Below are 144179 nucleotides of genomic sequence, written 5' to 3' on the forward strand. Positions count from 1 at the left end.
GCTGACGGCTGGGGGAGGTAGCTGTTGGTTCGTGAATGAATTCTGCGTCGCCTCTTGCCTGATGGCAGTGGGACAAACAGTCGATGAGCAGGAAATCCAAGTTCCTCCCAACCAGCCCTTTGATGCAGACCAGGAAAATTAAGACATTTGCACAGCTAAATAATGCAGTGACATGCTTGAAAATCATGAACTTAAGTCCGCCTTGTGCCTGTGCTTTTTATTTACATTAGAGATTATTCGGAGACTACAGAGGTGCTTAAAATCCATTGAAGACAGGAAGCCAGGGAAAGGCATTCGAGGTGACTACACCTACTTTTTTCTGAAAAGGAATATTCCATCAAATCACTCTTTCCACATTTATTAAAATTGTCATGCATTTTATCACCTACGGTGGTTACCTTGTTACTTACTATTGATTCTGTGCAATCGAGTTATCACTCAGTGCCTTGTTTACCGTGCTCTGGGCAAAGCGATACCTTATCCAGTACTTGCCCTCTTATCTGATTATCGCTTAAGGACCAAGACTTCCTAATAAAACGTAATTAAAGGACATTTACAGAGGAGGGCAGAATGAGCTGTGGCAGTGTGCAACACAAGCTGGGTGACACGCACACCTTAGTAACGCAGCAGTTCACCGAACGCCGTTACAGCTCGGGGCGTTCTGGAGGTCAGAGTTCAAATCCGATGCTGTTCTGTAAAGAGACTCTGTACCCCCTCCCCATGGAATGCGAGGGTTTTCCCCGGGTCCTCTGGTTTCCTTCCACAGTCCAAAGATGTACCGGGTAGGGTAATTGGCCATTGTGAATTGTCCTGTGATTAGGTTTGGGTTCGTCAGGTTTGTTGGGGATTGTTGGGGTGGTGTAGCCCAAAGTGCCAGAAGGGCTGACTCCTGTTGGATCACTAAATTAAATAAATAAATGCCAGAAATTTTATAAGCAAGCTTGAAAAATATTAAGTGAGTTAAATGATTTATTTACACACGTAGGGATTTGGGAAATTATCAGGAAGAAAACTGCAATCCTCTGGAGAAAGTGAAATAATATACTTTGTCTGGCTTGTTACATGCAACCACAACGACATACCCATCTGCTGCGACATTACGATATGCTGGAAATTGAAATCTACTCACAATTATGTAACTCATTATAAAAAGAACCTGCAGTTCTGAAGTTCACCAAGAGGTTAGAAGTTATTGAATTGTGGATAACTGGGTGAAATAGGACTTTATTCTCTGGAGCAGAGGAGATTGAGAGGAGATTTGATAGAGATATACAAAATTATCAGGGGTGTGGATAGGATAAATGCAAGCAGGCTTTTTCCACTGAGGTTAGTGGAACCACAACTAGAGGTCATGGGTTAAGGGTGAAAGGTGAAATGTTTAAAGGGAATATGAGGATGAACGTCACTCAGAGGGTGGTAAGTGTGGAATGAAATGCCAGTAGAAGTGCTAGATGCAGGTTTGATTTCAACATTTAGATCATAAGACTGTAAGGCATATGAGCAGAATTATGCTAAATTAAGAGAATTTTGAATATGTAAATAGATGGGTGGGATATGGAGAGTTATGGACCAGGTGCAGGTCGATGGGACTATGCAGAATAATAGTCTAGCATGGACTAGATGGACTGAAGGGCTTGTCTCTGTGCATAGTGTTCTGTGTCTCTATGAGAAAGACATGGGCATACTGAGAGGGAGAAACCAGGATTTAGACAAGAAGGTTGGCTGTGGAGTGGGAGAAAACATGGAGAAGGAATATTGGTCCCAGTGCTATAGGGACTGCGACCACTCATTTGATCTCTGTCAGCCACCTACTCCAAAATCAAGGTGTTAGATTTTCAGGGGAGGAGCCCAGTGTAGATCATCTCTGAAGAGTACTGCAGGCTTGAGGAGCAGTGAGGTCTCACACTTATTTTCATCTGTTCTTGAGAATGGCTTGGTCCCCAGTTCTGGACTGGTTTGCATAGTAAACTGTTGTCCATGTTGTGTATTCAGCCCTCCATGGGACTAAGCCCACAATGCATCATCTAACCCTTGAAAAATACTTTGGAAAAAGGGATGGCTGGAAGGTCAAGTCTTGTCATCTCATTCCATTGATAGACAGTAAATCTTTTTCCAGTCTGTGGTTGTATAGTTGACATACAATGAATAAGGCAAGTCCTTAAGGTTAAGTGACAATGTCTAAAACACACTTTAATTTCCATCGCCTTCCCTCATTCCCCCCTCCCACACAATGTTGGAAGGGGCATTAGCGACTGCCACCTGTACTGGAAATAAGGTCATTATAATTAACCGTTGGTCAGCAAATCCATTATTCTTGGGCATTATGATTATCAGGAAGGTGAACAGAGAGACCTCAGGCTCCTCTGGGTTAGCAGTTCCAACGTTAGCTCTCCATGGAGCAATAAAGTGAAGTTTCTCTGACAGATTAAATGCATCGCCTATCTAACTATGATGTGTGTATTGGCAATGTCACAAAACTGCATGGTATCATGTTTAACTGGGCATGTCAATGGCCAGACACTTATGAATACTCATCTTCAAGACTTACCATATCACAATGCAGGTGGTGACACAGCCCACTGGAAATATTTGCTCAGCTGAATGTTTCAAGTGAAAGGAAGATTTTTAAAAGCTATTTCATCTTTAAGATGTTACCCTGTCATTGCCATGTTATACTTGTAAGAAAAGTAGCCCACACTTTTCTCTGGTATCTTGGTGGAATAGGCAAAGTTGAAGAGAGGCCCATGTGGAAGGTTGACATGATCATAATCGATCTGCACTTTATGTGGGTCATGTTGAATTATCCATCGAGGATGAGAAAGGGGCAGACGGTTCTTCCACTCTCACCTGTCAACATGGCTGTTCAGAAAGCAAACGAGGATTGTTTGCATTGAATTCCACAGAATAGACGATCTCACTTTCTCGATCTCTCGCTCTCCATCTCTGAAGATGGACTGTCCACTGACATCTTCTATAAACCTACTGACTCTGATAACTACCTCGACTATACCTCTTCCCACCCTGCCACATGCAAAGATGCTATTCCCTATTCCCAGTTCCTCCGTCTCCCAGGATGAGGCTTTCCGTTCCAGGACTTCTCTTTCTTTAAGGATCATAGTTTCCCTTCTGTCATCATCAATGATGCCCTCACCCGCATCTCCTCCATTTCCCGCACTTCAGTCCTCACCCCATCCTCCTGTCACCACAACAGGGACCGTGTTCCCCTTGTCCTCACCTATCCCCCCACCAGCCTCCGGATCCAGCATGTTATCCTCCACAACTTCCACTACCTTCAACAGGACCCCACCACTAAGGACATCTTTTCCTCTCTATCCCTCTCCGCTTTCTGCAGGGATCATTCCCTCCATGACTCCCTGGTCCACACGTCCCTTCCCACGGATCTCCCACCTGGCACTTATCCCTGAAAGCGTAAGTGCTACAACTGTCCCTACACCTCCTCTCTTACCACCATTCAGGGCCCCAAACAGTCCTTCCAGGTGAGGCAACACTTCATTTGTGAGTCTGTTGGGGTCATCTATTGCATCCGGTGCTCCCGCTGCAGCCTCCTCTACATCGGTGAGACCCGATGCAGATTGGGGGACCACTTCGTCGAGCACCTCCGCTCCATCCGCCACAACAGACAGGATCTCCCGGTTGCCACCCACTTCAACTCTGCTTCACATTCCCATTCGGATATGTCCATACATGGCCTCCTCTACTGCCATGATGAGGCCAAACTCAGGTTGGAGGAGCAGCACCTCATATACCGTTAGGGTAGTCTCCAGTCCCTTGGCATGAACATCGAATTTTCCAACTTCCGGTAATTCCCTCCCCCTCCCTTCCATCCCAGTTTCACTCTGCCTCCTCCTCCAGCTGCCTATCACCTCCCTCCTGGTCCCGCCTCCTTCTACTACCCATAGTGCTTTCCTCTTACATTCCTTCTTCGCCTTTCCTGCCTATCCCCTCTCTGCTTCCCCCCTCCCACCCCTTGATCTTTCCTCTGATGGGTTTTTCACCTGGCACCTACCGGCCTTCCCCCATCCCCCCATCTTCTTTATAGGGTCCCTGCCCCCTCCCTCTTCAGTCCTGACGAAGGGTCTCTGCCTGAAATGTTGACTGTTCATTTCCATGGATGCAGCCCGATGTGCTGAGTTCCTCCAGCATGTTGTGAGTGTTACAGGAAGAGACAGTTCGGACACAGAACATAGAACACAGGAATAATCCCTTTGTCCCACCATGTTGTGACTTTCTAATTAATTCAATGATACTTCATCTCCTCTACCGGCACATGGTCCATATTGTTCCATTTTCTGCATATTCATGTTTGAATCTCAGAGCTTTTAAAATGTTTCTGTTGTATCTCCTCCACCTCCACCTCGGTAGCATGTTCCAGATATCCACCACTCTCTGTGTATAAAAAAAGCCCCACACATGTCCTTTAAACATGCCCGCTCTCACCATAAATCCACGCCCTTGGGTATAACCCTGGAGAAATATACCAGCAGCTTTCTCCCTCTGTGCCTCTCAGAATGTTAAAAACCCACATCGGGTCCCCCCTCAGCCTTCATCACTCCAAAGGAAACAACAGCATCGTTGTTCCATCCTCTTGCTCTCTGATCCAGACAGCATCCTGGTAAACCTGTACTGCACCCTTCCATTGTTTCCACATCCCTCCTGTAATGGGTTGACCAGATTGAATGCAATTGAATGCAGTGGAGGCCTAACCAGAGTTTTATAACCTTTCAGCTCTATATAAATGAACACCTGGTGCTTGATTTGCATTGGTTCTGACCTTGCAAAACTTTAGCAAAACTGAAAAATTATCTCGTGCTTTCCCAGCGTATATGATGAATAAACTGTTCTCATGCTTTCAGCTGAATATAGGTATCAATTTTATTCAACATTTCAATGACAAACTCTCCCGGCTTCATCGAGAAAACTTTCAGTGGCTAGGGTATTTTATTCTGAAATCCCTTTGTTCCTCTAATACATTTACACTCAGATTTTGCCACAATCTTTTTCTTCTTCCTATTGAAAAGTACTTCTGGGAAGATGGTATCATCATCAGATAGTCTTGCCCCAGCAGGCCCCGAATTGCTGTGCGACCTTGGAAAGGCTGCAGAAAAAAAGCTATCCATAAGTCATGCCTGTAATAATTACAGCCACACAGTCCCATTGACCTAGACTCGATTCCGATCCCTGCAACTGGCTGTGTGTAGTTTGCATATTCTCACGACTTACCAATCTGTGTGAGTCAAAGTTTAAAGTAAGTTTATGGTCAAAGTGTGTTTCTGTCACCATTTACAACCCTGAAGTTCATTTTCTTGCAATGCAACACAGTGAAATCAATGAGAAGCTGCACGCAAGCGAAGATGGACAAAGCTGGTAGATTAACTGGCCCTGTAATTTGCCCCAATGTGTAGACGAGTAGACGAGAATGAAACAAAGCATTGGGATTAGTCAGAGTGGGTGCCTGACTTGGCAGCCTCCATAGATGCTGAGTTTCACTCCTGTTTTGTGAATGTTGGAGGCCTGTGTCTGTGCAGTAAAACTCTACGTCAATGAGTGCTAAGTATAAGTGACCTGCATCTCCAGGAAAGCTGGAAGAAGATGTTATTATTCTCCCTGAGGCAAAAAAATAAGATGATTGGGAGGAATTTTGAGAGAAGTATTCAAAATAATGCAGTTTTAACCAAAATCTGTTATCTTGCTTGAATGTGTCAAGAAAAAAAAATGAAGATTGGTCCTGATGAAGGGTCTCAGCTTGAAACGTCAGCTCTTTATTCCTCTTCATAGACATTGCCTGACCTGCCGAGTTCCTCCAGCATTTTGTGTGTGTTATTTGAAGATTTAAAGTGGCCAGAGGAAGAACCAAAATGACATGAAGAGAAACTTCTTCAGCATCTAGAATGCATGCCCTCAAGAGATGGTGAGGCAGAGTCTATTAGGCTTTCAAAAAGGATTTCAAGTGAAAAGGAGCAGTAGTACAAAGGATAAAGCTACATTACACTTGCTGAGATGCAGCACGGATTCTAAGCTGAAAATGGTGTACTTCTGAGCCATCATCAGTGCTTCGTGCTCAGAGAATAAAGAGTTGAGTAGTGTTAAGAGCTTTCTTATAAACAGGAGTCTTATGTTATTCTTTTATCTTCGGCCTTCATCTGGTGACCAATCATGTCAAAGTCATTACATATGACATGGGTTGCCATGGCAGCATAGTGGTAGGGCAACATTATTGCAGCTTGGGGCACTGGAGTGCAGAGTACAGTTCTGGTGTCCCCTGTAAGGAGTATGTTTGTCCTCCCTGTAGAAAGCATGAGTTTTCCCCGGGTCCTCCGGTTTGCTCCAAAGAAGTAGAGGGTTGGTCAATTAGTCGCTCTAAATTGTCCTGTGATTAGATTAGTGTTAAATCGGGGTTGTAGGGGGTTGCTGGGTGGTGAAGATCAAAGGGCAGGAAATACTTATTCTGCGCTGTCTCACTCAATAAATAAACGCATGCCAGCAGCCAAGCCTCCAATCCCGCTGCCTTTCTCTGCTTCGTTTCACGTTAACACTGGCACCTGGAAACCTATAGTAATCACCAGACCCTGGGCATTCAAACAAGTCCGGACTCAAAACTGTTGCTCCCCAACTTCAGTATTGCATGTATGTGTGTGCTGTGGATAACTAATTTCCTGATTTTTAACACAAATGACCAAGCCAGTTGAGGAGATCCTAGCTCCATGATTCTGCAGCTGTAACATTACAATTCTGGTCCCCCGAACACTAAAGCAAACTTTATGACCCATTCTCTTCACATAAACCTTCTGACATGTCAAAGATTTCCATCAGGCAGTCCTATGATGGAGCTAAAAAAAGTATTCACCTGACAGATACGTTCTAGAAAACCGAACAAATATCAAGGTGACGATCACCAGATAAATTTTCATAACATTTTATATTTTGTAGTTACTGCTTTTGGTTTATTATTGTCATGACAACTAAGATACAGTGAAAAAATTTGTTTGCCTAGCATCTGAACAGATTATGCCACACTGAGGGAACACAATGCAGTCTGCAGTGTCACTTATACAAACTACAGTGCAGGTAAACAACTAAGGCACAAAGTCTACAATGAGGTAGAATCAAGACTGAGAATTCAACCTTGTGTAACATCCTGGTTAAGAGTTTTTCTGCTATGCAGTTAATTTTAGCAGTTCTTTACGAGCAGTCTGTTCTGCTTTTAGCATGCTTGGGTTTCATCTAAAGATACAGGGCTATGTTGTTCAGCTTAGGAATATTGTGTCAGCCAATCAGGGTGGTGGAATTGGGAGAAGGTTCTAGAGAACACTGGGCTGAGAAGCTTTTGAGATGGACACTGATGTGGGTCGAGGTCTTTTTGGAGGAACTGGGAGACAACAGGAGGAAAGGTGGCTGAGGGCACTGTCCCTGTTGCACGAGATGCTTTGTGCAGATGAACGGCTTCAAGGAGGAAGGGTCAATACTCCTGTGGGATATCTTGTTTCTTCGAGATAGATTTCAAGTGACATTCAGAAGGTGGTGTGTGCTTTCATGGAGACTGGGGGTCCAGTGTGGGAGTTAAAGGCAACTTCAAGATAAGCTCCAACTTGTGTGCACATTTCCATTGGGTTCACTGTAATGGGCCCTGTTTATTTTTTTTCTTTTCTTCTTCCTACTAACTATTTGATAAAGCTGAAATTTGTAAATATACTTTTTTATAACTGTATGCAGTGTGCAATCCGTTATTTCTTACCAACTGGTAATTGCAAGTGGGCAGCATTTAACAGTTTTCCTCAGGTTGAGATGTGGGTGGTCAAAACATTCCGACTCTCCCAGTCTGGTGGGACCCAAGTAAAGTTGACCCTAGACGTACAGAGTTCGAGAAAGGTGGTTTTCTCACCTCTGAGTCCATTGGTTTGTTAGCAAGAGGCAAACCGGCTGTATTTTTAGAGATGCCTGGTAAAAAGGGGTTTCACTTAGATATGAGAAATCCTTTAAAGGGTCTGATAACAGCAGGGTATAAGCTGTCTCTGAGTCTGGTGGTACATTTTTCAAAACGTTCTCTATCTCCTGCCTGGCCAGAGAGGGGAGGGGAGAAGAGAGAATGATGGCAGGGGAAGGGATCACAGGACTGAAAACCCGCAGAGAATTGTAGACTCTGCCAGCTGTATCATGGGCACCAGCCTCCTCACCATTCAATACACTTTCAAAAGGTGATACCTCAAGAAGGCAGTATCCCTCATTTAAGACACTCGCCATCCAGGACGTGCCCTCTTCTCATTACTACTATTAAGGGGGAGGTTCAGGAACCTGAAGGTGCACACTTGATGATTTAGGAACAGCTTGTTCCCCTCCACTATCAGAAATCTGAATGGACAATGGAGCCATGAACTATATCTGTCACGCACCCAACAGCCCCAGCTCCCGGGGTTTAGACGCTCAAACTCTCTGGAGTATGGTTGGCTGGCACAGCCCCTTTAAAGTTTCAGGACTGTCCTGCTCATTGACAATCATGTTTTGGGCATCAAGAAAGGAGTCTCATTGCTCAATAGGAAGCCCGACCAAAGATATTGTCTAGTGTTTGTTGTGCTCAGTTGTCGATCTAGTTTGGTGACAAATCTCGATCCTTGCTTTGATAGTCCAGCATTTGGGTCCAAAACCATCCACATCGGACTCTCATCACTATACCCTCATTGTCCTGCTCTCTTTTTGCACAGTTTATTTATTTCATGTTTCTCAGTGTAACCTTTAGTATTTTATTTTTAATGCACTGTACTGCTGCTGTAAAACAACAAGTTTCATGTCTTATGTCAGAGACAATAAACAGAACTCTGACTCTGCTTGATTAAGTTGGCTGTTCTCCAGAGGCACGAGGAAGCGTAGATGGAGTTAGTGGAGGGAGGATTGTCGGTTTGCTTGATGCACTGGGCTGTGTTCACAGGTCTTTGCAATTTCTCGTGGTCTTGGGCAGAACAGTTGCCGTACCAAGTTGTGATGCATCCGGATAGGATGCTTTCCAGGCTGTGTCTGTAAAAACTGGGAAGAGTTATTGGGGACAAAAAACATTTCTTTATCCTTCTGAAGAAGCATAGGCTTCGCAGTGTTTTCTTGTCACTGTCAGGACTGGCGTTCATTGCGCATCCCTACTTGCCCTTGAGGAGGTGGGAGAGGAAACATCTGTGTGAGCCATTACTGTAATTGTGTTGAAGATGCTCCTGCTGCTCTATTGGATAGAGAGCTCCCAGACTTAGACACAGCAGCAGCGAAGGTGGAATTTTCAATCAGAGAGACTCTGAACGTTAGGTTTCAGAACAGTCACTGACTCACTATTTCTGCTGTCTTTAGGCCTTATTTATCTCCTTTACCTTAAGCTTCTTCATCAAATCTGGGTCATTACATAACATCCAATCCAAAACTGCTGTTCCCCTAGTGGGCTCAGCCACAGGCTGCTCTAGAAAGCCATGTCGTAGGCATTCCTTCTCTTGGAATCCAACACCAGCCGCTTTTCCCAACATACTTGCAGATTGAAATCCCCCATGACTATTGTAACATTGCCCTTTTTACATACCTTTTCTGCCTCCCATTGTAATTTTAGCCCACATCCTGGTCTCTATATAACTCCCATCAGGGTCTTTTTATCCTTGCACTTTCTTAGCTCTATCCACTGTTGGAAAAAGGAGAGAGAGAGAGATACCGCTTCTACCTCTTCCAATGATTCTGAGTGAGGCACAGAGAGATCTGTATTTACTGACAATTACCTTTTGTGGTGAACTAGATATACCTGTCTGACTGCTCCTGTGGCTCCTCCCAAGACCCTGCTGACTACCCCTGTGGCTCCTCCCACAGACCCCTGTATAAAGGCGACTGTGGCCTGCTGCTCTCCCTCATTTTCCCCAGGATGTAGTGTTGTTCTTCAGTCAATAAAAGCCAATATCTCACTTCCTAAGTCTCGGCGTGAGTTATTGATGGTGCATCAATTTTATTGACTGAAAGTTACAACATGGAAACCGCTTTACGCCCAGAACGCCTAGACTTGGACCCCCGAGACCCTGGAGCAGCTCTTGCCTTTGACCACTGGCTGGTGTGCTTCCAATCGTACTTAGAGGAGGTTCGTGCCACCGACTCGGCTGTTCGGCTCAAACTTCTCTTCTCGAGGGTCGCCCCAAAAGTTTATTCGTTCATCAGGGACATATCCACCTACGAGGAGGCGCTTGCCGCCCTCCGAAGACAGTACCTGCGGCCAGTAAATCCAGTTTATGCACGGCACCGCTTGGCCATGCGAAAACAGCGGCCTACGGAGTCGACTGCTGAATTTCTTCGCGAGTTACTGATACTCGCGCGGGACTGTGACTGCAAAGCGCTCACAGCGGAACAGCATAAGGAACTCTTGGTCCGAGACGCTTTTGTGACTGGGGTTCGGTCAGTGTGTATCCGCCAGCGGCTGCTGGAAAAAGCTGATCTTACCTTACGCTCCGCGATAGAGTCGGCCGATTCGATAGAGGCTGCGCAACTGTACGCCGAAGAGGTCCAGCCGCGCGATTCCCCGGTTCCGAGCGAATTCGCCAATGCCGCAGCCAGTCGCGGTATCTCAAACCCCACGAATTCGCCAGGTATGAAACTCTGTTACTTTTGTGGGCTTCGGAAACATGCCCGGGAAAGCTGTCCGGCGCGCGAAGCGACTTGTTCCAGCTGTGGGAAGAAGGGCCATTTCGCCAAGGTCTGTAAATCTAAACCGCGCCCGGGGTCGAGCAGCGCCGCGTCTGAGACCTGGGGGCCGCCATTTTGCATGACCGGATGTGGACAACCATCTTTGCCGGCGTCACCTGGCCCCGCCCCTACCTACCCGTGTGCGACCTGGGAGCCGCCATCTTGCATGCCCGGATGTGAGCGGCCAGCTTTGCCGGCGTCACCAGGCCCCGCCCCCGCCTCGCCATCTTGCATGCCCGGATGTGAGCGGCCATCTTTGCCGGCGTCACCAGGCCCCGCCCCCGACTCGCCCCGTTCAACGCTGGCTTCCGTGACCCTCGATCAAAGCGCTCCGCACCAGCTCGCAAGGTCGATGATGGACATCCTGGTGGAGGGGCACAGGACTAGCTGCCTGTTTGACACGGGCAGCACTGAGAGTTTTATTGACCCGGCCACAGTGAAACGCTGCGGACTCGTTACACGGCCGGTCCGTCAGAAGATCACCTTGGCTTCAGGGTCGCATTCCACAGACATCCGGGTGGGTTGTGTAGCGACATTGGTGGTGCAGGGCACAGAGTATCGGAACTTTGCGTTCCTGGTCATGCCTCGGCTGTGCGCACCTGTGCTATTGGGGCTGGACTTCCAGAGCCATCTCGAAAGTGTGACTATGGCATATGACGGGCCCCACCCACCACTCACTGTCAGGAATCCTCAGTTTGGTGGGACTTCGCCATATACTCCGTTACCACACGCACATACACCCCGAACCCCACATCCCGCCCAGCACCATGCCGATAGCTGTGCTGCTGACACTATTTGCAACCTCTCCACCCTCAAGATCCCTCCCCCATCGCTGTTCACCAACCTGACCCCCGACTGTAAACCTGTGGCAACTAAAAGTAGGAGGTACAGTGCGGGGGACAGGGCCTTTATTCATTCAGAGGTGCAGCGGCTGCTCAGGGAGGGGATCATTGAGCCAAGCACAAGCCCATGGCGGTCCCAGGTGGTCGTTGTTCGGACTGGGCAGAAAAATAGGATGGTTGTGGACTACAGCCAGACCATCAATAGATTCACGCAGCTTGACGTCTCGGCGTGAGTTATTGATGGTGCATCACCTTTATTGTTCAAACTAACAAATACGTGAATTCATACACTAAATACCTTGTGCACACACCTGCTGTATCCCTGAATCTCTTGGATAGTCAAAGAATAGCAAAGGTATTACCCGGGTGGAGGAATTTACGCTGGCCGGGTGCTCCTTGTTCCTCGTGGTCCCGATTCACTCTCCACGTGCTTCACGCAGGGTTCTTCTCGCTTGTATCTGCGATGGTTATTCTTCAAAGTTACCGCCACCGGCACACACAAAGCATCCACTTTTATATCCATTGCTTATCAATTCAAATGTCGCATTCCTGTGTCATTGGCCGCAGGTCATGTGTCTGGCCTTTAACACCTGGTCATTGGCTCTGGTCCAAGCCAGCATCCATCTATTATCCTCTTCCCATCAAGGGACAGTTGCTGACTCATGGCTCTTTGTTCTCAGTCAGCAATGAGCTCGAATTGCCTCAGGCATTCACAATCCTGCATGTTAAAGCCAACCAAAGAACACCTCACAAATAACTCCTTATTTGGAAATGACCTCCAGTCCAGCAGATTACCTGAAGAGTCTTTGTGCCTTCTTTAAAACACTAATCAAGTCCAGCATGTCAAGCTCACAAAATGGAGAATAGAGTGTCTTCACAAAATGGCAGCCTCCATTCCCCCAAGCACACGGCAAGAACAAAGACTGCTTCCACTGTCCTTGATTCATTTGAATTCACTGATTTGAAGATTGTCATTCTTTCTGGTCAACACCAAAATGATTCTACATCTTCCAATCCAATGTCTCGTCTTTCTAAGGAATTAGTTTCATTTTTTACCAACACAACCATGCCACTCCCTCTGCCTACCAGCCTGTCCTTTTGGTTCAAAGTGTATCCTTGGTTGTTAAGCTCTCAGCTATTGTTACGTACCCCGTAACTGGGTGTCTGACCAGCAGAGAAAGAAAAATCTGTTGGAGTCTGGTGGTACCAAACTAAAGGTGTTTATTAGTAAACTACACAATACAATATCAAAAATGCAAATGTACACATAAAACAAGTTATCAGTAATAAACCTAAAAGTGTAGGAATAATAATAATCAATAATAAACAAGCTCTATCGATGTCTAGGGGTAAATGAATTGTCATAGGAAAGTATAGAGTTCAGTTCAGAAATACTGAGGTGGTTACTGTTGTTGTGTTGAAATCGTTGGAGAGAGAGACAGAGCGAGTGAGAGGTAACAGCTACAGTTGCGGCAGGCAAATGTTTTTGTGGCTTTCTTAATCCGTCATATCGTTGTGGCCATTCAGTTATGACACCTCTGGTCTTCAGCTAGACCGTTCTTCTGTGGTGGACTCGTCACTCTGGCATGAGTGGACACACACACACAAGTCCCCACCGGCCCTGCTGTAACACTGTGAGTTTTACTGACCGATCTCCTGGTTCGGTCTCCGAAGCCCGCACCTTTCTGTGAGTTCCCAATACTCAGTCAGTGTCCACTGGTGTGTCTGAAGGGTGTCTCTCCAGACCTGCCTTTTATCCCCACTCACTGGGTCTCAGCTATCCATCAACTCTGAATGACTGTGTCTATCAAATCAGGCCACTCCTGCTATCTCCTGAGGAATGTTAACAAGCAAAGTAAAGTCCTTGTAGTGGAAGGTAAATAATCCAGGAAGAGTCTTAATACAGTAGCTCAACAGTCTCTCTCCCCCTCTTATCTGTAGCAAATGTTCTTGCCTGGGCTTTATCTCTCTCTCTCAATAGCAGCACAGCAACAGCAATAGTTTGTAGTTCTCAGGAGTTGGGGGGGGGGGGGTTGGGAATAGTTAACTCTGCATCCCATTGACCATCAGGTCTGTTCATCACTCATAACACTATGATCTTCTTGCAATCATGACTCAGTGATGTCCACAACATCATACCTGTATACCTCTGTGCTGCAAGATCATCTACCGTATTCCATATACTGTGTGCATTCAAATATAACACCTTTAACCCTGATTTCATCACCCTTTTTGATCTTCGCCCCTGTTACACTTTAACTCATTCCACTGACTCCAATTTTGCCCTATCATTTGCTTGTGCCTCCTCACAGTCTCACGACACTTTGTATTTCCTTGAATACCAACTTCAGCCCTGTCATTCCAGTTCCCATCCCCCTGCTAAATCAATGTAAACTCTCCACAAATACTCTAGCAAACCTAGAGCAAGGGTATTGGTCCCCCTTGGGTTTAGGTGTAACCCGTCCTTTTTGCACAAGTCATACCTTCCCCAGAAGAGATCCTAATGACCCAGACCTCTGAAACCCTGCCCTTTGCACCAGTTCCTCAGCCTGCATTCATCTGCCAAATCATCCTATCCTTACCCTCACTGGCACATGGCACAGGCAGCAATCCAGAGATTACTATCCCGGAGGCCCTGTTTTTCAGCTTTCTGCCTAACTCCCTATATTTTCTCTTTAGGACCTCTTCCCTTTACCTGCCCAATGTTATTTGTACAAATATATACCACAATTTCCAGCTGTTCACACTCCCCCTTTAGAATGCCAGAGACCCGATCCTGGACATCCCTGACCCTGGCACCAAGGAAGCAACATTCCATCCGGGTGTTTCTTTCACATCTTCTTCCTCTAATTATGGAATCCCAACCACTACTGCACTCCTCCTCTCCTCCTTTCCTTGTGAGCCACACAGCCAGACTCACTCAGGAGAGCTCATTGCTGCAGCTTCTCCTGCCCAACAGTATCCAAAGCAGTATTGAGCAGTGTGCTTATTATTACAGGGATACTCTGCACTGGTCCTTTCCCTCCCCTCTCCTGACAGTCACCCAGGGACCCTTCTGCTGCAACTTTGATTCTCAATCCATCTTGCAAGTACAGCGTGGTACAACAGGAGTGGCTCGTCATTGCAACAGTTAGTACTGGGACCTGGGTTTGATTGCATTCTTGGGAGATTTCTGTGACCAAATGGATTTCCAAGGAGTGCTCTTTCTATGGAATCTCAAATTCCAAAGATGTGCCAATAGGTCAATAACATACTATCCCATTCAACACACACAAAATGCCGGAGGGACTTTGCAGGTCAAGCAACATCTATGTAAATGAATAACTAGTTCTTCATGACATAAAAGGAAGGAGGAAGACACCATCATTAGAAGGTACTATCCAATTTTCTTTAATAAAAGTATGTTGAAGGTTTGCACAGGTAGTAAGATATGCTCAGTAGCCTCTTTATTGGTACACCTGAATACCTGCATGTGGCAGCAACTCAATGCATAAAAGCATGCAGACATGGTCAAGAGTTTCAGAGGTCAAACCAAACATGAGAATGGGAAAGAAATGTGATCTAAGTGGATTTGACCATGTAATGATTGTTGGTGCCAAACGGGGTGTTTTGAGCATTTCAGAAGCTGTTGATTTCCTGGGATTTTCACAGAGAATGATCTGTAGAGTTTAGAGAGAATGGTGCAAAAACAAGAATATCAAGTGAGCAGCAGTTCTGTTCTCTGGGTGAAAATGCCTTGTTTCTGGTAGCGGTTAGAGGAGAATAGACAGACTGCTTAAAGCTGACAGGAAAATGATAGTAACTCAAATAACCACACATTAGAACAGGCATTACAGAAGCTACCTAACATAGTGGCCATCAGAGTATAAAACCCATTACTTCTATTTTTTTTTAAAGTGGGTGAATCCAGGAGATTAACGCAAAGGAAATTAGAGTATTAATTAGGGGAATAGGTGTGTTAACTAGGAAATCTCTTTGGGAATCACTCACCCCCATGAATTGTGAATGAACCTTAGAACATTTATATGAAGCATATTACGCTTCTTTAGTTGGCCTGATGAGAAAATAATAGCCTCCAATGTGGCTAAAGGCAGGTATTGGAAAACTTACCCATGTTCATCTCTCTCCTTAACAATCTATTGGAGATCTCTTTTTCAAGAAGTGACTGAATAAATCCTGTTTCCAGTTGGTTGCTCTAAGCCTTTCCACTGACTTGTATGTTAAGCAGGTAGGAATCAGGACTTTTCATAGATCGTTGTACACAATGGGCCTTTTAAGTAGCAATTATGTTAATTCCCAGAGCAGCGCTTATAGGAAATCTGGACTGGGAAAGAACAGGCTAACTGTTCTAACTGACGTGGAAACTGTGTCACAATGGGAAGCTTTGAATGAGAAGGTAAATCTGTTTATTTATTGAGATACAGTTTGGAACAGGACCTTCTGAGCCTTCAAGCCTCAGCATCCAGAAATCCCCCGAATTAACCTTAGCCTAATCACGGGACAATTCACAATGACCAAATAAAAATAAAGTAAACTTATTATCAAAGTACCTATGTGACATAATTAAATTACCAATTGGTAATTCTTTGGACTATGGGAGGAAACCAGAATACCTGGAGGAAACCCACAGAGTCATGAGGAGAACGTACAAACTCCTGTCAGACAGCAGTGGGAATTGAACCATGGATCGCTGGCACTGTAAAGCGTTGTGCTAACCCTTATGCTATGGTGCCACATTCCCTTTCATAATACTCTCATATTTTTCATAACACACATATCGGAGGACAGCACAGAAAATAAAAGAAGGTGGAATAAGTAGGCTAGGCCATTCAGCCCCTCAAATCTGATCTGATATTCAATTTGAGATCCAAACACTGACTTGTTTCAGAATATGAATCAGGTTTATTATTACCTTAATTATTGTGAAATTGGTTGTTTTGTGGCAGCAGTACTGTACAATACATAAAATAATTATAATTTACAATAAGAAATACATAAAAATAAACAAATAATGCAAAAGGAGCAGAACTGAGATGTAGAGTTCATGAATTCTATATCTGTATTTTGCATGTGTGGGCTGAACGGTCGCCTTCACTGTCAGAAGGAAATAGGAAATAAAAACACATTGGTTCTTCAACCCAGTTTTAATTATCATCTGACTAGTTGTAGAAACCTTTGGGATGAGGTTGCCATTTTATATTGCCCACAGCAACAGCAGATCCCTCCCTCAGTATGACTCTGACATTACACTCCAGCGCAAGGGGGCCACAGAAGGTTGAGGGGTGCTGTCAAAGAAGAGTCAGAAGATACAAATTTTGTGCAAAACTATTTCAGTCAAGCATAAAAAAGGCAGCTCTCAGCAAAGCTCCTCGATGCACAAACAATATTTCAAGTTGTGTGTCCTAGTTATGAAATTTAATATAGCAGGCAAAATAGAAAGTCAAAAGTATGTTTTTTAGAAATGGCTTTATAAATTTCCTTTAGAAAATTACCATCAATCAGAACAGTTATTAAAAACATTCACAATTAAAACAGCCCAGTGTTTGTTTTGGATCATTACATTTAATGTACATAGTGTTGAGTTTTACAATTGGAAACTGATTTTATTGAGCTGATGAACTGAGCAGTAAGACTGTTATCTGCTCTGATTCTTCCCTGACGTCATGGAACAAAGGAATATTGGAATGCACTATACTAATTACCTCCTCAAACTTGTTACATAATTCAATGAGATTGTGGCTGATTTGCGGCCTACCTTTATACCCTTGCAACAGATCTCTAGATATCTGTAATTAACAAAATAAATCTTGGGCTTAAAATAAAAAATTGACTTGGCATCAACTGGATTTTGAATTCCAATTTCCACTACCCTTGAATGAGAGGTGTGTTCTAATTTTGTCCGGAAAAGATCTGGTACTGATTTTTGGATTGTGCTCCCAGTTGTAAAGTAGCAAGACCAGTTCATCTGCTGCTGCTTTATCAGTTAATCCTGTTATGCTCAAAACTTCAATCAAATCTCCCATTAACTTTCTACATTGCAGGGAGTACAATGCTAGCTTGTATCATTTATCTTCATAAGTACTTTTGGAGTCTATTCTGGTAAATCTATACTGTATTCCATCCAAGATCAATATTGTCCTTCTGAGATGTGGTGCCAAATGGGCTCACAGTAATCTAGGTGTGGCATTCCCAAAGCTTTGTTTAAATGTAGAATGTAGCATAACTCCTCTTGAACGCTAGCTGTCTGAAAAACCCGAAACCCTGTTTGTTCTATTGATTATTTTCTGTTAATATCCATGTTCTTCTTTAATCTTTGTCTATTGATCACCATTTTCTACTGGGCCTCAACACTAGCTTTTCATCATTTCAAGGATCTGATGCTGAGGCTTGATAAGCCATTGGCCAGACCATACTTGGAGTTTTGAGAGCAGTTTTGGACCTCTTATTAAGAAAAGATATGTTGGCCTTGGAGATGATCCAGGGGAGGTTCACGAGAATTATCCTGGGAATGAAAAGGTTAATATATAAGGAGTGTTTGATAGCTCCAGGCCTGTTGTTGCTGGAGTTTAGAAGGGTGAGGGTGAGCTGATTGAAACCTACTGGATATTAAAAAACAATGAAAAATGGATTGGAGAGGATGCTTCCTATAATAGGGAAGTCTAGGACCTGAGGGCACAGCCTCAGAATAGAACAATGCCACTTCAGAATAGAAATGAGGAGGAATTTCTTTAGCCAGAGGGAAGTGAATCTGTGGAGGTCAAGTCATTGGGTATATTTAAAATAGAGGTTGATGGGTTCTTGATTAGTAAGATCAACAAAGGATATGAGGAGGAGACAGGAAAGGGATAATAAATCAGCCATGATAGAATGCCAACGAAATCTTGATGGGCTGAATGGCCCAATTCTGCTCCTACGTCTTCTAGTTTAGTTTGAACAGCTCTGTCCCTTTTCATTGTAAAATGAATCACCTCTCACTCACCTACATTCTGTTCCCTTGTTGCAGCTTACTCTATTAATATCTTTTATGTAACTTGATGCCACCTATCTTCCTATTGATGACAAGGTTGGACCCTCAGTTTTCCAGCCAAATACAACTTTATTAAGACTTTCTTTTTCAAAATTACATTTCTATTCATTCATTTCTCCATCACACGATGCTGCCAAATGTTCCTGCAAAGTGCATAGGTCATCTTACTCTATTTAATGTAGAAAATGAATGTCTTATGATTGTTATATTTTAAGCCTCTTTTTAAAGACAGACTTATTTTTCAGTGACAGATAGCAGAGTATCGGGTCACCAGTTTACCTATTGGACATGGAGTTAAGACGCAAGTTTTACGCAGAAGAGTCCTTTCAGTCTAACGTCTGCATTGAACACAACAAAATCAGAATCATTTTATTGCCAGTACGTGAACCATCCTAGAACTGATTGTCGTTCGGTGCCAAGCATAAAACTCAGGACAATACTATAACAGACAACATCATAGCAAGCAACAGTTTACAAGACAATAGTGCAAACAGCCTTGAGCAATCAACAATTAGCGGAACTGTCACATGTGCAAATGTGGATCCAGAACTGGCTTGCCCACAGAAGGCAAAGAGTGGTTGTAGATGGGTCATATTCTGCATGGAGGTCGGTCACCAGTGGAGTGCCTCAGGGATCTGTTCTGGGACCCTTACTCTACGTGATTTTTATAAATGACCTAGATGAGGAAGTGGAGGGATGTGTTAGTAAGTTTGCTGATGACACAAAGGTTGGAGGTGTTGTGCATAGTGTGGAGGGCTGTCAGAGGTTACAGCGGGACATTGATAGGATGCAAAACTGGGCTGAGAAGTGGCAGATGGAGTTCAACCCAGGTAAGTGTGAGATGGTTCATTTTGTAGTGGCAGATGGCAGAATATAATATTAATGGTAAGACTCTTGGCAATGTGGAGTATCAGAGGGATCCTAGGATCCGAGTCCATAGGACGCTCAAAGCAGCTGCGCAGGTTGACTCTGTGGTTAAGAAGGCGTATGGTGTATTGGCCTTCATCAACCGTGGAATTGAATTTAGGAGCCTAGAGATAAAGTTGCAGTTATATGGGACCCTGCTCAGACCCCACTTGGAGTACTGTGCTCAGTTCTGATCACCTCATTACGGAAAGGATGTGGAAGCCATAGAAAGGGTGCAGAGGAGGTTTACAAGGATGTTGCCTGGATTGGGGAGCATGCCTTATGAGCATAGGTTGAGTGAACTCAGCCTTTTCTCTTTGGAGCGAAGGAGGATGAGAGGTGACCTGATAGATGTGTACAAGATGATGAGAGGCATTGATTGTGTGGATAGTCAGAGGCTTTTTCCCAAGGCTGAAATGGTTGCCTCAAGAGGACACAGGTTTAAGGTACTGAGGAGTATGTACAGAGGAGATGTCAGGGGTTAAGTTATTTACTCAGAGAGTGGTGAGTGCGTGGAATGGGCTGCTGGCAACGGTGGTGGAGACGGATACAATAGGGTCTTTTAAGAGGCTTTTAAATAGGTACGTGGAGCTTAGTAAAATAGAGGGCTATACGTAAGTCTAGTAATTTCTAAGGGAGGGACATGTTCGGCACAGCTTTGTGGGCCGAAGGGCCTGTATTGTGCTGTAGGTTTTCTATGTTCTATGTTCTATATCTGCTTCCATCATTCCCCGCAGCAGCTCACTCCAAGCATCCACCATTCTCTGGGTAAAATAAATACCCTGCACATCCCCTTTAAACTTACCCCTTCTCTCCTTAAATGCATCGCCTCCAGTACTTGACACTTCTACCTTGGAGAAAGCATTCTGAATACCTTCCCTGAGCATGCCTCTCATAATTTTATAAGTTTTATTTTAGTGGGCAACAGCTTGCTCTCCACATGGTACTGCCCGGGCTTGCGCATCTTGTAGACAGCTGGGACATAACATCAATGGTTGGCCCTGACCAGCAGAGGGCCTCAACTTTTAGTGGGAAGATCGGTAAGGATTTTCATCAAGGGACTGTTGAGAATCTGGAATTTTCTACACAAAAGATGGATTGGAGACATAAACCTTCATCACAGACCAAGGAAGTGTGATTCACTTCAATGGAGTTTGGACCATTTCTGGTCTCTGTACATCCACTTCTGCCAAGATAATGTAGCAGTTAGCAGGACACTATTACAGCTCCGGGCATCTGGAGTTCAGAGTTCAATTTCAGCACTATCTGTAAGGAGTCTCTGTACGTTTTCCCATGAAATGTTTCAGTTTTTTTCCAGTTCTCCGGTTTTCTCCCACACTCCAAAGATGTACCGGGTAGGTTAATTGGTCATTGTATATTGTGCCATGGTCCGGATCGGTTCCCCATTAAATTTAGTTAGGTTGCGTTACGATCCAGACCATTGACTCGTTGTTCCCTTCTAATTCCGTTTCACGTGTCCCTTGATCTTGGCCATTAAGTAATCTACTCTCGACCCGAACCGGCAGCTTATAAACCCCTGGCTTTAGCCATTCAGGCCGAGAGTGTTAGGAAGCATTAGCAAGCCGCCATCGCCACCACAAGCCAGAGTTATCTAGCCCGCATCAGAGTGCCGGAAATTCACCTTCCTTCACCAGAGTGGGTCCAGGCAAGGTCAAACTGCCAGGGGTGAGTTGAAGGTGGAGTCCTGACTCGACGTTCATGCCCAGTGTCCGTGTCTGCCCCTCGAAGAAGAGTCCTGGCTCGGTGCCTGAGTTGAAGGCGGAGTCCTGGCTTGACGTTTCTGTCCTGTGTTTGAGTGTCCACGTTCTGGCTGTGGCGATCCAAGTTCCTAGTCTCCAAGTCCAAGGTCCGCAGCGGTCCGAGTTCCCAGTTTCCAGATCCAAGGTCCGCGGCGGTCCCAGTCATGGCCGAGGCGATCCAAGTTCCCAGGATCCAAGTCCAAGGTCTGTGGCGGTTCAAGTCCCTAGTCCCCTAGTCCAAGGTTCATGTTCCTCTTTGTCCTCCTTGATCTCCCAGTTCTCTGTGTAGCGAGTAATAAACGCTATTTTATTGAACCTAAGAAAGACGTGTTTGTGTCCTGCTTGTGGGTCCTCTCCCAGCACCCTTGCTCCCACCATTTAACACATTGTCCTGTGATTAGGTTAGGGTTAATTGGGGTTGTGCAGATGCTGGGGTAGCACAGCTCGAAGGGCCAGAAGGGCTTACTCTGTGCTGTGTTGCTAAAATAAATAAAATGCAGAATTGCTTGTATACTGTAAGCAAAGTGCAGGATCTCAGATAGGCTTTTTATTGCTTGTGGCCAGGTGAGAGCTGTTGAACAATTGCTTATCTGACACTAGTTTGACAACAAAGATCTGGTTACCATAACCATGACAATATTCTCTGTGTAATGTCATGGGACAGACCCCTAGGAAGGGTAAGCTGTGTGCATCAGCTCCTAGCAGGCTGAGCAGGAGGACAACAAATTAAAGTATATCGAAGTCTAGGTCAGGCCTGAATGCCAAAACCATATGAAAGGCATGCAGCAGATACTCCACCAAAGAAGTGATGAGGAGTTGATCAAATTTGTGCAGAGTTGGCAGACACCTAAAACTTTGACAAACATGTATAGATGTGTGATGGAGAGTATCCTGACTGGCTGCATCACAGCCTGGTGTGGAAACAGCAAGGCCCAACAACAGAAAAGCCTACAGAAAGTGGTGGACACAGCCTGATCCCTCAGAGGAGAAGCCTTCCCCACCTCTGAGCATATCCAGAAAAACAGCATCTATCGTCCAGGCCGCCCACCATCCATGCCATGCTCCCTAAGACATAGCAGCAAAATTAGGACATTCAGTCCACCACTATTGCATCATGGCTGATTTGTTTTCCCTCTCAATCTCATCCTCCTGCCTTCTCTTTGTAACATTTGACACTTTGGCTAACCGAGAACTTATCAATGTTTGTTTCAAATATACCCATTGATTTGGCCTCCATAGCCATCTGTGGCAACGAATTCCACAGACTCACCACTCCGGCTGAAGAAATTTCTCCTCATCTTTGCTCTAAATGGAGGTCCTTCTATTCTGAGGCTGTTCCCGCTGGTTTTAGACTCTCCCACTATTGGAAGTGTCCTCTCTGCATCCACTCCAACAAGGCTTTTCAATATTGAACAGTGTTCAAGCTCTCCTCTCTGCTGCCACCAGGAAGGAGGTTCAGGAGCCTCACACCACCCAGACAGTTATTACCCTTCAACCATCAGGCTCCTGAATAATCTCAACGCTAAACAGATTCCACAACCTATGGACTCATTTGAAAACACTTTACAACTCAGTTTTTCCATTATTTATTTATTTGCTTTTTTTTTTACTTGTTTACGTCTGCAGTTTGTCTTCCTTTGGACTTTGGTTGTTGTCAGTCTTTGTGCAGTTTTCCTCTGGTTATATAGTATCTCTTTGTTCTACTGTGAAAGCCCACAAGTAAACGGATCTCAGCGTTGTATATGGTGACGTATTCGTACTCTGATAATAAATTTACATTGAACTTTGAATATTGAAATTGGTTTTGGTTTCAGTTTATTAGTGTCACGTGTACTGAGATACATTGAAAAGGAATCTGATAGGACAAGACATTTCTCCAAGGATGAAAAGGAAGGAAGAGGGGAACCAAAGGGAGGTGATGGGCAGGTGAAGAGAGGAGAAAGGGTAAGACAGGAGCCAAAATGAGAATGGAAAGTGAGAAAATCCCAGAAAGAGATATCAATGTTCATACCATCAGGTTGGAGGCTACCCAATGGAATGTGAGGTGTTGCTCCTCCGACAAGTAAGGGTTCACCAAAGCAGACTGTCATAAGGGGACAGGAGGCTGGACCCAAGCACAGGACACAGGCACTGAGTACTAAGGACAGGACAGGAACAACCAAACAAGAGACAAGACATGGAGACAATGGTGTGCGTGAGGGACGTGACATTCAAGGTGATGCTGGGGTTCCGAGAGAGTCTTAGAGTTCAGGTAGGTAGGATCTTGGAATTCAGGCAGGGTCTAGGAGTTCACTGGGCGGGCTGCATAACTCCTGGGCAGGGCCAGACCTCCCAGGCAGGAACACGGGGGCCTGGACAGGTCACAGGGCACCTGGGTAGGTTGCAGGGCACAACCCATTGGCAGCAAGGGATGGAAAGGGGCAGAGTCCCCCACCAGGCAACAGTAGTCTGGCCAGGCTTGCCCAACAGAGGCAAGGGATAGGAAGGGAACTAGGTCCAGGGTGACTGCCGGACTTGCTCAAAGAACTCATCTTTAATGAGGTGAACTCCAAGCCAGGGCAACCAGAAAAACAGGACAGGCAAAACAACCCCCCAACTCTACTCAGTCCCAGAGCCCCCTATATACACCGCCAGCCGATGGGCATCAGGTGCGCCTCCTTGAGCCCTAACAAGCCACGATGATCCACAGGTGTGACTAATTGGGCTCAAGGGCAAAAGGAGGAATGGCTACAAGACCCGGAGTCCGGAGTCCACGGACCGGATCAAGACCTGGAATGCTCGCTCCGGGCCGGACCATAACACAGACATGTTAGAATGGGAGTGGGAAGTCAAATTGAAATGGGTAGCCACTGGAGATCCTGCCTCTTGTAGTGAAGGGGTAAGATCATAACAAGGTAAGTTGAGAAGTCAAGTGTCCAAAAGTTAATGATAACAGCAGACAAGAGAATCATATCTTTATAAATGATTAAAAAGATATGGCAAAAGTTCATTATTGTAATGAGAGTTTACTAGAAACACAGGAATGAGGAGCAAGAATAGGTTATTGGACCTTTTAAGCCTACTCTGCTATACAATATTATTACAACTGATCATACAATTTCAGGGCCTGTGTTTCAGCTTTCTCCCACATTCCTTGATTTTCTGCACCCTTTGAAGGGTATCCAAATCCTTCTTAAATATAGTTAAGATTCAAGATTCAATATTCAAGCTTATTTACCACATCAAATGTTGATGTATTTAGAACCATTCAGATATATCTATTTTTTGTTGAACAGAAATCCCCACTCTCTGAGAGAAGAAGTTTCATCTCACCTCAGTCTTAAGCCTAGAAAGCAACATTGGTCTTGGATTATCTAGCCAATAAGAATATAGAATATTTCCAGTTCTGTTAGAGTTACTAGTTTTCTGAGATCCCCCTTCATCTTCTAAACTCTAGTGAATATAAGCCTTAAGCCACGAGTCCTGCCATTCCCAGGAATCAGTCAAGTGAATCTTTGCTGAACTCCCTCCATAGGGTAGACATTTGTCCTCTGCACAAAATACTCAAGGTGTGGTCCCACCAAGACTCCATACAAATGCAACAAGACACACCTGCTCCAATCAATGTTCCTTCTAAGGTGTGTGTATGTGGCATGCACACATCTTTTGCTACCAGTGCACAGGGGAATTTAAACTGCGCACAAAAGGTTGTCACCCTCTACCTTGTTGGTATGTTAAGTATATTTCACGATCATACACTATCACATTTCCTTTTCCGGTTTCTGATGCAGACGGTGTTGGCAACATGAAGTTTACAATGGTTTGCAGATTTTAGAACTGGCTTATTGCACTATTTTATTAAAGAAATGATTGATTCACTATGTCATATTCCAAAGAAAAAAAAAGATGTGAAGCACAAAAGGACTGCTAGTTCACTGAAAGCAGAAAAGCTTAATGAAATAGTAGGAACTGCTACACCAAAAGCTCATGAGGTCAGGAACGGGCAGCTACAAGAAATATTTATGCACAATATAGAATCTGGTTTTACCTACATGTATTGTCGCAATGCAAAAGTTATTGGAGAATTTGCAAGTGGGAAGAAGTGGAGTGATATCTGGAAACTTGACTTTTTAAAACATCTTTTAACAAACAACTCACAGTGTGCAGAAGTCCCGGCAAGAAAATCCTTCATAACCTGATACAGGCCTGTTGTGTAAGTTTTGTGAGAGTGCAATGAACAAAAGTGAAAATAATCAAATCCAGAGGAGATCAAAGTTCTTATTGACAGTGTTTTGCTAGTTGTTAAAATTAAAATCTCTCTATATAAAACTCAGTGAGCACATGTTGTTGTCACCAGGCAAAAAATTGCACAGCACAAGATATTTGCGCATACTGGTCATTACAAGTTAGAGGGAACCTTGGCTTCAATACTTGAATTATTTTATCATGAAGGCAAGCAATTAGCTTGACTTGTTAATCCCATGCTGAAATTTATATTATACCATTTATGAATGCAAGAAGTAAAGTTGCAGTAACTGCATGATTTTAATTATTAGTGGTGTAAACTTAGCAAGAACAAAGGGGAAGCATGAGATGAGGATGGTGCAGTCTTATTGCTGTAAAGTCAGTAATCCATTTGTTCGTTATGTGCCATGTAGGCAATGTGATGTATGTGACATAAGTGATCATGCTCTTTTCATCACCATCGTTGTTTTTGGCAAAATTTTCTACAGAAGTGGTTTACCATTGCTTTCTTCTGGGCAGTGTCTCTACAAGATGGGTGACACCAGTCATTATCAATACTCTTCAGAGACTGTCTACCTGGTGTCAATGGTCGCATAACCAGGACTAGTGATATGTACCAGCTGCTCATACGACCATCCACCACCTGCTCCCTGATCATGTGACCCTGATCGGGGCTAAGCAGGTACTACATCTTGCCCAAGGGTGACCTGTAGGCTAGCAAAGGGAAGGAGTGCCTTACACCTCCTTTGGAATCTCCACCCTGTCACCCAAAGGTCGATAACCATGTGATCTATGGACTATACCACAATTGTTGTTGACAGAAACTCCCATGGGACAAAGCTGGATGGATTCTGTACCTCAAGCTACCCACACCCCTCCCCCACAAGATCTTCTAAATCTTCTCAACTTGATCAGGTGAAACTGATGATTCATTGGACTATCCGTCATGGATGAACTTAGAAATTACACACTACAGTGGAAAACTCTGTTCCACAAGTGCTATTTAAATGCACACTAATAAATCCAATAGGGAATTCAGGAAAAATTCCCTTCCCTGGAGAGTGGAGCCTACTACCACATGGTGTATTTGAGACTCACAACACAGATACATTCATTAGAAGCTGCATAAATACCTGAGGGAGGCAGGAATGGGATTAGAAGGGGCAGGGGCAGGGGCAGGGGCAGGGGCAGGGGCAGGGCGTGAGAGGAGATAAACTCTGTCATGAGCTTGTGGAAATGAATGGCCTATTATTTTGCTGTAATTATTCAATAGTACTTCTTCATTCTCTACACCACTTGATCTCAATTCCCAGTTATTTGGATATTTACAAATGAAAGATTATAATTACTTCACTGGCAGCTTTCTCGTGGCTCCCCTTGCGTACAAGCTGAAATGATGAGATAAACAGGATATAATGGGCCAGTTACTAGGCACTCTGTTTTTTTCTGTGGTATATTCTCTTGGTTGAAACTAATATGTACCAATAGGTCAGGCTAGAGTCAGATTCCCAAGTGCCTGTTAATGATACCTATAGTAATGGAGAGATTGACATGGCTTAACTGATTTTCCATTGCATTGAATTCAGGAGCAGGGTTTCTTTCCACTACTTTAACTCTGTCACAACATTTGACTTTACCTCAGCTCATTGGCTGCTCATCCATATCTTCATTTCTTATCTATTGCAAAGACTCTTGACTCCTTGTCCCTATTCCCTGTAAATATGAGGTCACCCAAAACCCTATTGCCAACGTCTCTTTTTGCAACACCCTATTCACTCATCACCTCCGTGCTTCAAAAGCCTCTATAGGTCCTGGTTAAACCATGCCTCATTTCTGAAGTTTGCTGTTTTCAAATCCCTGTGACTTCTGTCTCTGGTCTTCCTTGGAGATATCTGCACTACCCCATTTGCACCCTCAATTTTAATGACTCCATGACAAGCAACTATACCTTTAGCAACCTAGTCTTTCCAGATCTGGTATCCTCCCACAAGTCTCTCTTTCCTCCAGTAAGATGTTTCTTATACTGGTACCTTGCTCCAGCTTCTACTTTTTGCATTGTCTTCAATCTATTTAAGTTTTTGTGAAGCACGTACATTATGTTTACTGTGTTAAAGATGCTACATAAATGGTCTTTGTTACTTCTGTTGAACAGTTGGGTAAATCTCTAATACCCTGCAGTCTTACATGAATTCCAAGAATTAAGACTAAACAAGGATCTGAGGCAATTATCCAAAGGATGGGTAGGATGATATATTGAGTCTTTTGGCTGGCTGGCACACCGTTAAAGAAGGGGAAACATTGGGACTAGGAGCTTCAAAATGTAATGAATTCCTTGCTTTATCTGATAAGTGATCATATACTGGCTGCACAATTTGAAGAGTAATTTATGAATTCTAAAGACCTTTCTATCATTCAGTGGTTTAATTAATATATATTTTATAGCTGCCAAACTTGCTTTTTCAATTAAATATAATTTACCTAAAATACAATGGAACAATCTTGACCATGTGTAGTTTCTGTAAAGCAATTTCATATTTCACTTCACTGATGATGAAGAAGTCTTATATTAAATCTTATAATGCAGATGCATTTAATTAATTCAACTTTAAAACAGTTCTCTTTCTAATCTCTCGAATATGTCATACTTAAAATTAGCCACATAAGGGCCAAGTCCTTTTGCTAATTAATATGTTATGGAATTATATGAATTGCTGCCAGAGTTCAATGCAATTATAATTCCCGTTCTTTGGCATGTAATAGTAATATGGAAATTTTGAGTAGACTGTTCAAACCTTTCCTTGTATCTGAACTATAGGACATTACGTGACCAAATGAACTTAGGGTCAACATTCTTAACTAGCAGATGACAGCTCCACTGATATTTATCTACATAATTTAAATCAATTTTAGACCAAATCATTTAATAACGAGTTCAAAATTAGTAATTAGCTTTCAAGCGAATTGATTACATTTTCCTTGAGAGAGCATGTAAGGTTAATGCAATTTAAGTCTGTTGGCTACGGTAACTTTGACACTAATTGGTGATTGTGTTACATGTTAACTTAAAGAGTCAGCAGGAGAGACTCTCTGGAGAATGGGAAGGCAAAGAGTGTGAATGTTTGCAAACGTAGCATTCAGTTCGAACACTCAGCAAAAAATACAAAAACTGATTAGATGACCTTGTAATCGGCTTCATAATGGCTTGAATGCAGTGAGATGTCTTCCAAATTCAAACATATAACTCAGTCCAAAATTTACCTTGTGCTGATGTTCCAATGCTTAATGGTCTTTGGGCTAAGATACCAGATGAAAACTCAGGATTATGCTCTCTTAACAGTTAAATATTAATTTGGAACTTTTCCATGTAGATTGATTGTATGGTTGAGTTACCTAGCTCTTGTCTGACGTGTTCAGATGAAGTAGCTTGTTTCTTCATTAGTAGAAGCATTACATTTGAGGCATTCTGAATGGATAACCCAGTCTTCCCCTACCACAGATATTCTATTTTTCCTTTATATTCCTCCATCACCCTCAATGCAGCTTGAAACTAACATACACTCAGTGGCCTCTTCATTAGGTACCTGCTCGTTCATGCTAATCTCCAATCAGCCAATTTCCAATGCATAAAAGCATACAGACATGGTCACGAGGTTCAGTTGTTGCCCCATCAGAATGGGGAAGAAATGTGATCTAAGTGACTTTGACTGTGGAATGATTGTTGGTACCAGGCGGGGTGGTTTGAGTATCTCAGAAACTGCTGATCTCCTGGGATTTTCACACACAACAGTCTCTAGAGTTTACAGAGAATAGTGGGAAAAATGAAAACATCCCATGAGTAGCTGTTATGTGGGCAAAAACCTTGTTAATAAGAGAGGTCAGAGGAGAATGGCCAGACTAATTCAAGCTGATAGGAGAGTGACAGTGGTGTACAGAAGAGCATCTCAAAACATAGAACACATTGAACCTTGAAATGGATGGGTTACAGCAGCAGAAGACATCAAACATACACTTAGTGGCCACTTCATTCGGTACAAGAGGTAACAAATAAAATAGCCATTGAATATATTTATATGCTTACCCAATTCTGATCTCAGGTATGCAATGTGAAGCATGAACCATTTCTCTTTCCACAAATGCTGCCTACTCTGTTGTGTTTTCCAGTTCTGATTTCCAGCACCTGCAGTTTCTTTTAAATTTTCAACCATTTTATCTCCTCGCTGGTAGGAAAGCAATGTCAAAACTATTAATAACACCATGCAGCGTAATTACAGGCTGTTATAATGCAGAGACCAGATTGCATTGCCAGCAATTACTTAAGACATAATGGCCTTGAAATTATCCTGTATGAAGATTGACATACAGATACTTAGCATGTTTGCATGAAAATCCATGGTTTTTAATTGGACAGAGACATTGACCAAGTGGAAAAACCGGCCAAGTGACTGAGCACTTTCATCTCGACATATTGACTGGTCCCTTGTTGAAATTCTTGGGCAGAATGGCTCTCAAAGTCATCTGAGGATGCTTGACACTTCAAATAAAACACGAAATCTTGGAAATACTGAGCCTCTCAAGCAAAATCTGTAGAGGATTTGCAACAAGTATCCTTTCCAAAAACATTTAAGTAGGAATTCAAAGAAGGATGAAGAAAAGTGTATGTTTATTTGTCCTATTTCTACCTTCTAAACTGAGCTCTACAAAGGTCAAAGACAAAGTCTTGTGTCCAGTCATGAGAACAGAATCTGGCTGGACATCTCCTTGGCCACTCATCTACCAATAGCAGCATTGATTAAGTCCTTGAAGCTCAGTGCTTCTCCAGCTGTATGCCCTGACAGACCTCCTTGCAATTTTGTATGTCACAAGGTGGTATCCATCATTAAGGACCCCATCGCCCTTTGTTCATTGCTGCCATCAGGGAGGAGGTACAGGAGCCTGAAGAGACACACTCAGTAACAGCTAGTTTCCCCTCTGCCATCAGATTTCTGAATGGGCAATGAACCCATGAACACCACCACACTATTTATCTCATCCCTTTTTGCACTACTTATTTAATTTATTTGTTAAATATGCCTTCGTATTGTAATTTATAGTTTTATTGCTATGTAGTGTATTATAATACTGGCACATAACAACAAATTTCACGACATATGCCCGTGATATTAAACCTGACTCTGATTCTGAGATCACCTCTCTTTCTCAGCTCCAGGCAAATCATATTCATTTTCTCCTCATTAGTCAAACTCATCATCTCAGAAATCCATCAAATTAACCTGCAGTTGACTGATTCATTATGGGCATTGAGGAATTTCTGGTGCGGGGTGCCAATAAATGGCAGATTTTTGCATTCAACTCTGATGGGAATCAGCAATATTCCCGTTTATGATTACTACAGCTGAAATTCACAGTCACAGCCATAGGTACCTGTATTTCTGTAAGCAACATCATTTAAAGATGTTTAAACAATCTATTGATATGCAAAATCGGCAGATCTCAGACTGCAGACTAGGGTCATGAGTGCAGTTCATCTTTACAATAAAAGAAACATAGGAAGTGAGCCAATCTACAGGTACAATTGAAATAGAGACCTTAGACCACCTCCTCCCACTCCTGACTACCCTGCTGGCAAATATACAGTCTCTGGAAATAAAAACTGAAAACCTCAGAGCAGGATTGAAGTACCAGAGGGACATCAGAGACTGCTGTGTACTTTGCTTCACAGAAACATAGCTCACTGTTACCATTTTGGGTGCCGCACTGTGGACCAGTGGCTTCATGGTTCTCCGTACGGATAGGTCAGCTGAATCTTTTAGTAGTAGAGAAGGGGAACTATGCTTTGTAATGAAATCATTGTGATGCACAGACACAGTGGTTCTGTCACATTCCTCTTCATCTCACTTGAGACTCCTAATGGATAAATGTCCTACTTTTTATCTGCCAAGAGAGCTTTCTGCCATCATCCTGGTAGCAGTGTACATTCCACCTCAGGCCAACGTCAGGAAGGCATTGGGGGAGCTGAGCACTGTGATCAGCAGTCACAAAACAAAGCACTCTGATGGCTTTCCGAACACTGTGGGGGATTTCAACCAGGCCAACTTGAAGAAGTCTCTGGAACAACTACCACCAACATATCAGATATGGAACCAGAGGAGCCAATAGACTTGACCACTGTTGTACTGCCATCAAGAGTGCCAACTGTGCCAGCCCACACCCACACTTTGGAGAATCTAAGCACCTGGCTGTGCCACTCCTGACGGACAGGCAGAGACTAAAGACCACAGTATCAGTGGTGAGGTCCAAAAAGCGGGTCAAGAGAGGTGGGAGAGTGCTGACAGGACTGCTCTGAGTCAGTGGACTGGATGACATTCAGGGATTCAGCTTTGAATCTGAATGAATATGTTATAGTTCTCATCAAGACTTCTGCGCATGAATGTGTGCTGTTGAGAACATACCAGAGGTACCCAAACCAAAAGCCATGGATGAATCAGGAGATTTGTGATCTTTAGCATTAAACCTCACTGATGCAGAACTTTACAAGAAGTCCAGGTATGACCTAAAGAAGGCTGTTTTAAGAGTGAAGAAACAATTCTGATTGAAGTTAGAGATGGAATCAGAAGCATATCAGCTCTGGCAGAGTCTGCAGGCCATTACTTCCTACAAAGCAAAAGTTAACATCAAGAGTAGCTCTGATTCTTCACTCCCTGAACGCTTTGAAAGTGAGAATATAACTGCTGTACACCTGTGTGAATCCCTGCAGATCCCTGTGATCTCTGTCTTGGAGGTAATTTTTCACGAGGGTGAGATCTCACAAGGCATCAGGCCATGATGGTGTCCCTGGTAGAAGTTACTCCAACTGGCTGGAGTGTTGAAATACATCTTCAATGTCTCACTGCTGCAATCAAAGGTTTTCATCCCCTTCAAAAGGACAACATTCATACCAGTAACCAAGAAGAGCAGGGTGAGCTGCCTCAACAACTATCGTTCACTTGCATTCACATCTACTGTCATGAAATGTTTTGTGAAGTTAGTCATGGCTAGACTCAACTCCTTCCTAAGGAACAAGCTGGACCTTCAGCAATTTGTCTGTAGCCACAATGGATCTACAGTGGATGCAATCTCACTTGCTCTCCACTCAGCCTTGGATCACCTGGATAATAGCAATACCTACATCAGCCTACTGATTATTGATTACAGCTCAACTTTCAACACAATCATATCCCCAGTACTATGAATAAGCTCCAACACACACACAACACACACAACACACACACAACACACACAACACACACACAATGCACACACAACACATATCCACACACAATACATACACACAACAAACACACACACAACGCAGACAATACACACATGTGCATGCAAACCTGGGCATCTGTACTGCAACTGGACTTCCTCACTGCAAGACCACAGTCTGTGCAGATCAGAAATAACCTCACCTCCTTGCTGACAATCAACACTGGAGCACCTCAAGAATGTGTGCTTAGTCCACTGCTCTACTCTCTCTACACCCATGATTGTGGGGCTCTGTACAGCTCAAACACCATCTATAAATTGGACAATGACACAATTTTTCCAGGGCTGAAATGGCTAGCATGAAAGGGTACAGTTTTAAGGTGCTTGGAAGCAGGTACGGAGGAGATATCAAGGATAAGTTGTTTACATTGAGACTGGTGAGTAGGTGGAATGGGTTGCTGGTGATGGTGGTGGAGGCGGATACGATAGGGACTTTTAAGAGACTCCTGGACAGGCATATGGAGCTCAGAAAAAAATAGAGGGCTATGAGTAACCCTAGGTAATTTCTTAAGCTAGGACGAGTTCAGCACAGCATTGTGGGCTGAAGGGCCTGTTTTGTGCTGTAGGTTTTCTATGTTTCTAATGTTGGCAGAATTTCAGATGGTGTACAGGAGTGAGATAGATCAGCTGGTTGAGTAGTGTTGGAACAACAACCTTACACTCTATGTCAGTAAGAGCTGATTGTGGACTTCAGAAAGGGGAAATCGAGGGAACACACACCACTCCTTATCGAGGGATCAGCAGTGGAGATAGTGAGCAATTTCAAGTTCCTGCATATCAACATCTCTGAAGATCTATCCTGAGCCTAACATATAGATACAGTTACAAAGAAGGCATGACAACAACTATATTTCATTAGGACTTTGAGGAGACTTGGTATAAGAATATAAGTCACTGGAACAGAATTAGGCCATTCAGCCCATTGACTCTGCTCTGCCACTTGATCATGGCTGAACCATTTCCCTCTCAACCCCATTCATCAAATGTCACCAAGGAATCACAGATTTCGACAGATGCACCTTGGAGAGCATTCTAACTGGTTGCTTCATCGTCTGGTAGGTGGTGGGGTGGGAGGTTGGGGTGAGTGCACTGTCATTTCCAAATGCCATTTGAAAATCCAAATCTACTATGTTTACAACTGAACCCTTATTTGACCCTTTCCTACTTCCGAAACATTTCAGTCGTGTGAATAGATTAGAAATCTAAAGCTTTGTGAGATGATTTTTCAGGAGGGAACTATATTCATTTACAATGAACAAATATTGCCTATTTATTATAAAAAAGAGAAAAGAAATACCAATGTTAATTAGAGCACTTTGAGTATATTTTATCCCTTTAGTTTAATCGTTTTAATCACTTATTAACATCATTTTTTAATTAAAAGTTTAATTTTTAACCAGGGCCTTGGTTGCTTCAGACCAATAGGACTAGCTGCGTGTGTCCAGACCAGTTAAATATGAGTGCGTCAAGGTGAAAGGCAGTCATTTCAGATGAGAACAGGGCAGCGAAGTAGCTTCATTATTATGCAGTGCTTTCTGTTCATTTCTGCTGTAGAAGTGGGGCAGGATAAGTAAAGTGGGAGAATTAGTAGGGACAGTGTGAGAATGGGCAAGTATAGTGGGAGAATCAGTGGGGACAGTGTGTGAATCAGTAGGGACAGTGGGTGAATCAGCAGAGACAGGGGGTGAATCAGTAGGGACAGTGGGAAAAATCAGTAGGGACAGTGGGTGAATCAGTGGGAACAGTGGAAGATTGGGGGGGACAGAAGGAGAATCAGTAGTGACAGTGGGAGAATCAGTGGGGACAGTGGGTGAATCAGTGCGGACAGTGGGAGAATCAGTATGGAGAGTGGAAAAAATCAGTAGGGGCAGTGGGTGAATCAGTGGGGACAGTGGGTGAACCAGCAGGGACAGTGGGAGAATCAGTGGGGACAGTGGGTGAATCAGTGGGGACAGTGGGTGAACCAGTAGGGACAGTGGGAGAATCAGTAGAGACAGTGGGTGAATCAGTAGAGAAAGTGGGAGAATCAGTGGGGACAGTGGGTGAATCAGTTGGGACAGTGGGAGAATCAGTGGGGACAGTGGGTGAACCAGCAGGGACAGTGGGAGAATCAGTAGGGACAGTGGGTGAATCAGTAGGGACAGTGGGAGAATCAGTGGGGACAGTGGGTGAATCAGTAGGGACAGTGGGAGAATCAGTGTGGACAGTGGGATAATCTGCAGGGACAGTGGGAGAATCAGTATGGACAGTGGGAAAAATCAGTAGGGACAGTGGGTGAATCAGTAGAGACAGTCGGTGAATCAGTAGAGACAGTGGGAAAAATCAGTAGGGACAGTGGGTGAATCAGTAGAGACAGTCTGTGAATCAGTAGGGACAGTAGGAGAATCAGTAGAGACAGTCGGTGAATCAGTAGGGACAGTGGGAAAAATCAGTAGGGACAGTGGGAGAATCAGTGGGGATAGTGGGTGAATCAGTAGGGATAGTGGGAGAATCAGTAGGGACAGTGGGATAATCAGTAGGGACAGTGGGAGAATCAGTAGGGACAGTGGGAGAATCAGTGGGGACAGTGGGAGAATCAGTGGTGACCGGAAGAATCAGTGGGGACAGTGGGAGAATCAGTAGGGACAGTGGGTGAATCAGTGGGGACAGTGGCAGAATCAGTAGGGACAGTAGGTGAATTGGTGGGGACAGTGGGATAATCTGTGGAGACTGGGAGAATCAGTGGGGACAGTGGGAGAATCAGTGGGGACTGGGAGAATCAGTATGGACAGTGGGTGAATCAGTGGAGACTGGGAGAATCAGTGGGGACAGTGGGAGAATCAGTGGGGACTGGGAGAATCAGTGGGGACAGTGGGAGAATCAGTAGGGACAGTGGGAGAATCAGTGGGGACAGTGGGAGAATCAGTAGGGACGGTGGGAGAATCAGTGGGGACAGTGGAAGAATCATTAGGGACAGTGGGAGAATCATTCGGGACAGTGGGTGAATCAGTGGGGACACTGGGAGAATCAGTGGGGACAGTGGGAGAATCGGTGGGGACTGGGAGAATCAGTGGGAACAGGTGGTGAATCAGTGGGGACAGTGGGAGAATCAGTAGGGTTAGTGGGTGAATCAGTGTGGACACTGGGAGAATCAGTGAGGACTGGGAGAATCATTAGGGACAATGGGTGAATCAGTGGGGACAGTGGGAGAATCAGTGAGGACTGGGAGAATCATTAGGGACAGTGGGAGAATCATTGGGGACAATGTGTGAATCAGTGGGGACAGTGGGAGAATCAGTGAGGACTGGGAGAATCATTAGGGACAGTGGGAGAATCATTGGGGACAATGGGTGAATCAGTGGGGACAGTGGGAGAATCAGTGAGGACTGGGAGAATCATTAGGGACAGTGGGTGTATCAGTGGGGACAGTGGGAGAATCATTAGGGACAGTGGAAGAATCATTAGGGACAGTGGGAGAATCATTGGGGACAGTGGGTGAATTGGTGGGGACTGGGCGAATCAGTAGGGCCAGTGGGAGAATCAGTGGGGACAGTGGGAGAATCAGTAGGGACAGTGGGTGAATCAGTGGGGACAGTGGGAGAATCAGTAGGGACAGTGGGAGAATCAGTGGGGACAGTGGGTGAATCAGTAGGGCCAGTGGGAGAATCAGTGGGGACAGTGGGAGAATCAGTGGGGACAGTGGGAGAATCAGTAGGGACAGTGGGTGAATCAGTGGGGACAGTGGGAGAATCAGTAGGGACAGTGGGTGAATCAGTGGGGACAGTGGGAGAATCGGTTGGGACTGGGAGAATCAGTGGGGACAGTGGGAGAATCAGTAGGGACAGTGGGTGAATCAGTGGGGACAGTGGGAGAATCGGTTGGGACTGGGAGAATCAGTGGGGACAGTGGGAGAATCAGTAGGGACAGTGGGTGAATCAGTGGGGACAGTGGGAGAATCAGTAGGGACAGTAGGTGAATTGGTGGGGACAGTGGGATAATCAGTGGAGACTGGGAGAATCAGTGGGGACTGGGAGAATCAGTGGGGACAGTGGGAGGATCAGTAGGGACAGTGGGAGAATCATTGGGGACAATGGGTGAATCAGTGGGGACAGTGGGAGAATCAGTGAGGACTGGGAGAATCATTAGGGACAGTGGGTGTATCAGTGGGGACAGTGGGAGAATCATTAGGGACAGTGGAAGAATCATTAGGGACAGTGGGAGAATCATTGGGGACAGTGGGTGAATTGGTGGGGACTGGGCGAATCAGTAGGGCCAGTGGGAGAATCAGTGGGGACAGTGGGAGAATCAGTAGGGACAGTGGGTGAATCAGTGGGGACAGTGGGAGAATCAGTAGGGACAGTGGGAGAATCAGTGGGGACAGTGGGAGAATCAGTAGGGACAGTAGGTGAATTGGTGGGGACAGTGGGATAATCAGTGGAGACTGGGAGAATCAGTGGGGACTGGGAGAATCAGTGGGGACAGTGGGAGGATCAGTAGGGACAGTGGGAGAATCAGTAGGGACAGTGGGAGAATCAGTAGGGACGGTGGGAGAATCAGTGGGGACAGTGGTTGAATCATTAGGGACAGTGGGAGAATCGGTGGGGACTGGGAGAATTAGTGGGGACAGTGGGAGAATCAATGGGAACAGGTGGTGAATCAGTGGGGACAGTGGGAGATTCAGTAGGGGTAGTGGGTGAATCAGTGGGGACACTGGGAGAATCAGTGGGGACAGTGGGAGAATTGGTGGGGACTGGGAGAATCAGTGGGAACAGTTGGTGAATCAGTGGGGACAGTGGGAGAATCATTGGGGACAGTGGGAGATTCATCAGGGACAGTGGGTGAATCAGTGGGGACAGTGGGTGAATTGGTGGGGACAGTGGATGAATCGCTGGGGGCTGGGAGAATCATTGGGGACAGTGGGAGAATCAGTAGGGACAGTGGGTGAATCAGTAGGAACAGTGGGAGAATCAGTTGGGACAATGGGATAATCAGTAGGGACTGGGTGAATCAGTAGGGACAGTGGGTGAATCGGTCCGGACAGTGGGAGAATCAGTAGGGACAGTGGGTGAATCAGTAGGGACTGTGGGGGAATCGGTGGGGACAGTGGGAGAATCAGTAGGGACAGTAGGTGAATTGGTGGGGACAGTGGGATAATCAGTGGAGACTGGGAGAATCAGTGGGGACAGTGGGAGAATCAGTGGGAACAGTGGGAGAATCAGTGGGGACAGTGGGTGAGTCAGTGGAGACTGGGAGAATCAGTGGGGACTGGGAGAATCAGTGGGGACAGTGGGAGAATCAGTAGGAACAGTGGGAGAATCAGTTGGGACAGTGGGATAATCAGTAGGGACTGGGTGAATCAGTAGGGACTGGGTGAATCAGTAGGGACAGTGGGAGAATTAGTGGGGACAGGTGGTGAATCAGTGGGGACAGTGGGAGAATCAGTAGGGTCAGTGGGTGAATCGGTCCGGACTGTGGGAGAATCAGTAGGGACAGTGGGTGAATCAGTAGGGACTGTGGGGGAATCGGTGGGGACAGTGGGAGAATCAGTAGGGACAGTAGGTGAATTGGTGGGGACAGTGGGATAATCAGTGGAGACTGGGAGAATCAGTGGGGACAGTGGGAGAATCAGTGGGGACAGTGGGTGAGTCAGTGGAGACTGGGAGAATCAGTGGGGACAGTGGGAGAATCAGTGGGGACAGTGGGAGAATCAGTGGGGACAGTGGGTGAGTCAGTGGAGACTGGGAGAATCAGTGGGGACTGGGAGAATCAGTGGGGACAGTGGGAGAATCAGTAGGGACAGTGGGAGAATCAGTGGGGACAGTGGGAGAATCAGTAGGGACGGTGGGAGAATCAGTGGGGGCAGTGTGTGAATCAGTAGGGACAGTGGGAGAATCGGTGGGGAGGGAGAATTAGTGGGGACAGTGGGAGAATCAGTGGGAACAGGTGGTGAATCAGTGGGGACAGTGGGAGAATCAGTAGGGGTAGTGGGTGAATCAGTGGGGACACTGGGAGAATCAGTGGGGACAGTGGGAGAATCGGTTGGGACTGGGAGAATCAGTGGGGACAGTGGGGGAATCAGTGGGAACAGGTGGTGAATCAGTGGGGACAGTGGGAGAATCAGTAGTGGTAGTGGGTGAATCAGTGTGGACACTGGGAGAATCAGTGGGGACAGTGGGAGAATCATTAGGGACAGTGGGAGAATCATTGGGGACAGTGGGAGAATCATCAGGGACAGTGGGTGAATCAGTGGGGACAGTGGGTGAATTGGTGGGGACAGTGGGTGAATCGGTGGGGACTGGGAGAATCATTGGGGACAGTGGAAGAATCATTGGGGACAGTGGGAGAATCGGTGGGGACTGGGTGAATCATTAAGGACAGTGGGAGAATCATTGGGGACAGTGGGAGAATCGGTGGGGACTGGGTGAATCAGTGGGGACAGTGGGTGAATCAGTGGGGACTGGGTGAATCTGTGGGGACTGGGAGAATCAGTGGGGACACTGGGAGAATCAGTGGGGACTGGGTGAATCTGTGGGGACTGGGAGAATCAGTGGGGACACTGGGAGAATCAGTGGGGACTGGGTGAATCAGTGGGGACTGGTAGAATCGATAGGGACAGTGGGAGAATCGGTAGGTGTGGTGTGCTGGAGCTTCTATGGGTTGAATCTTGACCTTCCAGTGCTGTCTGTGTGGAGTTCACATGCTCTCTCTGTGTCTGTATGTGCTTCCTCTTGGTTGACTCATTTCCTCTGGGTGCCTGAAGTATATGCTGTTTGATCAGTTAATTGACTAGAAATTAACCCTGAAGTGGATAGGGCAAAATGGTGGAGTTGAGGCAGGAAAAGGTTATATTAATAAATAATCTTATTTATTTGCTCTTTGGAGATACAGTGCTGACTCGGTCTTTGCAGATCTTCGAGCCTTGCCATCCGCCAACCCCCAGCAACCCCAATTTAAACTTCACCTATTCACAAGACAATTTACAATGACTGATTAACCTTCAGGGTACATGTTTGTACTGTGGGAGGAAACCAGAGCACCCAGGGAAAGCCCTGGCATTCCACGGGGAGGATGTACTGAGATTCCTCACTGAGGATTCCAGGTTTGAACTCCAAATTCCAATGACCCGGGCTATAATAGTGTCATGATAACTGCTATGCTCCAGTGATGCAGTGAGCAGAATTAGGCCATTTGGGCCATCGAGACTGCTCCACCATTCCATCATGGCTGATTTATTATCCCTCAACCCAAAATCCTGCTTTCTTCTTGTAAGCTCTGATCCCCTTACTAATCAAGAACTTATCACCCACCACTTAAAGTACCCTCAAAGACTTGTCTTCCACAGCCAAATGTGACAATGAATTCCACAGATTCACTACCTTTTGGCTAAAATATATTTCTCCTCATCTCTGTTCTAAAGGGAGATCTTTCCATTGTGAGGTTCTGTCCTCTGGTCTTGGACTCTCCCACTATAAGAAACATCCTCTCCATATCCATTCTATCTCGGCCTTTTTATGGAAATTATTGGAAATTCTCTGAGCGATTTAGGATGAAGAAATAGCTTTATACACCTTGGATTCAGAGTTTACTGTGGTGTGTTGGTGGACATGTAACAAAACAGCATTTAACAGTAATAACGAATAAAGAACTGTAGAACAATATGAAGTACAGATCTGGGATGAAATATGCAGAAATACAGCACATAAATGCCAACATATATTTACAACGTAACCAGCATCGAAAAAGGGAGTGGGAGTCTAGCTGGAATGTTTGATCAAACTGTTGGTAAAAGTTTTTAATATGGCAGGAAGTTTTATTAGCCCTATCGAGCTTTACACAAGGGAGTTTTTGGGAAAGGTCATTGGAGCGTGGCTAGTGTGCTCAAAGAGTTTTTCTCTCTGTCCACATTTTTCCAGGACACATACAAGTCCAGGATCCTTTCTGCTGACCTAACAGTGTGTTCTCGTTTTTGTATCTTGTGAGTGGATGCTGTCTCAAACCAGACAATGATGGCTGATGTGAGGATGCTCTCTGCAATGGCAGTGTGGACCGGTCCACTTCCTTTGTAGTAAAAAAATCAGAGATAAATAAAAGAAAATAAGGTCAGTGCTGTCTCAGGAGAAGTTCTTACAAGTGCGTGTGAAGTTTAGGTTATTTCAGAAAGGACTAGCAGGGAAAATTCTGCAACTTCAAACTATAATTCATCAGGACAGGCTGACAGATTTTTACATGTTCTCAGTTAAAGAAGGATTGAAAGGAGACACGATCAGGATCATTCAGTTGCTGAAAGGCAAGGATAAGGTGGATATAAGCAGGTTATTTGACTTGAACTGCTATGCAGGATTAGAGGACATGAATACAAAATTGCCTAGCCTCAAGGAAGATGAGAAATTACCGGATCCTTTCCCCATGGAGTAGAAGATAAATGGAACAGGTTTCCATCAAAGCATTGAATGCTGTGTTGATTACCCATTTAAAAGGGGGTTGGGTGAATATCTGGTTGTGAATGCGATTGAAGGTTGTAAGCATAAGTTATGCTTGAATGATCAAATACTTCATGGAATACTTTGCCTCTGCTTCAGTCTGGTCTATACCCGTGCATATCTCTGGAATGGAGGCATAACATAAATTATGATATTAACTTGATACAGTGGAGTTAGACTGAAGTGCTTTCAAAGGCTAGGGAGACTTTTCATGCTAGAATGTTGTACGTAATGGAATGTTCAGCCTGTGAAAATTCACCCTGCTGTCTGCCCTCCACCACCTCGGGTAAAATGGGCTTGTGGAGAAGCCACAGAAGTATAAATTGTTAAGATTTATCATAACTGTCGGTTTCTTCGCAATTCTTTAAAATAAGGTTCTAGTGTAAACTCTTTTAGTCACTGTCAATTGTCAAGATTGGAATTCTCCATTCACAGATATGATATTGAGCAAGGTCAATTAGTTCCAGAGCCATTATCTCTGAGGTATGAGGGTATATTTTGTATAGGTCCACAATCTCTGCGGTAAGAGTCTATATCTTGTACCGGTTCACACTCTCTCTCTGTAGTATGAGTGTATATTTTGTATGGATTCACAATCTCTGCGGTATGAGTTTATATCTTGTACCGGTTCACACTCTCTCTCTGTAGTATGAGTGTATATTTTGTATGGGTTCACACTCTCTCTGTAGTATGAGTGTATATTTTCTACAGGTTCACACTCTCTCTCTGCAGTATGACTGTATATTTTGTACAGTTACACTCTCTGCAATATGAGTGTATATTTTGTATGTGTTCACAAACTCTCTGTAGTATGATGGTATATTTTGTACAGGTACACTCTCTCTCTCAACAGTATGAGTGTATATTCTGTACGGGTACACTCTCTCTCTACAGTATGAGTGTATATTCTGTATGGGTACACTCTCTCTCTGCAGTATGTCTGTATATTTTGTACAGGTACACTCTCTCTCTACAGTATGAGTGTATATTTTGTACAGGTAAACTCACTCTCTGCAGAATGAGTGTATATTCTGTATGGGAACACTCTCTCTCTGCAGTATGACTGTATATTCTGTATGGGTACACTCTCTCTCTGCAGTATGACTGTATATTTTGTACAGGAACACTATCTCTCTACAGTATGAGTGTATATTCTGTATGGGTACACTCCCTCTCTGCAGTATGAGTGTATATTCTGCATGGGTACACTCTCTCTCTGCAGTATGACTGTATATTTTGTACAGGTACACTCTCTCTCTACAGTATGAGTGTATATTTTGTACAGGTACACTCTCTCTCTACAGTATGAGTGTATATTCTGTATGGGTACACTCTGTCTCTGCAGTATGAGTGTATATTCTGTATGGGTACACTCTCTCTCGGTAGTATGACTGTATATTTTGTGTGGGTACACACACTCTCTCCAGTATGACTGTATATTTTGTACAGGTACACTCTCTCTCTGCAGTATGAGTGTATATTTTGTACGGGTACATTCTCTCTCTGCAGTATGAGTGTATATTTTGTACAGGTTCACGCTCTCTCTGCAATATGACTGTATATTTTGTACAGGTACACTCTCTCTGCAGTATGAGTGTATATTCTGTATGGGGACGTTCTCTAGGTAGTATGACTGTATATTTTGTATGGGTACACTCGCTGTCTGCAGTATGAGATTATATTTTGTACAGGTACACTCTCTGTCCATAGTATGAATGTATATTTTGTAGGGGTACACGCTCTCTCTGCAGTCTGAGTGTATATTTTGTACAGGTACACTCACTCTCAACATTATGCCTGTATATTTTGTACAGGTACACTCTCTCTCTGCAGTATGACTGTATATTTTGTACAGGTACACTCTCTGCAGTATGAGTGTATATTCTGTACAGGTACACTCTCTGCAGTATGAGTGTATATTTTGCATGGGTACACTCTCTCTCTGTAGTATGAGTGTATATTTTGTACCGGTTCACGCTCTCTCTGCTGTATGACTGTATATTTTGTACAGGTACACTCTGTCTGTGCAGTATGACTGTATATTCCTTATGGGTACACTCTCGCTACATAGTATGAGTGTATATTCTGTAAGGGTACAGTCTCTCTCTGTAGTATGACTGTACATTTTGTACAGGTACACTCAATGTCTATAGTATGAGTGTATATTCTGTATGGGTACACTCTCTCTTGGTAGTATGACTGTATATTTTGTGTGGGTACACACACTCTCTCCAGTATGACTGTATATTTTGTACAGGTACACTCTCTGCAGTATGAGTGTATATTCTGTATGGGTACACACTCTGTCTGCAGTATGAGTGTATATTTTGTACAGGTTCATGCTCTCTCTGCAATACGGCTGTATATTTTGTACAGGTACACTCTCTCTGCAGTATGAGTGTATATTCTGTATGGGTACTCTTTCTCTTGGTAGTATGACTGTATATTTTGTATGGGTACACTCGCTCTCTGCAGTCTGAGTGTATATTTTGTACAGGTACACTCTCAGCATTATGACTGTATACTTTGTACAGGTACACTCTCTCTATGCCGTATGACTGTATATTTTGTACAGGTACACTCTCTGCAGTATGAGTGTATATTCTGTATGGGTACACTCTCTCTCGGTAGTATGACTGTATATTTTGTACAGGTACACTCTCTCTCTGCAGTATGACTGTATATACTGAATTGGTAAACTCTCTCTCTGTAGTATGAGTGTATATTTTGTATAGACTCACACTCACTCTCTGAAGTATGAGTGTATATTTTGTACATGTACACTCTGTCTGTGCAGTATGACTGTATATTCCTTATGGGTACACTCTCGCTCCATAGTATGACTGTATGTTATGTATGGGTACACACACTCTCTGCAGTATGAGTGTATATTTTGTACAGGTACACTCATTCTCTGCAGAATGAGTGTATATTTTTTACAGGTTCACACTCTCTTTGTAGTATGAGTGTATATTTTGTATGGGTTGACACATGCTCTGTAGTATGTCAGTATATTTTGCACAGGTACACTCTCTCACCATAGTATGACTGTATAATTTGTATGGCTACAATCTCTCTCTGCAGTATGAGTGTATATTTTGTACAGGTACACTCACCCTCTCCAGTATGAGTGTATATTTTGTATGGCTACAATCTCTCTCTGCAGTATGAGTGTATATTTTGTACAGGTACACTCACTCTCTCCAGTATGAGTGTATATTTTGTATGGCTACAATCTCTCTCTGCAGTATGAGTGTATATTTTGTACAGGTACACACTCTCTCTCTCTGAAGTATAAGTGTACACTCTCTCTGTAGTATGAGTGTATATATTGTACAGATTCACACTCATTCTCTGCAGCATGAGTGTGTATTTTGTACAGGTACAATCTCTCTCTGCAGTATGACTGTACATTCTGTACAAATACAACCTCTCTCCATAGTATGATTGTATATTCTGCATGGGTACACTCTCTCTCTGCAGTATGAGTGTATATTTTGTAAAGGTACACTCTCTCTCTGCAGCATGAGTGTATACTTTGTACAGGTTCACTCTCTCTCCGTATTATGACTGTATACTTTGTACAGGTTCACTCTCTCTCCGTATTATGACTGTATACTTTGTACAGGTTCACTCTCTCTCTGCAGTATGAGTGTATATTCTGTATGGGTACTCTCTCTTTCCATAGTATGAGTGCATACTTTGTATGGGTAGACTCCCTCTCTGTAGTATGTGTGTATATTCTGTATGGGTACACTCTCTCTCTGCAGTATGAGTGTATATTTTGTACAGGTACACAATTTCTCTGCAGAATGAGTGTATATTCTGTATGGGTACACAATCTCTCAGTAGTATGACTGTATATTCTGTATGGGTACACTCTCTCTAGGTAGTATGACTGTAAATTTTATGTGGGTACACACACTCTCTCCAGTATGACTGTATATTTTGTACAGGTACACTCTTTCTCTGCAGTATCAGTGTATATTCTGTATGGGTACTCTCTCTCTTGGTAGTATGACTGTATATTTTGTATGGGTACACTTGCTTTCTGCAGTATGAGATTATATTTTGCCCAGGTACACACTCTCTCTCTCTGCAGTATGAGTGCACACTCTCTCTGCAGCATGAATGTATATTTTGTACAGCTACACTGTCTCTGCAGTATGACTGTATATTCTGTATGGGTACACTCTCTCTCTGCAGTATGAGTGTATATTTTGCCCAGGTACACACTCTATCCCTCTGCAGTATGAGTGCACACTCTCTCTGCAGTATGAGTGTATATTTTGTACAGCTACACTGTCTCTCTGCAGTATGAGTGTATATTCTGTATGGGTACACTCTCTCTCCATAGTATGACTGTATATTTTGTATGGATACACTCTCTCTCCATAGTATGACTGTATATTTTGTATGGATACACTCTCTCTCTGCAGTATGAGTGTATATTTTGCCCAGGTACACACTCTATCCCTCTGCAGTATGAGTGTACACTCTCTCTGTAGTATGAGTGAATATATTGTACAGATTCACACTCATTCTCTGCAGTATGAGTGTATATTTTGTACAGCTACACTGTCTCTCTGTAGTATGAGTGTATATTCTGTATGGGTACACTCTCTCTCCATAGTATGACTGTATATTTTGTATGGATACACTCTCTCTCTGCAGTATGAGTGTATATTTTGCCCAGGTACACACTCTATCCCTCTGCAGTATGAGTGTACACTCGCTCTGTAGTATGAGTGTATATATTGTACAGATTCACAATCATTCTCTGCAGCATGAGTGTATATTTTGTACAGGTACAATCTCTCTCTGCAGTATGACTGTACATTCTGTATGGGTATCATCTCTCTCTGTACTATGATTGTATATTTTGTACAGGTATATTCTCTCTCCACAGTATGATTATATATTTTGCATGGGTACACTCTCTCTCTGCAGCATGAGTGTATACTTTGCACAGGTTCAGTCTCTCTCCGTATTATGACTGTATACTTTGTACAGATTCACTCTCTCTCTCTGCAGTATGAGTGTATATTTGGTACAGGTAAACTCACTCTCTGCAGTATGAGTGTATATGTTGTACAGGTTCACACTCTCTCTCTCTGCAATATGAGTGTATATTCTGTACAGATACACTCTCTCTCTCAGCAGTATGGGTGTATATTTTGTACAGATACACTCTCTCTCTGCAGTATGGCAGTATATTGTGAACAGGTACACTCTCTCTCTGCAGAATGATTGTATATTCTGTATACTCTCTCTCGGTAGTATGACTGTATATTTTATGTGGGTACACACTCTCTCTCCAGTATGAGTGTATATTCTATATGGGTACACTGTCTCTCTGCAGTATGAGTGTATATTCTGTATGGGTACACTCTCTCTCCATAGCATGACTGTGTATTTTGTATGGGTACACTCTCTATCCATAGTATGATTGTATATTTTGTATGGAGACGCTCTCTCTCTGCAGTATGAGTGTATATTTTGTACAGGTACACTCACTCTCCGTATTAAGACTGTATATTTTGTAGGGGTACTATCTCTCTCTGCAGTATGTGTGTATATTTTGTACAGGTACACGCTCTCACTCTCTGCAGTATGAGAGTGTATTTTATACAGGTACACTCACTCTCTCCAGTATGAGTGTATATTTTGTATGGCTACACTCTCTCTGCAGTATGAGTGTATATTTTGCCCAGGTACACACTCTCTCTGTAGTATGAGTGTATATATTGTACAGATTCACACTCATTCTCTGCAGCATGAGTGTATATTTTGTACAGGTACAATCTCTCTCTGCAGTATGACTGTACATTCTGTATGGGTATCATCTCTCTCTGTAGTATGATTGTATATTTTGTACAGGTATATTCTCTCTCCACAATATGATTGTATATTTTGCATGGGTACACTCTCTCTCTGCAGCATGAGTGAATAATTTGTACAGGTTCTGTCTCTCTCCGTATTATGACTGTATACTTCGTACAGATTCACTCTCTCTCTGTAGTATGAGTGTATATTTTGTACAGGTACATTCTCTCTCCACAGTATGATTGTATATTTTGCATGGGTACACTCTCTCTCTGCAGTATGAGTGTATATTTTGTACAGGTACACTCACTCTCCGTATTAAGACTGTATATTTTGTAGGGGTACTATCTCTCTCTGCAGTATGTGTGTATATTTTGTACAGGTACACGCTCTCACTCTCTGCAGTATGAGAGTGTATTTTATACAGGTACACTCACTCTCTCCAGTATGAGTGTATATTTTGTATGGCTACACTCTCTCTGCAGTATGAGTGTATATTTTGCCCAGGTACACACTCTCTCTGTAGTATGAGTGTATATATTGTACAGATTCACACTCATTCTCTGCAGCATGAGTGTATATTTTGTACAGGTACAATCTCTCTCTGCAGTATGACTGTACATTCTGTATGGGTATCATCTCTCTCTGTAGTATGATTGTATATTTTGTACAGGTATATTCTCTCTCCACAATATGATTGTATATTTTGCATGGGTACACTCTCTCTCTGCAGCATGAGTGAATAATTTGTACAGGTTCTGTCTCTCTCCGTATTATGACTGTATACTTCGTACAGATTCACTCTCTCTCTGTAGTATGAGTGTATATTTTGTACAGGTATATTCTCTCTCCACAGTATGATTGTATATTTTGCATGGGTACACTCTCTCTCTGCAGTATGAGTGTATATTTTGTACAGGTACACAATCTCTCTGCAGTATGACTGCATATTTTGTACAGGTTCACTCTCTCTCTGCAGTATGAGGGCATATTTCAAACAAGTACACTCTCTGCAGTATGAGTGTATATTCTGTATGGGTACACTCTCTCTCCGTACCATGACTGTGTATTTTGTACAGGCACACTCTCTCTGCAGCATGAGTGTATACTTTGTACAGGTACACTCTCTCTCTAGTATGAGTGTATATTCTGTATGGGTAAACTCTCTCCCTGCAGTATGAGTGTATATTTTGTACAGGTACACAATCTCTCTGCAGTATGAGGGCATATTTTGTACAAGTACACTCTCTCTCTGCAGTATGAGTGTATATTCTGTATGGGTAAACTCTTTTGTACAGGCACACACTCTCTCTGCAGTATGAGTGTATATGTTGTACAGGTACACTCTTTCTCTGCAGTATGAGTGTACACTCTCTCTGTAGTATGAGTATATATATTGTACAGATTCACACTCATGCTCTGCAGCATGAGTGTATATTTTGTACAGGTACAATCTCTCTCTGCAGTATGACTGTACATTCTGTATGGGTATCATCTCTCTCTGTAGTATGATTGTATATTTTGTACAGGTACATTCTCTCTCCACAGTATGATTGTATATTTTGCATGGGTACACACTCTCTCTGCAGCATGAGTGTATACTTTGTACAGGTTCACTCTCTCTCCGTATTATGACTGTATACTTTGTACAGATTCACTCTCTCTCTGCAGTATGAGGGTGTATTTTGTACAGGTACACTCTCTCTCTAGTATGAGTGTATATTCTGTATGGGTAAACTCTCTCCCTGCAGTATGAGTGTATATTTTGTACAGGTACACTCACTCTCTGCAGTATGAGTGTTTATTTTGTACAGGTACACTCTCTCTCCATATTAAGACTGTATATTTTGTAGGGGTACTATCTCTCTCTGCAGTCTGAGGGTATATTTTGTACAGGTTCACTCTCTCTCTGCAGTATGAGGGCATATTTTGTACAAGTACACTCTCTGCAGTATGAGTGTATATTCTGCATGGGTACACTCTCTCTCTGCAGTATGAGTGTATATGTTATACAGGTATGCTCTTTCTCTGCAGTATGAGTGTATATTCTGTATGGGTACACTCTCTCTCTGCAGTATGAGTGTATATGTTATACAGGTATGCTCTCTCTCTGCAGTATGAGTGTATATTCTGTATGGGTACACTCTCTCTCTGCAGTTTGAGTATATATTCTGTATGGGTAAACTCTTTTGTACAGGCACACTCTCTGCAGCATGAGTGTATACTTTGTACAGGTTCACTCTCTCTCTGCAGTATGAGGGTGTATTTTGTACAGGTACACAATCTCTCTGCAGTATGAAGGCATATTTTGTACAAGTACACTCTCTCTCTGCAGTATGAGTGTATATTCTGTATGGGTAAACTCTCTCCCTGCAGTATGAGTGTATATTTTGTACAGGTACACAATTTCTCTGCAGTATGAAGGCATATTTTGTACAAGTACACTCTCTCTCTGCAGTATGAGTGTATATTCTGTATGGGTAAACTCTTTTGTACAGGCACACACTCTCTCTGCAGTATGAGTGTATATTCTGCATGGGTACACTCTCTGTCCGTAGTATGAATGTATATTTTGTAGGGGTACACTCTCTCTCTGCAGTCTGAGTGTATATTTTGTACAGGTATGCTCTTTCTCTGCAGTATGAGTGTATATTCTGTATGGGTACACTCTCTCTCTGCAGTATGAGTGTATATGTTATACAGGTATGCTCTCTCTCTGCAGTATGAGTGTATATTCTGTATGGGTACACTCTCTCTCTGCAGTTTGAGTATATATTCTGTATGGGTAAACTCTTTTGTACAGGCACACTCTCTGCAGCATGAGTGTATACTTTGTACAGGTTCACTCTCTCTCTGCAGTATGAGGGTGTATTTTGTACAGGTACACAATCTCTCTGCAGTATGAAGGCATATTTTGTACAAGTACACTCTCTCTCTGCAGTATGAGTGTATATTCTGTATGGGTAAACTCTCTCCCTGCAGTATGAGTGTATATTTTGTACAGGTACACAATTTCTCTGCAGTATGAAGGCATATTTTGTACAAGTACACTCTCTCTCTGCAGTATGAGTGTATATTCTGTATGGGTAAACTCTTTTGTACAGGCACACACTCTCTCTGCAGTATGAGTGTATATTCTGCATGGGTACACTCTCTGTCCGTAGTATGAATGTATATTTTGTAGGGGTACACTCTCTCTCTGCAGTCTGAGTGTATATTTTGTACAGGTACACGCTCTCTCAGCATTATGACTGTATATTTTGTACCGGTACACTCTCTGCAGTATGAGTGTATATTCTGTATGGGTACACTCTCTCTCCGTAGCATGACTGTGTATTTTGTATGGGTACACTCTCTATCCGTAGTATGATTGTATATTTTGTATGGAGACGCTCTCTCTCTGCAGTATGAGTGTATATTTTGTACAGGTACACTCATTCTCTGCAGTATGAGTGTATATTCTGTATGGGTAAACTCTTTTGTACAGGCACACGCTCACTCTGCAGCATGACAGTATATTTTGTACAGGATCACACTCTCTCTATAGTATGAGTGTATATTCTGTATGGGTAAACTCTCTCCCTGCAGTATGCGTGTATATTTTGTACAGGTACACCTTCTCTCCGTATTAAGACTGTATATTTTGTAGGGGTACTATCTCTCTCTGCAGTATGAGTGTATATGTTATACAGGTACGCTCTCTCTCTGCAGTATGAGTGTATATTCTGTATGGGTACACACTCTCTCTGCAGTATGAGTGTATATTCTGTAAGGGTAAACTCTTTTGTACAGGCACACTCTCTGCAGCATGAGTGTATACTTTGTACAGGTTCACTCTCTCTCTGCAGTATGAGGGTGTATTTTGTACAGGTACACTCTCTCTCTAGTATGAGTGTATATTCTGTATGGGTAAACTCTCTCCCTGCAGTATGAGTGTATATTTTGTACAGGTACACAATCTCTCTGCAGTATGAGTGTATATTCTGTATGGGTAAACTCTTTTGTACAGGCACACACTCTCTCTGCAGTATGAGTGTATATTTTGTACAGGTACACTGTCTCTCTGCAGTATGAGTGTATATTTTGCATGGGTACACTCTCTGTCCGTAGTATGAATGTATATTTTGTAGGGGTACACTCTCTCTCTGCAGTCTGAGTGTATATTTTGTACAGGTACACTCTCTCTCAGCATTATGACTGTACATTTTGTACCGGTACACTCTCTGCAGTTTGAGTGTATATTCTGTATGGGTACACTCTCTCTCCGTAGCATGACTGTGTATTTTGTATGGGTACACTCTCTATCCATAGTATGATTGTATATTTTGTATGGAGACGCTCTCTCTCTGCAGTATGAGTGTATATTTTGTACAGGTACACTCATTCTCTGCAGTATGACTGTATATTCTGTATGGGTAAACTCTTTTGTACAGGCACACGCTCACTCTGCAGTATGACAGTATATTTTGTACAGGTTCACACTCTCTCTATAGTATGAGTGTATATTCTGTCTGGGTAAACTCTCTCCCTGCAGTATGCGTGTATATTTTGTACAGGTACACTTTCTCTCCGTATTAAGACTGTATATTTTGTAGGGGTACTATCTCTCTCTGCAGTATGTGTGTATATTTTGTACAGGTACACGCTCTCACTCTCTGCAGTATGACTGTATATTCTGTATGGGTAAAATCTTTTGTACAGGCACACACTCTCTCTGCAGTATGAGTGTATATTTTGTACAGGTAAACTCACTCTCTGCAGTATGAGTGTATATGTTGTACAGGTTCACACTCTCTCTCTGTGCAGTATGAGTGTATATTCTGTACAGGTACACTCTCTCTCAGCAGTATGAGTGTATATTTTGTACAGGTACACTCTCTCTCTGCAGTATGGCAGTATATTGTGAACAGGTACTCTCGCTCTCTGCAGAATGAGTGTATATTCTGTATGGGTACACTCTCTCTCCGTAGCATGACTGTGTATTTTGTATGAGTACACTCTCTATCCATAGTATGATTGTATATTTTGTATGGAGACGCTCTCTCTCTCTGCAGTATGAGTGTATATTTTGTACAGGTACACTCTCTCTCCGTATTAAGACTGTATATTTTGTAGGGGTACTATCTCTCTCTGCAGTATGTGTGTATATTTTGTACAGGTACACTCTCTCTCTAGTATGAGTGTATATTCTGTATGGGTAAACTCTCTCCCTGCAGTATGAGTGTATATTTTGTACTGGTACACAATCTCTCTGCAGTATGAGGGCATATTTTGTACAAATACACTCTCTCTCTGCAGTATGAGTGTATATTCTGTATGGGTAAACTCTTTTGTACAGGCACACTCTCTCTCTGCAGCATGAGTGTATACTTTGTACAGGTTCACTCTCTCTCTACAGTATGAGGGTGTATTTTGTACAGGTACACTCTCTCTCTAGTATGAGTGTATATTCTGTATGGGTAAACTCTCTCCCTGCAGTATGAGTGTATATTTTGTACAGGTACACTCATTCTCTGCAGTATGACTGTATATTCTGTATGGGTAAACTCTTTTGTACAGGTACACTCATTCTCTGCAGTATGACTGTATATTCTGTATGAGTAAACTCTTTTGTACAGGTACACGCTCACTCTGCAGTATGGCAGTATATTGTGAACAGGTACACTCTCTCTCTGCAGAATGAGTGTATATTCTGTATGGGTACACTCTCTCTCGGTAGTATGACTGTATATTTTGTGTGGGTACACTCACTCTCTCCAGTATGAGTGCATATTTTGTACAGGTACACTGTCTCTCTGCAGTATGAGTGTATATTCTGTATGGGTACACTCCCTCTCCATAGCATGTCTGTGTATTTTGTATGGGTACACTCTCTAACCATAGTATGATTGTATATTTTGTATGGAGACACTCTCTGTCTGCAGTATGAGTGTATATTTTGTACAGGTACACTCTCTCTCTGTATTAAGACTGTATATTTTGTAGGGGTACTATCTCTCTCTGCAGTATGTGTGTATATTTTGTACAGGTACATGCTCTCAATCTCTGCAGTATGACTGTATATTCTGTATGGGTAAACTCTTTTGTACAGGCACAGTCTCTCTCTGCAGTATGAGTGTATATTTTGCCCACGTACACACTCTCTCCCTCTGCAGTATGAGTGTACACTCTCTCTGTAGTATGAGTGTATATATGGTACAGATTCACACTCATTCTCTGCAGCATGAGTGTATATTTTGTACAGGTACAATCTCTCTCTGCAGTAAGTCTGTACATTCTGTATGGATACCATCTCTCTCTGTAGTATGAGTATATATTTTGTACAGGTACATTCTCTCTCCACAGTATTATTGTATATTTTGCATGGGTACACTCTCTCTCTGCAGTATGAGTGTATATTTTGTACAGGTACACTCTCTCTCTCTCTGCAGCATGCGTGTATACTTTGTACAGGTTCACTCTCTCTCCGTATTATGACTGTATACTTTATACAGATTCACTCTCTCTCTGCAGTATGAGGGTGTATTTTGTACAGGTACACTCACTCTCTCCAGTATGAGTGTATATTTTGTATGGCTGCACTCTCTCTGCAGTATGAGCGTATATTTTGCCCAAGTACACACTCTCTCTCTCTGCAGTATGAGTGTACACTCTCTCTGTAGTATGAGTATATATATTGTACAGATTCACACTCATTCTCTGCAGCATGAGTGTATATTTTGTATAGGTACAATCTCTCTCTGCAGTATGACTGTACATTCTGTATGGATATCATCTCTCTCTGTAGTATGATTGTATATTTTGTACAGGTACATTCTCTCTCCACAGTATTATTGTATATTTTGCATGGGTACACTCTCTCTCTGCAGCATGAGTGTATACTTTGTACAGGTTCACTCTCTCTCCGTATTATGACTGTATACTTTGTACAGATTCACTCTCTCTCTGCAGTATGAGGGTGTATTTTGTACAGGTACACTCTCTCTCTGCAGTATGAGTGTTTATTTTGTACAGGTACACTCTCTCTCCATATTAAGACTGTATATTTTGTAGGGGTACTATCTCTCTCTGCAGTATGAGTGTATATGTTGTACAGGTACACGCTCTCACTCTCTGCAGTATGAGGGTATATTTTGTACAGGTAAACTCTTTCTCTGCAGTATGAGTGTATATTTTGTACAGGTACACAATCTCTCTGCAGTATGACTGCATATTTTGTACAGGTTCACCCTCTCTCTGCAGTATGAGTGCATATTTTGTACAAGTACACTCTCTGCAGTATGAGTGTATATTCTGTATGGGTACACTCTCTCTGCAGTATGAGTGTATATGTTATACAGGTACGCTCTCTCTCTGCAGTATGACTGTATATTCTGTATGGGTAAACTCTTTTGTACAGGCACACTCTCTGCAGCATGAGTGTATACTTTGTACAAGTTCACTCTCTCTCTGCAGTATGAGGGTGTATTTTGTACAGGTAAACTCACTCTCTGCAGCATGAGTGTATATTTTGTACAGGTACACCCTCTGTCTGCATTATGAGTGTATATTTTGTATGGGTTCACACTTGCTCTGTATTATGACAGTATATTTTGTACAGGTTCACACTCTCCCTGCAGTATGAGTGTAGATTCTGTATGGGTACACTCTCTCTGCAGTGTGTGTGTGTATTCTGTATGGGTACATTCTCTCTCCGTAGTATGAGTGTATATTTTGTATGTGTTCACAATCTCTGCGGTACAAGTGTATATTTTGTACAGGTACACACTCTCTCTGTAGTATGAGTGTATATTCTGTACGGGTACACTCTCTGTAGTTTGAGTCTATATTTTGTACAGGTACACTCTCTCTCTGTAGTATGACTGTATATTTTGTACAGGTACACTGTTTCTCTGCCGTATGACTGTGTATTTTGTATGGGTACATACTCTCTCTGTAGTATGAGTGTATATTTTGTACAGGTACACTCTCTGTCCATGGTATTATTGTATATTTTGCATGGGTACACTCTCTCTCTGCAGTATGAGTTTATCTTTTGTACAGGTACACTCATTCTCTGCAGTAAGACTGTATATTCTGTATGGGTACATTCTCTCTCCGTATTATGAATGTATAGTTTGTACGGGTGCACTCTCTCTCTGAAGTATGAATTTATATTTTGAACAGGTAAACTGTCTCTGCAGTTTGTGTGCATATTTTGTGCGGGTTCACACCCTCTCTTTAGTGTGACTGTATATTTTGTACGTGTACGTTCTCTCTCTGCAGTATGAGTGTATATTTTTTACATGTTCACACACTCTCTGCAGTATGACTGTATATTTTGTACAGGTACACTCTCTGCAGTATGAGGGTATATTTTGTACAGGTACACTCTCTCTCTGCAGTATGAGGGTGTATTTTGTACAGGTACACTCTCTCTCTGCAGTATGAGGGTGTATTTTGTATGGGTACTCTCTCTTTCTGTAGTATGTGTGTATATTCTGTGTGGGTACATTCTCTCTCTGCAGTATGATGTATATTTTGTACAGGTTCACGCTCTCTCTGCAGTATGAGTGTATATGTTGTACAGGTTCACGCTCTCTCTGCAGTATGAGGGTGTATTTTGTACAGGTACACTGTCTCTCTGCAGTATGAGTGTATATTCTGTATGGGTACACTCCCTCTCCATAGCATGTCTGTGTATTTTGTATGGGTACACTCTCTAACTATAGTATGATTGTATATTTTGTATGGAGACACTCTCTGTCTGCAGTATGAGTGTATATTTTGTACAGGTACACTCTCTCTCTGTATTAAGACTGTATATTTTGTAGGGGTACTATCTCTCTCTGCAGTATGTGTGTATATTTTGTACAGGTACATGCTCTCAATCTCTGCAGTATGACTGTATATTCTGTATGGGTAAACTCTTTTGTACAGGCACAGTCTCTCTCTGCAGTATGAGTGTATATTTTGCCCACGTACACACTCTCTCCCTCTGCAGTATGAGTGTACACTCTCTCTGTAGTATGAGTGTATATATGGTACAGATTCACACTCATTCTCTGCAGCATGAGTGTATATTTTGTACAGGTTCACTCTCTCTCCGTATTATGACTGTATACTTTATACAGATTCACTCTCTCTCTGCAGTATGAGGGTGTATTTTGTACAGGTACACTCACTCTCTCCAGTATGAGTGTATATTTTGTATGGCTGCACTCTCTCTGCAGTATGAGCGTATATTTTGCCCAAGTACACACTCTCTCTCTCTGCAGTATGAGTGTACACTCTCTCTGTAGTATGAGTATATATATTGTACAGATTCACACTCATTCTCTGCAGCATGAGTGTATATTTTGTATAGGTACAATCTCTCTCTGCAGTATGACTGTACATTCTGTATGGATATCATCTCTCTCTGTAGTATGATTGTATATTTTGTACAGGTACATTCTCTCTCCACAGTATTATTGTATATTTTGCATGGGTACACTCTCTCTCTGCAGCATGAGTGTATACTTTGTACAGGTTCACTCTCTCTCCGTATTATGACTGTATACTTTGTACAGATTCACTCTCTCTCTGCAGTATGAGGGTGTATTTTGTACAGGTACACTCTCTCTCTGCAGTATGAGTGTTTATTTTGTACAGGTACACTCTCTCTCCATATTAAGACTGTATATTTTGTAGGGGTACTATCTCTCTCTGCAGTATGAGTGTATATGTTGTACAGGTACACGCTCTCACTCTCTGCAGTATGAGGGTATATTTTGTACAGGTAAACTCTTTCTCTGCAGTATGAGTGTATATTTTGTACAGGTACACAATCTCTCTGCAGTATGACTGCATATTTTGTACAGGTTCACCCTCTCTCTGCAGTATGAGTGCATATTTTGTACAAGTACACTCTCTGCAGTATGAGTGTATATTCTGTATGGGTACACTCTCTCTGCAGTATGAGTGTATATGTTATACAGGTACGCTCTCTCTCTGCAGTATGACTGTATATTCTGTATGGGTAAACTCTTTTGTACAGGCACACTCTCTGCAGCATGAGTGTATACTTTGTACAAGTTCACTCTCTCTCTGCAGTATGAGGGTGTATTTTGTACAGGTAAACTCACTCTCTGCAGCATGAGTGTATATTTTGTACAGGTACACCCTCTGTCTGCATTATGAGTGTATATTTTGTATGGGTTCACACTTGCTCTGTATTATGACAGTATATTTTGTACAGGTTCACACTCTCCCTGCAGTATGAGTGTAGATTCTGTATGGGTACACTCTCTCTGCAGTGTGTGTGTGTATTCTGTATGGGTACATTCTCTCTCCGTAGTATGAGTGTATATTTTGTATGTGTTCACAATCTCTGCGGTACAAGTGTATATTTTGTACAGGTACACACTCTCTCTGTAGTATGAGTGTATATTCTGTACGGGTACACTCTCTGTAGTTTGAGTCTATATTTTGTACAGGTACACTCTCTCTCTGTAGTATGACTGTATATTTTGTACAGGTACACTGTTTCTCTGCCGTATGACTGTGTATTTTGTATGGGTACATACTCTCTCTGTAGTATGAGTGTATATTTTGTACAGGTACACTCTCTGTCCATGGTATTATTGTATATTTTGCATGGGTACACTCTCTCTCTGCAGTATGAGTTTATCTTTTGTACAGGTACACTCATTCTCTGCAGTAAGACTGTATATTCTGTATGGGTACATTCTCTCTCCGTATTATGAATGTATAGTTTGTACGGGTGCACTCTCTCTCTGAAGTATGAATTTATATTTTGAACAGGTAAACTGTCTCTGCAGTTTGTGTGCATATTTTGTGCGGGTTCACACCCTCTCTTTAGTGTGACTGTATATTTTGTACGTGTACGTTCTCTCTCTGCAGTATGAGTGTATATTTTTTACATGTTCACACACTCTCTGCAGTATGACTGTATATTTTGTACAGGTACACTCTCTGCAGTATGAGGGTATATTTTGTACAGGTACACTCTCTCTCTGCAGTATGAGGGTGTATTTTGTACAGGTACACTCTCTCTCTGCAGTATGAGGGTGTATTTTGTATGGGTACTCTCTCTTTCTGTAGATTGTGTGTATATTCTGTGTGGGTACATTCTCTCTCTGCAGTATGATGTATATTTTGTACAGGTTCACGCTCTCTCTGCAGTATGAGTGTATATGTTGTACAGGTTCACGCTCTCTCTGCAGAATGAGTGTATATTTTGTACAGGGACACTCTCTCTCTGCAGTATAAGTGTATATTCTGTACAGGTACACTCTCTCTCTGCAGTATGAGTGTATATGTTGTACAGGTTCACGCTCTCTCTGCAGTATGAGTGTATATTTTGTACAGGTACACTCTCTCTGCAGTATGACTGTATATTGTGTACAGGTACACTCTCTGCAGCATGAGTGTATATTCTGTATGGGTACACTCTCTCTCGGTAGTATGACTGTATATTTTGTGTGGGTACACTCACTCTCTCCAGTATGAGTGTATATTTTGTATGGCTACACTCTCTCTGCAGTATGAGGGTACATTTTGTACGGCTCTCTCTTTGTGCAGTGTACATGTACATTTTGGGGAATCTATTAAACATAACCCAAAATGTCTCCATACACTGCAGAGAGTGTGATCGCAAAGCAGACAACACAACATCTGTTTCCTTGAAGATTTCAGATCCTGTAGCCTGGTGCTAGGGGATGATGATATAAAAAGCTGGGAGAGCTTCATAACCCCCTTCACTACCCACCCGGCTTTAACTATGACTTCCTAGCTTGTCATCCCTCCCCTCCCTCCCACTTTCATTCTGGCATCATCCTCCTTTCTTTCCAGTCTTGAAAAGTCTTGGCCCAAAACTTTGACTGTTCATTCCCCTCCGTAGATGCTGCCTGACCAGCCGAGTCCCTCCAGCATTTTGTGTGTGTTGCTCTGGATTTCCAGCATCTGCAACATGTCCTCGGTTCACCAGTTTGTGCAATTCCCATATATATAGAGAGAGAGAGAGCGAGAGAGAGAGAGAGAGAGAGAGAGAGAGAGTGTGTGTGTGTGTCTCTGTCAGCATTGTATCCAATCTCCAATGACACAGGGTAGCAATCCATCTTAATCTACCTTTTGTCTAACCAGTTTAGCATTCCTGCATCTTGGTTTCTTTTCTATCCTTACTGCAGAATCCAGAAAATCTTGATAAATTAATGCAAACACATCTTCTATAACTTCCACCTTCTCTTTCAATACTCGAGGATGCATCAGAGACTTGCTATCCTTTAGACTCATTGGTTTGCTCATCACAACAGCAATTCAACTGAGATCCTCACTTCCCATTGTATTCATGACATCTCCCCTTGCCATATTACAGATGTCCTCCAGCATGGAGACAGACACAAAGCCATTCGGTGTCTCAGCTATGTCCTCATTCCCCAATATTAATTCCACTTGCTTCCCTTCCAGGGGCCTTTAGTCACATTTTTTTCCATTTTACATAATTATAAAAGCTTTTACTAATGCTTTTATATCTGCATTAGTTCACTTGCTTAACCTACCTTCCCTTTCCTTATTACTGCTTAGTGGTTCGTTGTTGCTTTGTAAGGTTTTCCCAATCTTCTCATTTCCCAATGCTCTTCATGTGCAAGTACTTTTCGTTTAATGCCTCTTTTATTCTCCTTAGTTATTCAAGGCTGGCTCTCCCCATCCTCACCCTCCTTGTTTTTTAACTTTTATTGAGCATCATAGAAAATCTCATTGAAAATCTTCGCCAGTTCTTCCATTATGGTGGGATACATATGGTGGCTATATCCCAGCAGAAAACAAGGAAATCTGCAGGTGCTGGAAATTCAAACAACACACACAAAATGCTGGTGGAACACAGCAGGCCAGGCAGCATCTATAGGGAGAAACACTGTCGACGTTTCGGGCTGAGACCCTTCGTCAGGACTAACTGAAAGGAGAGATAGTAAGAGATTTGAAAATAGTGGGGGGAGGGGGAAATGCGAAATGATAGGAGAAAACCGGAGGGGGTGGGGTGAAGCTAAGAGCTGGAAAGGTGATTGGCAAAAGTGATACAGAGCTGGAAAAGGGAAAGGATCATGGGACGGGAGGCCTCGGGAGAAAGAAAGGGGGAGGGGGGAGCACCAGAGGGAGATGGAGAACAGGCAGAGTGATGGGCAGAGAGAGAGAAAAAAAACAAACAACTAAATATGTCAGGGATGGGGTAAGAAGGGGAGGAGGGGCATTAACAGAAGTTAGAGAAGTCAATGTTCATGCCATCAGGTTGGAGGCTACCCAGCCGGTATATAAGGTGTTGTTCCTCTAACCTGAGTTTGGATTCATTTTGACAGTAGAGGAGGCCATGGATAGACATATCAGAATGGGAATGGGACGTGGAATTAAAATGTGTGGCCACTGGGAGATCCTGCTTTCTCTGGCGGACTAAGCGTAGGTGTTCAGCGAAATGGTGTCCCAGTCTGCGTCGGGTCTCACCAATATATAAAAGGCCACACCGGGAGCACCGGATGCAGTATACCACACCAGCCGACTGTCAGGTGAAGTGTCGCCTCACCTGGAAGGACTGTCTGGGGCCCTGAATGGTGGTGAGTGAGGAAGAGTAAGGGTAAGTGTAGCACTTGTTCCGCTTACAAGGATAAGTGCCAGGAGGGAGATCGGTGGGAAGCAGTGGAGGGGGATGAGTGGACAAGGGAGTCGCATAGGGAGCGATCCCTGCAGAAAGCAGAAAGGGGGATGGAGGGAAAGATGTGCTTGGTAGTGGGATCCCGTTGGAGGTGGCGGAAGTTACTGAGAATTATATGTTGGACCTGGAGGCTGGTGGGGTGGTAGGTGAGGACAAGGGGAACCCTATCCCGAGTGGGGTGGCGGGCAGATGGGTGGAAGAAGGGAAGCCCCTTTGTTTAAAAAAGGCAGACATCTCCTTCGTCCTGGAATGAAAAGCCTCATCCTGAGAGCAGATGCGGCGGAGTCGGAGGAATTGTGAGAAGGGGATACTACAGCGCATCGTCAACATGAGCCTGGAGCAGAGAAGAGTACCCAGACATTGGAAAACATCCTGTATTGTCCCGGTACCGAAGGAACCACAACCAAAGGAGTTGAATGACTTCAGACCTGTTGCCTTGACGTCGCACGTGATGAAGACCATGGAGCGGCTGATAATACAGAATCTGAGGCCACAAACCAGGCACGCCCAGGATCCTCTTCAGTTTGCGTATAAGGAGAAGGTGGGAGTGGAGGATGCTATCATGTATTTGCTGCACAAATCACTCTCTCACCTAGATGGGGTCAGTTGTGCTGTGAGGATTACATTCCTTGACTTCTCTAGTGCCTTTAACACCATCCAGCCCAAGATCTTAAGGCACAAACTAACGGAGATGGGAGTAGACTCTCACATGGTGGATTGGATAGTGGACTACTTGACAGATAGACCTCAATATGTGCGGTTGGGAGACTGTAGGTCTGACACGGTGGTCAGCAGCACAGGAGCGCCGCAGGGAACCGTACTCTCTCCGGTCCTGTTCACCCTGTACACATCAGACTTCCAATATAACTCGGAGTCCTGCCATGTGCAGAAGTTCGCTGATGACACGGCCATAGTGGGGTGTGTCAGGAATGGACAGGAGGAGGAGTATAGGAAACTGATACAGGACTTTGTGAAATGGTGCAACTCAAACTACCTGCGTCTCAATATCACCAAGACCAAGGAGATGGTGGTGGACTTTAGGAGATCTAGGCCTCATATGGAGCCAGTGATCATTAATGGAGAATGTGTGGAGCAGGTTAAGACCTACAAGTATCTGGGAGTACAGTTAGACGAGAAGCTAGACTGGACTGCCAACACAGATGCCTTGTGCAGGAAGGCACAGAGTCGACTGTACTTCCTTAGAAGGTTGGCGTCATTCAATGTCTGTAGTGAGATGCTGAGGATGTTCTATAGGTCAGTTGTGGAAAGTGCCCTCTTCTTTGTGGTGGCGTGTTGGGGAGGAAGCATTAAGAAGAGGGACGCCTCACGTCTTAATAAGCTGGTAAGGAAGGCGGGCTCTGTCGTGGGCAAAGTACTGGAGAGTTTAACATCGGTAGCTGAGCGAAGGGCGCTGAGTAGGCTACGGTCAAATATGGATAACTCTGAACATCCTCTACATAGCACCATCCAGAGACAGAGAAGCAGTTTCAGCGACAGGTTACTATCGATGCAATGCTCCTCAGACAGGATGAAGAGGTCAATACTCCCCAATGCCATTAGGCTTTACAATTCAACCGCCAGGACTTAAGAACTTTTTAAAAGCTATTATTAATGCTTTTTGAGATAGTGATCTAGATGCATATCATATTTTTTACTGAGTTAAGTATTGTATGTAATTAGTTTTGCTACAACAAGTGTATGGGACATTGGAAAAAAGTTGAATTTCCCCATGGGGATGAATAAAGTATCTATCTATCTATCTATATTTTTGCAAGAGACAGAGTGGGAAGAGGAATAGTCCAGGTAGCTGTGAGAGTCTGTAGGCTTATAGTAGCCTTTTGGTCTTCCTTTTTTAAACAAAGGGACTTCCCTTCTTCCACCATCAACTCTGCTCTCAAACTCATCTCTCCCATTTCCCGCACATCTGCCCTCACCCCATCTGCCCGCCACCTCACTCAGGATAGGGTTCCCCTTGTCCTCACCTACCACCCCACCAGCCTCCAGGTCCAACGTATAATTCTCCGTAACTTCCGCCACCTCCAACGGGATCCCACTACCAAGCACATCTTTTCCTCCCCCCCCTTTCTGCTTTCCGCAGGGATCACTTCCTACGCGACTCCCTTGTCCACTCTTCCCCCCCCCCCATCCCTTCCCATTGATCTCCCTCCCTCCTGGTACTTATCTTTGTAAGTGGAACAAGTGCTACACCTGCCCTCACACTTCCTCCCTCACCACCATTCAGGGCCCCAGACAGTCCTTCCAGGTGAGGCGACACTTCACCTGTGAGTCGGCTGGTGTGGTATACTGCGTCCGGTGCTCCCGGTGTGGCCTTTTATATATTGGTGAGACCCAACGCAGACTGGGAGACCATTTCGCTGAACACCTATGCTCTGTCCGCCAAAGGAAGCAGGATCTCCCAGTGGCCACACATTTTAATTCCACATCCCATTCCCATTCTGATATGTCTATCCATGGCCTCCTCTACTGTCAAAATGAATCCAAACTCAGGTTGGAGGAGCATCACCTTATATACCGGCTGGGTAGCCTCCAACCTGATGGCATGAACATTGACTTCTCTAACTTCTGTTAATGCCTCTCCTCCCCTTCTTACCCCATCCCTGACATATTTAGTTGTTTGTTTTTTTTCTCTCTCTCTGCCCATCACTCTGCCTGTTCTCCATCTCCCTCTGGTGCTCCCCCCCTTTCTTTCTCCCGAGGCCACCCATCCCATGATCCTTTCCCTTCTCCAGCTCTGTATCACTTTCGCCAATCACCTTTCCAGCTCTTAGCTTCATCCCACCCCCCTCCGGTCTTCTCCTATCATTTCGCATTTCCCCCTCCCCCCACTACTTTCAAATCTCTTACTATCTCTCCTTTCAGTTAGTCCTGACGAAGGGTCTCGGCCCAAAACATCGACAGTGCTTCTCCTTATAGATGCTGCCTGGCCTGCTGTGTTCCACCAGCATTTTGTGTGTGTTGTCCCAGCATATAACCTGTGTTCCTAGCTCCCCTGTCATCCCATTGCGGTCTACCATAATACATAGGAACGATTGCACCCTCCATTTGTATGAGAAATTCAACCATACAGTGATCACTCTTTCCAAGATGATCACTAACTACCGGAAGGTTAATTTTACCTGTCTGATTGTACAAGACTAGATCTAAGATAACATTTTCCCTTGTAGTTTCACTAACACACTGTTCCAGAATGCTATCACAGATGATACTTACTTGAGTTGAAATACAAATTGTGCAGAGAGATACATAGATAGATGAAGTGAGTGGACAAGGGCCCGGCAGATTGAGTATCACTTTGGCAAATGTGAGGTCATCCACTTTGGAAGGAAAAATGGAAGACTGGATTACTATTTAAATGGTGAAAGATTGCAGTGTGCAGCTGTGCAGAGGGACTTGCGAGTGCTTGTGCATGAATTAGAAAAGGTTGGTTGAGATGCAATAGGTTATCAAAAAGGCAAATGGAACATTCCCCGTCATTGCTAGAGGGATTGAACTTAAGTGCAGGGAGGTTATTCTGCAACTGGACAGGGTACTGGAAGAGGCCACGTCTGGAGTACTGTGTGTGGTCTCTGGTCTCCTTATTTGAGGAAAGACATATTGGCTTTGGAAATGCTGCAGAGGAGGTTCATTAGGCTGACTCTGGAGATGAGGGAGGAGAGACTGAGTTGCCTGTGACTATTCTCACTGGAACTCAGAAGAATGAGAGGGGATCCTGTAGCACATATAACATTTTGAAAGTGATAAATAAGATAGAGGCAGGGAAGTTATTTCCACTGTTAAGACTGGAACTAGGGGGCATGGCCTCAAGATTTAGAGTATAGATTAGGATGGGGATAAGGAGAAACTGCTTTTTTCAGAGAGTAGTAAATCTGTGGAATTCTCTCCCCAGGGAAGCAGTAAAAGCTATTTCATTAAGTACAATTAAGACACAGTTAGATAGATTTTTGCATAGCAGGGGAATGAAGGGTAACGGGGAGAAGGCAGGTAGGTGGAGATGAATCCATGGCCAGATCAGCCATGATCTGACTGAATGGCAGAGCAGGCTCGACAGGCCTGATGGTCTATGCCTGCTCCTGTTTCTTATGTTCTTCAGATCTGATCGCCATGTTAGGGAACTTCCACAAATGACTGTTCAGGGCCTTGTTAAAAATGAGCAGCTTGTTTCATGGACAGAGTTTAGTTAAGATCATTAATGTAATAGGAAAGTGCTCCGTGGGAAGGTTTACCTCATCATAAAATCATTCTTAGCAGACTGAGCTGAAAGAGAAAGTCAGTTCACCGGTGAAGCCCTGTGGGGCTGTCAGAAGCTAAAATAAACAACAACACCAGGGTCACAAGGACACGAGAGAAATTGAAAAGGCAAGTCAATAGTGATTGATTGATGGCATCCGTTCATCTTGCAAGACCATGGATCTGTGCCTGGAAAGTCTTCCGTGTTGTGCCATCACGGTGAGCAACGCTGGAGTGTCCTTTCCAGGGCGCAGGCCTGGGCAAGGTTATATGGGAGACAGGCAGTTGCCCGTGCTGCAAGTCTCCCCTCTCCACGCCACCGATGTTGTCCAAGGGAAGGGCAAGGGCCGATACAGCTTGGCACCAGTGTCCTCACAGGAGTTGCCAGAGCGAGGTTGAAGGCAACGTCGGACTGCCTTAGGGACTCCAACTCCGGATTTGTCCTCAGGGTTTACTCCCAAAGCCTTTCCCATGAGTGGGTATGGCCGCAAGGCAGCAGAGGTTTGAAATCAGAGTTTTCCCTCTCTTAGATGGACTGCCTTCCCAGGCTGACGAGCTCTGTCTACCCGAAGCACTGGTTTTAAGGCACCTTCGCCCCTTCTCCTGTCAGTAGAAACAGTTCCATCAGGCTTAGAGGCTAAGACACCTGTGACCTTTGATGCCCTGACTAAAGAAGAAGCTATCAACTTCTGCTTTAAATAATCCTAAAGTTTTGGGCTGTAGTGCTGCTGGAAAATTCCATGGCATTGGAATATTGTGTATAGTTTCAGTCCCCTTATCCCTGTATTTAAAACTATAAGACATAGGATCAGATTAGGCCTTTTGGCACATCGAGTCTGCTCTGCCATTGCATTATAGATGATTTATTTTCCTGCTCAATCCCTTGCCTTTTATTTTTGACACCTTTACTAATCAAGGACCTATCAGCCTCCACTTTAGAGATACCCGATGACGTGCTGTCTGTGGCAGTAAGTTCCACAGATTCACCACCCTCTCATTCCCCACTCTAGGAAACATCCTCTCCACATCCACTCTATTTGAACCTTTCAATATCCAATGGGTTTCAATGAACTGTAGCAAGAACTACAGTGTTGATGACATGGGCCACACATTAGCTAGGGCACACAGTGCAGAAAGCTCAGAGAAAGACCTTTCTCAGACAGAGAGAGCCTGGCTGAGTGGAGAGAGAATCTGGCTCATTGCAGAGGGATTACAGGTCCGTGCAATGAAATACAAATCTGTCCGGAGTAAATTCAAAGAGATTCTGCTTCAATCCAGACAGAGTTTGTGAGATAATTGCCAGCAGCCTGAAGGGGTGCTGGGATACACTTGACATTGACCACAGATCAGACTGTGACTCGGAGTGATGAGCCCACGTCACTGAGCACAGATCGACCATAACAGAGAAACTGTAACAGACAGCCCATGTTGATGGTAATAATTCACAGACAGATCACAGCACGGGGCAGAGACTGATTGTAACACTTCAAAGCTCAAACACAAACAGAGCGGAACAAAGAGAACAGACAGACGGGGTCACCAATCACAGATGGACCAGGCCACAGATAACAGACAAAGTTGGCACAGACTGTGATGCAGATCACAAACAGATTGTGTTATTCATCACAGACAGGCTGTGACACACCTCAGTGACAGACCATGACACAGCTCACAGGGGGGAGATGACACAGGTCACAGCTGGACTGTGTTACAAATGCTGTTCTCTCTAAGCTGTGTGGGTGCACAGCTCAGCTGCGTGGTGACGGAAATGCTCCCGTGCACATATCCCTTGTTGACACACACCTGTAATGTTCTTTTACATAATGTTAAAGTTAACATTTAAAGTGCCGTGCAGTTTTCAGGACGTGTAGTCATTTCCTGCTCAGATCAATGGCTGGTCCATACAGCTGTGAAAAAAACCAGGTTGATGGGCTGTGACACTTCGCGGACAGAACATGACACAGATCACAAACCTGACCAATCATAAATCAGCTCCAGCTTGCAAGAGAGTGCCTGAACAGACGTAACACAACTTTGATCCCTCAGTCTCCCAAAACAGAAAAAAGCCCTTTTGATATTCGGAGTTACTTTCTTAATTAAAGCGCTATTGATATGTAGGTATAATATTAGTGGTTTTTAATGTTAATAAAAACATTTGGTTAGGATAGCTGCATTCTTTGATGTACAGACAGCATTACCTGTACTTTGGTAAAAATATAAACCCTTTTCATGCACTATAGAAATTAACAAGGGCAAAACTTAGTGGCATCATTGCCTACCCCATACTTTGCTGGAAGTGATGGGATTTAGTACAAAGTTGTACATTGAGACTTTAATATAACAAAACGACGCCCCTTCCCGCCAATCTAATTATAACGCGGATTCTCTAAACAATACCCTTTAGCACATCAGGCTCTGCTGTCTGGGTTAACTTAATCCCCGCAGGTTTTTAGGAACAAGCAATGGTCTCGCAGGCAACTAATGTGACTTCGATAAGGTAATTTTGTGAGCCGTCTTTTTACTTTATTCATATGTTTTGAAGCAATTTAAATATTTTTGTCGTGCACACCCACCAGTAAAATGCATGAGATACCAATGTAGATTAGAATGCATTGTGTTGTTGACAGGTTTATTTCTAGAAACTCTGACTGAACTAAGATGTATGCATTTCAGAGAAATTATAAAAGAGCAGAAGCTCTTAAATCATCCTCAACCAGTGACAAGAGCAGGCAGACTAACAAAAGGATGTTTCGACTCGCTGAGGAAAATAAGAACATTGTGATAAGGAAAGAAAATGTAGCTTGTCAGAGAGGAGACAACAGCCAGGACCAGTCAGACAACCTGACAGTGACTTTTGTTCTCAAGCAATGGTGCCCATTGATAAAGTGTGGTCAGGTTGAAATAGATCATCACTACCCGGGCTGCATTTGTCAAGCACGGCCATGAATTCTATTCATTGCACTTGGAGTGAGTTTGGTTGAGTACATCTTTACACTTGTCTGAATCCACGAACCGTTCTCTGCTAAAAATCAGCCAGTGATGAACTGGGTCTGATGAAAGGTCTCAGCCCAAAATGTCACCAATTTGTTCCTCTCCACAGATGCCACCTGACCTGCTGAGCTCCTCCAGTGCTTTGAGTGAGTTAGACCGTAATATTACTTTTCCCACAGCCTAGCAGCACCTTAATTCTCCAGCGAAACCATAAAACCATAAGACCATAAATGTTATAAGACATAGGAAATGGGACCTCACGTATTTGGTCATGATTCAATACTGATGCACTCAATCTGAGTGTTAAGAATGTTAGTGAGATATGGAAGACACTAGCAGTATGATGGAAGTTCCAGGTGTCAGGGGTCATGAAGTGTCTGAGTTACCATAACTAGAGAGAAGGTTCTTGGGAAACTGAAAGGTCTGAAGGTGGATAAATCACCTGACCAGATAATGTACACCTCAGAGTTCTGAAAGAGGTGGCTGAAGAGATTGTGGAGGCATTTGATAGATAGATAGATAGATAGATAGATACTTTATTCATCCCCATGGGGAAATTCAACTTTTTTCCAATGTCCCATACACTTGTTGTAGCAAAACTAATTACATACAATACTTAACTCAGTAAAGAATATGATATGCATCTAAATCACTATCTCAAAAAGCATTAATAATAGCTTTTAAAAAGTTCTTAAGTCCTGGCGGTTGAATTGTAAAGCCTAATGGCATTGGGGAGTATTGACCTCTTCATCCTGTCTGAGGAGCATTGCATCGATAGTAACCTGTCGCTGAAACTGCTTCTCTGTCTCTGGATGGTGCTATGTAGAGGATGTTCAGAGTTATCCATAATTGACCGTAGCCTACTCAGCGCCCTTCGCTCAGCTACCGATGTTAAACTCTCCAGTACTTTGCCCACGACAGAGCCCGCCTTCCTTACCAGCTTATTAAGACGTGAGGCGTCCCTCTTCTTAATGCTTCCTCCCCAACACGCCACCACAAAGAAGAGGGCGCTCTCCACAACTGACCTATAGAACATCTTCAGCATCTCACTACAGACATTGAATGACGCCAACCTTCTAAGGAAGTACAGTCGACTCTGTGCCTTCCTGCACAAGGCATCTGTGTTGGCAGTCCAGTCTAGCTTCTTGTCTAACTGTACTCCCAGATACTCCCAGAATGACCTTTCAAGAATCACTGGATTGTGGGATGATTCTGGAGGACTAGAAAATTGCAAATTTCATTCACGAAGAGAGAGCAACAGAAGAAAGAAAACTTTGGGCCAATTAGTCTGACCTCAGTACTTGGAGGCACATGATAAAATAGGCTGTAGTCTGCATGGTTTCCTCAAGGGAAAATCTTGCTTGACAAATCTGTTGGAATTCTTTGAAGAAATACTAGACAGGATAAACAAAGGAGAATTGGTTGTTGTTGTGCACTTGGATTTTCAAAAGGCCTTTGACAAGGTGCCACACATGAGGCTGCTTAACAAGCTATGAGCCCATGGTATTACTGGAAAGATTCTTGCATGGATAAAGCAGTGGCTGATTCACAGGAGGCAAAAAGTGGGAGCCTTTTCTGGTTGTCTGCCCGTGATTAGTGGTGTTCCACAGTATGTCAGGACCAGTTCTTTTTACATTTCATGTCAATGATGTGGATGATGGAATTGATAGCTTTGTTACAAAATTTGCATATGATATGAAAATAGGTGGAAGGGCAAATAGTTTTGAGTAAGTAGAGAGGCTACAGAAGGACTTAGACAAATTAGGAAAAAGGGCAAAGAAAAGACAGATCGAATACAGTGTCAGGAAGTATATGGTCATGAACTTTGGTAGAAGAAAGGAGAGGGTTGACTATTTTCTATATTGGAGAGAAAATACAAAAACTGAGGTGCAAAGGGACTTAGGAGTCTTTGTGCAGGATTCCCCTAAGGTTAACTTGCAGGTTGAGTCTGTGGTGAGGAAGCCAAATACAATGTTAGCATTCATTTCAAGAGGTCTAGAATATAAAAGCAAGGACGTAATGTTGAGGTTTTATAAAGAACTGGTGAGGCCTCGCTTGAAGTATTGTGAGAAGATTTGGGCCCCTTTTATTAAAAAGGATGGGCTGAAACTGGAGAGGGTTCAAAGGAAGTTCATGAAAATAACTCCAGGATTGAATGGCTTGTCATATGCAGAGTGTTTGATGGCTCTGGGCCTGTACTCACCAGAATTCAGAAGAATAGGGGGTGATCTCATCAAAACCTATCAAATGGTGAAAGGCCTTGATAGAGTGGATATGGAGAGGATGTTTCCTATGGTGGGAGAATCTAGGACCAGAGGACACAGCTTCAGAATAGAGGGATGTCCTTTTAGAACAGAGATGAGGAGGAATTTCTTTAGCCAGAGAGTGGTGAATCTGTGGAATTCATTGCCAGAGGCAGCTGTGGAGGCCAAATCTTCATGTATATTTAAGGCAGACGTTGATAGATTGTTGATTGATTGGGGCTGAGGGATTCAGAGGGGAGGCAGGAGATTGGGGCTGGGAAGAAAAATGGATCAGCCATGAGATGAAATGGCAGAGCAGACTCAATGGGCAAAATGGCCTAATTCTTATCCTATATCTATAGTCTTATGGGCTTATTGGATAGGTTTACTAACAGACCACAGAGTCTTCCAAGTAGGAATGTATGAATATTTCTGGTGAAGTGCTTTGCAGTATGAATATGATGTTGCAGATGTACAAGACGTTGTGAAGCTGCATTTGGAAAATCATGTTGAATTTTGGCCACCTTGCCATTGCTATGATACCATTAAGCTGGCAGGAGTGGAAAAATTTGCAAAGATGTTGGCAGGACAAGGAACTGTGTTTGAACAGGCTAGAATGTTATTCACAGGAACACAGGAGAACAAGGAACAAACAATCTGCTGGTAGATCTCAACAGGTCAAGCAGCTTCTGCAGCAGGAAAGGAACTGTCGACATTTCTCAGAGAAACCCTGCACCAGGAGTGGAGGAGCGAGATGGCCAGCATAAAGAGAGGAGAAAGGGAGATGAGGGGACCGGTGGTCTGAAGAAAGGCAAATAGAGGTGCAGCTGGGAGAGAGTGGTGTGTAGTGATGGATGGAAGTAAACCAAGGGAGAGGAGTGATGAAGATTGTAGACAGCAATACAAGGGGTGACACAAGGAAATGAGAATGTGAACCATTCAGGAAACACCAAAATTAGAATCAGATAGCGGGGTGGGAGGAAGTGTGTGTGTGTGTGTGTGTGTGTGTGTGTGTGTGTGTGTGTGTGTGTGTGTGTGTGTGTGTGTGTGTGTGTGTGTGTGTGTGTGTGTGTGTGTGTGTGTGTGTGTGTGTGTGTGTGTGTGTGGTGGGTAGATGAACCCTAGAGGAGAAGGGGAGAAGGGGGTGTGAAGATCGTTGAATGAAGAGGGCCATTTGTGGAGCAGCTCCTCATATTCCTGATGAAGGGTCTCGGCCAGGAATGTCAACTGTTTACTCTCCTCCATAGATCTGCCTGGCCTCCTGAATTCCTCTAGCATTTTGTGTGTGTTGCCTCATATTTTGCCTGGATTGTCTATAACCCAATACTTCAGGCAAACACCTTTTCTTTAATTTGGGGAATTAAGAATTAACAGGCATGGATTGAAGGTGAAAGGGAAAAGGTTTAATAGGAACCTGGGGGGCAACATTCTCACCCAGAGGGTGGGTCATATACGGAAATAATTGCCAGAGGAAGTTGTAGAGACAGATACATTAAACGATGAATGAACAGGTACAAGGAAACACTTAGAGGGATATGGGCAAAACACAGGCAAGTGAGACTAGCTTAGATCAGCATGCACCAATGGGGCTGAATAGCCTGTTATCATGTTAAATGAATCTATGCCATATTAGTTATGGGGCTAGTGTCAGGATAGTCTGTGCTGGCATTCAAGAGCCAGAGCGATTTTGAATTTCAAAGAGAAGTTTAAAAAATATATTTAGGCCTGCATTCTTTTACTATCGGGAAAGGTAAAAGCCCTCTCCTCCCTTACATGTTACTGTGGGCTATAGTGATGGAATCAGACTCCAATTCAATTTGAGTACATGAGGCTCCTACTAGAACCTGGTGGGTACAGCTCAGTCTGTCACACGGAAAGCCCTCCCCACCACTCAGCACATCTACAAGGAGGTGGGTGCTGCCTCAGGAAAGCAGCATCGATCAACAACACCAACCCATTCTCTCTTCCTGCTACATCACATGCAGGAGGTGCAGGGGCCTGAGGTCCCTCAGAACCAGGTTCAGGAATTATTATCCTACAGCCAGCAGGGGTAACTTCAGTCAAGGGCTCTGCAGCTCCTGTTCATTTACTGGATAAATATGTTTTATTTACACAGTTTATCTTTTTTCACACATTGGTTGTTTGTAAGTCTTTTTTTATGTAGAGTTTTTTTGCATAAATTCTACTACATTTCTGATCTTCTTGTAAATGCCTGCCTAAAATGAATCTCAGGCTAGTACACGGTGACATGTACATACCTTGATAATAGATCCACTTTGACTTTGACCTGTTTTAGAATCGGAATCAGGTTCATTATCACTGACATATGTTGTAAAATTTGTTGTTTTACGCAACAGCAGTACAGTGCCAAACTTAAGAACTGTTCTAAGTTACAAAAACAAATAAATAGTGCAAAAGAGGAATAGTGAGTTTGTGTTCATGGATAGATGGATCACTCAGAGGGGAAGACACTGTCCTTAAAATGTTAGTGCATGTCTTCAGGCTCCTGTACACAAGGGAGTGACAAGAAGAGGGCATGCTCCAAGATGATGATGTTCCTTAATGATGGACACTCATTTCTTCCCGTGTCTGAAAAATGCATTGAGTTTGAAAGAATCTAAAGGAAATTTTACCCAGTCAGTCTTTTGCAAATGCCCCCTTGCCTTCGTCCCGAATGCTCTAGTTGGGGGAATTAAAATCCTTCTCCTTGGAGTGAGCTTAGCCAGGTTTATGAATAGCATTTAGGCTGACTGAATATCCTGAGCTGTCAAGCATGAAAATAATCCACGGGGATCAGCAAGGCCGAAGGTGTTCAAGGAGCATTAAATACACAAGCTGATGTAGATTTGGGGATGAGCAGATACAGGAATGGTTGCAGAAGAACGACTTGACATCTTGTGAATGCAATTCAATAGCTTGATGCAGGATGTAGCACAAAGCACTTAAAGTATAGAAGTAAAGGCTCAGAGGTGTTCATCAGTTCAAGTAGTTAGCCTGACCTTTTCCATGTGCCTGTGTCTATTTACATCCTGATTGCAACTAAACCTTGAATGCAATCAGATCTGTTAGATCCACAGTTGTAGGTTGAATTTTGCAGGAATAACAGAACGAGAGAATGGCATATCTTTAACCACCAGGATAAGGCAATTATCACAATGTGCACTGGCACTATCGGAACACTAGTTCAGAGGAAGGATAGACCCTGATGTAAAGACATCGATGAGAGTTTGATTCATGAGAACTCCAACGGAACATCGGCAGCTTAGCCGAGCAACACCACGAGATGTAACATTCTCTAAACTAGGATCCCCACAATTAGCACTAACCAGGCATCCACTTAAAGAATACAAGTAACACAGTATCCCCAAACCTATCAAAATAAACTTACAAGGCACCAGGAGACTGTGTTACAAAGACTGAATCACTTGAGAAAAACTCAAGGAACTCTAAACAATTCACGACTTTCATAAAACAACAATTAACCAGTTCAGGTGCTCTATAAACCTCAGAGCCCAATGCTCTGCAGCACACCCCACAGGTCTGAGAAATGCATTACAGCAATAGACATATTTGGACACATTCGTCAAAAGAATTAATCTAACAGCCAAAGCAATATCTCAGAAAGATGGCAATTGCATCCAAAATAAATTACATATTCTTGTAAATTCTGGAGAGAATGTCAGGGTTGAGAGAAATTGATCATAAGGTGTTTTTCAGAGATGTACAGGGACTTGGGAGGACTCGTGCAGGATTTCCTAAAGATGAACTTGCAGGTTAAATTGGTGGTGAGGAAGGCAAATGCAATGTCAACTTTCATTTTCGAGATGACTAGAATACAAAGCAAGGAAGTGATGCTGAGGCTGTATAAAGCATTGGTCAAGCAGTACTTGGAGTATCGTGAGCAGTTTTGGGCCCCTTATCTAAGAAAAGATGTGCTGGCATTGCAGGAGGTCCAGAGGAGATTCCGAAGAAAGATCCCAGGAACGAAAGGGTTAATGTATGAGGAGCATTTCATGGATGTGGGCCTGTACTTGCAGGAGTTTAGAAGAATGATCTATTGAATATTGAAAGACCTAGATAGTGTGGGCATGCTGAGGGTGATTCCAAAAGCAGGAGGATCTAGGACCACAGGGCACAACCTCAGAATATAAGGACATCCCTTTACAACAGAGGTGAGGAGGAATTTCTTTCGCCACAATGTGGTAAATCTGTGGAATTTATTCCCACAGATAGCTGTGGAGGCTGTCATTGGCGGTTGATAGGTTCTTAATTAATCAGGTCATCAATGGCTATGGGGAGAGGGCAGGAGAATGGGGTTGGGAGGGATGATAAGTCAGCTCTGATGGAATGGTGGAGCAGACTCGATGGATTGAATTGTGTAATTCTGCTCTTATGTTTTATGATCCTTTGATCATCACCTAATGGAGTATTTTAAAATTGTAATCACCACCTCAATGTCTGAAGCACATGTCCGAATGCCCATTGGCAGGGAGCAAGATTTCACAAACACAAGTGTGAACATGAGGAATAGGTATTGGCCAAAGTTTGAGCTTTATAGTTTGTTCTTTAGTTTTGTTCCTGTACCCATTGTAAGAATACCATGCATTTGTCTTCATCTGTTTGGTTGTGAGCATGTGCAGCAGAGTGTGAGGGAATGGTGGGGAGACTTCATCTTAGTGTGAAACAAGGTCTGTGGTTAACCAAGGTTCACGGGTAACAGCTTTCTCATTTAGAAGTGTCTTGAAATCATCTAAAGCCACAAGAGTGAGATAAAACCTCAATTTAACATGTTAAGAATAAAACATTGCCCTTTGTCAATACTGTACCCTGTCACTGGATATCCACTGGGATTTTGATGGAGATGTCCGGTGGAAAATGCATTTCACTCTGCAACCCTATGCCTCACACCTGAGAGGCTACCCACTGTGCTCTGGCCAACACTTTGTTGATGCCCCTGAGGGTTGTTTAGATTCCTTTCACTGTGTTATAGAGTTAAACAATGTAGAAGCAAACCCTTCAGACTAACTCATCCACACCGTCACACAGAAGGTAATGTGTAAACGTGCAATGTGCTGGTAGCAGATGCTGTTCTGGTTCCCTTCCATATAACATCTGAAATTCACGTTCATCGATTACTGTGTATTCCCCCTAGTGTGTGCTGAGAGGTAGATCTGAGGAAGTTAACGAGAATATGGGAGAGTAAAGTGGGATTAGTCTAAATATTTGCTCGATGACTACAACAGACACGGTGGGTATAGTACATCTATATTGAGACTTCTGATCCATCCCTTCAGCAATTCACTGAAGATAAACCCAGAACTCTAAAGCATAATTAAAGTTGTGTCGGGTTCCATTTTATGCTTGATGACTAGAACAGATTCAAAGTATGATTATTATCAAAGTATGCATTCACAATAAACAAAGGAGGTGAAACTTAGGAGGGTTAATGGTGCCTAACGGCGACTCCTTTGTTTGCATCTTCGGAAACAGCTCTATTTCTATCTTTAATATCTCTACTGTTCCCTTTCAGGGTTCTTTTGAAGACCCTGACCTGAAGTTACACACTGACTACAGTTCTTTGCGAGAATGGAACCCGTTCTTGGGGTTTCACGACTGGCCGTTATTTGACATGCCAAGGGCGCGGTCGAAGAGCTTAGCTCGCCTTTGGAGGTTTGAGATCTCATGGCTCTGGAGATGGGGGAATCAGAGATCGGTGTCCAGGCGGGAGATCCATGTGTTGTGGGAGATGGAAGATCGCTGGCTGTGTGCCTGCAGACCCGAGATTTTTGGGCACAAAGCTCAAAAAAAGCAACACCATGGATTTTTAACATCATAAACCAATGAATTGTTTATTATGTTTCCCCTCTCGCTGTGAAATGGAGACATTTCTTTTTCCTTTATTAGGGAGAGAGAGAGTATGTCGAATACTAGGTGAAACATGAAGTCTTTGGAGTACTGTACTGCAAGTCAGTGTCTTTGCTGTTGCTCTTGCTGCACACTTGAGTGCTCGGTGGCAGGGCTGATGTTTTATTTTACCAGTGGGAGTACGGGGGATTGTTGCTTGCCGCCACTCACATGCAGGAGGGAGGGGAGCTGTGGGGAGGGGGGGACTTTGGGGTTCTAACATTTAACTGTCATTTATTCTTTGGGGGTACTCTGTTTTTGTGGATGTTTGCGAAGGAAAAGCATTTCAGTATGTGTAGTGCATACATTTCTCTGACATTAAATGTACCTTAGAAACCTTTGAGATTCATCCTCCACAGACAACCATGAAACAAAGTATCCCATTCAAAGAAAAATCAAACACCCAAAGAGTCAAAAAGAAAGAAAAAATCTGGCAAACAGCAGAAAGCAGATGGGCACACAGAATGTTAAACATCTGAACATCGAACGGTCACGGAGAGCTCAGCTTCGTTTAGTTCAGGGTTCTGCAGGCCACAGAGCCAGTCAGCACCAAGGAACCTTGATCAATCCCACAAACAGCAAACAAAAAACAAACAGAAACAGGGTTACATGCAGCACAAATCGTAGGTTATCCAAAACAAGTCCAAATCTGCAAACACTAGACATCAAACCACAGAGTCCACCAAAATGAGGTAAAACCAGGGACTACATTTTGGAGGACTTCACAGTTTGATTTTTAGTGTTAGCGACTTTGGATTTGTTTTGAAGGACTCTGCGTTTTGAAGTTTAGTGTCTGCGGACTCTAAATATCAAACCGCAGAGTCCTCCAAAATGAGACCAAAGCCACGAACACAAAACATTGAACTGCACATTCCTCCAAAAAAGAATCCCAAAGCCACAATCCTTCTAGCATGGAGCCAAGTCTCCTCTGACAGCAGTGAGTGAGAGGGAGTGGAAGAATGGTCACACACAGGCAGATGGCATGAACATCCACTCGCCTTTTGCCCTTTGCCTTGTCAATTTCAAATTTGCTTGCACTTTAACCAGCGTTCATGAGTTTGTGCTCCACCATTGGGCCACACATTCCATTCCCAAACATGCTGAATTTCCCTAGAGACAGCCAAAGTTTCAGATTGCCCATTCAGCTCAAAGACGCTCCATCAAAATGTAAACTGTGAGGCATAAACGCATGCAGTTCAGAAGAAAAAGCATATTTAGAAAAAAAAGAAATTTTGTGAATTGTCTGCAAGATGTCACTGTTAGTCGCGTTGGTCGCTGACACCACCTTGCGGGCCAAAATGATTGTTTCTGTGCTTACCTGAGCCTATAACTGTGCCAGCAATGCCTACTCCTAGTTGAATCCCAAGATCAAGAATTCTCATCCTAACATTTCCTGGGATTGTTACGTCTCCCTTTAAAACACATCACAAAGCTTACAGAACTCTTTAAAACCTGCCCTACCATTTCCTCTGCCTTTCTTTTGATTGCACACATGGGAAACATCTCAATACAGCTCACTAAGAGTCAGGTGCTATATAAATGCAAGATGCTCCTAACAAGTGCTATTAAAAGCCCCATTAATGTCAGCTCTGTCTGCTAACAAGCATTGTACCAGATTGCTCCCTGAAGGAGGTTCACAAGATAAGCTATAATCGTTACATCCACCATTAACACCAACGTTCATGTTCCAACACATTTAACTCAATAGATCTTCAATCCCAAACAATGTAAAAGAAGAAGGAATCAATATAGAATTTGATAATTGATACACTCAGTGGCCACTTTATTAGGTACACCAGTACACCTGCTCATTAATGCACATATCTAATCAACCAATCACCTTGCAGCAAGTCAATGCAAAAAAGCATGCAGACATGGAATTATGATATTGTAGCCATTAGTGAGGCTTGGTTGCAGGAGAGGCAGGACGAGCAGCTCGATATTCCGGGGTTCCACTTTTCTAGATCAGCAGCGTGGGGAGGATTAAAGGAGGAGAGGAGGCATTACCAGTCAGGGAAAATGTCACGGCAGTGCATAATCAGGACAGACTGGACAGCTCATCTTTTAAGGTTTTATGGGGGGAAATGAGGAATAAAAAAGGTCTGGCCTGGTCAATGGGGCCATTTTACAGACCACACAACAATCCAGGGAGATTTAAAGAAACAAATTTGCAGGAAGACTGCAGACTGTTGCAAGAAACATAAGGTTGTTATAGTAGGTGATTTTAAAATGGCAGATGGAACTTAATTCAGACAACGTGAGGTGTTGCACTTTGGGAGGACCAACCAGGGTAGGCCTTACACAGTGAACGGTAGGGCACTGAGGAGTGTGGTAGAACAAAGGGATCTGGGAATACAAGTCCATAATTCATTGAAAAGGGTGTCACATGTAGATAGTGTTGTAAAGAAAGCTTTTGGCACAATGGCCTTCATAACTCAAAAGGATGAGATGTTATGTTGACGTTGCATAAGATGTCGATGAGGCCTACTTTGGAGTTTTGTGTGCAGTTCTGGTCACCTACCTACAGGAAACATAAATAAGTTTGAACGAGTGCAGGGAAAATTTACAAGGACTAGAGGACCTGAGTTATAAGGAGAAATTGAATAGGTTAGGACTTTATTCCTTAGGACATGGAAGACTGAGAGAAGACTTGATGGAGGTATATAACAGTATTATGAGGGGTATAGATAAGGCAAATCAAAGTCTTTTTTCCACTGAGGTTGGGTGGAACTAGAACCAGAGGTTATGGATTAAGTGTGAAAGGTGAAAAGTTTAAGGGGAACATGAGGGGAATTCCTTCACTCAGAGGGTTGTGAGAGTGGAACAAGCTGCCAGCAAAAATTGTGGATGTGAGCTCAATTTCAATGTTTAAGAAAAGCTGGGATAGGTACGTGGATGATGGGGGTATGGAGGGCTGTGGTCCGGGGGCACGTCAATGGGAATAGGCAGCTTAACTGGTTCAGCAAGGGCTAGATACACCAAAGGCCTGTTTCTGTACTTTCCTTTTCTATGACTGTATGACACTAAGGTCAAACAGTTCAGGTGTTGTTCAGGCCAAACATCAGAATGGGAAGAAAATGTGATCTAAGTGACTTTAACAGTGAAATGATTGCTCGTGCCAGATAGGGCAGAGAGAGTATCTCAGAAGCTGCTTAATTGCTGGGATTTTCACACACAACAGTCTCTAGAGTTTACAGAGAAGAAACAGAAATCATCCAGTGAGTGGCAGTTCTGTGGGTGAAAATGCCTTGTTAATGAGAGAGGTCAGAGGAGAATGGCCAGACAGGTTCAAGCTAACAGGAAGGTGACAGTAACTCAAATAATCACACATCACAACAGTGGTGTGCAGAAGAGCATCTCTGAATGCAAATCATGTCAAACCTTCAAAAGCCACCAAAGGCCAACGTTAATTTGGCAATCGAGATATTGAATGCTGCCATCACCAAGCAAGGAACAGCCCACCCAATGCATTTCAAATCATAGTTGGGGACTTGAGTCAGTCTTGTTTGAAGAAACCTCTGCCCAATTATCATCAGCATATCACTTGCAGCACCAGGGGACCCCACACACTTGACCACTGCTATAGTATAATAAGGAATGCTTACTGCTCCATGCTCAGACAGCACTTTGGGAAATCTGATGACTTGGCTGTCCTTCTCCTACAGGCAGAGGCTAAAGAACAAGGCTCCAGAGATTATGACAACAAGGGGGTGGTTGTAGAAGGCAGCGGAGCAGCTGTGGGATTGCTTTGAGTTAATAGTCTGGTAAGTGTTCAAGGACTCATCAGAGGCTCTAAATGAATGCACCACGTTTGTCACAGACTTATAAAAAACTGTCATAGATGAGTGCATCCCCACAAAGCCATTCAGAGTTGTCCCCAACCAGAAGCCCTGGATGAACCATGAGATGTGCAATCTGCTGAGGGCCAGATCAGTGGTATTCAGGTCTGGTGACCAAGTAAGAAACAAGAGGTCCAGGTACAATCTCCAGAAAACCGTCTCATGTGCAAATTGACAATTGTGGACTAAACTTGAATCACTGAAGGATGCTCGTCAGCTGTGGCAAGGCTTGAATGTTATCACCTCCTACAAAGTGAAACCAAGTGACAGATGACAAGGCTTCACCCCTGAATGACCTCAATGTCTTCTTTGCTAGCATTGACCATCAAACATGGAGAAACTTCCAGCAGTTCCCACAGTCCCTGATGACCCTGTTATTTCAGTCTCTGACACCAACATGAAAGCATCCTTCAGGAAGGTGAACTCATGGAAATCATCCAACCCAGACTGGGTACCTGCTGGATACTAAAGACCTGTTATCAGAATCCGAATTAGATTTAGCATCATCAACATGTGTCATGAGATGTGTCAACTTTACGGCAGCAACGTGTGATAAATAAAAAAAGAGAAACAATGAAGATACATTAAATATATATATATATATATATATATATATTTAAATTACATTAAATTTACATTATTTACATTATATATATAACTATATATATAAAGTTGAAATAAATATTGCAAAAATAACAAAATAAAAAGGTAGTAAGGTAGTGTTGGTGGTTTCAATGTCCATTTTGAGATTGGATGGCAGAGGGGAAGAAGCTGTTCCTGAATCACTGAGTGTGTGTCTTTAGGCTTCTGTACCTCCTTCCTGAACAGAAACATTGTGAAGAAGGTATGTCCTAGGTGGTGGGGATCCTTAATAATGGGCGCAACCTTCATAAGGCTTGAAGGTGCCTCCACAATATATTTGTGGAAGTTTTCGAGTGTTTTAGTTGGCAAACCAAATCTCCTCCTAATGAAATACAGCTACTATCCTGCCTTCTTTGTAACTGCATCAATATGTTGTATCCAGGTTAGGTCCTCAGAGATTCTGACACCCAGGAACTTGAAATTGCACATGCTCTTCACTTCTGATTCCTCTTCGAGGATTTTTGTATTCCCTCATCTTACTCTTCCTGAAGTCACAATCAGCTCTTTGCTCTTGCTAATGTTGAGTGCAAGCTTGTTGCTGAGATACCACTCAACTAACAGGGAGATCTTTAGCCTCTCACTTCAGAAGTCTGAATTACCCAAGTGCTTCGAGCAGGCTTCAATTAATCTGGCTCTGAAGCAGAATGTACTAACCTGCCTCAATACCTATTATCCAGCAGCATGTACATTCACAGTGATGAACTGCTCTGAGAGATTAGTGATGGAATAGATCAACTTCTGCCTGAGAATCTATTCCAATTTGACTACCGGCACAACAAGTCCACAGCAGATACCATCTCATTGGCTCTTCACTCAACCCTGGAACATCTGAACAGCAAAGATGCATACATCAGGATGCTCTTTATCGTCTACAGCTCGCATTCAAAACTATCATCCCCTTCCAAATTAATCAATAAACTTCAAGACTTTGGCCTCAATACCTCCTTGATCAATTGGTTCCTCGATTTCCTCACTTGCAGATCTCAGTCTGTTCGGATTGGCAACAACATCTCTTCCACAAACTTCATCAGCACAGATGCACCACAAGCTGTGTGCTTAGCTCCCTGCTCTACTCATTTTGCACTTATGTCTGCATGGCTAAGCACTGCTCCAATGCCATATTCAAGTTTGCTGATGACACCATTGTCGTTGACCAAATCAAAGGAGGAGATGAATCAGCGTAGAGGAGGGAGATTGAAAATCTGGCTGAGTGGTGTAATATCAACAACATCTCATTCAATGTCAGCAAGACCAAGGAGCAGATTATTAACTTCAGACTAAGGAAACCAGGAGTCCATGAACCAGTTCTCATCAGGGGATCAGAGGTGGAGTGGGTCAGTAACTTTAAATTACTCATTGTTATCATTTCTGAAGAAGAGGTGCCGAGGAGATTTACAAGGATGTTGCCTGGATTGGGGAGCATGCCTTATGAGAAAAGGTTGAGTGAACTCGGCCTTTTCTCCTTGGAGCAACGGGGGATGAGAGGTGACTTGATAGAGGTGTATAAGATAATGAGAGGCATTGATTGTGTGGATGGTCAGAGGCTTTTCCCCAGGGCTGAAATGGCTAGCACAAGAGGGCATAGTATTAAGTGCTTGGAAGTAGGTACAGAGGAGATGTCAGGGTGAGTTTTTTACGCAGAGAGTGGTGAGTGCATGGAATGGGCTGCCGGCAGTAGTGGTGGAGGCGAAAATGATAGGGTCTTTTAAAAGACTCCTGGATGGCTACATGGAGCTCATAAAAATAGAGGGCTATGGGTAAAGCCTAGGTAGTTCTAGGGACATGTTCGGCACAACTTTGTGGGCTGAAGGGCCTTTATTGTGTTGTAGGTTTTCTATGTTTCTATGTTTTTCTATCTGTCCTGGACTCCGCACATAAGTGTAATTTCGAAGAAAGCATGGCAGCGTCTCTACTTCCTTAGAAGTTTGCGAAGATTTGGCATGACATCTAAAACTCTGAAAAACTTTATAGATGTGTGGTGGTGGTCGCCTCACAGCCTGGAATGGAAACACCAAAACCTCTGAATGGAAAATCCAACAAAATGTAGTGGCTACAACCCAGTCCATCACACGTAAAGCCCACCCTGCCTTTAAGCACATCTACACAGGTCTGAAGCAGGAAAGCAGCATCCATCATCAGGGATCCGCACTGTCCAGGCCATGCTGTCTTCTCACTGCTGCCATCAGGAAGAAGGTACAGGAGCATCAGGACTCACACCACCAGATTCAGGAATATTTTCAACCATCAGACTGTTGAACCAAAGGGGATAACTTCACGCAACATAACCGCACCGTCACTGAACTGTTCCCACAACCAATGGAGTAACATTCACCTTACGTTCCCAATATTTATTGCTTATTTATTTATTATTACAATTATTATTTCTTATTTGTATTTGCACAGTTCTCTGTCTTTTGCACATTGGTTGTTTGAGTTGTCAGTGCGGTCTTTCACGCTTTTTTGTGGATTTACTGTGTATGCCCGCAAGAAAACAAATCTCAAGGTTGTAACATACAGTGTCTATAAAAAGTACTCACCCCCACCTCACCCCCGGAAGTTTCATGTTTTATTGTTTTACAACAGTGAATCACAGTGGATTTAATTTGGCTTCTCTGGCACTGATCAACAGATAAAGTCTCTTTTGCATCAAAGTGAAAACAGATCTCTACAAAGTGATCTAAGTTAATTACAAATATAAAACACAAAATAATTGATTGCATAAGTATTTATTCCCTTTAATATGACCTTTGCACTAATTAATAATATTAATTATTCCCTTTAATAAATCATCACTGGTGCAGCCAATTGGTTTTAGAAGTCACAGAATTAGTTAAATGGAGATTTGTTTTTGGAGACCTGTGTGCAGTCAAGGTGTCTCAATTGATCATAGTAAAAATACACTTCTATCTGGAAGGTCCAACTGCTGGTGAGTCAATATCCTGGAAAAAACTACACCATTAAGACAAAAAGCACTCCAAGCAACTCCACGAAAAGATTATTGAAAAGCACAAGTCAGGAGATGGATACAACAAAATTTCCAAGTCAATAGACAATAGACAATAGGTGCAGAAGTAGATCATTCAGCCCTTCGAGCCTGCACCGCCATTTTGAGATCATGGCTGATCATCTACTATCAATACCCGGTTCCTGCCTTGTCCCCATATCCCTTGATTCCCCTATCCAAAAGATACCTATCTAGCTCCTTCTTGAAAGCATCCAGAGAATTGGCCTCCACTACCTTCTGAGGCAACGCATTCCAGACCCCTACAACTCTCTGGGAGAAGAAGTTTTTCCTTAACTCTGTCCTAAATGACCTACAAACCATGCCCTCTGGTACTGGACTCTCCCAGCATCTGGAACATATTTCCTGCCTCTATCTTGTCCAATCCCTTAATAATCTTATATGTTTCAATCAGATTCCCTCTCAATCTCCTTAATTCCAGCGTGTACAAGCCCAGTCTCTCTAACCTCTCTGCGTAAGACAGTCCAGACATCCCAGGAATTAACCTCGTGAATCTATGCTGCACTTCCTCTACAGCCAGGATGTCCTTCCTTAACCCTGGAAACCAAAACTGTACACAATACTCCAGGTGTGGTCTCACCAGGGCCCTGTACAAATGCAAGAGGATTTCCTTGCTCTTGTACTCAATTCCCTTTGTAATAAAGGCCAACATTCCATTAGCCTTCTTCACTGCCTGCTGCACTTGCTCATTCACCTTCAGTGACTGATGAACAAGGACTCTTAGATCTCTTTGTCTTACCTAACTCTACACTGTTCAGATAATAATCTGCCTTCCTGTTCTTACTCCCAAAGTGGCTGAATATCCCTTGGAGTACAGTTAAGTCAATCATCAAGAAATGGAAAGAATATGGCAGAGCTGTAAATTTGCCTAGAACAGGCTGTTCTTAAAGACTGTGTGACCGTGAAAGAAGGGGACTAGTGAGGGAGGCCACCTAGAGATCGATGATGACTCTGGAGGAGTTACAATAGCTGACATGGGAGAGACTGCGCATGCAACAACTGTTGCCCAGGTGCTTAACCAGTACAGCTTTATGGGAGAATGACAAAGAGAAAGCCACCATTGAAAAAATTCACATAAAATCTCAGCTAGAGTTTGCCAGAAGGCTTGTGTGAGACCCTAAATTTAGCTGGATGTAAGTTCTATGGTCTGATGAAATCGAAATTGAACTCTTTGGCCATCAGACTAAACACTATCACACACAAAATGCTGTAGGAATTCAGAAGGCCAGGCAGCATCTATGGAAAAGAGTACAGTTGACATTTTGGTCCTGTTGAAGAGTCTCGGCCTGAAATGTCAGCTATAGTCTTTTCCATAGATGCTCTGCCTGGCCTCCTGAGTTCCTCCCGCATTTTGTGTGTTGCTTGGATTTACAGTATCTGCAGATTTTCACTTGAGTCTAAATGCTATATTTGGAGTAAGCCAAAAACTGCACATCATCAAAAACACACCATCCCTGCCGTGAGGCATGGTGGTGGCTGCATCATGCTGTGGGGATGCTTCACTGCAAAAAAGACCTGGAAGGCTTGTGAAGGTCGAGGGTAAAATGAATGCAGTAAAATACAGGGAAATCCTGGAGGAAAATCTGATGCAGTCTTGGAAGAGAACTGTGACTTGGGAGAAGATTTGTTTTCCAGCAAGATGATGACCCCAAGCATAAAGCTAAAGTTACACAGGAATGACTGAAAAACAATGAAGTAAATGTTCTAGAGTAAGTCAGAGTCCAGACCTCAACCCAAAATGAGAATTTGTAGCTGGGCTTGAAAAGGGCTGCTCACTCACAATCCCCATGCAATACGACAGAGCTTGAACAGTTTTGTAAAGAAGAATGGAGAAAAATTACAGTGTCCAGATGTGCAAAGCTGATAGAGACCTTTCCACACAGACTCAAGGCTGGTAATTGCTGCCAAAGGTGCATCTAACAAATACTGACGTGAAGGGGGTGAATACTTATGCAATCAATTATTCTGTGTTTTATATTTGAAATTAATTTAGATCAATCCATTGAGATCTGTTTTCACTTTGACACGAAAGAGTCTTTTTCTGGTGATCGGTGTCAGAGAAGCCAAATTAAATCCACTGTGATTCAATGTTATAAAACAATAAAACATGAAAACTTCCGGGGGGAGGGGAAGGTGAATACTTTCATAGGCTCTGTGTATGTACTGTGATAACAAATTTACTTTGAACTTCTTAACCATGAAGTGGATGGGCTACAGCAGCAGACAGCCACAAACATATACTCAGTGGCCACTTTATTAGGCACACCTGTACATTAATACAAATATTTAATTGATCAATCATGTAGCAGCAACTCAACACATAAAAGCATACACATGGTCAAAAAGTTCAGTTGATCAGACTAAATGTTAGAATAGGGAAGAAGTATGATCAAAGTGACTTTGACCGTGGAATGATTGATGCTGTCAGATGGGGTGGTTTGAGTATGTCAGAAAACTGCTGATCTCCTGGGATTTTCATGCAGAACAGTCTCTAGAGTTTACAGAGAATTGTAAGAAAAACAAAAAAAATCCAGTGAGTGAGATTTCTGTGGATGAAAATGCTTTGTTAATGAGATAGGACAGAGGAGAATGGCCAGACTAGGTCAAGCTGACAGGAAGGTGATAGTAACTCAAATAATCAATAACCACGTTACACCAGTGGTGTGCAGAAGAGCATCTCTGAATGTACAACATGTCGAACCTTGAAGTGGATGGGCTACAACAGCAGAAGACCACAAACATACCGTACACTCAATTTATTAGGTACTGGAGGTCTCTAATAAAGTAGCCACAGAGTGTAGAGGAAAACATATAAAATTCTGGAGGAACTCAGCAGGTCCGGCAGCATTTATTGAAAGGAATAAGCAGTTGACATTTTGGGCTGAGACCCTTCATCAGGACTGGAAAGGAAGGGGGTGAAGCTAGAATAAGAAGGTGGGGGGAAGGGAAGGAGTACATGCTGGAAGGTGGTGAATAGATATACTTTTTAAATTTATCTGAATAATCTTAATTTCCAGTCATACAGATCATCAGAAACATCTTTCATCATTACTCTTCTATTTTCATCCTTAGCTTCCTACTGATCCATACATTTTTATAAAAGTTCCAGTCTGTTTGTGAATGGAAACTGTCTTTATAAGTCTACACATAATATTTAATCTCATTGCTGGCTTATATGCTTGAATTCCCTCCTCACACGGTGCACCCCTGCTAAGTGCATAACTGAGTTTCCAGGGTTGCACTGGCAAAATACTGCAGATTGATGAGTCCAGGGGGTAATGCCATTATTGCTTAGAAGCACAACTCATTTTGTCTGCACGTTTGAAACTTACGTAGCAACTGACAAGACGAAGAGACTCTTCAAAGGGACAAATCCCACAGAACGTTTGTAAGCTTTTGCACATTGTAGACAATTGGAAGATCTTAGAGAAGCATATATTAAAGATACTACAACACAGCCAGACTTATATTTAGCTAAGATCTAAGATTAGCTGTATTACATCAAAGACCACAATCTCTGACATATGTGCTGGATACAGACCATAAGTGTTACTGTCTTCCAGCACCAACACAACTTGGGCAGAATGTACTAACTCCAACCCTTTTAGAATCTTTTAGAATCAGAATCAGAAATAGGTTTATATCAGTGACATAGGTTGAGAAAATTGTAACACTGCAGCAGAACAGTGCAATACTTAAAATATACTATAAATTATACAAAGAATTTATTTATAATAAAATGTAGGAGGAAAACAGAGCACTCGAAGGAAACCCACACAGTCAGTGGGAGAAAATATAAATTCTTCAAAGATCAAAGTAAATTTATTACCGAAGTACATGTGTGTTGCCATATACAATCCTGTGATTCATTTTCTTGTGGGCATACACAGTAAATCCATAGAATTATAACCATAACAGAATCAATGAAAGACCATCCAACTTGGGTGTTCAACCAGTGTGCAAAAAACAACAAACTGTGCAAATACAAAAAAAAAACAACAATAAGAAGAAATAAGTAAGTAATAAATATCAGGAACATGTGATGAAGAGTCCTTGAAAGTGAGTCTTTTGGTCGTGGGAACATTTCAATGATGGGGCGAGCGAAGTTGACTCCTCTGGCAGTGGAGGGAATGGAACCCCAATCTTCCAATTGCTATGCTGTAAAGTGTCACACAAACTGTTACACTACGTACTGTCCATCTAGACAGGCAAGAGTTGACTGGATTTCAGATAAGACATCAAAACCATCAATGGTCGAAGTGGTAGGTTTGACTTTCATAAGCTAGTATAAAGTTCTTTACGGAGAAGAGCTGCCCTGTGTATACACCCCTCACCATTGATTTGTTATGGTCCAGTCTGTTTAGTCTTCATTCTAGCTCACGGTCTGGTCTGTGGACTCCAGACTCCGGGTCTTTTGGCATTCCCTTGACTCATTTGGGTTTAATCGTAGGCACCTGATTCTCATCTTGGGGCCGGGAATATAAGTGGCCCTGGGTTTGAGGCTAGTTGCTGGTTTGTCTTGTCAGCATCATGCCTGTGTCCTGTTGGTATCCTGTCCTTGCCTCTGTGGGGTAAGTCATGCTGTCACCCTGAGACTGGACTGTTCCCTTCATTCCTTCCAAAGCCCTGCCTGCAATCTATGCCTGTAGCCCTGCCCTGCCTTACCTCTGCCTGGAGCCTTGCCCTGTTTGGAACTGTCTGTCTGTGTCCATGCCTTTGCTAGGTAGGTCTGGCTGTTTTGCTGCTACCTAGTGTTGGAAACTGTCTTGTTGTGTTCAGTGTCCTATGTAATGAGTTCTGGTCCTATGTCCTGCATCTAAGGAGGGGTTCTGGCTCTGTGTTCTGTGTTCCTGTCTCTCCCTTGACCCGGGCTCTGTGTTCTGTGTTCCTGTGCCTCCCTTGACCCGGGCTCTGTGTTCTGTGTTCCTGTGCCTCCCTTGACCCGGGCTCTGTGTTCTGTGTTCCTGTGCCTCCCTTGACCCGGGCTCTGTGTTCTGTGTTCCTGTGCCTCCCTTGACCCGGGCTCTGTGTTCTGTGTTCCTGTGCCTCCCTTGACCCGGGCTCTGTGTTCTGTGTTCCTGTGCCTCCCTTGACCTGGGCTCTGTGTTCTGTGTTCCTGTGCCTCCCTTGACCTGGGCTCTGTGTTCTGTGTTCCTGTGCCTCCCTTGACCCGGGCTCTGTGTTCTGTGTTCCTGTGCCTCCCTTGACCCAGCCCAGTGCTGGGGTTCCCTTGTCCTGTCCAGGAGTCTCATGTCCAGTCCTGTGCCTCACCTCATCCTGTAGCCACATCTTGTCCTTGCCTGGTTCTGGAGTCTGAGCCTGAGTCAAGACTCAGGTTCTGGGTCCTTGTCCAGTCTCTGGTTTGGAGTCCAAGCCCAGGATCCTAGTCCCCAGTTCCAACTGGGGGCATTCTAAAGCCAAACTCCTGCAGGTAGTGGAAACCTGCAATAAAACAGAAAATGATTAAAATAAAACGCAATAGGTTAGGTAGCACCAAGTAAGAGAGAAACATGGTTCATGTTTCAGATTGGAGACCTTGCAACAAAACTCACTCAGGTGGAAGACCCTGACTGTCCCTGCACAACATTTGTAAATGGTCTTTCCTACTCTGCTTGTTTTGTTGATAATTATTGAATCTGCTCAAATGTTCACATTTATTTAAGTTTGATTATTGACATTTGCACATGTGACCATTCTGATAATTGTCGATTGCTCATGGTTGTTTGTATATTGTCTGGTAAATTGTTGGTTGCTGTGGTGCTGTCTGTTATGGTATTGCCTGTGATTTATGCTCAGCACCAAATCACAATCAGTTCTGGGATGTTTCACAAGGTGATTCTGATTCTGAATCTCGTAAGGAACTAACATTTCAGGCCAACAAATTTTCAGATGGACTTAATATTTTCAGTCAATGTTCTTTTACATAGTGTTACTTTTGAGATCATATGGTGCTCTGACAAAATGTGAACATAATTTCTCTCTCCCCAGCTGTGGGAAGAACAATAGATAATGCCTCTGGTCTGGGATCCTTCATCAAACCTGGGGTTGACAGGAACAAGTTAATCTAGTTCTCATTTAGTTAGGATGGCTCATGGACAGATACCTCATCAGATCCCAGGCCACTCACTAGCCCAGCTGTGCAGACATTGCTCTCTGCATCTGGTCTGTCAGAAACCATTCTTTGGTTGGTTTATTGTGAATCAAACTCCAATGTCCGCTCACCTTTTTCTGAATCTCATGAATCAGCAGACAAACCCAATGAAAATAAATTATCTGCATAGGATCATGAAGATTTTTAATTTCCAAACTTTAGTTAGGTACTAAAAGTACGTCTTAAAGAAATTCATCATGTGACAGAACCACCCTTTTGCAAATCATTTGACTAACCTAAGTAAAATTTTGGGAGGGGGGAGAATACAGTTATAGTTATGCAGTTTCAACATTCTGAGGTTACTGTTTTGGTAACTGATCTCTATTTTCTAACTGTACTTTTCCTTTGGAACAAAGATGAACCATTTGACTGCACAATTGTAAATTCCTTTTTCACACTTCACTTTCTCTCTCCACTATACTTGTCAGAGTGCTGGCTGTATATATGAAATTGGGGCATTCACTGCAAGCAATAGAACAGACAGCAGCCCATTTCACAGTGGGTTGGCATTGGCTGGATCACACTGAAAAATCATCTGAAGCAAAGTGCATCTCCAGATGGAGTAGAGCAGCTGACTCAGAGCTGCAGCAACCCTGGTTCAATTCCGACCTCTGGTGCTGTCTTTCTGCAGTTCAGAATCACAATCAGTTTTATGCCCAAATGGCCTGTTTCGATTCTATACGACCAAATGGCCTGTTTCGATTCTATACGACCAAATGGCCTGTTTCGATTCTATACGACCAAATGGCCTGTTTCGATTCTATACGACCAAATGGCCTGTTTCGATTCTATACGACCAAATGGCCTGTTTCGATTCTATACGACCAAATGGCCTGTTTTGGTTTTTAAAAAAAAAGAGAATTTGTAGCCTGAACTATCGATGTTGGAGATTACTCAGCAGTTCAGCCAGTATCTGGAGAGAGGAACAGAATTAATATTTCAGTCTTGGCCTCAAGCTTCTCAGAGCTTCTGTTTCTTTTTTTTTGCAATTTTTTAATTGAAGTTCATCAAACAAACATTTCCCTAAGATGTATTTCAGACATTGTACATGTATATCATATAATCATACATATCACAAAATCTCCATGAAGTATTTATCTGGGGTATACACTTGTAGAAAAGAGTGGAAAGAAAAAAAACAAGCAAAAGGAAAGAACTATGTACAAGTAGGGAGTGATTTTTTTTTACAACAGATTCATTGATTTGTGAGAATGAAATCAGGCCTATGAGGCATTATGTAGTTAAACCATTTTTCCCAGTATGAATCAAATTGTTACAGCTTATGATTAACAGATGCTGTTATCTTCTCCATTTTGTAAATGTCCATTGTAATTTCCAGCCATGTATTTAAAGTTGGGCTCTCCTGTGATAACCATTTCCTAGCAAGAGTCTTTTTACCAGCCACCAACAGTATATTCATTAAATATTTATCTCTTTTCAACCATTCTTGAGGTATATATCCAAAATATATGGTCTTACACTCCAAGGGTATTTCACATTTAAAGATGTCTTGTAGGGCATTGTGTATCCCCCTCCAACAGTTTTTGATAACAGGGCAGTCCCAAAAAATATGATAATGATTTGCATTTTGATTTCCACAATTTCTCCAGCAAACAGGAAGGTTACCATCATAATGGGATTTCTGAGAGGGTGTAATAAAATATCTTAAGTTTTTCCATTCCAAACTCCCTCCATTTCTGTGAATTGGTACACTTCCATTGATATCTCCATATTGTTGTCCATTCTTTCTCAGATATAATTATCCCTCCTTCCTTCTCCTGTTTTGTTTTAATGTATGAAGTTGAATGTGTTTTAAGATTTGGTAACCCCTTATACATGCCTGAAATGATTCTACTACCATTATCTGAATTATATGCTTTTCTAAAGAGCTCTATCAAGCATGTATTTGCCTTGGTTACATTTTTAAGTGTCTTATTAACATTGTCGCATCTGTAAAGACCGTTTTTTTTTAAATCTTGTTTTTCTAATAAGTGTTTCTCTTTAAGCATTTCAAAACTGAACAGTGTTCCTTCTTTCATTATGTTGCAAAGAGCTGTTATTCCTTTAGCTGTCCAGTCCTTAAATCTAGCATCCAGTTTATTTGGTGTAAAATCAGTCATATGCGCACCATTTAAGAATTGCAATATCTCCCTCTAGATTATATTCTTTTATAGTATTCCATATTTTAAGGGTCAATTTCACCCATGGGTTATCAATAGTATTTATGTACCTTTGCAGGTTGCGATCAGCCAAAATTGCTTGTATGCGGATGGGAAGTACCGGCTTCTCAATGTTTTTCCATTGAGCGTCATATGATAGGTTGCACCAACATATCACAGCTCTCAACTGTGCTGCAAAATAATAATCTCTAAGAGAAGGCAAGCCCCATCCCCCCCTTTTCCTTTGCTAATTGCAAAGTTTTGAGACGAACTCTAGGCCTTTTACCTCGCCAAATATACCTTGATAGCATCTTGTTCCATTCATTGAATTGATTTTGATTAATCTCTATTGGTAGGGTCTGAAAGAGATACAAGTCTGGACAGTATATTCATTTTAATAGACTCAATCCTTGAACTGAGACTGAAAAAAGGAATCCGGCTCAATCTTGCCACATCTTCCTTAATTTTTTTTATATAAAGGCTGATGATTACATTCTGATAATTTTGCCAAATCTTTTGGCATAATGATGCCCAAATATTTGAAAGACTCTGTGTGCCATGTCCAAGGATATCGACTTTCAATTTCTCTTGGTGGGCTATAGTAATATGAAAATAATTGGGTTTTATCTATGTTGATCTTGTATCCAGATAATTGACCATATTGTTCCAAGGATTGCATCAATTTAGGTAAAGAGTATGTTGGTTGCCCTAGATCAAAATGTCATCCGCATAACAAGCCAATTTATGCTCTGTCCCTTTGATAGTAATTCCCCTGATATCTTCATTTTGTCTCGTGTATTGAGCTAATGGTTCCAGATATAACGCGAAGAGTAGTGGTGACCATGCACAACCCTGTCTCGTGCCCCTTTCTAGGGTAAGACTATTTGATAAATATCCATTGATTTTTAATCCTAGCAGTAGGATTGTCATATAGTGTCTGTATAGTTTTAATAATTGTCTTGGAAACCAAATCTATGTAAAACTCTGTAAAGAAAATTCCAATTAACAGAATCAAATGCTTTTTCAGCATCCACGCTTATCACTATTGCTTCAATTTTTTTTATATGATCCATAATGTGAAGTGTCCTTCGTATATTGTCTTGAGTCTGGCATTGTTGTATAAAACCTATCTGATCATTATGTATCAGGATGGGTAGAAACTCCTCTAATCGTTTGGCCATGATGGAGGTAAATAACCTATAATCTACATTAACAACAGATATTGATCTAAATGACCCACATTTCATTTTATCCTTTCGGTATAGCTGAGATTATCGCTTCCTTCCAACTGGGTGGCATTTGTGCCTTTTTTAGAGCCCAGTTCAGTGTGGGGAGTAAAACAGGAATTAACTCATTTTTAAATTCTTTGTACCACTCTGCAGTATACCCACTAATCCTGGTGACTTGCTTAATTTAAGCCTACTTATTGCAGCTTTTATTCAACCTCAGTTATGTCAGCAGTCATCATTCTATTTTGTTCTTCGCTTAAAGTGGGTAACTCTAGAGAATTCACGAAGGTGTCAATTTGAGTTATGCTTCCCCCTGGAACTTTGGAATATAGAGTTTTGTAAAACACTTCAAAAGCTTGAATTTTACTCAGCTTATTTTTTGTCATTGTCATTCTTGGGTCCCTAATTCTATGAATTGTATTTTCTGCTATTTTTTTTTTGTTTCCACGCCAGTATTTTTATAGATTTCGATCCACTTTCATAATGTCTCTGTTTCAGAAACATTGTTTTTCCTGATTTCTTACGTAGCCAGATTATTTCATTCCTAATTCTTTTAATTTCCCCTAACGTATCCTGTGCCAAATTCAATTTGTTTTTCTCTAGTTCCTTCAGCCTATTTTGTAATTCCTCTAATGTTTTATTCCTTTTTCTTATATGAAAATATCACTATAATTTTCCCTCTTAAGACCACCTTCAGAGTATCCCATAAAATGGGAGGTGAAACCTCTCCATTATCATTAAATTCTAAGTAGAGACCAATTTCTTTTTTAATTTATTCCTTAAACTACAGATCATTGAGTAGACTTGAATTTAGTTTCCAAATAGTATTCTTTGGTTGTAGGTCAAAATCAACAGATAAATATATAGGTGCATGGTCACTTACATCTATTGTCCCAATTCCACAGGTGTTTATTTTGTCTTTGTCTTTTCCAAATGTTATGAAATAGTCTATTCTTGTATATACAGAATGGGGAGCAGAATAATGAGTGTAATCCCTTCTGTCGGGGAAAAGGTCCCTCCATATATCAAGTAAACCAACATCTTCAAAAAGTGTATTAACTTATGTAAAGGTTTTGTTTCAAAAGTTTTTCTATTGGAAGAGTCCAAGTTTGGTTGTAATTGTAAATTTAAGTCTCCCCACATATCAGGAGACCTTCTGTTTCCGTTACCATAATATCAGTAAGTTTCTGAAAGAAACCAATTTCACTTCCCAGGGGTGCATATATATTCAATAGAGTAACTGAATTGCCATCTATATTCCCCTTTACCAGAACATGTATGCCTTTATCTCTCATTTCAAATATTTTTTCAAAATTTAGCTTACTTGAGATAAGAATAGCAACTCCTCTCCTATGTCCTGATTTATGAGGAGAAAAACAGATTAGTAAAGCCCATGCTCTTTAGTTTTTTATGCTCATTATCACTTAAATGAGTTTCCTGTAAATATACTACATGGGCACATACATACACACACTACACACCTACACATATATATATTCTCATTTTGGTGGGGAAAAAGGAGTAAGTGAGAATAAAGAATAACAACTAAGTAATATAAAATCCACATTATAATAAATATTTCTTGAGATAGGTATATCACCGTGTACTTTTGCTTCTGTTTAGCTTCTCAACATTTTTAAAGTTAGCCAAACCTTGTGGCTCTTCTGAAGGGGGTTAGGACTGTCTTTGGGGAAACTCCCGGTCTCTTCCTGATATGTTTCTCTCTGCCTCCTCCCGTCTCCTGCCTTCTCGTTTCTCACACTATTTCCCAAGCCGAGCGGGACAATTCCTCAGCCAGGCTTTCTTTCGTTTTGGTCATGCTGATGGGCAACCCTCTGGCCTTCATGTCTGTCGTCGCCTCTTCCACTGTCTGGTACAACCGCATCCCGTTGTCATAAAACACTCGAAGTTTAGCAGGGTACGAAGTTTGAAATGTAATCTTATTTTGCTTTAATACTTGCTTTACTTCGAAGTATTCTTTGTGTTTCTGGAGGACCGCAGGGGGGGTAATCTTGGTTGAAATATATTAATTTATCCTCTTCTTACCCCAGGCCCTTTGTAGAATCTCTGCCTTGGTGCTGTACTGAAGGAATTTTATTATTATTGAGCGTGGCTTTTTTCCTGGGTAGGTTTCGGAACGAACCCGCGGTGCGCTCTTTCGACTTCCAGCTCCATAGCCAGGGGAAGATCCAGTGTGTCCCACAGTAACTTTCCGACAAACTCCGTCATAGACGGGCCCTCCGCTCCTTCGGGAACATTGTAGATTCTGATATTTTTCCACCGTGATCTTCCCTCCAGGTCAAGCAGTTTAACTTCTTGGTGATGTATTATTTTTATTGTCTTGCTCAGTACCTGCTCCACGTTTTGAACGCGATCTTCCACCTTCTCAATGCGAGTCTCTGCCACCGCTATTTTTTGATTAACGCTGGCAAGCTCTGCCTTAATATCACGGAGCTGCTGCTTTATATCTTTCTGGACCTCCATTATTTCTTTCAGTATTTCAAAGACATTCGCCGCTTCGACTGAACGAAGGCCGGCGGCCGTCTTGCTAGCACGCGGTCGGGTCGGAGAGCCGCTCACTGCACTCCTCTCGGACGCAGACTCTGCAGTGTTGCTTTTTTTATTTTCTTCTCTCCATTCTTGCCCCTCTTTGCAGTTCAAATATTTTTTGAAAAATATTATATTTGACGGGTTAATGGGGCTTAATACGCGTTTTTCCGGAGGAACTAATGACTTAAGCTGCCATTCTGGATGATGATGTCACTGGAAAAACAGCATTTTCTGTTGCAGTTTTCCAGCATCTGTAGGGTCTTAGTTTCTGCATGGCTGACTCTGATTTATCAAGAACACATGCAGAATGCTAGGGGAGTTCAGCAGGTCATGCAGCATTTGTGGAGGACAATAAGCAGCTGGCATTTCAGGCCAAGACCCCCTACCAAGCATTCAATGGTGTACCTCAAAACTTGATAGAATGTCCTAAGGTTGAGGACAGGAATAGAAGGCTTCCCTAATTCTTGTCTCTGTGTATTCAAGGTCCCTCTTAACCTGATGAAGGGTCTCGGCCCAAGACGTCAACTGTTTTTTCCCTCTCCTTAGATACTGTTTGAGCTCCCCCAGAATTGTGTGTGTTACTCTGAACTTCCAGCATTTGCAGAATCTCTCTTGTCACTGATATATCAGCCATCGATATAAGAAATCATGACTGACCTCCTGCTTCTCCACTGTCCCTCCAAGATGCTGAAATCCTGCCTCAGCTGTCCTGCAACAGAAGTGTTTCAGAAAGCACAGAGGAAGCAAGAGTAATTGTTCCAAAGTACAACACAGGTGCAATGGGCTGACTGGTCTTCTGTGTGAATATAGAAGCGTGCTTTTGAGGTCATCGTATCCATTCTATATTCACAACAATACCAGTGATGGCATTTCAATTCAATCCTATTGACTACAAAGGGCTTGGTGATATCCAGAGGAAGTGAAGATCATTACGGATGTACCTGCCTTGCCCATTTATAATCCACAGCACAATCAACAGCCCATGTCACCTCTACACTGACAATGGACTTGAACAAATTCATTCTACTCCTCTCTGCTTCTGAATTAAAGGTCAAAGTTCAAAGTAATTATCAAAGTACATATATGGAACCATATGCAACCATGAGATTTGTTTTCTTGCTGAATCCTAAAATTCTTTGCCAAATCTCAGTTATGTTGGAATTGTAAAACAGTTATGGCTCAGAAAAATGGTTATTTGGTCCATTCTTCATCTCTTTAGAGCAAACCATTTGGGTCATTCCCTAGACAGTGGAATACCTTTGATGGCTTGCTTTGTATGTTAACTCCATTTCCCTAAGCTCTTTGTTCAATTTATCTAATAGCAATGCAAAAGTGTATGTCAGAAACAACATCAGGGGTAGGACATAGATATCCTCAGAGTGAGAACAGCAAATAAGGTATCTCCTACTTTTGTCTCTTCTTATTCATATAAGATAGCCAAACCATTTGAACACCCTCCAGCTCAACAATGAATATAAGCATTTTCTCGAATATTTTGAAGCTTCTGCGTCTTATAATTTGCAAACTGTCAGCTTCCAGCTTTTCCCTTGTGCTACCTCAATGTACCAGTGGTGTGAACTGATCTGAATGCATCCTGTACAAAACAAAATTTTTCATTTGTATTTCAGTACATCAGAATCAGGTTTATTATCACTGACATATGTCATGAAATTTGTTGTTTAGTGACAGTGAAAGATATTTTAAACATTGTTGGAAGTTTTTATTAGAAATTAAATAAATAAAAGATGCAACAGAGGAATAGTGAGGTGATGCTCATGAGTTTATTGTCCATTCAGAAATCTGATGGCCGAGGGGAAGCAGCTGTGTGTGTACCTCCTCCCTGATGGTAGTAATGGGAAGAGGGCACATTCCACATGCTGAGGGTCTGTAATGATGGTTATCATCTTTTTGAGGCACAATCTTGTGAAGATCCCCTCGATGATGGGGAGGTTTGTGCCCGTGATGGAGCCAGCTGAGACTATAGCCCTCTGCATCTTTACATAATCCTGTGCGTTGGAAGCTCCATCACAGGCGGTGATGTGACCAATCAAAATGCTCACCACAGTACATTTATATTGGTGACATACCAAATCTCCTCACACTCACAATGAAGTGTAGTCACTGGCATAACTTGTCTGCGATTGCATCGATATGTTGGGCTCAGCACAGATTCTCTGAGGTGTGATGATAATTAGCTAATTAGCTGCAAGTGTTTGTTAAGAGGGGTGGGTGGATGAATAAGTTGTTAGATTTATGTGAAGTAATGAAGGGAAAAGCAGAAGGCATTCCCAACAATACCCCATCAATGTAACTTCTTGTTGGGTATAACAGACATCACTGAACATTCACAATCTCCCAAAAACAGCTGAGCATTTCCCACTTTATCCCATTTCATCAATTTACTGTAATCTCACAATTGTATCTCTATACTTCTCACCTCCTGGAGATTGATTTGATTTTGTTCAGCAGATAGAATATTAATAACAAAGCAAACTTGAAATGCCCTTAATGCAAGTGTTAAAAGTACATCTCCCAGCATTGACGAAGAGGCATCTCAAGTAATACTATACAAACACTGCTCTGTGAAAGGAATACAGGGTACTAATGAGGCTTTTATCAGATTCTGTACTCTACTGTAAGAGCTTGCTGTAACTTTAATTATTGATGGCAGTAACACATTACTCCCACAGTGATGCTTCAGTTATCATTCTCCTGACCAAAACTGGAGACAAAATGTCATTTCAGTAAGAAGGCAGAGTGATCTATTCTGTATTTAATGCAAGATGATATCCAAGTCACTGTTCTCCTGAGGCATATGAGTCTGATATTCCGGATAAAAACCAATACCCTGGAAGCAATCTGGGCTGTTTATGACACCCAGTAAGCCGAAACTTGGCTGCGATCTTCTCAACATTACAATATTAAAAGAAAAGGAATCCATATTGAGTTGTGAAGAGTACTCGCACGGGAGTGTATTATCTCACATTATGTGGCTTTGAGTTTTAAGGTGCATAATTTCCCCCACACAATAGGAGCATGTTGGCTTCACTTTTTAAGCTGCAACTTTTCGGAGTATAACACATTGAACTGGCTTAACTCCAGAGTTGCAAATGAAGAAAGCAGAAAGAAATGGATTCTATATTCATCGCCCTGTTATGTTGTGATTAAGGGTTACTGTTCAACGCTACTAATTTGGGTCTCTATATTTTAAGTAAATGGATTGATTAGTAAATTGAGTTTGAGAGTATAAATGGTCCATGGAGTGAGAATTCAGCACTAAAAGACAAATCATTCTTCAAAGATTTAAATCAAGTAATTGTGAATCAAAGGAGTGAGGGGCAGTCAGAGGAAGGTAATGGGATATGAACAGGCAAAGAATGAGCTGGGATGGTGTTGGACACTCATTTTGAACTTGCCTAGTACTTATCTACTTCCTTCCTCATTCAGATAGATTTGCAATATAGTCAGCAAATCCATTTTTTTGCTTGTGTGGTTCCTTCTATCACACAAATTAACTTCTATCCCTCCAAAGGAACAACATTACACGGCCTCTGTCTGTGGCCCGGACACCATAATCACCACACGCCACTGAAATCTAGTTTCCTAGTCCTAGGTCAGGAGATAACTGGATACAGCCTGTGATTGGAGCTTTAGCTGGGGACAGTCATTGATTGGGAAAGTTCAGAGGCAGTCTCCCATGCTGCTACATCCAAGAACACTCAGCCTATCAGACTGGCAGGACAGCTGGAAAACAATTTGATAGAAGTAACCAAGAAACCTAATTACAAAAGAAGTCCGGGCAAAATTCAATAGTTAAACTGAACACACAATGAATAGTTGGGAAAAGGTACTCACTTCCAATGGAAATAATGTGCAATGCACATTTCCCAAATCCACTGTGCTCTCTGCACATCTGTCTCCTCTCCCCACACACCCCCCAGTCTCTGTCTCCTCTCCCCACACACCCCCCAGTCTCTGTCTCCTCTCCCCACACATCACATTTTCCAATGTCCTCTCTTGACACTTTTCCACATACACCACATTCACTCCCCCAGACCCCTCCACCATCCATCACCACTACATACACATCCCCCACATCACTTTATGTACATACAATCAGTCTGTGTGTATGATAGTACTTGTGCACTGTGTTCTCTAGGATTCCATTTATATTTATAGTTACTGTTTCTTTTTATTCTGCATTGGATCGGGAATAACAATCATTTCATTCTCCTTTATACCCATGTCCTGAAGTATGGCAATAAACTCTCGTGAATCTTAAATCTTGAGTTTTGAATTTCCTCAACACCCAAGCTGTTGACAGCCTTTGGATTTGAAGTGTCAATCAACTTTCCTCTTAGTCTTCCAAACTACAGCAAATATGATTGTAATGTTTACAACCTCTCTTCAAAAGACAACTCACTCATTTGGGTACCATTCTAGTAAACCTTCTCTGAACTCTGGGTGTGTCTCAACAACCCCTGATGTTACTAAGTATCTGCAGTTCTCCACACATGCTTAGGCCAGCCAGTGCACAGTATTACACAGAACCAACAGCACGGGACAGGCATTTCAGTCTACAATGTTGTGCTGAACTGAATAAGGAAACAATGTAGAATTCAATCATCCCTTCTCTGCATATGGTCCATGTCCCTTCTCTCTGCAGATTCTTCAAGTGGGCACAGTAACACTGCATAATGTGGTTTCCTCAGTAGTGGACAGTAGTGGTTGGTGTATCAGTGTGTCATCTGTAAGCAGCTGTATGTTCACCACATGGAAAGCATGGGGTTTCTCCGGCTGTCCTGGTTTCCTCCCACAGTCCAAAGACATATCAATTAGCAGGTTAGTTGGTAAGTTGCCCCATGATTAGGCTAAGATTAGATTGGGGGATTACTGAGTAGTGAGGTTTGAAGGACCAGAAGGGCTTATTCTGCTGTACCTCAATAAATAAATGAACATAATACTGGCTAAGACAGATGCACATTTACAATTTGCTAGTAAGCTCCTCTACATCTAAAGATCTATCATGGGCAATCCTGAAGAAGGCACATCAGTGGTTATATTTCATTCAGAGTTTGAAGAGGTTTGGTACACCACCGAAGTCTATACCAAATTTCTACGAGGAGTGGGGAGCATTCTGACTGGCTGATTCACCATCTGAGCTGAGGCACCAATGCACAGGATTGGAAAAAGCTGTGAAAGATTGTAAACTCAGCCAGCTCCATCATAAGTATTGGCCTCCCCAGCATCGAGGGCATCTTCAAAAGGCAATGACTCAAAAAGGAGGCTCCATCAAAAGGAGCCCCTCGATGTCCTCTTCTCATCACTGCCATCAGGGAGGAGGGGAAACTGAAGGCAGACACTCAGTGTTTTAGGGACAACTTCTTTCCCTACACCATCAGCTTTCTGAATGGTCCACAAATCCATGAACACTAAATGTGAAAGTACATTTATTATTTGTGTACAGAGATGTGTCGTCCTGCAGCCGCGAAACAAAAACACCATTGGAAACATTCAAGAAAACATCAAAACCCAACGCTCAAAAACAGAACAGATTGTGAAAACAGCAAAAAACAAGTGATCAAGACCGGGAATATCAAACCTCAAAGCAGAAGTCCAGTAGTATTCAGGTTAGTTGGTTCAGCACTGCACCACTTTCCAATGCAGGCTGCAAAACCAGTCTTCACTGAAGCACCCCAGTCCGCATCGATCACCCAGATCAAACCACTCAAAAACAGCAATAAAAAGTGTAACTGGGGCACAGAAACAGAAAGTGAAGGTCCCCCAAATAGAGTTCACAGACGCTCAGATCAATCCTTGCAATGTAGATCCCAAGTCTCCTGCACTCTCCTCCGACAGCAACTAGCAAGAGGGAAAGTCAGACTAGTCAATAATGAGGTCGAGCCCTCGACACGTCAATCAGAGAGAAGCAATGGAGTCGATCGTGGGCCCGTGCCCTCGACACGTCAATCAGAGAGAAGCAATGGAGTCGATCGTGGGCCCGTGCCCTCGACACCTCAATCAGAGAGAAGCAATGGAGTCGATCGTGGGCCCGTGCCCTCGACACCTCAATCAGAGAGAAGCAATGGAGTCGATCGTGGGCCCGTGCCCTCGACACGTCAATCAGAGAGAAGCAATGGAGTCGATCGTGGGCCCGTTCCCTCGACACGTCAATCAGAGAGAAGCAATGGAGTCGATCGTGGGCCCGTTCCCTCGACACGTCAATCAGAGAGAAGCAATGGAGTCGATCGTGGGCCCGTGCCCTCGACACGTCAATCAGAGAGAAGCAATGGAGTCGATCGTGGGCCCGTTCCCTCGACACGTCAATCAGAGAGAAGCAATGGAGTCGATCGTGGGCCCGTTCCCTCGACACGTCAATCAGAGAGAAGCAATGGAGTCGATCGTGGGCCCGTTCCCTCGACACGTCAATCAGAGAGAAGCAATGGAGTCGATCGTGGGCCCGTTCCCTCGACACGTCAATCAGAGAGAAGCAATGGAGTCGATCGTGGGCCCGTTCCCTCGACACGTCAATCAGAGAGAAGCAATGGAGTCGATCGTGGGCCCGTTCCCTCGACACGTCAATCAGAGAGAAGCAATGGAGTCGATCGTGGGCCCGTTCCCTCGACACGTCAATCAGAGAGAAGCAATGGAGTCGATCGTGGGCCCGTTCCCTCGACACGTCAATCAGAGAGAAGCAATGGAGTCGATCGTGGGCCCATGCCCTCGACACGTCAATCAGAGAGAAGCAATGGAGTCGATCACTGGCTTACACTCCCATCTCCAGGCCACACAGTCCACTCCAAACCTCACTAAACTCCCTCAGAGACAGCAAAGTGCCATATCATTCAATCAGTCCAAAACCACACTATCAAAATGTAAATCACAGGCTCCAGACACAAGCAGCTTAATGGCATAATCATTTTTGAAAGAAGTAAAAGAATTAGTTTATTTGCTTTCTGCAGGGATCGCTTCCTATGCCCTTGTCCATTCGTTCCCCCCCCCCCCCCCCCCATCCCTTGCCACCAATCTCCCTCTTGGCACTTATGCTTGTAAGCGGAACAAGTGCTACACCTGCCCTTACACTTCCTCCCTCACCACCATTCAGGGCCCCAGACAGTCCTTCCAGATGAGGTGATACTTCACCTGTCAGTCGGCTGGTGTGGTATACTGCATCGGGGCTCCCGGTGTGGCCTTTTACATATTGGTGAGACCCGACGCAGACTGGGAGACCGTTTCGCTGAACACCTACGCTCTGTCCAGAGAAAGCAGGATCTCCCAGTGGCCACACATTTTAATTCCATGTCCCATTCCCATTCTGATATGTCTATCCATGGCCTCCTCTACTGTCACACTCAGGTTGGAGGAACAACACCTTATATTCCATCTGGGTAGCCTCCAACCTGATGGCATGAACATTGATTTCTCTAACTTCCATTAATGCCCCTCCTCCGCTTCTTAGCCCATCCCTTATTTGTTTATTCCCCCCCTTTTTCTCCTCTCTTTTTCCTCTCTCTGTCCCTCTCACAATCACTCCTTGCCTGTTCTCCATCTCCCTCTGGTGCTCCCTTCCCCCTTTCTTTCTCCCTTGGCCTCCCATCCCATGATCCTTTCCCTTCCCCAGTCCTGTATCCCTTTTGCCAACCAACTTTCCAGCTCTTAGCTTCTCCCCTCCCCCTCCAGTCTTCTATCATTTTGGAATTTCCCCTCCCCTTCCTACTTTCAAATCTCTTACTATCTTTTCTTTCAGTTAGTCCTGATGAAGGGTCTCAGCCCGAAATGTGGACAGTGCTTCTCCCTATAGATGCTGCCTGACCTGCTGCGTTCCACCAGCATTTTGTGTGTGTTGCTTGAATTTCCAGCATCTGCAGATTTCCTCGTGTTTGTAGTTTAATGAACTGTCTGCAGGTCGTTGCTGTCGGTCCTGTTGTTTACTGGTGCTAACTTAAACACTATCTCAGTATTTTGTTCCCTTTTGCACTGTTTATATATTGTTGTAACTCACAGGAATTCCATGCAGTGTACTCTGTTACTGCTGAAATAAACACAAATTTCACAACATGTCAGTGATATTAAATCTGCATCCAATTAACCACCAATCGTAACAACATTGGGCTTTGAGGTGCAATTCTCCAGTGGCACTGAGGTGTCCAGTTTGATGCAAATAATTGGATTTTCCAAAGAGATGATCTGGAAAAAGTTCAAATTCAAGTTTGGGTTTATTGTCATTCAATTGTCCTCATGTATACTGACAAACAAAACAACGTTCCTCCGGACCAAGGTGCAAAACACAGTGCATACAGTCACAAGCAACATATAAAATAATAGACAAGAACATTAACTCTGTAGATGCACAAGTTGACATGAAATGTATATAAAACTTAGTTAATTGAATTGACTTTATTTCTTACATCCTTCACATACATGAGAAGTAAAAGTCTTTACCTTATATCTTCATCTGAATGTGCAACATGCAATTTAATTTATAATAAATAGTATGTACAACAGGACAGTCAATGTAACATTCAAATACCAGTTGTATCAGCATGACTTAATCAGTCCGATGGCCTGGTGGAAGAAATCGCGTTGGCGCCTGTTGGTCCTGGCTTTTATGCTGCAGTACTGTTTCCTGGATGGTAACAGCTGAAACAGTTTTTGGTTGGGTTAAACCGAGTCTTCAATGATCCTTCAGGCCCTTTTTACACACCTGAGTTTGTAAATGTCCTGAATAGTGAGAAGTTCACATCTACAGATGCACTGACCTGACCGCACCACTCTCTGCAGAGTCCTGCGATTGAGGGAGGTACAGTTCCCATACCAGGCAGTGATGCAGCCAGTCAAGATGCTCTCAATTGTGCTTCTGTAGAAAGTCCGTGTATCTGGGGACAACTGTGTTACTGTTATTGGCACTGGGCACTCGGTTTTCAAAAGTCTCACAGCCTGGGGGAAGAAGCTGTTACTCTGCCAAATAGTCCCCGTTCTGATACTGTGGTTCTCTCTGCCTGATGGTCGGGGTTTGGGGGGGGCAAAGAGATTGTGGGTTGGATGGATGGGAGGAGTCCTTGACAAGGCTGAAGGCTCTGTGCACACAGCACTTCTGGTCTATGTCCTGGATGTGTGGGGAGAACAAACAATAGTAACATTGGTAACGGGATCTGAGATCATCTTAGATTCCACTCCACCTGGGGATGGTCACATTGCAAACCGTGACCTGCTTGTGTCACTGTGACCTTGGAAATCCACTGTACTTCCCTCACACTACTTGATTAAAAAATATACAGGTGAGTCTCACATGAGACAGAACAAAGTTAATAAGGACAAAATGAACAAATAAGAAACATATTGATTCTGCAGCCTGAGGCTTGAAAATAATAGAATTAGAAGAAGAGTGTGTAGTGCTGATAACAATGAATGGGGTTTAAATCACTGCCAAACGCAATGTATAACATTCATAGCTTTTACAATCTGTCACTCATTTTCCTTCAATTTTTCAAACTTGTTTGCTCAATAAGGAAAGATTGCAGGCTGTGAAATGCTGATCGCATTAAGCAGTGGTTTAATTTGGAGTTGGCTTTTTTACTCTATAGTTCGTCATTTGCTGGGAAGGGGTGGCTCACCTCATCATGAGGCTGAAACAAGACAAAGGGTGAGAGTGGTAGGGAATGGAGGCAGGATGAATCGACCTTGGATGGGTCAGTTAATTGTGGTAAAGATCAAGTGCCAATGCGTACTGCCCGCCATATCATCTGTCACTGCTGATAGTGCAAAGGACATCTGAAAATGCTTGATCGTGACTATTGCTTTTCCCCAAAGGACAACAATTGGACAAGGGCTGGTAATAAAGACCCATTCAGAATTAATAGGTCGAAGGCTCTGGAGGAAATGAAGATGATGTTCTGCCTGAGTGAACGAACACGCAGATATTTTCTTCCCACAAATTTGACTCTATTTGCAAACATGGCCTGTGCCTCCCCTTATCTCCAACTTGCAGGCTGGACCTGTGTTGACAAGGGAGTCTAGTACTTGGCCCCTGTCCTGAATCTCCCAGTAGCAGTGGGGCCCTGATTACAAACAATGAACGTTGCTAATTATTGCTTCAAGAATTGAGAGAGAGTCCCAATTGCACTAGAAATATCACGTGCAGCAAATCCTCAAAAGAACAAGCAGCATCAATGGAGAGAGAAATGGTTAATGCCAGGATCTGAAAAATATAACAATGAGGGAAAATGATTTTGATTGGTATAAAAACCCCAAATTATGGACATACTGGGTAATATCTGCAGAGAAATTAACAGTGATAATACCGGAGGTCATTCACCTTTGTGGACTGGGTCATTTTCTTTAGAAGAAAGGAGACTAAGTCATATTAAATCGTGGGCCCTAGATAAGGTAATTCAGAATGACCCCTTCTCAGAAAGGGCTAATATCAAAACTTTACAATATAATTATGAAGATACATTCAGAGCCCTTTTATAAGATTAAAAATGATTGGGAAAGAGAACTTAACCTTATTATCCCTATTGAGAATTGGGATAAAATTCTTCAATTAATACATCATCAATATGTGCTAAGCATTCATTAATACAGTTTAAAGTTGTGCATAGGGCTCATATGTCCAAGGATAAATTGGCTCATTTTTAATCCTATATAAATCCTATTTGTGACAGATGTCATTCTGAGATGGCGTCTTTAACTCATATGTTCTGGTCGTGTCCGCTTTTGAAAAAATATTGGAAAGACATTTTTGATATTATTTTTACGGTATTGAACATTGATTTACAACCTCATCCTATTACTGCAATTTTTGGTTTACCAATGATGGACTCACTCCATTTATCCTCTTCTGCTTGTCAAATGATTGTATTTCTTACATTAATGGCTAGAAGATCTATTTTGTTGAATCGGAAAGAAATTAACCCTCCTACCGTATTTCATTGGTTTTCTCAAACTATGTTATGTCTAAATTTAGAAAAAATTAGAAGTGTTGTATTTGATACTTCTATTAAATTTGAAAAGATATGGAGACCATTTATTCAATATTTTCATATGATGTAATATGACCCTGTTCCAAGCCTATTTGTTTTTCCAGTTTCGATTTTATATATGTTGAGAGGATCGGAGTTGACGACACTGATGACTTTGTATTTTTGTGAGATATTACAAACAGCCCTTTTTTCCCATTTTTTCTTTTTCTCTTTTTTCTTTTTTCGTTTTTTTTCCTTACTAGTTATTAGATTAGTTTTTTTTTTGCATAATTTTTTTCTTTTTCTTTCTGTTTTTTTAAAATATATTATGATATACCTAGGTTTGCTTTGTTTATTTGTTACTTGTATCGTCCATGATTTGGGAATACTCATTTATACTGTAACTATTGCTTATGTATTCTTTCATGTTCAGTTGAAATGTGTATGTTTGTAATCCCATTATCTATGTATCAATTTTATTTTGTTGATATTAATAATAATAATAAAAAGATTGAGAAAGAAAGAATGACCTATTTTCTATACCACAGAGGTCAGTAACAAAAGGTTATGGACTCAGTCTATATTTCTTGCTGCCTCAGTAAAGCAGCCAGAATAATCAAAGACCCTAGTGTAACACCTGAGTGGCACTGGTCTTGTTTAATGTGACTGGTCGCCGCACTCTTTATGAGAAAAAACAAATTACATAGAACTGCACTAGGTGCTGGCAGGTCATAAGAAGCTCTAGACACCAGAAGGAGGCAATGAATAGAAAACACACACTTCCGGAGGTAAACTTTGTTTATAAGAAGAACTAGATATATAAAATATTTACATGAGTAAGAACAATTCAAAATTCCAACATTCTATTAGGTTCTAAATCTCAGAGATATCAACAAAAAACAAATTCCTGTTTAGTTAGAATCAGTGATATTCATTAGAATAATCTTTGTTACCCCAATTCCTCTAAATAATTAGATCTAGTTTTATTCCCTAGTTATATGTTTACAGACTAACATTTGCCTTTTTATTTATTCCTAGTTAGTTAGAAAACTCATTGAATTCCTATTCTTAAGAATCATGGTTAACTTCAATTTCAGTTCAAGTCAGTACATCTACAAATTGAAATTCAAAAATGATCTATCTATACAGCTTAACTCCTGTCACAGCAATTCTCCTACATCACAACTTTTAAATAAAGTAAATCTCATTCAGTGACTTACTAAAGTCTTTGCAAAAATAAACAGTTCTTACAGAAAATCAAATTCAGATCCTTTGAATTAAAATGAACTTATACATTCAACCGTATTAAATCCTGTACATCATTACACATTTCATTCCCTTGCTGGTTCTTCATCTTGGGTGGCTCACCATATTGTTTCTTGTTTTGTTGGATGAAATAGTTTATCATCCACAGAAAGTCGATTCACAACACTTACACAAAAGAACCTGACGAAATCCCTTGATGTGATTTAACAGAACAAGTTCCTGGTTGCATGGTACAGGCATTGAACACTCATCTTGTACAGTTACTGCTTGCTATAGCTATAGTTTCAATGGATCTTTTATCACTATGTCTCTCCTCCAGGGGTTTCACCCAGAGGTTTTCAAGGGAGTAAGGTAGAGATAATCACCACTAATTCCACTTTTAAGTTTATATCTTTAGTTTCCAATAGTTTGCTGTGTTTCTTTCGCTTTCCCATGCTGCATCAGCCACGTTTTGTTCTCGCATAGACTTTTTTCCAAGTTCTTTTTCTAATTCGGAAAACCTTGTTTTCATTACTGCACAGGTGGAGCTTTCTAATATTACATCTTTAGGTTTAATTAAGCTGGATTACACCACTCTTTCTTCCCCCTCTTCTCCACTGGTTTACTGTTTTGTAGTTTATTGCTCTGTGAAATGATTTAATCTGCATACACAGTATGAAAGAAAAGCTTGTCTATGTTATATGTGACAGTAATAAACCAATCTCTCTACTCTCTACTGCCAGTTACACCACTGGCATTTAGAGTAAATGAAGGTCCTCCATCTCTGGTGCTGTTCAGGGCTTCCTTTATCATGTCAGTAGCTTCCTCTTTGTTTTCATTACTGTCAGTCGTGCAGGTCCCAGGTGGAGACTCAGGAATACCGTCGCACTCAGATGTAGAATGGCTCTTCATTGCTGTTTCCATAACAGTTTTGTTTTGCCAGTCAGGGTTGTTGGCCTGAACCTGGAGGACCGGTGGACCTCTCTTAGTCTGGCCTCTACCCTTTGACCTTGTTGACATGGGTGACCCTACCAAGAGCCAAATCATAAAGCCCTGACTCCAGCCAACATAGCTCTCTGAGTTATTGAAGCTTGCAAGCCTCCAAATCTCGACAAAGTTGTGGTCCTTTTGGAGGAGACCAATATAAGTACCAGTGTCAATGAGAAAAGCTTTAATTGATGGAAGAATTAAAGAGAAGTTGAGAAACAATCCTTCACTCAACATGTAGCAAGGTTCTGGAACTCTGGCAGAAAGTGCACAGAAGCTATTACTCCATCTGAAAGTATATGGTGTTACGAATGTGGAGCAACTCTGAGGGGCCGAAGGGTGCAAAGTCACCCCCTCCTTTTTGAGAATCGCAGGATCGCTATTATTTTGGGTCTGAGACCCAGGAAATGAAAGAGATACACATCATGTCAATTATGAGAGAGAGAGAGAGAGACGCAGAATACACAACAAGGTGGAATGTCTCCTAACAAAGCGGAACGGAACCATTGATTACTGTTATTGTCTCTTGGAGAAGGAATTGTGTATTGAGTACTGTACTATTCATTGAAACCCCTCAGGGGACAACACGAGTGGTCTGGTTGAGGGATTGCATCATCCCAACCTGATTGACATCTGAGACCCCGTGAGTGAGGATAAAAGACGGGTCTGGGGAACACCCCTCAGACACACCAGGAGAAACGTATGAGACCGGTGGGGGGCTTGTGTGTGTGTCCATCCTTGCCTGGGTGGTGAGTCCTCCACAGAACGGTCTAGCTAAAGGACAGATACGGATCAAGACCGTACCAAGGAAAGTTGGCAAGTTATTCTTCTATTTCTCTCTCTCTCTCTCTCTCCAACAATTGCAACACAGCAACAAACAAACAACGGCTGCAGCCTGTATGAACTGAAATGAACTTTAGATTTCCATCGGACAATTCGTTATCCCCTAGACAACGATAGAGCTTATTTCTTATTGATTATTATTAAACCCGCACTTTTAGGTTTAGTATTGACGACGTATATTATCTGTATATTTGCATTGATATTATTTTTGTGTATTTTTACTAATAAATACTGTTAAAAATAGTATCACCAGACTCCAATGGACGTCTCTATCTTTGCTGGTAAGTAACCCAGTTACGGGGTTCGTAACAATGGATGAATATTTGACAAGCTGTAAATTGCACAAACATGGACTAAAACTTGGGAAATAGCATTTAACCAAATGAAAATTTAAAAAAATGACTGCAGGTGCTCGAAGTCTGAAAGAAAATGGGGAAGTACTGGCCAGAGTGCATTAAACTGAACCATGAACCTGTTTCTCTTTCTGACTAACCTATTAAACACCTTCAACATTTTCTGGGATTAATCTAAAATCTGTTCTATTAGGCAAGCAGGGACACAATAAGGGGAATAGTCTCCTAGTTGGCTGCATCCTGTGATTCTACAAACATTTCAAAGTGATGATCTTTCTTCAGAACCAGCTTTTGATTTCTGAATTACAATGCCATTTCATCAGTAAAATCTCTGTGTGAAGTGCTAAGTGAGAATGGTGTGACTGAAATAATTAGAGTGAACTGTAGCTGGTGTTGGTAATTTCACAGGGGTCTGTTGAACACAACCAGTTACAATGTTGCACAAGGGTACTCTTTAGAAAATACTACACAACATAAAATGTTAAGCTGTACATATACTTTTTTTGTGAATGTAAGTTAAAACTAATGAACAAGATAAGTGGTTTTCACACAAAGAGGAACTCAGCAGGCCAGGCAGCATCTATGGAGATGTTTCAGGCTGAGACCCTTCATGATTATTAAGTTTTTTATTAAATTCCTGACTTGTTGGAATATCAATGTTTCCCCCCCCATGTTTAGCAATATAACACAATGTCACAAAGAAAAATTAAACAAATTATGATGTCCATCACGTTGAAATCAAATTACCTGTTCTGACTAATAATACTGAATTAGGTGGCTACTGAATAATGAGTCTTTGCTTTACCTAGTGAAAATCAAAAGCACACAATCTAAATAAACTTTTTCTTCATTATGGAAATGCTTGTGTTCATAGAAAAGATATTATGTCTAAATTTAAAACTTCCATTCCCCTCCAATCTTCAATAATGAGACCTACAAAATTCACAGAATCACAGAAATATACCCCACAGTTTGCTAGTCTTCCTATCAAAACTAACCCTGATCTCTTTACAGAAAATCCTTCATATCTCTTTGGCTTGACCGTCAAAATTAATAGACTTTCATCAAAATCAAGGTGAAGGCCGAGTTAATTGTCATATCCACAGGACGTGTGCGCAGAGCAGTGGAACTTTACTCATAACAGCATCACCGACTCATTGATTCACATCAGCAGCGGTCACCAGAAAATCATAAATTAAACGCAGAGTAAATTATACACAAGTTATACAAGGGAAAAACACAAAACAAAAATAAAATTATAAACATGGGATTCTGCAGGTCCCAAAGAGTCATAGAAAACTACAGCACAGAAACAGACCTTTCAGCCCATCCAGTCTGTGCAAATCATTTAAACTGCCTACTCCCATCAACCTGCACCCACACCATAGCCCTCCATATTCCTGCCATCCACGTACCTAGCCAAACTTTTCTTAAACACTGGATTTGAAGTTGTACCCTCCACTTGTGCTGGCTGCTCATTCCACACTTTCACCACCCTCTGAGTGAAGAAGTTTCCCCTCAAGTTTCTCTTAAACATTTCCCCTTTCACCCTTAACCCATGACCTCTAGTTCTAGCCTCACCCAACCTCAGTGGAAAAAGCCTGCTTGCATTTACCCTATCTATACCCCTCATAATTTTGTATACCTCCATCAAATCTCCCCTCAATTTTCTATGTTCTGAGGACCAAAGTCCTAACCTATTCAATCTTTCCCTATAACTCGTGTCCTCCAGACCCGGCAACATCCTTGTAAATTTCTCTATACTCTTTCAACCTTAGTTACATCTTTCCTGTAGGTAGGTGACCAAACTGCACACAATACTCCAAATTAGGCCTCACCAACGTCTTATACAACTTCAACATAACATTCCATCTCCTGCACTCAATACTTTGATTTCTGAAGGCCAATGTGCTGAAAGCTTTCTTTATGAGCCTATCTACCTGTGCTGCCACTCTCAGTAAATTATCAACCTGTATTCCCAGATCCCCTTGTTCTACCACACTCCTCAGTGTCCTACCGTTCACTGTGTAAGACCTACCCTGGTTGGTCCTCCCAAAGTGCAACACCCCCAAGCTTGTCTGCATTAAGTTCCATCTGCCATTTTCCAGCTGGTCCAATCCTGCTGCAAATTTTGATAATGTTTCTCATTGTCCAGTACACCCTCAATCTTGGTGTTACCTGCAAACTTGCTGATCCAATTAACCACATTATCATCCAGATCATTGATATAGATGCCAAACAATAATGGACCCAGCACTAATCCCTGCAGCACTCCATTAAACAGAGGCCTCCAGTCAGAGAGGCAACCATCTACTACTACTCCGAGCTTCTCCCACAAAGCCAATGTCTAATCCAATTTGTTACCTCATCTTGAAAGTCGAGTGACCAACCTTCTTGACATGTGGGACCTTGTCAAAAAGTACATAGAACATAGAACATAGAAATCTACAGCACATTACATTCCCTTTGGCCCACAATGTAACATGTAACCTATGCTAGAAGCTGCCTAGAATTTCCCTACAGCATAGCCCTCTATTTGTCTAAACTCCATGTACCTATTTAAAATTCTCTTAAAAGACCCTATTGTATCTGCCTCCACCACCGTCACTGGCAGTGCATTCCAGGCACTTCCACCACTCTGTGTGAAAAACTTGCCCCTGGCATCCCTTCTGTACCTATTTCCAAGCACCTTAAAACTATGTCCCCTCATGTTAACCACTTCAGCTGTAGGAAAAATCCTCTGGCTAACCACACGATCAATGCCTTTCATCATCTTATGCACCTCTATCAGGTCACCTCTCATCCTCCGTCGCTCTAAGAAGAAAAGGCCGAGTTCACTCAACCTATTCTCATAAGGCACACTCTCCAATCCAGGCAACATCCTTGTAAATCTCCTCTGCACTCTCTCTATAGTATCCACATCCTTCCTGTAGTGATGTGACCAGAGCTGAACACAGGACTCCAAGTGGGGTCTGACCAAGGTCTTTTATAGCTGTAACATTCCCACACAGCTCTTGAACTCAATCCCGTGGTTGATGAATGCCAACACACCATATACCTTCGTAACAACACTGTCAACCTGCATAGCAGCTATGAGTGTCCAATCGACACATACCCCAAAATCTCTCAGATCCTTTATACTGCCAAGAGTCTTACCTTTAGCACTATATTCTGCCTTCAAATTTGACCTACCAAAATGAACCACTTCACACTTATCTGCGTTGAAGTCCATCTGCCACTTCTCAACTCAGTTCTGCATCCTATTGATGTCCCATTCTAACCTCTGACAACTCTCCAGACTATCCACAACACCTCTAACCTTTGTGTCATCAGCAAACTTACTAACCCACCCTTCTACTTCATTCAGGTCATTTATAAAAATTACAAATAGGAGGGGTCCCAGAAGAGATCCCTGTGGAACACCACTGGTCACCGATTTTCATGCAAAATTCAAACCATCTGTGGCCACCCTTTGCCTTCTGTGGGCAAGCCAATTCTGGATCCACAAAGCAAAGTCTCCTTGGATCCCATTGCCTCCTTATTTTCTGAATAAGCCTTGCAAGGGGATTTTTATCAAATGCCTTACTGAAATCCATATACACTACATCTACTGCTCTTCCTCATCAATGTGTTTGTTACATCTTCAAAGAATTCAGTCATGCTCATAAAGCACGACCTGCCCTTGACAAAGCCATGCTGACTATCCCTAATCAGATTATGTTTCTCCAAATGCTCATAAATCCTGCCTCTCAAGAACTTCTCCAACAATTTGCCCACCACTGCAGTAAGAGTTCTTGGGCTATAATTTCCTGGGTTATCTCTACTCCCTTTCTTGTACAAGGGAACAACATTTGCAACCTTTCAATCTTCCAGTACTTCGCCCATCCCTATTGATGATGCAAAGATCATCACCAGAGGCTCAGCAATCTCCTCCCTCACTTCCCACTGTAGCCTCAGGTATGTCTCATCCAGTCCCGGTGACTTATCCAACTTGATGCTTTCTAAAAGCTCCAGCACATCCACTTTCTTAATGTCTATAAACTCACGCATTTCAGTCTGCTATAATCATCCCCACAATTGCCAAGGTCCTTTTCACTGGTGAATACTGAAGGCATTCAAAAGTACCTTTGCTTCTCCTCCGGCTCCATGAATATGTTCTCACTGTCACTCCTGATTGGTCCTATTCTCACACAGATCATCCTCTTGCTCTTCATCTACTTGAAGGATGCCTTAGCGTTTTCCTTAATCCTGTTCGCCAAGGGCTTCTCATGGCACATTCTGGCTCTCCTAATTTCATTCTTAAGCTCCTTCCTAGCAACCTTGTAATTTTCTAGACCCCTAAGATTAGCTAGTTTTTTTAACCTTTTGTAAGTTTTTCTTCTTAACTAAATTTTCCACATTCTTTGTACGCCATGGTTCTTTTACCCTACCATCCTTTCCCTGCTTCAATGGAACATACCTATGCAGATATCCATGCAAATGTTCTCTGAACATTTGCCAAATTACTGCCGTGCATTTCCCTCAGAGCATCTGCTCACAATTGATGTTCCCAAGTTCCTGCCAAAAAGCATCACAGTTCACCGTACCCCAATTAAATGTTTTCCCAAATTGTCTGTTCCTATCTCTCTCCAGCGCTATAGCAAAGTAGATAGAGTTGTGGTCACTACCTCCAAAATGTTCTCCCACTGAGATCTGACAGCTGACCAGATTCATTTCCCAATACCAAATCAGGTACTGCCTCTCCTCTAGTTGGCTTATCTACGTATTGTGTCAGGAACCTTCCTGAACACACCTACTCAACTCCACCCCATCTAGACCTCTTGCGCTAAGGAGATGCCAGTCAATATTAGGAAAGTTAAAAATCTCCCCTCACAACAACCTTATTATTATTGTACATTCCAGAATCTACCTCCCTATCTGCTCCTCGATGTCTCTGTTAATATTGGGAGGTCTATAAAAAACACCTAGTAGAGTTATTGCCCCTTTCCTGTTTCTGACTTCCACCCATACTAACTCAGTAGACAATCCCTCTATGTCTTGCCAAAGTCCATGTAGACAACATCCACTGTCTTGCCTTCATCAACTTCCCTGGTAACATCTCTGAAAAACTCTATAAGATTGGTTAGACTTGCCACTAAGCACTAAGCCATGCTGACACTCCCTAATCAGTCCACGTCTATATAAATACTTATATAACCAGTGCCTTAGAATGCCTTCCAATGACTTTGCCACAACTGATGCCAGACTCACCAGCCTAAATTTCCTGGTTTATGTTTAGAGCCTTTTATGAAACAGCAGAACAACATTGGCTATCCTCCAATCCTGTGATACCTCTCCTGTCACTAAGGATGATTTAAATATCTCTGATAGGGCCCTGGCAATTTCTGCACTTACCTCACACAGGGTCCAAGGGAACACCTTGTCAGGCAGTGCGGATTTATCCACCCTGATTTGCCTCAGGACAGTAAACAGTTCCTCCTCTGTAATCTGTACAGGGCCCATGACCTTGCTGCTGCTTGACCTCACTGCCCGTGTCCCAAGTACATACCAAAAGTCCATGTGAGATCTCCCCATCACTTTCAGCCCCACACACCGATTACCATTCTGATCTTTCAGAGGCCTATATAGGACCCTGGTGTAGCTATATAGGACCCTGGTGCAGCTATATAGGACCCTGGCTACAGCTATATAGGACCCCGGTGTAGCTATATAGGACTCTGGTGCAGCTATATAGGACCCTGGTGTAGCTATATAGGACCTTGGTTGCAGCTATATAGGACCCTGGTGTAGCTATATAGGACCCTGTTTGCAACTATATAAGACCCTGGTTGCAGCTATATAGGACCCTGGTCAGACCCCACTTGGAGTACTTTGGTCAGTTCTGGTCGCCTCACTACAGGAAGGATGTGGAAGACATAGAAAAGTTGCAGAGGAGATTTACAAGGATGTTGCCTGGATTGGGGAGCATGCCTTATGAGAATAGGTTGAGTGAACTCGGCCTTTTCTCCTTGGAGCGATGGAAGATGAGAGGTGATTTGGTAGAGGTGTATAAGATGATGAGAGGCATTGATCGTGTGGATAGTCAGAGGCTTTTTCCCAGTGCTAAAATGGCTGCCACAAGAGGACACAGGTTTAAGCTGCTGGGGAGTAGGTACAGAGGAGATGTCAGGGGTTAGTTATTTACTCAGAGAGTGGTGAGTGCATGGAATGGGCTGCTGGCAACGGTGGTGGAGGCGGATACATTATGGTCTTTTAAGAGGCCTTTAGAGAGGTACATGGAGCTTAGTAAAATAGAGGGCTACAGGTAAGCCTAGTAATTTCTAAGGTAGGGACATGTTTGGCATAACTTGTGGGCCAAAGTAAATTTGTGTACTGTAGGTTTTCTATGTTTTGACCAATTTTGTCCCTAGCAATCATTTTCTTAACATATCTGGTGAAGCCCCTGGGATTCTCCTTCACTTTGTCTGCTAGAATGAACTTTGTGCATTCTTTTAGGCTTCCTGATTTCTTTCTAAAGTGTTCTCTTGCATTTCTTATCCTCCATAAGCAACTCATTTGTTCCTACCTGCCTACACCTGCTATGTGCCCCCTTTTTTTTCCTTAACTAGGGCCTCAATATCTCTTGCTAACTAAAGATCCCTAGCCCTGTTATCCTTACCTTTTAGGGCACAGAAGCTTTATTTCACTTTTGAAAGCCTTCCACTTACCAAGTACACCTTTGCCAGAAAACAGCCCGCCCCAATCCACATTTGCTAGGTCCTTCCTGATACCATTAAATTTCTCCAATTTAGAACCTCAGCCTGGGGAGCAGACGAATTGTTTTCCATAGTTACCTTGAAACAAATGACATTTTGATCACTAAATGTAAACTGTTCTGCTTTGCAGGAGATCTTGAGAAAAGTGCACAAAATGCTGGAGGAACTCAGCATCGATGGCAGGGAGTAAACAGGTGAGTTTTTGTGCCGAGACCCTAGTGTAAAGAGATTGAAATTGTCACAGTGTCACTAAACTGTAGTGATTAGGGTTGCACTGATTACTTCAAGAACCAAATGCATGAAGGGAAGTAACAGTTCTTGAACCAGGTGGTGTGGGACTTCAAGCTTTCGGGCCTCCCGCCTGATGGTAGCAGCCAGAAGACGGTACGGTGGCGATCATTGAGGATGGACGGTGCCTCCTGTAGATACCATGGATGGTGGGAGGACTGAGTCCGTCACACTCTGCAGTTTCAAATGTTCTTGTGCATTCAAATTATGACCACGATGCAACCAGTCAGGATAGTTTTAACAGTACACCTGTGGAAGTTCATTAGAGTGTTCGGTGACAAGCTAAATCTCTTTAACTTTCTAAGAAAGTAACAATACTGGCACACCTTCCTTGTGACTGCATTGAAGTGCTGGGCCCAGCATAGGTCAGTGATGCACCATCAATAACTCACGCTGAGACTTAGGAAGCGAGTTATCGGCTTTTATTGACTGGAAGAATAAACATCACTACATCCTGGGGAAAATGAGGGAGAGCAGCAGCCCACAGTCGCCTTTATACAGGGGTCTGTGGGAGGAGCCACAGGAGCAGTCAGCAGGGTCTGTGGGAGGAGCCACAGGAGCAGTCAGACAGGTATATCTAGTTCACCACAGTCAGCTGATATGTTAACACCTGGGAATGTAAAACTGCCAGCTCTCCCCTCTTCTGATCCACCAATGTGGACTTGCACAGATCCATCCTCCTTTCCCTTCCTGAAGCCACCAGAACACTGGCTGCAATTCCACCCCTCACTCTCGCTAACATGTACCCCAGTATCTGTTTCCTGCAGTTCACTAACTTAACAAGACCTTCATGGTTTATAACCAAATGCCAATAGATTATACACTCAGTGGCCATTTTATTTGGTATCTCCTATACCTAACATATGTTCATTGTCTTCTGCTTCAAGGTTCAATGTGTTGTTTGTGTGTTCAGAGATGCTCTTCTGCACACCACTGTTGTAACATATGGTTATTTCAGTTATTGTCACCTTCCTATCAGCTTGAACTGGTCTGGCCATTCTTCTCTGGCCTCTCTCATTAATAAGGTGTTTTCACCCACAGAACTGCTGCTCACTGGATGGTGTTTTTTTGTTTTGTTTTTGTACCATTCTCTGTAAACTCGGAGACTGTTGTGTTTGAAAATCCCAGGAGATCAGCAGTATCTGAGATACTCAAACCACCTCATCTGACACCAACAATTACTCCATAGATAAACTCACTTAGATCACATTTCATCTGCATTCTGCTATTTGGTCTGAACAACAACTGAGCCTCTTGACCATGCCTGCATGCTTTTATGCTGCAATATGATTGCTGATGAGATATTTGCATGTACAAGCAGGTGTAAGGTGTGCCTAATAGAATGATAACTGATTGTGTAGACCTGCTGCCTTCAACTAACCAAAAAACTGGTTTATAGCCTCATGTGAAAATCTATTTGAGCTGTTCACTTCTAATGATCATACTTAAGGAAGTAATTTACCAATATAAATATTACTGGTTGTAACATTTCTCCAATTTCTTATATTCATGAATATTTTGCCCAGAGTACTTCATAGAAAATCTGATTTTCTTTTTGTTCACTAAATTAACAGGAACTATTTTATACTCCCAGATTGTGAAATAAAAGTTGGTGATTTCTCCATCATGGATTGCATACAACACACATGAAATGCTAAAGGAACTCAGCAGGTCAGGCAGCATCTATGGAAAAGAGTACAGTTGACGTTTCAGTCTGAGACCCTTCATCAGGGTCCTGCTGAAAGGTCTTTGCCCAAAACATCGACTGTACTCTTTTCCATCGATGCTGCCTGGCCTGCTGAGTTCCTTTAGCATTTCATGTGTGTTGTTTTTGCATTCCCAGCATCTGCAGACTTTCTCCTTTTTGTGATTGGTCAAACAACTTGGAGGTAGATTCTGGAATCCACTTTTAAGCTGTAAGCATTAAAATTTCTCTGGTTAAGACAGATTAATTATTATACTCTATGATTAATAAATTGTACAAATTATCTATTTTGTTAACAAAATACAGTTAAAACCTGGATATCATAGAGTCATAAAGCTGGACAATATGGCGAACAGGCCCTTCAGCCCAGATTGTCCCTGCTATCCTTTGAGCTTGTTCCAATTACCTGGGACTGGCACACATCACTCTCAACCTTTTCCATCCATTTATCTGTCAAAATATCTACGGCAGTTCCAGCACCTTCCTTCTCTCAGGGCGGGTTTCCCCATGCATTATCTCTGCGCCAGTCTGAGCTGTTGAATGTAAGGGATCCCGGTATATACATTTCTGTGCAGGCAAATGATGTGCATTTTTTATAAACTGCCAGGCATGTGAATCTAAATTGAGAGTACAGATGTTTAAGGAGTGAGGGGAAAGGTTTAACAGGAATCTGAGGACATTTCTTTTTACAAAAGTGGTCATCCATAAATAGAAACAGATGCTAGAGGAAGTGGTTGAGTCAAATGCCTCAGCAACTCTTAAAAGCTACATTGACAGGAAAGGTTCAGAGCGATATAGAGACAGGAACATGGATAGGAAAGGTTTAGAGCGATATAGACAGGAACACAGACAGGAAAAGTTCAGAGGGATATGGACAGGCACATGGACAGGAAAGGTTCAGAGGGATATGGACAGGCACATGGACAGGAAAGGTTTAGAGCAATATAGACAGGAACACAGATAGGAAAGGTTCAGAGGGATATGGACAGGCACATGGATAGGAAAGGTTTAGAGCAATATAGACAGGAACACAGATAGGAAAGGTTCAGAGGGATATGAACAGGCACATGGACAGGAAAGGTTTAGAGCGATATAGACAGGAACACAGATAGGAAAGGTTCAGAGGGATATGGACAGGTACATGGACAGGAAAGGTTTAGAGCGATATAGACAGGAACACAGATAGGAAAGGTTCAGAGGGATATGGACAGGTACATGGATAGGAAAGGTTTAGAGCGATATAGACAGGAACACGGATAGGAAAGGTTCAGAGGGATATGGACAGGTACATGGACAGGAAAGGTTTAGAACAATATAGACAGGAACACAGATAGGAAAGGTTCAGAGGGATATGGACAGGTACATGGACAGGAAAGGTTTAGAGCGATATAGACAGGAACACAGATAGGAAAGGTTCAGAGGGATATGGACAGGTACATGGACAGGAAAGGTTTAGAGCGATATAGACAGGAACACAGATAGGAAAGGTTCAGAGGGATATGGACAGGTACATGGATAGGAAAGGTTTAGAGCGATATAGACAGGAACACAGATAGGAAAGGTTCAGAGGGATATGGACAGGTACATGGACAGGAAAGGTTCAGAGGGATATAGACAGGAACACAGATAGGAAAGGTTCAGAGGGATATGGACAGGCACATGGATAGGAAAGGTTTAGAGCGATATAGACAGGAACACGGATAGGAAAGGTTCAGAGGGATATGGACAGGTACATGGACGGGAAAGGTTTAGAGCAATATAGACAGGAACACAGATAGGAAAGGTTCAGAGGGATATGGACAGGCACATGGATAGGAAAGGTTTAGAGCGATATAGACAGGAACACGGATAGGAAAGGTTCAGAGGGATATGGACAGGTACATGGACGGGAAAGGTTTAGAGCAATATAGACAGGAACACAGATAGGAAAGGTTCAGAGGGATATGGACAGGTACATGGACAGGAAAGGTTCAGAGGGATATGGACAGGTACATGGACAGGAAAGTTTCAGAGGGATATGGACAGGTACATGGACAGGAAAGGTTCAGAGGGATATGGACAGGTACATGGACAGGAAAGGTTCAGAGGGATATGGACAGGTACATGGACAGGAAAGGTTCAGAGGGATATGGACAGGTACATGGACAGGAAAGGTTCAGAGGGATATGAACAGGTACATGGACAGGAAAGGTTCAGAGGGATATGGACAGGTACATGGACAGGAAAGGTTCAGAGGGATATGGACAGGTACATGGACAGGAAAGGTTTAGAGCAATATAGACAGGAACACAGATAGGAAAGGTTCAGAGGGATATGGACAGGTACATGGACAGGAAAGGTTCAGAGGGATATAGACAGGCACATGGATAGGAAAGGTTTAGAGCGATATAGACAGGAACACGGATAGGAAAGGTTCAGAGGGATATGGACAGGTACATGGACGGGAAAGGTTTAGAGCGATATAGACAGGAACACAGATAGGAAAGGTTCAGAGGGATATGGACAGGTACATGGACAGGAAAGGTTCAGAGGGATATGGACAGGTACATGGACAGGAAAGGTTTAGAGCGATATAGACAGGAACACAGATAGGAAAGGTTCAGAGGGATATGGACAGGTACATGGATAGGAAAGGTTCAGAGGGATATGGACAGGTACATGGACAGGAAAGGTTTAGAGCGATATAGACAGGAACACAGATAGGAAAGGTTTAGAGCGATATAGACAGGAACACAGGTAGGAAAGGTTCAGAGGGATATGGACAGGTACACAGATAGGAAAGGTTTAGAGGGATATGAACAGGCACACGGATGGGTAAGGTTTAGAGGGATATGGACAAATGGGATGAGCTTCAATGTCCATCTTGATCGCCATGGACAGAAACGCCAGTTTCCATGACACTGGAGAGAGGCAAGAGCTGCCAACTTATGGGGCTGGGTTGGGGACTTGGCTGAAGAGAACACAGTCCTTGCTTTTGGGAAGAGTTTAGAGGGTTGATTCTATGAAGAAGAGTAGGCAGCAAAAAGAGGAGGTTTTATAACACAGAGAGTGATAGGTACTTGGAATGGGCTACTGGGGATAGGAATGGAATTAGGCTGTCTAGTGGAGTTTCAGGGGCTATGAGATAGGCACATGGATATAAAGAGAATGGAGAGATACGGATGAGATGTTGGAGAAAGATATTTAGTATAAATTGACATCAAGATCAGTACAATATCGTGAGCTGAATGGCCTGTCCAGTGCTCTGGTCAATGTTCTGTAACTCTCTCTGATCAGTCTGAGTATTGTATGAGCCCTCAACCTGCTTCCTGCACCTCTCAGGGAAAGCTAGTAGAGAAACGGACTGGCTGTGTCGAGGACGTCAAGTCAAATTTATTGTCATTTTGACCATAAACTGCTGGTACAGTACACAGTAAAAACGAAACAATGTTCCTCCAGGATGCTGGTGCTACATGAAACAACACAAAACTACACTAGACTATGTGAGACAACTCAAGGCTACACGAGACTATGTGAGACAGCACAAGGCTACACTAGACTACATAAAACAACATAAAAACTGCATTAGACTACAGACCTGCACAGAACTACATAAAGTGCACAAAACAGTGCAGGGCAGTACAATAATTAATAAACAAGACAATAGGCACAGTAGAGGACAAATTACAATATAATAATAAATGATGTAGATGTCAGTCTAGACTCTGGGTATTGAGGAGTCTGATGGCTTGGGGGAAGAAACTGTTGCACAGTCTGGTCATGAGAGCCCGAAATCTTCGGTACCTTTTGCCAGATGGCAGGAGGGAGAAGAGGTTGTGTGAGGGGTGCGTGGGGTCCTTCACAATACTGCTAGCTTTGCGGGTGCAGCGTGCGGTGTAGATGTCTGTAATAGTGGAAAGAGAGTCCCCGATGATCTTCTCAGCTGACTTCACTATCCACTGCAGAGTCTTGCAATCCGAGACGGTGCAATTCCCGAACCAGGCAGTGATGCAACTGCTCAGGATGCTCTCGATACATCCTCTGTAGAATGTGGTGAGGATGGGGGGTGGGAGATGAACTTTTCTCAGCCTTCGCAGAAAGTAGAGATGCTGCTGGGCTTTCTTGGCTATGGAGCTGGTGTTGAGGGACCAGGTGAGATTCTCCACCAGGTGAACACCAAGAAATATGGTGCTCTTAACGATCTCAACAGAGGAGCTATCAATGTTCAGTGGAGAGTGGTCGCTCCATGCTCTCCAAAAGTCAACAACTATCTCTTTTGTTTTGACAGGTTGTTGGCTCTGCACCAGTCTGTTAGCTGCTGCACCTCCTCTCTGTAAGCTGACTCGTCGTTCTTGCTGATGAGACCCACCATGGTCGTGTCATCGGCGAACTTGATGATATGGTTCAAGCTGTGTATTGCTGCACAGTCGTGGGTCAGCAGAGTGAACGGCAGTGGACTGAGCACACAGCCTTGGGGAGCCCCCGTGCTCAGTGTGATGGTGTTGGAGATGCTGCTCCCAATCTGGACTGACTGAGGTCTCCCAGTCAGGAAGTCTAGGATCCAGTTGCAGAAGGAGGTGTTCAGGCCCAGCAGTTTCAGCTTTCCAATCAGGTGCTGAGGAATGATTATATTGAATGTTAAACTGAAGTCTATGTGTCTTTTTTGTCCAGGTGGGTGAGGGCCAGGTGGCGGGTTGTTGCAATGGCATCATCTGTTGAGCAGTTGGGACAATACGCGAACTGCAGGGGTCCAGTGAGGGGGCAGCAGGGTCTTGATGTGCCTCATGACGAGCCTCTCAAAACACTTCATGATGATGGATGTGAGAGCATGGTAGTCGTTGAGGCAGGACACTGATGACTTTGACAAGTTCATCAAGAGAGTCCACGTCCTATTGTCTTGTCAAAATGGTTGGTTATGATGACCTACCTTTGTCTATCAGCCAGACTGTTAAGATGGAACTTGGTGGCAGATTCAATTTTCTAGCAGAACTATTTCTGTGGATTAAACATAGGCTTTTATGTCTGAAAGCTGATTTGGTCAATATGAACTGATGCATTGAGTTCTGTATGCAGTTAAAGCTCTGCCTACAGCCTGCCTTAATGACGGAATACTAACTTTCTCCAGGACGAGAGAGTGGTGTGGTTAGCTGACCAGTCCATCAGTGTAGAACTCCTTGACAAGGGCAAAGGGTAAGTTTGGGTCAATGCAATGCAGAGCAGATATTGAGCATCCAAACTGATAACAGGTAGTGGTCAAAACAATTAAACAGGCAAGACAGCAGTTATAGAGAAAGAAACAGAATTAACCTTTCAGGATGATGAACTTTCATCTAAACAAGGAGATAGTAAATAGAATTTTAGAATTTTGGAAGCATTATGACTCAGGAGGCCATGCAGCTCATAAAGCCTCTACCAGTTCCTAGACAAGGGCTCATCCCAGACCCAGACTTCCCCAAGTCATTTAAGCTAAAAACACAATTCAGAATATACAGAACTTTAGTTTTTAGGGTCAGTTGTCAGTTTCTCCACTTTTGAGCAAACAGCTATTACACAAATTAATCTTGGAAAATAAGCCTCCCAGTTATTTCTATCAGTTACACTATTCATGAACTTTGAAAGTAATAGGGCCTTTGACTCTCCAAGTCTCACCAATGATTTAATTACACATAAACACAAGCTGAACATGAGTGGTACAAACCAACCATATAGACAGCTCAATGGAATGTGAATTTTCTTGATTAGCTTGCTTTTTCACACTCTTTCCTTCCTTCCTTCCATGGTCCACTCTCCTCTCCTATCAGATTCCCCTTCTTCAGCCCTTTAATTCTTCTATCTATCACCTCTCAGCTTCTCATTTCATCCCCCCCGCCCCACCTCCATGATCCACCAACCACTCACTTTCCCCCTCAGCTGGCTTCACCAGAAGTTGCAGAACCTGGACTCTGTACCTCTCTCTGCAATTGGATCCTCAACTCCCTAACCGGAAGACCACAAACTGCATGGATTGCTGATAACATCTCCTCCTCACTGATGATCAACACTGACGCACCCCGGGGGTGTGTGCTTAGCCCACTGCTCTACTCTCTATATACACATGACTGTGTGGCTAGGAATAGCTTAAATACCATCTATAAATTTGTTGACGATACAACCATTGTTGGTAGAATCTCAGGTAGTGATGAGATATGCCAACTAGTGGAATGGTGCCGCAGCAACAACCTGGCATTCAACGTCAGTAAAAGGAAAGAGCTGATTGTGGACTTCAGGAAGGGTAAGATGAAGGAACACATACCAATCCTCATAGAGGGATCAGAAGTGGAGAAAGTGAGCAGTTTCAAGTTCCTGGGTGTCAAGATCTCTGAGGATCTAACCTGGTGCTAACATATAGATGTTGTTATAAAGAAGGCAAGACAGTGGCTATACTTCATTAGGAGTTTGAAGAGATTTGGTATGTCAACAAATACACTTCAGAACTTCTATAGACATACCCTGGAGTGCATTCTGACAGGCTGCAACACTGTCTGGTATGGGGAGTGGGCTACTGCACAGGACTGAGAAAGGCTGCAGAGGGTTGTAAGTCTAGTCAGCTCCATCTTGGGTACTAGCCTACAAAGTACCCAGGACATCTTTAGGGAGTAGTGTCTCAGAAAGGCAGCGCCCATTATTAAGGACCTCCAGCACCCAGGACATGCCCTTTTCTCACTGTTACCATCAAGTAGGAGGTACAGAAATCTGAAGGCACACACTTAGTGATTCAGGAACAGATTATTTGCCACCCAATTCCTAATTGGACATTGAACCCTTGGATACTACCTCACTTTTTTTAATATCCACTATTTCTGGTTTTTGCATGCTTTTTAATCTATTCAATATAAGTGTACTGTAATTGATTTGCTTATATATTTAATATTATTTTTATTTTATTTATTATTTTTTCTCTTCTATATTATGTATTGCATTGAACTGCTGCTGCTAAGTTAACAAATTTCACAACACATGCCAATGATAATAAACTTGATTTTGATTCCGACAAGTCAAATAAGGAACAGTGTAATGCTACTGGCTTCTACGTGATGAGATCTGAATTGTGGCAGGGAGTTCAGTCGTTTTACTGCCTGGGGGAAGTAGCTGTTTCAAGTTCAAGTTCAAGTTTAATTGTCACTAAAACGCACATGAATACTGACAAACAAAACAGTGGGGCCAAGCTGAAAAACACAATCATACACAGCACTAGGCACATATAACACATACTAGATACATGTAAAGTACAGTCACACAATAAATATATAGTCCAAGTCCCTGAGTCCATGAATGTTGCAGTAGTCTTCAGTCAAACACAAACTAGCATGTCTTCTGCTGAGCGAACACTGGGGGCAGCACTGACTCCAGTATGGATGCTGTGCCCCACTGAAGTGTACTGACTCCGACGCCTCTCTCCCGGGCGGCTGTGAACAGGCAAGAGTGCGGCTTGAGGCCAGGTCCACACTACAACCGAGGCCACGCAGCTCCCCCGCCACCGCCCCTGCCATTCACCAATAAACCAATGAACTGCACTTGCAGTACTCCACACCACCAATGTATGGAATGTGTCCTCATCCTAACAGTTCTTGTCCTAACGCTATGGTAGCTCATAGGGGATCAGAGAGATTGTTGGACAGATGAGAGGGATCATTGACAACGGTAAGCAATGCTCTGCAAAAGCAAATGAATTCCCTAGACTGTTGAATTTTCCACCAGACATCAGCCGTCAGTTTGCTATTCACTTTAAGATGGTGCTGTTCATGTCATTTCTCAACTTGCTAGATCTAAAAATAATGCTTCTGGCCTGAAGTCAGACAGGAAATGCTGGAAATATGAGAGTAAATCCTGTTTTCCTCTCTGAAGATGCTACCGGTCCTGCTGATTATTTTTAACATTCCTCGTTTTATCTCAGGTTTCCAGATTCTGTAGCATTTTGCTCAGCCTCTTATTTGCTAACACAGGAGATTCTGCAGTTACTGGAAATCCAGAACAAAAGACATAAAATGCTGGAGGAACTTAGCAGGTCAGGCAGCATCTATGGAGAGGAATAAACAGTTGATGTTTCACGCTGAGACCCTTCATCAGGACTGGAAATAGATTCTGGCTTCTTGCTCTTCCTTTCCAGTCTTGATGAAGGGTCTTGGCTCAAAGCTTTGTCTGTTTATCACTCTCCATAGAGTTAGAGGTATAGGCTGGAACAGGCCCTTCTGGCTCAGCGAGCTCCATCACCCACCCACGTACCCTTCGCCCAATCAAAGCAAAAATTACCACATCACTCAACAACCCACCACGTAACCCTCGCCCAATCACAGCACCATTTACAGCAACCTACTGAACAAATTGTCTTTGGACTGCGGGAGAAAGCCAGAGTACTCGGAGGAAGTCCATGCACTCACAGGAAGGATGTACAAACTCCCTACAGACGCTGTTGAAATTGAACTCTGACCTCCGACCTCCTGAAGGTGTAATAACATAGCACTATCATTGTGCTCCAGGCTAGATGTTTCCTGACCTGCTGAGTTCCTCCAGCAGTTTGTGTTAATCTGTTATGACAGTGAATACCATCACTCTCCACACTTGCTAAGTTGCCCACCAACCTTTCCTTCCTGAATTTAAACCAAAACATTTTTTAAAAACAAAAAGAAATTAACAATAAAACAGGTCAAAGTCTTGCTATTTACAGAATGGAAGTCACTTCTGCACCAATTTTATGTTGAGTTTTAAATGGACTTTAAAGCATTATCTGTGGCTGACACAGCACTTGTGACAGCCTATTTCAATTTGTCGTTTCATAGCAATGTCATTACTGAGCAGATGGGAATCAAACACTCTGCTGAATGTCAAGTCCTAGCATACTTATTGAGACGCGGAAGGAGGTCATTGAATCCACCTTACTTCACAGAAGAGCAATCCCTTCTGCTGCTCTTCTCCTCAACACTGGAATTTATATTCCCCTCCTTTCCCATCTAATCAATCTCTTGCGATTTTTCTGTATTGGGGGTTATTTAAAGTGACACCAATTTGCTGACTGACCAGAACATCTCTGAGATGTGGATAGAAAGCTTGGACGGTGACACAGTCACAAGGAGAACATGCAAACTCCACACAGACAGCATTGGAAGTTGGGATTGAGCCATTGAGGATGCTTACTATGGTTGGAGAGTCTAAGGCCAGAGGACATAACCTCTAAATAGAGGAGATGTCCTTTAGAATGAAGATGAGGAGACATTTCTTTAGCTGGAGAGAGGTGAATCTGTGGAATTCATTGCCACAGGCAGCTGTGGAGGCCAAGTCACTGGGTGTATTTAAAGCAGAGGTTGATAGGTTCTTGATTTGTCAAGGCATGAAGGGATATGGGGAACAGGAGTTTAGGGCTCATAGGAAAAATGGTTCAGTCATGATGAAAAGGCAGAGCAGATTCGATGGGCCAATTGGCCTAATTCTGTTCCTTTACCTTATCTTATGTTCTTACGACTAACGGTAGCGGTGCTGCTACCTACTGTACCACTACACTGTCCTATTAAGGCTCTCATATTGCTTTTAACTTATACCTGCACTCATGTTCGCTATTCTGGAATGCAACACACACACACACACACACACACACACACACACACACACACACACACACCCCCCCCCCCCCCCCCCCCCTATAAATGGAAATGTACAGTCATTTTTTTGGGCCAAGAACATCAAAGACCAAACCTGCTGAGTTGCTCCAGGATTTTTATAAATTCTGTATAAATTTTTATAAATGACCTGAATGAGGAAGTGGAGGGATGGGTTAGTAAGTTTGCTGATGACACAAAGGTTGGAGGTGTTGTGGATAGTGTGGAGGGCTGTCAGAGGTTACAGCGGGACATTGATAGGATGCTAAACTGGGCTGAGAAGTGGCAGATGGAGTTCAACCCAGATAAGTGTGAGGTGGTTCACTTTGGTAGGTCAAATATGATGGCAGAATATAGTATTAATGGTAAGACTCTTGGCAGTGTGGAGGATCAGAGGGATCTTGGGGTCCGAGTCTATAGGACGCTCAAAGCAATTGCACTGGTTGACTCTGTGGTTAAGAAGGTGCATGGTGTATTGGCCTTCATCAATTGTGGAATTGAATTTAGGAGCCGAGATGTAATGTTGCAGCTATATAGGACCCTGGTCAGACCCCACTTGGAGTACTGTGCTCAGTTCTGGTCACCTCACTACAGGAAGGATGTGGAAGCCATAGAAAGTGTGCAGAGGAGATTTACAAGGATGTTACCTGGATTGGGGAGCATGCCTTATGAGAACAGGTTGACTGAACTCAGCCTTTTCTCCTTGGAGCGACGGAGGATGAGAGGTGACCTGATAGAGGTATATAAGATGATGAGAGGCATTGGTCGTGTGGATAGTCAGAGGCTTTTTCCCAGGGCTGAAATGGTTGCCACAAGAGGACACAGGTTTAAGGTGCTGGGGAGTAGGAACAGAGGAGATGTCAGGGGTAAGTTTTTTGCTCAGAGTGTGGTGAGTGCGTGGAATTGGCTGCCGGCAACGGTGTTAGAAGTGGATATGATAGGGTCTTTTAAGAGACTTTTAGATAGGTACATGGAGCTTAGTAAAATAGAGGGCTATGGGTAAGCCTAGTAATTTCTAAGGTAGGGACATGTTTGGCACAACTTTGTGGGCTGAAGGGCCTGTATTGTGCTGTAGGTTTTCTGTGTTTCTAAGTTTCCATAATTCCGGCATCTCTAGAATCTCTAGTGCCTTCATTTTTTAATAGAAAATAGTACATTTAAAAAATCTATATGAATTACATGAGATTGGGATGTTTTTACTGAAGCCGTTGTAAAGATTAAGGACATTTTGGTTCTCATTGCTAAGTGACGACTCACCAGCTAGCCTTTGACAAGGGGTTCGTGTTCGCTCTACAGAAAATAATACTGGGTTGCCATTGAGATCAGTCACTGGGACAAACACCACCATAAAATTCAGGACCGTTTCAGATTGGCAAGGGGAAAATATCATCTCTGTACTGACACAGATTGTAAGGGTTACTGCATAACAACATCCCATGTCCCCACAGGCAAATTGGCTGCTGAATTATTAATGTTCAGAATAGCTGAGCAGAAGTAGACAAAAACTCAAATAAAAAAGAAAAATTAAACCTGGTCACAAGGGTGGAAAGAGATCTCACCTAAGGCAAACACATTTTATGAAAGAGAGACAGATTTAGCCATGCTCCCTCAAAGTTCAGGAAATATTGTATTTCACACCAGTCGCCTCTACCAAAATTCTGCAATTTCTATCATGCAAAATTTATCAGTCAGTGTGATTGACTGGTAATTGCAATAGTAATGCTTTACATTAATGTTATTAAAATTCAAATGGAATCCAGAATGCTTTCTTCCACTGTTGTTGCCACAGTCAGGAGCCCAGCAAAGGAAAATTCTGATATTATGATGGTTCGACATTGTCTGACAAAGATGGAGTCACACAGCACTACAGTAGAGAAGCAGGCCCTTTGGCCCATCTAGTCTGTGCCGACTTGTTTTTCTGCCCAATCCCATCAATCCACAACTGGACCATAGCCCTCTATAGCCCTCTCATCCAAGTACCTATCTCATCTTCTCTTAAAGAAAGACTGCCTTTATTTGTCACATGTATATTGAAGTATAAGGCGTCGCTTGTCTCAATGCTCAATGCTCATCAAAACACAGTCGGAGGATGTCCTGGGTCAGCCTGCAAATGCCACCACAATTCCAGTGCTAACAAGGCATGCCTGCAACTCACTAACCCTAACCCATACATCTTTGGAATGTGGAGGGAAAGCAAAGCACCAGGAGGAAACAGGGGAAACATGCAGGCTGTGGTGGGAATTGAACCCTAATTACAATCACTGGTGCTGGAAAGTGTTACACTAGCCGCTGTGCCATCGTACTGTTCCATATGTAAACAAATCAATTGAACCTGAATCCTCTATTTCCGCTGGCAGCTCATTCCACATTTGCAGCACCATCTGAGTGAAGAAATTAACACTTAGGTTCCCCTTCAAAATTCCCCCTTTCTCCCTAAACCAAAGGCCTCTAGTTGTAGTCTCATCCTGTCTCAGTGGACAAAGCCTACCTGTATTAGCCCTATCTATACCCCTCATAATTTTGTAAACCCCTCTGCACATTCTCCAACACTCCTGGGAATAAAGTCCTAACCTATTCAACCTCTCCTCACGTCCTTGCAAAATACTGAATGAAGGATGTTCGAAGAAGGAGTATTTTAGATTTCTACTACTGATGTAGTTAAGAGGTATAGCATGGCAATGATGCAGGTAAATAAGACAAAACAGATGGCAAAACTCCAGCTGAGCTCGTTAAAAAGGAAAATGTTTCGTTGCAGAAACCTTTGCTCCATCCCCTTGTTCATTAATTGTGAAGGTTGGGCTGATGTCACTCATTGACTCATCAGGTTCTTTATTTCATGAACGCAAGGGATTCTGCAGATGATGGAAATCTTGAATAACACACCAAATGCTGGAGGAACTCAGCAGTGGAGGGGAGTAAACAGTCGATGCTTTGGGCTGAGACCATTCGCCACTGTTCACACTTACCAGTGCATGGCAGATCAGGACAAACACTGCAGCTCCCAGAACCTGCAGCCCAAAGTTCAGATCTCGGATGACCCAAACAGTCCCACCTGCACCATGGAAAATCACTTCCAAGTCAAGCAATTACAAGCCATGATTTTGCAGGAAAATGATATGGCTGATAGAAAACTTCCCCACCTGCTAACAATTAGAGCAAAATCAGAGGGAAGCGGGGCAGCATTCAACGTGTAGAGGGTGATAGGTTATTTCACAAATGATAGTCGATTGTTCATTGTAAACCCATGACTGATGGACATTGTTAGCCAAAGGCATCGGGGCAACAGTTACAGATTAGCCCTGAGCTCACTGGACAAGAGGACGAGACACTGCCCTGGAACTGAAACTCCAATGGTTGACACCTCTACTGTTGTTATTGATCAGCCTTTAAAGGCAATGGAAGTTACAAATGGGTGGTATGGGGCATTCACTGTAGATGATCACTGCTGCTACTGCACCACTCAGTAAGATTATGTTGACCCACTTCCTTGGCACCATTTTCCTGCACTAAACCCGTGTCTTTCCACTTCCACAAATCCACAGAGCTATGTCTCCAATCTGAAAATCCACTGGCCTTTTGGGGAGAGGATTGAGAAGATTCATTACACACAGGGTGAAGAAATGTCTTCTCATCTTCATCTTGAGTGGCCATTCCCAGGCTATGAACATTGTTCTAGAACTCCTGAACAAAGGTAGCATTATCCACTTATCTCTCCTGTCTCTTCAAAGCCCATTTGGTGTTTAGAGGGACAACCAGGTCCCTCTAAACACCAAAAGTTTGAATGCCTCACCATTTAAACATCATCTGCTTTTCTATTTCTTATATCAAATGAACAACTTCACATTTTCCCATATTGTATTCCATTGCCCATTCACATAAAAATATTTCTATCTCTTTGAAGCTTTTCTGCAACTTTACATAATCCTGGCTTTGCATAATTAGCAACTGAGGCTCTCCTTTGGTCTGGGTCGCCTATGGGTGTTACACCCAGCTGTCACAAGACAGGCCAGTACGATATGGAGAGCAACTTGTTCCCCATGTAGCAGGTTCCCTTCTCTACACAGCTCATGAATCTAAAGAAATGGCAGAGACCGATACAGTTTGGCACCAGTGGCATCGCAGGAGTTTCCAGTCAGAGTTGAACTCAACGTAGGACTGCCTTAGGGACTCCAGCTTCAGAGTTTTCCTTGGGGTTTACTCCTGAAGCTTTCTCCTTGAGTGGGTTTAGCTGCAAGGAAGCTGAGGTTTGAGATCAGAGTTTTTCTTCTTCCAGATGAGCTGCCAGTCACAGCTGATGAGCCCCATCTGCCCAAAGCAGCTGGTTTTAATGTGCCAGTGACTCGCCGTTGCCCCTTCTGTCAGTAGAGATGGTTCTACTGGCGTTATTAGCTAAGCCATATGTGAAGGCCAAGAGCGAACAAACAGGATCTGCAGATCCTGCAGCTGCTGGAAATCCGAGCAACACACACAAAACACTGGAGGAACTCAACAGGCCAGGCAGCATCTATGGAAAAGAGTACAGTCAATGTTTCGGGCTGAGACCCTTCGGCAAGACTGGAGAAAAAAAGATGACGAGTGGATTTAAAGGTGGGGGGAGGGAAGCGAGAAACACAAGGTGATGGGTGAAATCAGGAGGGGGAGGGATGAAGTAAAGATCTGGGAAGTTAATTGGTAAAAGAGATACAGGGCTGGATAAGTGGTATCTGATAGGAGAGGACAGAAGGTCAGTGGGACTAGGCAGAAAAATGGTTCAGCACAGCCAAGAAGGTGCAGAAGGCCTGTTTCTGTGCCGTAATGTTCTATGGTTCTATGGAAGAAAGAAATAATGTGGGGGCGGGGTGCGTGGAGAGAAACACCAGAGGGAGGTGATGGGCAGCCAAGGAGATAAGGTGAAAGAGGGAAAAGGGAATGGGGAATGATGAAGGAGAATTGGGGGAAAGGGTATGGGGAGGCCATTACTGAATGTTCGAGAAATCGACATTCATGCCATCAGGTTGAAGCCTACTCTGACGGAATATAAGGTGTTGCTCCTCCAACCTGAATGTGGCCTCATCACAGCAGCAGAGGAGCCATGTCGGAATAGGAATGGGAAGTGGAATTAAAATGGGAGATCCTGCTTGTTCTGGAGGACGGGGCGAAGGTGCTTGACAAAACTTCGCCTGTGGGCCTGTTGGGGTGATATTCTATGTCTGGTGCTCCCAGTGTGGCCTGCTGTATATCAGTGAGACCCAGCATAGACTGGGAGACTGCGGCATTAAACACCTACACTCTGTCCGCCAGAAAAAACAGGAGCTCCCAGTGCCACCCATTTAAATTCCACTTCCCATCCCCATTCCAATATGTCAATCCATGGCCTCCTCTGCTGTCGGGATAAGGCCACATTTGGGTTGGAGGAGCAACTCCTTACACTCTATCTGGGTAGACTCCAATCTGATGTCATGAACACTGATTTCTCAAACTTCTGCTAATGCTCCCCCCACATCATTCCCCAATCTACTTCCCTCTCTCACCTTATCTCCTTGCCTGCCCATCACCTCCCTCTGGATCTCCTCCCCTCTTTCCTTTCTTCCATGGCCTTCTGTCCCCCCGATCAGATTCCCCCATCTCCAGCCCTTTATCACTTTCACCAAATCAACTTCCCAGCTCTTTACTTCATCCCTCTCCCTTCATTTCACCTGTCACCTGGTGTTTCTCTCTCCCGTCCCCTCACCTTTAAAATCTACTCCTTATTTTTTTTTTCTCCAGTCCTGCCAAAGGTTTTCTGCCTGAAGCATCAACTATACTCTTTTCCAGATGCTGCCTGGCCTGCTGAGTTTGACCAGCATTTTGTGTGTGTTGGTTGTTAGGGGTTATTTGAGGCACACACCATTGAGAGCATTTAATAGGTAGTGGGAAGCACCTCCAGCCAAAACAAGCATAATCAGCAAACATAATCCCTTAATCCTTATCAGTTACAGATGAGCACTGGCCATGATCCCTACTATACCTTTCCTGTAAATAACCCTTTCGATCTATTCTCCTCCATCCTCCATTGACATAAGAACCACATGACAGGAAAGGCGAGATTCCCAAGAGGTGAACCAGAGATTCTGGGAGGTGAACAGGAGATTCCTGAGATGGAGGATTTCAATTATGAGGAAAGACCAGGTCTATTTTCCTGGAGCAGATGAGACTAAGAACAGATATGGTTTAGGCATATATAATTAATTACAATTAATTATGAATATTAATGAATTATAATTGATATAATTATGAAGGGTATAGATAGTGTAGAATGCAGGAAACATCCTCCTATCTCAAAGGTAAATAAAATTAGAGGACATACAGTACTGGGCAAAAGTCTTTGGCACATGTATACAGCTAGGGTGCTTTCTAGACTTTAGTAATTTTATGTATTGCACTGTACTAGTGCAGCAAAAAAACAAATTTCATGACATATGTGAGTGATGATAAACCTGATTCTGATATGGGTCTCTATTGTGGACTGAGAGTGGGAAGGGGGCAGGGGGAGGGGAATCATGGTTGGGAAAAGGGGAAAGGTGAGGGGAGGGGGTGGGAAACACCAGAGAGACATTCTGTAATGATCAATAAACCAATTGTTTGGAATCAAATGACATTGCCTGGTGTCTCAGGATAGGGTGTGTCTGCACCTGTGTCACCTCCTGCCCCTAGCACTCCTTCTCTTCCACCTGTCCCACACTCCTCCTGTGGTACTCCATCCTCACCATTCCCAACATCCTTTGTTCCCACCAGATTTACAACTTTGCTTTATGCTCCACATTGACAAATACAGTACCCTCTTAAGCACCCTAGATATATATATACACACACACAGATATACAGTGGCATACAAAAGTTTGGGCACCCTGGTTAAAATTTCTGTTACTGTGAATAGCTAAGCAAGTAAAAGATTACCTGATTTCCAAAAGGCATAAAGTTAAAGATCACACATTTCTTTAATAATTTAAGCGATTACTTTTTTTTTATTTCCAACTTTTACAGTTTCAGAATAACAGAAAGGAAAAGGGCCCGAAGCAAAAGTTTGGGCACTCTGCATGGTCAGTACTTAGTAACACCCCCTTTGGCAAGTATCACAGCTTGTAAGTGCTTTCTGTAGCCAGCTAAGAGTCTTTCAATTATTGTTTGGGGGATTTTTGCCCATTCTTCCTTGCAAAAGGTTTCTAGTTCTGTGAGATTCTTGGGCTGTCTTGCATGCACTGCTCTTTTGAGGTCTATCCACAGATTTTCGATGATGTTTAGGTCAGAGGACTGTGAGGGCCATGGCAAAACCTTCAGCTTGCGCCTCTTGAGGTAGTCCATTGTGGATTTTGAGGTGTGTTTAGGATCATTATCCTGTTGTAGAAGCCATCCTCTTTTCATCTTCAGCTTTTTTACAGATGGTGTGATGTTTGCTTCCAGAATTTGCTGGTATTTAATTGAATTCATTCTTCCCTCTACCTGTATTCCCCGTGCCACTGGCTGCAACATAAGCCCAAAGCATGATCGATCCACCCCTGTGCTTAACAGTTGGAGAGGTGTACTTTTCATGAAATGCTGCACCCTTTTTCCTCCAAACATAACTTTGCTCATTGCAGCCAAAAAGTTCTATTTTAACTTCATCAATCCACAGGACTTGTTTCCAAAATGCATCAGGCTTGTTTAGATGTTCCTTTGCAAACTCCTGATGCTGAATTTTGTGGTGAGGATGTTTTCTTCTGATGGCTCTTTCATGAAGGTCATATTTGTGCAGGTGTCGCTGCACAATTGAACAGTACATCATCACTCCAGAGTCTGCTAAGTCTTCCTGAAGGTCTTTTGCAGTCAAACAGGGGTTTTGATTTACCTTTCTAGCAATCCTACTAGCAGTTCTCTCAGAAAGTTTTCTTTGTCTTCCAGACTTCAACTTGACTTCCACCATTCCTGTTAAGTACATAGCAGTTATGGTTGAAATGACAATAAAAGTAACTTGATTTGACTTAACTGCCATTTCTTAATTACATTACGAACTGAGGAAATGGCTACCTGAAAATGCTTTGCTATCTTCTTATAGCCTTCTCCTGCTTTGTGGGCAGCAATTATTTTAATTTTTTAGAGTGCTAGTCAACTGTTTAGAGGAGCCCATGGCTGCTGATTATTGGGACAAGGTTTGAGGAGTCAGGGTATTTATAAAACTTTGAAATTTGCATCACCTGGCCTTTCCTAACGATGACTGTGAACAAGCCATAGCCCGAACAAGCCAATTAAGGTCTGAAACCTTGGTAAAAGTTACCTGAAAGCTCAAATATCTTGGGGTGCCCAAACTTTTACATGGTTCTCCTTTCCTTTTTTTTCACTCCAAAATTGTACAAAACAAAAATAATACACTTATCTTGCCTAAAATGTTCAAAAGAATATTTCATCTTTAACTTTATGACTTTTGGAGATCAGTTCATCTTCTACTCACTTAACTATTCACAGTAACAGAGATTTTGATCATGGGTGCCCAAACTTTTGCATGCCACTGTGTGTGTATATATATTTATATATGTGCCTAAGACTTTTTTGCAGTACTGTAGATTTAAGTGAAGAGATAAGATCTCTAGAGGAAATCTGAGGAGGAGAATTTTCACCCAGTGAGAGGGGAGCAGCTGGAACACACAGCCTGTAAAAGTGGTGGAAGCAGAGGCACTGACAACATTTAACACAGCCCTGTCCAGGAGAGCATCAAATCAATGCAGCAGAGAAGTCTCAGGGACAAGTGCTGGAAGGAGGATTAACAGTGGACAGGTCAGTACAGACTTGCTGGTCTGAATGGCCTGTTACCCTGCCGTCTTTCTTCATGAAAGTCAGGAGATCCCACCGCACCTCGTGGCCATGGAAGAGAATAATAAATTCAGTGAACTGATTTGGGCTGCTTTTATTTAATTGCACACACAAGTGCAGTCTGATAGAACAAGCCTCATTATATGTACTGTTGAGATTGTTTCTAGCGTGATATATCATGCCGCCTTGCAGAATGGCATGAGTGGAATGAGACCCATTTCTCTGCATCTAAATAGACTGTCCCTGCCTGATGTGCATTAGTCTGTCCTTAAACATGCAAAAGACGGCAGGACAGGGAAAGGGGAGAGGGATCGAGTGTTGCTTCATGAAGAATCATGCTTCTCTGGTAGCCATTCAATAGGAAAATTCTGCTTGCCTCGTTTGTTTCAGTTTTCTACAGTCGGTTTATTCTTTTGTATTTTCTTTTATAATTAAACTTCATTGATTTCAGTGCAAGCCACACAGAACAACCAATACATATGTAAATAGTGGGTGTTCATATCAGGCCTGCTGTTTAATTGTTTTTGTTTAATTTCAAATAGAAAACAACAACTCTGTTGATTAATTATACCAATAGTGGCATGATTTACTACTTCCAAGTTCCAACTAATATAATGTCTGTTTAGTTATTGGAAGAAAGAGAATATATAACAAGGCCCAGAGGCCTATTTGGACTGTGGTGGAAAGACAGACCTAAATTCCTGAGTGATTCCTTCTCTGCTGGTTTTCCAGGGCTTTTTTAGGTTGGGATTTATGTTTGTGTTGAATGTGATCACCTGTGTCCTTGGGCTGGTCAACATCTTCTTTCTCCCAGAACTGACAAGTCACTTGACGATGCCACATTACTGACCTCACGGTGGGCTTTTCAAGCAGCCTGCTTCTGGAGCTGTAAGTGTTGGGAATGCGATTTCAGAGGGTGTGGGGAATTCTCTGAGCTTTGCCTGCACCTGGAAGCAACACAACCTCTGACCTCCCCTCCCATCCTGAGTTATGAATCTCTGGGGCAGATGAGCGTCAAAGTACTGAGATTGGCAATTTTAATACTTCAGCATCCATAGATGCTACCTGACCCGCAGAGTTCCTCCAGCATTTTGTGTGTGCTACTGACAGCATGATTTTGCAGGAAGTTTCCCCGTTTCCTGCCGAGGTGTCCTACTGTGTGGAATGATCTGTTTGGGTGATGTGCAGAAGAAAAGCTTTTCACTTTATCTCAAACATGTGACATTAATAGACCAATATCAATACCACATGCTCAGATCCTTGAACCCAATCCTACCCAAGGTGCTTGGAAATTTAATAAGGCAGTGTTAAAACCAATGATATGGTATTCCCCAACCCCCATCCAACTTAGTTCACATTTGTACCAATGCTAAAACCAAGCATTCTCAAGGGAATAACTTCATCACGTGCACCCCAAAAGGGAAATCACATCACATCTAGTTCACAAAATAACTCATGACAGGAGGTCCCTAATCAGGTTTAATGATTAGTATGATTTGACTCAGCAGTGGTTATAGTGCGTTGGTTCTTCCACCCACCTTTCTGGAGACGCCCAAAGGCAACTCTGGCAAGTTGTTTGTCAACGTCCCTTTGTAATTTAATGCTGGAGATCGGAACAAGAGGCTGAGAGTAAAGGAGTAAGGAATCTCGGAGAGAAGCCATTTTTTTTTATACTGCTCGGGGAAAAGAGGCTAGACTGCACAGGCGTGTGACGTAGAGCGCCAAAGGTTTAAAAAGGCGACCACCACATACAGCGGGTAGCATTGAGAGCAGGCAGTGGAGTGAGAGGGAGCAGAGTGTGATGGCTTTAGCTCAACAGGCTTCGGCGTGAACAGGCAGAGGCGAAATTTGTTTTGTTTGTTTACAGTAGACAGAATGCCAGACAGGATGTTGGAATGCTCCTCTTGCAGGATGTGGGAAGTCAGGGAGCCCTCCAGTGTCTCTGACAACAACACCTGCAGGAAGTGTTTCCATCTGCAGCTCCTAACAAACCGAATTAGGGAACTGGAGCAGGAGCTGGATGAGGAGTTTATAGATAGTAGCTACAGGGAGGCAGTTACGCCAAAGGTGCAGTGCACAGGTAATTGGGTTACCGTCAGGTGAGGGAAGGGAAAAGGACAGGCAGAGCAGGGCTCCCCTGTGGCTATTGCCCTCAATAACAAGTATACCGATTTGGCTACTGTTGGGGGGGATGACTTATCTGGGACAAGCTGCGGCAGCCAGATCTCTGGCACTAAGTCTGGTTCTGCAGTGCAGAAGGGAGGGTGGAAAAAGAGGGGAGCAGTAGTGATAGGGGACTCAATAGTTAGAGGTACAGACAGAAGGTTCTGTGGTCACAACAGAGAGTCCCGGATGGTTTGCTGCCTCCCTGGTGCCGGGGTCAGGGATGTCTCTGGTCACATGCACAGCATTCTGAAATGGGAGGGTGAGCAGCCAAATGTCATGGTATACTTCGGTACCAATGACGTCGGAAGAAAGAGTGAGGAGGTCCTGAAGAGAGAGTACAGTCAGCCCTCCTTATCCACGAGGGATTAGTTCCGGGAGCCCCTGCAGATACCAAAAAACGCGGATGCTCAAGTCCCTTATTTAGCCTGACCAGTACAGTGGTCTTCAGGACCCAGCAGAACCCAGGACCTTATTCAACCTGTCGCAATGCAGTGGTCTTTAGGACCCAGTGGGACACCGGACCTTATTTAACCTGCCTCAGTGCAGTGGACATTAGGACCCAGCGGCGCAGCACTGAATCCGCAGGGTTTCTGTTCATGAAAATAATCGTGATCACAATTGAAAATAAAGTGGAAGTAATAAAGTGATCGGAAAGAGGTAAACACTATCGGTCATTGGAAAAGAGTTAGGCTACAGGGTCAAAAATCGGAATAATTTTAATGGAGCACGTGAAAGGCCCTGCCCCGATGAAAGCTACAATTATTACTAAGCAACACAGTGGTTTAATTATTGAAATACGTATGTTTCATAATTGCTTTATATGCATAGAAAAGTAAAATATACACTATATACTAAGACAAATGTTTGACTAACTGATGCTAAATAATACCGGATGTACCTGTTCCGACTTCAAATCCGACTTAAAGACGGACTCAGGAATGGAACTCGTTCATAACCCAGGGACTGCCTGTACTCTTAAATCATCTCTAGATTACTTATAGTACCTAATACAATGTAAATGTATGTAAATAGTTGTTATACTGTATTGCTTAGGAAATAATGACAAGAAAAAAAGTCTGTACATGCTCGAAGAACAAGTGCTGGAAGAGAACTTCCAGGTTTTCCTGGTCCGTGGTTGGTTGAATCCGCGCATACGGAACCCATGGATAATGAGGGCTGACTGTATAGAGAGCTTGGTAGGAAGTTAAAAAGCAGGACCTCAGGATTGCTACCTGTGCCACGTACCAGTGAGGGTAAGAGTAGGATGCTCTGGAGGATGAACTCGTGGCTGAGGAACTGGTGTAGGAGGCAGTCACAAATAGAAGGGTTGTGTGTGGTGGTAATAATCTTCTGAGGTGTGTCTATTTCAATGCGAGGAGTATTGTGGGGAAAACTAATCAGCTGAGGATTGACACGTGGAATTATGACATTGTAGCCATTAGTGAAGCTTGGCTACAGGAGGGGCAGGACTGGCAGCCTAATGTTCCAGGGTTCCGATGTTTCAGACATGATAGAGGCAGAGGGATGAAGGGTGGGGGGGGGGGGGGTTGGCATTGCTAGTCAGGGAAAATGTTATAACAGTGCACAGGCAGAACAGATTAGAGGGCTTGTCTAATGAGGCCATATGGGTGGAGCTGAGAAACAGGAAAGGTATGACCACATTAATAGGGTTGTGCTATAGACCACCCAATAGTCAGCGAGAATTGGAGGAGCAAATCTGTAGAGAGATAGCAGACAACTGCAGAAAACATAAAGTTGTGAGAATAGGGGATTTTAATTTTCCACACATTGATTGGGACTCCCATACTGTTAAAGGTCTAGACGGGTTAGAGTTTGTAAAATGTGTTCAGTAAAGTTTTCTAAATCAATATATAGAGGTACCAACTAGAAAGGATGCAATATTAGATCTCCTATTAGGAAATAAGTTAGGACAGGTGACAGAAGTTTGTGCAGGGGAGCACTTTGGTTCCAGTGATCATAACATCATCAGTTTCAACTGGATCATGGATGAAGATAAATCTGGTCCTCGGGTTGAGGTTCTAAACTGGAAAAAGGCCAAATTTGAAGAAATGAGAAAGGATCTAAAAAGCGTGGATTGGGACAGGTTGTTCTCTGGCAAGGATGTGATTAGTAAGTGGCAGGCCTTCAAAGGAGAAACTTTGAGAGTGCAGAGTTTGTATGTACCCGTCAGGGTTAAAGGCAAAATGAATAAGAATAAGGAACCTTGGTTCTCTAGGGATGTTGGAATTCTGATAAAGAAGAAAAGAGAGATGTATGACATGTATAGGCAACAGGGAGCAAATAAGATGCTTGAGGAGTATTAAAAGTGAAAAAAAAACTTAAGAAAGAAATCAGGAGGGCTAAAAGAAGACATGAGGTTGCTTTGGCAGTCAAGGTGAAGGATAATCCAAAGAGCTTCTACAGGTATATTAAGAGCAAAAGGGTAATAAGGGATAAAATTGGTCCTCTTGAAGATCAGAGTGGTTGGCTATGCATGGAACCAAAAGAAATGGGGGAGATCTTAAATGGGTTTTTTGCGTCTGTATTTACTAAGGAAACTGGCATGGAGTCTATGGAAATAAGGCAAACAGGTAGTGAGGTCACAGAACCTATACAGATTGAAGAGGAGGAGGTGCTTGCTGTCTTGAGGCAAATCAGAGTAGATAAATTTCCCAGGACCTGATAGGGCATTCCTTCGGACCTTGAAGAAGACTAGTGTTGAAGTTGCAGGGCCCTGGCAGATATATTTAAAATGTCGGTATCTATGGGTGAGGATTGGAGGATAGCTCATGTTGTTCCGTTGTTTAAAAAAGGCTCTAAAAGTAATCCAGAAAATTATAGGCCGGTAAGTTTGATGTCAGTAGTAGGTAAATTATTGGAAGGAGTACTAAGAGATAGGATCTACAAGTATTTGGATAGACAGGGACTTATTAGGGAGAGTCAACACGGCTTTGTGCATGGTACGTCATGTTTAGCCAATCTATTAGAGCTTTTCAAGGAGGTTACCAGGAAAATGGATGAAGGGAAGGCAGTGGATGTTGTCTACATGGACTTCAGTAAGGCCTTTGACGAAGTCCCACATGGGAGGTTAGTTAGGAAGATTCAGTCTCTAGGTATACATGGTGATGTAGTAAATTGTATTAGACATTGGCTCAATGGGAGAAGCCAGAGAGTGGTAGTGGAGGATTGCTACTCTGAGTGGAGGCCTGTGACTAGTGGTGTGCCACAGGGATCAGTGCTGGGTCCATTGTTATTTGTCATCTATATCAATGAACTGGATGATAATGTGGTAAATTGGATCAGCAAATTTGCTGATGATACAAAGATTGGAGGTGTAGTGGACAGTGAGGAAGGTTTTCAAAGCTTGCAGAGGGATTTGGACCAGTTGGAGGAAAGGGCTGAAAAATGGCAGATGGAGTTTAATGTGGACAAGTGTGAGGTATTGCACTTCGGAAGGTCAAACCAAGGTAGAACATACAAGGTAAATGGTAGGACACTGAGGAGTGCAGTAGAACAGAGGGATCTGGAAATACAGATACATAATTCCCCAGAAATGGCATCTCAGGTGGATAGGGTTGGAAAGAGAGCTTTTGGTACATTGGCCTTTATAAATCAAAGTATTGAGTATTAGAGTTGGAATGTTATGGTGAGGTTGTATAAGACAATGGTAAGGTTGAATTTGGAGTATTGTGTGCAGTTTTGGTCACCTAATTACAGAAAGGATATTAATATGGTTGAAAGAGTGCAGAGAAGGTTTACAAGGATGTTACCGGGACTTGAGAAACTGAGTTACAGAGAAAGGTTGAATAGGTTAGGACTTTATTCCCTGGAGCATAGAAGAATGAGGGGAGATTTGATACAGGTATATAAAATTATGATGGGTATAGATAGAGTGAATGCAAACAGGCTTTTTCCACGGAGGCTAAGGGAGAAAAAAACCAGAGGACATGGGTTAAGGATGAAGGAAGAAAAGTTTAAAGGGAACATTGGGGGGGGGGGGGGGGGGGGGGCTTCTTCACGCAAGAGAGTGGTGGGAGTGTGGAATGAGCTGCCAGATGAAGTGGTGAATGCAGGCTCACTTTTGACATTTAAGAAAAACGTGGACAGGTATATGGATGAGAGGGGTTTGATGGGATATGGCCCAGGTGCAGGTCAGTGGGACTAGGCAGAAAAATGGTTTGGCAAAGCCAAGAAGGGCCAAAGGGCCTGTTTCTGTCCTGTAATGTTCTATGGTTCTATGGTTCTATGACGGTGCCCAGTTAAGTGAACTGTTCAACCGTGGTGAGAGGGTGGTTATCAGTGGTGATCCAAGGTGGGTTGTGAACACCACAAGGGGGTTTCTGATGGAGGACCATTCTTTTCTTCAGAAGGCCCATGCACCCTGGGCAAACTGAGTGGCTGCTGCCTGTAGCGCACCCTCTGTGTGCGTACGGAGAGCATGGTCTTCCGCATTTAGTAGCTCATGAATGGGCTCTTGCCTGGTCTTTGTTTGGGCGAGAAGGCAGCGGAGGCTGAAGATATTTCCGGCAGTGTGGAACCGAATGTGGGTGCTCTGCGAGGTTGTCTCCTTCGCTTCCCATAACATCATGCTGAAAAAGATGGCAAAGAGCACTGGTGCCAAAACACATCAATGTGTCCAGCCGTTACTGATGGGGAATGGGTCAGACAGGTCGCCATTGTATTTAACCTGACCGCTTTGCCCTTGGTGGAGCTGCTGCAGGTTGGTGAGGAATTTCGAGGGACGG

Source organism: Hemitrygon akajei, chromosome 10, assembly GCF_048418815.1.
Source record: "Hemitrygon akajei chromosome 10, sHemAka1.3, whole genome shotgun sequence".
NCBI classification, from domain to species: Eukaryota; Metazoa; Chordata; class Chondrichthyes; order Myliobatiformes; family Dasyatidae; genus Hemitrygon; species Hemitrygon akajei.